The 113,409-nt window shown below is 46.2% G+C and overlaps 5 protein-coding genes across 6 annotated transcripts; 3 read left to right on the forward strand and 2 right to left on the reverse strand.

Annotated features, from left to right (window-relative positions):
* Positions 1 to 2,676: 2,676 nt before the first annotated feature.
* On the reverse strand, positions 2,677 to 16,357 carry LOC134396127 (zinc finger protein 271-like). Of its 2 annotated transcripts, none has more exons than XM_063122494.1 (4): positions 16,284 to 16,357; positions 14,017 to 14,995; positions 11,589 to 11,694; positions 2,677 to 6,379 (listed from the first exon to the last, which is right to left on the reverse strand). In XM_063122494.1, exons 2-4 carry the CDS (start codon positions 14,809 to 14,811, stop codon positions 4,263 to 4,265), a joined length of 3,018 nt encoding a protein of 1,005 aa, XP_062978564.1. In that variant the 5' UTR covers positions 14,812 to 14,995; positions 16,284 to 16,357; the 3' UTR covers positions 2,677 to 4,262. The 2 variants fall into 2 exon arrangements, with proteins under 2 accessions (XP_062978564.1, XP_062978563.1); XM_063122493.1 differs by having other exon boundaries at positions 2,677 to 6,382.
* Positions 16,358 to 23,725: 7,368 nt separating this feature from the next.
* LOC134395649 (zinc finger protein 232-like) lies at positions 23,726 to 32,314 on the forward strand. Its single transcript, XM_063121812.1, has 4 exons — positions 23,726 to 24,457; positions 24,667 to 24,778; positions 25,836 to 26,243; positions 31,182 to 32,314. The coding sequence occupies exons 1-4, from the start codon at positions 23,726 to 23,728 to the stop codon at positions 31,832 to 31,834; spliced, it is 1,905 nt and encodes a 634-aa protein (XP_062977882.1). The 3' UTR covers positions 31,835 to 32,314.
* Positions 32,315 to 56,338: 24,024 nt separating this feature from the next.
* Positions 56,339 to 63,553, forward strand: LOC134395650 (zinc finger and SCAN domain-containing protein 16-like). Its single transcript, XM_063121813.1, has 4 exons — positions 56,339 to 56,369; positions 57,633 to 58,610; positions 60,735 to 60,867; positions 62,847 to 63,553. Exons 2-4 carry the CDS (start codon positions 57,792 to 57,794, stop codon positions 63,551 to 63,553), a joined length of 1,659 nt encoding a protein of 552 aa, XP_062977883.1. The 5' UTR covers positions 56,339 to 56,369; positions 57,633 to 57,791.
* Positions 63,554 to 68,541: 4,988 nt separating this feature from the next.
* Positions 68,542 to 79,062, forward strand: LOC134395651 (zinc finger and SCAN domain-containing protein 21-like). Its single transcript, XM_063121814.1, has 4 exons — positions 68,542 to 68,596; positions 72,046 to 72,778; positions 76,374 to 76,500; positions 78,437 to 79,062. The coding sequence occupies exons 2-4, from the start codon at positions 72,236 to 72,238 to the stop codon at positions 79,060 to 79,062; spliced, it is 1,296 nt and encodes a 431-aa protein (XP_062977884.1). The 5' UTR covers positions 68,542 to 68,596; positions 72,046 to 72,235.
* A 10,655-nt stretch (positions 79,063 to 89,717) lies between these two features.
* On the reverse strand, positions 89,718 to 98,054 carry LOC134395652 (zinc finger protein 396-like). The gene is made up of 3 exons (XM_063121815.1): positions 97,263 to 98,054; positions 92,241 to 92,370; positions 89,718 to 90,203 (listed from the first exon to the last, which is right to left on the reverse strand). Exons 1-3 carry the CDS (start codon positions 98,052 to 98,054, stop codon positions 89,752 to 89,754), a joined length of 1,374 nt encoding a protein of 457 aa, XP_062977885.1. The 3' UTR covers positions 89,718 to 89,751.
* Positions 98,055 to 113,409: the final 15,355 nt, after the last annotated feature.

Genomic DNA, 113,409 nt, shown 5'->3' on the forward strand with positions numbered 1-113,409 from the left:
TTTTCTGCACATCTACACTGCTCAAGCTTCAGTTTAGAACAAAAATGAGCAAAATCGGCCTGGTAGAGCTCGAGTAATAAGCCTTACACTGCTGTATTTTTATATAAGATGTGGAGCGGTATATAAATGCATATTAATAAATAAATACAGGACAGAAGAGTAATATGATCCACACACATAGAAAACATAAAATTTAGGATAGAGCAGGCGGGGTTAAGAGTCAAAACAGGAAGGAAAGTAAGGTTACATTGACCGATGTGGGAAATAATAAGAAAATGTACTGAAACTTTGGTGGTTCTTGGGGGTTTCAAATATATGAATCAACTGAAAAATGAGATCCGGCCAGGAGCTTGAACACAAAGGAAAGAGAAAAATAAAAGTAGTACTCCAAGATCGCATTATGCCGCTCCCTGTTCCTGCGCCACATCACTAGCTGCTCCTGGCGTGTTGTGACAAAGAAACCAAATGCACAGTTACAAGACGGGGGATACTTGGCTCAGCAATACTACAAGCGAGAAGGATCTTGGAATTGTTGTAGATCACAAGCTGAATATGAGCCAACAGTGTGATGTGGCTGCAAAAAAAGCAAATGCTATTTTGGGCTGTGTTAATAGAAGTATAGCATCCAAATCGCGTGAGGTCCCTGTTCCTCTCTATTCGGCCCTGGTCAGGCCTCACCTTGAGTATTGCATCCAATTCTGGGCTCCGCAATTCAAGAAGGACGCAGACAAGCTGAAGCGTGTTCAGAGGAGGGCAATGAGGATGATCAGGGGTCTGGAAACAAAGCCCTATGAAGAGAGACTGAAAGAACTGGGCATGTTTAGCCTGGAGAAGAAAAGACTGAGGGGAGACATGATAGCACTCTTCAAATACTTAAATGGTTGTCACACAGAGGAGGGCCAGGATCTCTTCTCAATCCTCCCAGAGTGCAGGACATGGAAAAATGGGCTCAAGTGACAGGAAGCCAGATTCCGGCTGGGCAGATTGTTAGAGCAGTACGACAATGGAACCAGTTACCTAGGGAGGTTGTGGGCTCTCCCACACTAGAGGCCTTCAAGAAGCAGCTGGACAACCATCTGTCAGGGATGCTTTAGGGTGGATTCCTGCATTGAGCAGGGGGTTGGACTCTACGGCCTTGTAGGCCCCTTCCAACTCTACTATTCTATGATTCTATGATCACATTTCAGGAACAAAACACTACACGTCGCCATTTTCAGTGGCAAACCCGCATTTGCTTGTCATGTGCTCATTTGCCTTATACTCTCGAGTCCAGGGAGGGCAACACTCCCAAAGTTGCTATGCTCCAAGTCACTGCAGCCCAGTCAACATGACCAGGGATCATGGGCGTGCGCAAGGGGTGTGCAGGGTATGCCCAGGCACACCCTAACGTCTCAAGCAATAAGTGCCGAACTGAGGGGGCATTTGAGTAGGGATCCAGAGGGGGATCTGGACGCAGCGGGAATGGTCCTCCAGCTGCCCTCCAACGTGCTGAAGAATTGCTGCCTCCAAGAGAGCACAGTTGCTCCCAGCAGAAGGAGTGAAAAGGAATTATTCTGCTGGGAGCCTCTCTGCCGAGAGCTGTGCTGCAAAAAGGCCAGGAGGAGGGCCTCCGAAGGCTAATATCACCTTGTAAGCCCTTCCACCAGCCATTGCCACCACAACACCCACCAACGCTGGGGCTTCAGGAGTGTCTCTTCATCCCAGATTCCGGCTGGACTTCAGGAAAAACTTCCTGACTGTTAGAGCAGTACGACAATGGAACCCGTTACCTAGGGAGGTGGTGGGCTCTCCCACATCTTGAGTATTGCGTCCAGTTCTGCACACCACACTTCAAGAAGGATGCAGAAAAGTTGGAGCATGTTCAGAGGAGGGCAACGAGAATGATCAGGGGACAGGGAACAAAGCCCTATGCGGAGAGACTGAAACAACTGGGCATGTTGAGCCTGGAGAAGAGAAGATTGAGGGGAGACATGATAGCTCTCTTCAAATACTTAAAAGGTTGTCACACAGAGGAGGGCCAGGATCTCTTCTTGATTTAGGGTGAATTCCTGCATTGAGCAGGGGGTTGGACTCGATGGCCTTGTAGGCCCCTTCCAACTCTGCTATTCTATGATTCTATGATCCTCCCCGAGTGCAGGACACGGAATAACGGGCTCAAGTGACAGGAAGCCAGATTCCGGCTGGGCATCAGGAAAAACTTCCTGACTGTTAGAGCAGTATGACAATGGAACCAATGACCTAGGGAGGTGGTGGGCTCTTCTCCCACACTGGAGGCCTTCAAGAGGCAGCTGAACAACCATCTGTCAGGGATGCTTTAGGGTGGATTCCTGCATTGAGCAGGGGGTTGGACTAGATGGCCTTGTAGGCCCCTTCCACTCTACCATTCTATGATCCCCTATCCCCAGCTGCAATGGCCCTCCCCTGGTCAGGCAAGCCGAACGTAGAGTAGGGCATCAGTGTACAATGTTTAATAAGTAAATGAATAAAAACAATGCCCTTTATGATTGAGTATTCAATAAATGTTCGCCTTTAAAATATATATATATATATATCCTGGGTGCACACCCTCATGAAACGTGTTGCGCACGCCTATGTCAGGGACAATGGGAATTGAAGTCCAACATTTGAGGGGGCTGCAGGTTCCTCCTCGCTGCTCCAGTTGAACACTGTCCAACCTTCTCCGTATTTTAAGGTTCGTTTATTGTTATTCATATTATTTCACAAAGCGCCTCCACAAGCCGGGTGCTGAGCGGTGGCAAAGAGAAGGCAGTCCCGGCCCGCAGGCTTACAATCGAGTAAAAGGACACGTTAGGAAGGGACTGCGAGAGAGGGGGATGCAGGATTTAGTCCAGGGAGGAGAGTATTGGGAAGTGGAGAAGCTGGAAAGTGGCAGCAAAAGAAAGAGAGAGAGAGTTAGAAGGGAAGTAGCAGGACATTCTGTGGCTTTACCCCACAATTGAGTATCTTGTATATGTCTGAATTAGTATGTCTGGTAAGTATGGAATGTTAGAACTGAGTGGGTGTGGTTTGTGATGTAATAGGTGTGTGGGGGGGAAGAGGAGTATATAAGGAGAGGGTTGGGAGTTTGTGAGGTAAGTGAGTTTGAGGGCGCGTGAGGAGAATTGTTTAGTCGTAGAGTAAGAAGAGTTTCAATTCTAGGGACTTAGGATTGGTAGAGAGAGGGGTGGTTGGTGTGTGGAGAATTTAGATCAGGCAGGAATGAAAGTATTATATTTTGATTTAAAGCTTTTAAATAACAATTTCGTGAGCTACCAAATACCACGTGTCAGCTTGGCATTATTTAACTGCCTTACAGTTATTAAACACCCACACCAGATTATACCCACAGTATATTTAGAGCAGATCCTGAATTAAACCTGTTTCCCTTATAGCTAGGGGAAAGGTTTTATTTAACTCTCCCTCAGGTTTTCAGGTGGTGGCGCTTGGCCTGGGGAGGGTTGATGCGGTGGGCCTAGCGTAAGGGTTTGTTACGTCGCACATTCCAGCGATGAGAAGCAAAGAGGATGGGAGACAGATGGAGATTTTAGACTTGGCTAGGAGTTTAGTGCCAGTAGAGCAGAGAGTCGCCTTGTTCGGAAGACGCCTTAAACCTGTCTTCTGAACAGGGCCAGTAAATACTAGAACCTTGAGGTGAATTTAAGAAGGCGGCAATGGAAATAAACAAATGTAGAATCCAAAACAAGGAGCATTCCCAAGTTTGCTGAGAGCAGCGGCAGACAACTCTCATTGTCCCCAGTCAGCAGGGTCAGGAATGATGATCATGGATGATGGGAGTTGTAGTCCAAAACATCTGGAGGGCCCCCCCGATGGCCTGCGCAAAAGGGCATAATCTCCAATGGCTACTGGGTTCCCCACTCCCCGCCAAGCCTACGGTGGAAAGGTTTTCCGGTAGCACTGGTGTTACATTGCAAAGAGTGCCCTTTCTCCCCAGGCAGCAGAACCGGCCCTTGGCAGGCTTTGGCTGCGGCTGGTACTTTGCAAGGCTTAGGAGAAGGAGGCGCCAGGCACAGCTGTCACCTCCTGGTTTCTCTTCTCACGAGATGTCGCAACGCTGAACAAGATTGATGGTTTCATGGAAGTGTCTCACTCAGCCTGTGTATTTCACAGTTTTGGGCCCGTCCTCGGGGGCAGGGGGTCCGCAGAGAAAAAGCTTTCTCCATCATCCAAGTATTCAGAATTCTGCTCGCTGTGTATCTTTGGCTGACTAAGACAACGTGAGCTTTCCTGCAGCCTCAGCCGCTCTATTTTTTCTCGCAGGCATGGGATCTCTGATGTCTGATAAGATTGGACCTTTGACAGAAGCCTTGCCCACAGTCCGTGCACCTATGTGGCTTCTCTCCTGTGTGGATTCTCTGATGCACAATCAGATGTGCCCTTTGACTGAACCCTTGCCCGCACTCCAAGCACTTGTGCGGTTTCTCCCCCGTGTGGATTCTCTGGTGTACAACAAGGTGCGTTCTTTGACTGAAACTCTGACCACATTCTGAGCATTTGTAGGGCTTCTCGCCTGTGTGGACTCTCTGATGTCGGATAAGGTTGGACCTCTGACTGAAGCTCTGCCCACACTCTGTGCATTTGTGAGGCTTCTCTCCTGTGTGGATTCTTTGATGGATGACAAGGTGTGCTTCCCATGTGAAGCTTTGCCCGCAGTCTGTGCATTTGTAGGGCTTCTCTCTCATATGGATTCTCTGATGAGCAATGAGGTTTTTCCTCTGATTGAATTTTTTCCCACAGTCAGAGCATTTATGAGGCTCTTCACCAGCATGAATTTTCTGATGTCTAATGAAGTTTGACTGCCAATTGAAGATTTTCCCACACTTAGGACATTCGTATGGGTTTTCCCTCATATAGATTCTCTCCTGTCTACCACCATTTGACTCCTGATCGACATTTTCCTCATAATTTAAACTTCCGTATGATGTCTTTTCCGTATGGACTTTCTGATGCTTAATAAGGTGTGGGCTCTGACGAAAGCTTTTCCCACAATCCAAACATTTGAAAGGTTTCTCACCTGTGTGGATCCTCTGATGGCTGATGAGGTTCGTTCTTTGATTGAACCTTTTCCCGCAATCGGCGCATTTGTGTGGTTTCTCTCTGGTGTGTATGCTCTGATGTCTAAGAAGATTCCCTCTCCGGGAAAATATTTTCCCACATCTGAAACATTTATACGGATCCTCTCCCACGAACATTCTCTCCCGTCTAATGCGGCTTGGCCTCGGATTGAATGTATTCTCTCCTGTGTGAATTCGTTGATGCTTAATAAGGTTTGATTTCTGACCAAAGCTCTTCTCACAGTCCGAGCACTTAAATGGCTTCTCTCCGGTGTGAATTCTGTGATGTCTAACAAGGTTGGATCTCTGACTAAAGCTCTGTCCGCAATCGGCACATTTGTGCGGCTTCTCCCCAGTGTGCAACCTCTTGTGTATCATGAGATGGGCCCTCCACCGGAAGCTTTTCCCACAGTCTGGACATCTGTATGGTTTCTCTCCAGTGTGGATTCTCTGATGAGCATTAAGGTTTGTCCTCTGGTTGAACCGTTTCCCACACTCTGGACATTTATGCGGTTTATCTTTTGTGTGGATACTCTGATGTCTAAGAAGGTTCCCTCTCCGAGAAAAGACCTTCCCACACTTGAAGCATTTACACGGGTTTTCACCGAGGGGAGTCCTCTCTAGTCTACTGCGATTCGGTCTCTGATTTAACCTTTTCCCATAATTTGAACATCTGTGGGGCTTGTCCCCCGAGTGGACACTTTGATGTTTGATAAGGTTCGATTTTTGAGTGAAGCTCTTCTCACACTCTAAGCATTTATAAGGCTTCTCTCCTGTGTGGACTCTGTGGTGTCTAACAAGGTTAGAGATCTGACTAAAGCTTTGCCCACAGTCTGTACACCGATGTGGTTTCTCTCCCGTATGAATCCTCTGATGGATAATCAGGTTTGCACTTCGACTGAAGCTCTTCCCGCAGTCTAAACAGGGGAAAGGCTTCTCACCCGTGTGAAATCTCTGGTGCCTCATATAGCTTGTTTCCCAGTTAAAGCTTTTCCCGCATTTCAAACACTGAAACTTTTTTTCTCCCATGTGGGTTCTCTGGTGTCTGTTGAGGTTTGACTTTTGAGTAAAGGCTTTCCCGCAGATACTGCACACATGCCTTCTCTTTCCCGCGTAGAGTCTGTGCTGGACTGCGGTCTCACCGGAGTTGCCATTCTGGCAAAGGATGGATTTATTCTCTCTCTTGTCCATCTGCTCCCACCTGGCTCCCTCGCGATCTACAAGGCCTTCTTCCGGGTCTCGAGGCTCGATTCTTTCCAACGACATCTCGAATGACGCTCTTTCATCCTCGCTGTCCCACCCGCCGGCTGCTGGAATTAGAAGAGGGCCTTGTTAGAAAGGAAACCTGAAAACGAGGGAAACAACGCATTGACCACTGTGTAGACTCAGGAGCAGTTCAGACTAGATGTGGAGATGTGAAGGGCCAGGAAAGCAAAAGTCAGAAAAGGGATCCTGCCTGAAAACCATCTATAATAATCAAAGAGGATTTGTGTCTGTCTAACTCAGTGGTTCCCAAAGTGGGCGGTACTTCCCCCTTGGGGACGGTGGGATTGCATAGAGGGGCATTAAGAGGCAAGGGGACAGCAGGGGGCATTAAGAGGCAGGGTGGCAGGGGGGCGCTCGAGGTGGTCTTTTCCGTTCCAGGAGTTTTGGTTACAGAAGGAAATTTCTGATCGCTATCCTGCACTATGGAGAGTGGTTCAGAAGCTCCTGGTTGCATTTCCAACATCATATTTGGTGGAATGTGGTTTTAGTGTGGTCTGCCTACTTCTCTCCAAGCAAAGAAATCGACTCCAGATTACTAAACGTGGTGATTTAAGACTCATGTTAAGTGACGTTAAACCAGACATTGGGAAACTGGTATCCCTTCATCAAGCCCATCCATCACATTAAGAATTTACAGAATAGTGAGGTACTCTATCTACCCTAGTTACTAAATGTGATATCTAATATTCTTGCTAAATGACTATCAGACTTTGAAAAGGTGATATCACTGGATCAAGTTCATTAGTTCTGTTTAATTGAATAAACTAAAAAAAATGTAATTGGATTTTGAATAAATATTCAATTAATTGTTACTGTTTTGAATTTTTTTGTTATTGTCTTCCTTAGTGGGTCGTTGAAAACCGCTATTCTGAATAATAATTTTTATAGGGTAGGGTAGGGAGCACTGGGCATGAGTTTGTTGAACCAAGGGGGCGGTTACCTGAAAAAGTTTTGGAACCACTGTTCTAACTGTCCATCTGGGCTGTAAAGACAAAACTGTGAAACCAAGATGCCCGAACCTTGGCATGCAAATTAAGGAGGTCGTAGGGGTAGAATCATAGAATGGTAGAGCTCCTGTGTCTTTAACAGTTGTATTGAAAAGGAATTTCAGTAAGTGTCATTTGTATGCATGCAGCACCTGGTGAAATCCCCTCTTCATCACAACAGTTAAAGCTTCATCACAACAGGCACAGTGATACAAAAGTGGGCAGGGCTCCTGCAGTTATTTATCTTATTTTTACGTTATTTGTTACACGTATATTACACCAATTCATCCATGGAGCCCAGGGGGGCTTCCACAGTCCTGCTGCTCTCCATTTTATCCTCACAACAACCCTGTGAAGTAGGCTGGGCTGAGACTGGCCCAAAGTCACGCAGTGAACTTCATGGCCGAGTGGAGACTAAAATTCAGGACTCTCCAGTCCAAGACTCTAACCACTGTACCGCACTGGCTCATTGTATTTATTTATTCATTTAATCTGCCCCAAGTGACAAGCATTTTCTGGATGGATTACAAAGACCAAAAAGGATAAAATACAATACGAAGAGCAAAAAGAACAATATGCGATACAAGAAGACAAACTGCCCACAAATAGATAAAGATGTACATAAAGATGTACATAAAAATAAAGACGTACATAAAGATAAAGATGTACATAAAGATGTACATAAAGATGTACATAAAGATAAAGATGTACATAAAGATGTAGATAAAGATAAAGATGTACATAAAGATGTAGATAAAGATAAAGATGTACATAAAGATGTAGATAAAGATAAAGGTGTACATAAAGATGTAGATAAAGATAAAGGTGTACATAAAGATGTAGATAAAGATAAAGATGTACATAAAGATGTAGAAAAAGATAAAGATGTACATATTTTCATACTTAAAGATGTATAAAAATATACAGACGTATAAAAATATAAAGGCGTATAAAAACAGCGCCCCCAAACCAAAGAACTAAATCTCTTGGGCTTGGCAGTCTGGGGGCTGGTACCCCCCCCCCCCCACTGCGCCTTGACAGATTACACCAAAACAAATCCCTGCATTACACCTGTGTAGGTGTGCACCACACTTTTCACTAGGTTGTGCACCCAGGGAATTCCTTTTATTATTTTTTAACGGCGAACATTTATTGAATACTCAGTCGTAAAGGACATTATTTTTATTCATTCATTTACTAAGCACTGTAGGCACTGTTCCCCTACTCCACATTTGGCTTGACTGACTGCAGGAGAGCCATTGAAGGTGGTGCGGGGTTAATGAGGAGACGGTCCTCAAGTCCTAGCATTGGTGGGGCTTTGTGGTGACGCTGGCTGGCTTACGGGGCGATATTAGCCTTTGGGGCTCTTCCTCCTGGGCCAGATCTACACGTCGTTGCGAAGGCGCCTTTTTTAAAGACGTACCTAAAAGAAGCGGCTCTTTCTTGACTGTGTGCCCTGACTCTCCCTGAGAGAGTGCTGTTGCTCCTGGCAGCAGGAGCAAAAAGGAATCGCTCTGCTTGGAGCCTCCCTGCTGGAAGCTGCACTTCAGAGAGGCCGGGGCCAGATCTACACGTCGTTGCGAAGGCGTCTTTTTTAAAGACGTACCTAAAAGAAGCGCCTCTTTCTTGACTGTGTGTCCTGTGAGCTAGGCAGCACCGCCTGCGGAAGAATCTCGACCCCATTCGAAGACGCTGCTCTGCTCTGGCCGCTTCCCCCTCGCGTCTTCTTCCATTCGAATAATCCCCCCTCCCACGCGGCGGCTCTTCTGCCGCATCCCGGCGGCGGCTCCTCCTCCTGCAAAACCCTTTTCTCCCTCGGTGTGTTTGTATTTGCGTTTGTGTGCGCGCGGCGGACGAGTTCAGCTCCTGCCTCTCGCTCTCCCCCGCGGTGTCATCTCCCCGGGACTCTCTTCGGTGTGTGCTCGAACACGCGCACGCAAACGCAAATACAAACACACCGAGGGAGAAAAGGGTTTTGCAGGAAGAGCCGCCGCTGCCGCCGGGACGCACCAGAAGAGCCGCAAGGTTGGAGGGGGGATTATTCGAATGGAAGAAGACGAGAGGGGGAAGCAGCCCGAGCAGCGTCTTTGAATGGGGTCAACATTCTTCCGCAGGCGGCGCTGCCTAGTTCACAGTACACACAGTCAAGAAAGAGGCGCTTCTTTTAGGTACGTCTTTAAAAAAGGCACCTTCGCAACGACGTATAGATCTGGCCCCGGCCTCTTTGAAGTGCAGCTTCCAGCAGGGAGGCTCCAAGCAGAGCGATTCCTTTTTGCTCCTGCTGCCAGGAGCAACGGCACTCTCTCAGGGAGAGTCATCCCACGTACCCACTTCCCTCGAATTATCCCCTACAGCGCTAAGCTGTCGCCGTTGTTGTTGCTATCGGGCGGCTAGATCCTTTGCATACCAGGAAATGGGTTTAAGGGGGGAAATGTAAAAAAATCATTAAAAAAATCAACGGATGACCCAATCCGATTCAAATTTGGTGTGCTTAAAGCTCTCCTTAATATCTATTACTGTGGCAATTTTGATGTCTTTATTTTTAAAGCTTACACAGATCATAGAATCATAGAATAGCAGAGTTGGAAGGGGCCTACAGGGCCATTGAGTCCAACCCACTGCTCGATGCAGGAATCCACCCTAAAGCATCCCCCACAGATACTTGTCCAGCTGCCTCTTGAAGGCCTCTGGTGTGGGAGAGCCCACAACCTCCCTAGGTAACAGATTCCATTGTCGTACTGCTCTAACAGTCAGGAAGTTTTTCCTGATGTCCAGCTGGAATCTGGCTTCCTTTAACTTGAGCCCGTTATTCCGTGTCCTGAACTCTGGGAGGATCGAGAAGAGATCCTGGTCGTCCTCTGTGTGACAACCTTTTAAGTATTTGAAGAGTGCTATCATGTCTCCCTTCAATCTTCTCTTCTCCAGGCTAAACAGGCCCAGTTCTTTCAGTCTCTCCTCACAGGGCTTTGTTTCCAGACCCTTGATCATCCTGGTTGCCTTCCTCTGAACACGCTCCAGCTTGTCTGCGTCCTTCTTGAATTGTGGAGCCCAGAACTGGACGCAATACTCTAGATGAGGCCTAACCAGGGCCAAATAGAGAGGAACCAGTACGTCACGTGATTTGGAAGCTATACTTCTATGTAAGCATAGATGTAAGTATTTGTTCAATTTTTCTTCAAATCCTGCTCCTGTGGCCCAGGGGCCGCTCGGAAAACAACAAATGATACGCTCAAAAACTAGTAGCAAAATATTGCACTTCTTTTGTTTAAGAAGCACAATTAAAGCAGGATTAGGGTTGCCCTATTCTGAATCCACAAAACTGGGACAAATTTGGGGGGGGGGTGAGGGGGGGGGCTAGGATTATTTTAAAAAAACTGGGAAAGAAAGAAAGCTATCTAAGCTTTAGTTATCTAACACTGTAATCCTATGTGTGTCTACTCCGAAACAAATCCTATTAAGTTAAATAGGACTTATTCCCAGGTAAGTATACATGGGATTGCACCCCAAAGTACTTAAGCACCTACAAATAAATAATAGGCAAAGAACAGTTTAAGCAAACAGACAGAGAAAAATGACACTAAATTACATTCCTCCACTATTTCTCAAAAGCTAGAGGCGGCTTCAATATGGAGACTTACACTCCACTGAGCAGGCTCAAGGCACCGTTTCGGAGGGTGGAATTCCTCCAGCCGGCTGGAACAGGAATCCAGGATTCTTGACTGACTGGCCGGGACATTTTGGAAATGCTTGGAAACCAGGACATTCCCGGTTTTCCGGGACGTCTGGCAACCCTAAGCAGGATGCATGGGAGTACTTCACAATAAAAGCAGATTATAAGCTGGGAAACTTCAGCGTCCTTTGCACGCAATTTACAGTGATTGTGCAGTATAACGCTGGTGTGATAAAGCTCAGAGCAGCGGTTCTTCAGTGTGGCAGCAAAGCATCTGGATTCCCCTTTGGATCCCTACTCAACGCCCCCCTCAATTCAGCGCTTATTGCTTGAGACATTAGGGTGTGCTTGGGCACACCCGGAACACCCCTCACGCACGCCTATGTGCAGAGACACCTTGCTCTTTCATTTGAAGCCTATGCCTGTGCCCTAAGCTACCATTTGGCGCTTCACTCTGGTTGGTGGCTCTCGGGAGTTTTACTAAAAAACAAAAGCGGGTTCTGGAAGCTCGGAGACAGCCCTCTTTTGCAAGAGGAGTCAACCCTGGCAGAAATCATTACCCCCAAGTACCCAGGCACAGGGAAACAACCTTACCCAGCAAGCTGGCCCCCTCCTGTTTGATCTCCCGGAACGGCTGCCTTTCTTCAGCATCGTCTTCTCTGGAGAAACACATCGCCACCTCCTCGAATTCTCCCAGCACCTGAAATGCGAGAGGCACGATGCTGGGAGGGAAGAAGCTGACATGGGTGACCTACATCCAAATGTGGCCTTGTGGAGTGTTCCTGTTCAGTGCCGGCCATGCCCTCTTCCGGGATACTCTGTTCCACGATTAGGCAACCTTTTTGGGGGGACCCATTAAGCAATGTGAGAAACTGTCCTGGGCACCACCACAAAATGGCTGCCACGGGAGGCGTGGCAAAGGACAAGTCACCTGCCCCAAAGACTGAGTACAACGCAGAGGTGGGGGCCGAACCCTGACACAACTTTGAACCCCCCGTTTTCAGCTCTCACGGAAACCATCTCACAGCAATCCCAGCTGCTAGGAAGAAAAATGTGATGTTGCTTTTTAAAAGTGGGAGAGGTAGCGCACCATGGCAGGTGCCCCAAAAAGCTGTCAAGGGGCACATTCGTGCCCACGGGCACCACATTGGCTACCCTTGCTCTATTCCATCCCCCAAGCTTTCTGGTCCCCACAAGAGTCAGTGATCAGTCTTTGCCCACCGTGCACACTTAGTCCTTACTGTTTGCATATGCATGCATGGGGTGGGTGGGCTGTATTGGAGTTTACTACAAATTTATTGATTACCCCCCTCTTGTCCTGCTTTGGCTACATAAAGATCCACACTCGGAGATTCAGGACACATAAAAGGAAGGACTTCTTCACACAGCTCATAGTTAAACAATGGAACTCACTACCACAAGATGTAGTGATGGCCACCCATTTGGATGGCATTGAAAGGGGTTGGATAAATTCCTGGAGGCGAAGGCTATCAATGGCTACTAGCCCTGATGGTTGTGTGCTATCTCCAGTATTCGAGGCAGAAAGCCTGTGTGCAGCAGTTGCTGGGGAACATGGGTGGGAGGGTGCTGTTGCACCATGTCCTGCTTGTTCATCCCTGGCCAATGGCTGGTTGGCCACTGTGCGAACAGAGTGCTGGACTAGATGGACCCTTGGTCTGATCCAGCAGGGCTCTTCTTACATTCTAACATATGAAGCAAAAAAGCCTTCCTTAATCTAAGTGCCCACTAGATATATTGGACTTCAACTTTATCATCCCCAGCCAGTATGGCCAATGGTCAGGGATGCTGGGTGTAGTAGTCCCAAATGTCTGAACAGCGTCAGGAATGGGAAGGCTGCAAGAAAAGTGAGGTCCGGAAGGGCTGATCTCCACAACAGTGCTTCAAAACCTGGAGCCTGTAGGCCGTATCCATCCCTCCACCGCCCCCTAGAAAACTACGCTCCTTCTTCTGGCCACACACCCTTTCCCCCAACCACCAATCGTGCAGCACTTTCCCGGCTCTTGTGCCATTTCCTCCCCGTTCTAAAAGTTGGAAAGGGCCTCTCCCAAAGTTTCGTTCCAGACAGGAAGAGCTTTAAGCAATACTATGCTGGTCTTCTCGGCCCCGCCCCTTTTGCCTTTGGCCCCGCCCACCACAGGAACGCGGCCCTCTGAGAGCTTCTCCGGAACGGAATCCTGGCCCTCGGGCTGAAGTTCTGCGCCCCATCCTAGAGTCGGAAGACCTAAAGACGGTCGTGCACACGCTGGTAACTTCAAGGCTCGACTTCAGCAATGCACTGTACATAGGGGCTACCTTTGTGCCTAGTCCAAAAACTTCAACTAGTTCAAAATATGGCAGCCAGGCTGGTCACCGGTACACCTAGGGGTGACCACATTACACCAGCTTTAAAATCTCTTCACTGGCTGCCAATTAGTTTCCGGGCGAAGTATAAAGTGCTGGTTATCACCTTTAAAGCCCTACAAGGTTTGGGTCCAGGCTACCTGCGGGATCGCCTTCTCCCGTACAATCCACCCCGCACACTCAGGTCCTCTGGGAAGAATCTACTTCAGTCAGTCAAAGTTAGGCTGACAGGAATTACCCAGAGGACCGTCTCTTCTGCTGCTCCCAGATTGTGGAATGGCCTGCCAGAGGAGATTCGTCAACTTAACAGTTCTTTAGCATTTAAGAAAGCTATAAAGACTGATCTCTTCCGGCAGGCCTATCCAGGGGAATTTTTAGGATGTTTTTAGGAAGTTTTAAAAATGTATACTATGTTTTTAATCATTATTTTATGTATTTTGTGAACCGCCCAGAGAGCTTCGGCTATTGGGCGGTATAAAAATGTAATAAATAAATAAAATAAATAAATAAAATAAATATTTTATACTTGCTGTTGTTCCCCGCCTCGATCAAAATGGAGAGGCGGGTAAGAAATAAATGTATTATTATTATTATTATTATTATTATTATTATTATTATTATTATTATTCTGCACCCTCACCAGGAGGGGAAACACACTCACCTCCTGCTTCCACCTCTCGGCCTCTTGCTGCCTGAGCAGGAAGTCTTCCACCAGGGCCACCGCCTGGGTGCAGGTCTCCGGCCCACCTTCACTGACCCAGCTCTGGATTTCCTCCGGCAAGATGGCCAGGAACTGCTCCAGGACGATCAGCTCCACCATCTGCTCCTTGGGGTTCAGCTCAGGCCGCAGCCACTTGAGGCAGAGCGCCCGGAGCTGGGCGCAAACCTCCCGGGGTCCCTCAGCCTCCTGGTAGCAGAACCACCGGAAGCGCTGCCGCTGCATCTCGGCGCTGAGGGCTTCCTCAGGCAGGGCCTCCCCCTTGATGGCGTCTTCGTCGTCCGCTTCCTCTCCAGGGTCTGCGTTGGGATTGGCCTCGGGGGACCCCTCCCTGAGGCCTAGCAGGAGTCCACTCGCTCCCTCTCGCATGGCAGGTCCCTGGTAAACACCAGCCGATGCGGCACAGGGGGCCGGAAGTGGCCCCCCCGAGACCTGTGAGTTGCTCCACCCTGAAGAAGGAGGCTGCACCGTCCGTAAGAACTCTTGCCACTGGGCTTCCCAGCAGTGGGACAGCAACCCATCGTCCAGGTCACGTTCCGCTTGTTTTGCCGCTGCCCAGCTAAGACATTCTCCGATGGTTCCGGCTTGGGTAAAGTGAGGGGCCTTTCTGGATCGTTTCGTACCCTCCGACGGCGCAAGGCCCGTGGGGTCCAGCTCTTCCGTTTTCACCCCCTTGTCTCCCACAGCCTCGTACGGGAGCCGGCCCGAAGAGGCCACTGCCTCTCGCTCGGCGGCCATTTTGTCCTCGCCTCAGTTCAACCAGCTCCCCTTCGGATCCCAATTTCTTCCGCATACGTGAAGAAAATGCCCAGCCACCAAGCCTTACGCAACGTCAAGGGGCCGAATGAACGGAGACAGGGTTCAGAGTCTCTTGGCCACACAGGAGCTGGTAACGTTGCCTCTTGACTTCAGAAGATGTGCCCTTCAGGGAGAAAGAGAGACACGCAAACACCACATTTGAGAGTTTTTCTTTAAACAGAAAAAAACACGGGCCTCACAAATCCCTTGTCCGGAACCACGTTCCTATCAGCGTAGAATATTACATAACAGGCACCTATAATAGAACACGAACCCAGGTTCCCTGCTAAGCTTTTGAAGAAGGAGATTGTGTACAAACACGCACACAAACGGAAATATGGAAGAGCCGCCTGCCAGCCAGTGTAAACAATGCTGAACCAGATGGGCCAGTGGTCTGACTCGGGAGAAGGCAGCATCCTGTGTTCCTAGTCCTTTGGTGCTAGAGCAAATGTTTTGTGTACAAAGGTTCCCAGCTTCTATGCCCGAAAACTCCAGGGAGGGCTGGAAAAGAATACTCAAAAGTAGGGTGGCCATATGGAAAGGAGGACAGGGCTCCTGTATCTTTAACAGTTGCGGAGAAAAGGGAATTTCAGCAGGTGTCCTTGGTAGGCAGGCAGCCCCCGGTTAAAGTCCCTCTTCATCACAACAGTTAAAGCTGCCTTGCCCTCTTTCATATCTGGTCACGCTACCTATACTCCTGCAGCTTTAACTGTTGGAATGAAGAGGGAATTTCATCAGGTGCTGCCTGCCGACAAAGGACACCTGCTGAAATTCCCTTTTCTACACAACTGTTAAAAATACAGGAGCCGTACAAAGGACACCTGCTGAAATTCCCTTTTCTCCTATACAGGAGCCCTGTCCTCCTTTCCATAGGGTCACCCTACTCAACCATCCAGATGTTGTGGGCTACAACACCATCACCCCTGAACATTGGCCCTGCAAGGCGACTGTAAGTCCAGTCTGGAAAGGGTTCATAGGCTGGGAAAGACCGGCGTGGAGCCAATCCTGGGCTAGCTCCACGATCAGGCTTTGCAGAAGGGCAGCACCTTAGAGCAGCCTTTTCAAACCTGGGCCCCCTCTAGATGCATTCGGACTACAACTCCCAGCATGCCCCTGCCAGAAGCACATCCGGAGGGGCACAGGGTTCAGGAAAGAACTGAAGAAAGAGATGGGGAAGCCGGTCTTCCTTTGCCTCTTACTAAGGGGCGCCACCCAGCTCAGGCTTAGCTGGGAGTCAACTTACCGATGAGTCTTACTTCGGAGGAGACATGCATCAGACTGCCATGTGGGCGGGGAGGGCTCCTGCGCAATCTATCGCCCTCCCCCTCTGCATTTCTTCCTCCCATCATGCTTTGCATCAGAGCACATCTTTCTCCCCCCCCCCACCAATGCCCCCCCTCCTTTGAACTCACCTGTTTCTGCTCCCCCCACCCCTCAAAGTGCTGCCAACATCCCCAATGTCCTCTGCTGGGAATTTTCAAAGTGCTGCTGTCAAAAGAGGAAGCGGAAGCCACTTCCTTCCCCCCTAAGATGCCCTTCCCCCCCCCGCAAATTCCCACGCCCCTCTAGGAGCGGCGGCTCGCTGGCTTTAACGCTTGCCCGGCCACCTTGGGCGCTTGTCGGCGCCAAGAAGCGGGTCGATGTTCCACATGTGACGTGGTCCCGAACCCGGGTCAGACGCTCGATGCGGGGAGCTGTAGAGAAGCTTGCCGGAGCTCTTCTTTGGGGCAAGGCGCAGCTGACAAAATAAAATAATAATAAAAAAAAGGGCAGGCATTAATTCAGCAGGTGTCGTGGTTAGGGGGACAGGCTAGGAGCAGGGAAAGCCAGGTTCAAATAGCCATGAATCTGCAGCAGCTATACTGTGACCAGATTTAAAAGAGGGCAGGGCTCCTGCAGCTTTAAGGGTTGTGATGAAGAGGGGATTTCACCAGGTGCTGCATGCATATACAAATGACACCTGCTGAAATTCCCTTTTCAATACAACTGTTAAAGATGCAGGAGCCCTGTCCTCCTTTCCATAGGGTCACCCTATCTGTCGCCAGAGACAGCCCCCTCCCTCTGCCTAACGGTAGGGCCGGCCCTGGATGAGGCTGCTGTGAAATTACACTGGAACAGGGCCAAGGCGGGGGGGGGGGAAACAAATGTATTTATTTATTTATTACATTTTTATACCGCCCAATAGCTGAAGCTTTCTGGGCGGTTCACAAAAATTAAAACCATAATAAAACAACCAACAGGTTAAAAGCACAAATACAAAATACAGTATAAAAAGCACAACCAGGATAAAACCACGCAGCAAAATTGATATAAGATTAAAATACAGAGTTAAAACAGTAAAATTTAAATTTAAGTTAAAATTAAGTGTTAAAATACTGAGAGAATAAAAAGGTCTTCAGCTGGTGATGAAAGGAGTACAGTCAGGGCTGGCGCCAGACTATATTGTGCCCTAGGCAGGCGCGTTCTGAAGCCGCCCTCCCCCCACTCGCTCACTCACTGCTCCCACCCACCCACTCGCTCGCCCACCGTCCTGCCCGCCCGCCGCCGCCGCCCCCGCCCACTTGCTGCTCCAGCTCTCCCCTTGCTCACACGCTCCAGCTGCCCCCATCGCTCACCCGCCGCCCCCGCTCGCTCACTCACCGCTATGGCTCCCCCCTTGCTCGCCCACTCACCGCCCGCTCCCTCCCGCTCCCGGCTTTGAAGCCAGGACACTGGGGTTGGGGGGCAGGGCAGAGGCTTTGAAGCGGCGCGCCTGGAAATGGCTTCCTGGCGTGCCGTACTGAAGCCTCCGCCTCCAACCCCAGCATCCTGGCTTCGAAGGAGCCAGGACGCTGGGGTTGGGCGGAGGCTGGGGCGGAGGCTTTGGAACAGCACACCTGGAAGCCGCTCTAGGAGAGCAGCTTCTGGATATGCTGTTTGGCGCCCTCGTTTGCTTGGCTCTCTAGGCGGCCGCCTGAGTTGCCTCTACGGCAGCACTGGGCCTGAGTACAGTGTAGGCACCAGGCAGACCTCTCTGGGGAGCTCATTCCACAATCGGGGTGCCACAGTGGAGAAGGCCCTCCTCCTAGTAGCCACCTGCCTCACTTCCTTCAGCAGGGGCTCACGGAGAAGGGCCTCTGTAGATGATCTTAAGGTCCGGGCAGGTACATATGGGAGGAGGCGTTCCTTCAAATAACCTGGCCCCAAACCATTTAGGGCTTTAAATGTCAATACCAGCACTTTGAATCGGGCCTGGACCTGGACCGGCAGCCAACGAAGTTGTAAAAGAACTGGCGTAATGTGATCTCGCCGGCCAGTCCCTGTTAGTAAACGGGCTGCCCTGTTTTGTACCAGCTGAAGCTTCCGGACCGTTTTCAAAGGCAGCCCCACGTATAACGCATTGCAGTAATCCAAGCGAGAGGTTATCAGAGCATGGATAACTGTAGCTAGGCTATCTCTGTCCAGATAAGGGTGCAGTTGGTATACCAGCCTAAGCTGGTAAAAGGTGCTCTTTGCCACTGGGTTCACCTGTGCCTCAAGTGACAGTTCTGGATCCAAGAGCACCCCCAAAGTCATCTTCAAAGCTGCAGAACACACCCCCTCCCCACGACATTCTGCCCTCCAGGTGCCACTGGTCGGGGGGTGGGGGAGGATGGAAGTTACAGCTCTCCACACCTGGAGGGTGCTGGGTTGGTGCGGGACGGGCACAAGGGAGGCTGCTGCTGCTGCTGCTGCCGACAAACTTCGCTGTCGGAGGAGAAAATTCAATAGCATTCCGAGTAAAACTGAGGGTCCAACAGCCAAGAGTTAAAGCTGCAGAGCCCTGAGTCCTAGAGAGGCGTGGGAATTGTGTGTGTGTGAGTGAGTGAGTGAGTGCACACGTGTGCTCAATCCGTGCACTGCCCACAGGCTCCTCCTCTTCCTCAGAAGCTGGATTTTGAATTTCTCAGCACTGCATCCATGTAGAAGCAGTGAGTTTTCAAAGCTTGTGGGGGGGTGTTTTTGTATGATGGTGGCTCTAAAAAAGGAGAAGAGGAAAAGGGGAAGGCAGATTTGAGGAGTTGGTGGGCGGTGGGTGGGGTGGGAGAAAGGGCTGGATATGGGGGTCCGTTATTCGTGCAGCTGTGTCCTCACAGACCCGGGACAGGGCAGAAAAAGAGAGGGAATTTTGTTCCCTTGAATCTTCTCTTGCAAAACAGGTTGGAGCAGTCCTCTGTTTGGAGTACAGTGTCCAGTCCAAATCTGGTTTAAAGATCCAGAACTAATAACAGGGACTTGGAGATTAACCACCAGTGTTTAGCAGCTGCTCACAGCCTTAGCCACTATTGTACTTCTGTTTAAATTGCAGGGTTTATTTCTACATTTGCTTCTATACATATAAGCCAGCATATCCAAATGTGATGCAAAGCGGCGACCTCTTTCACCGCCCTTTTTGGGTGACGCATGTCTAGGGTGACCCTATGGAAAATTTGTTTGTTTATTTATTAAATTTATATGCCGCCCCATAGCCGAAGCTCTCTGTATCTTTAACTGTTGTACAGAAAAGGGAATTTCAGCAGGTGTCCTTTGTATGCATGTAGTACCTAGTGAAATTCCCCCTTCCATCACCACAGTTAAAGCTGCAGGAGCCCTGCCCTCTTTTGTATCTGGTCTTTCTAGCTATACTAAACAAAAAGTTAAGGATATATATAAAGTAGAACAATAGTACTTAATGTACAAGAATAAAGTTAAGATTAACAATAGTATTGCATTAAAAGTGCAATAGCATATTGCACAAAAACAAATGTCTAGCAGAAACAACGTAGAATAAAAAGGCCAAATGCGTTTCAACAAGAAGTCTTCGTCAGTGGCCAATGCGGGCTGCTGTATGCTCCCTGGAGATTTAATTGGGCTGACTTTACAGTTCCCACAGTTATGTGGTAGAGGGTGTCACTCCCATTTGAAAATAATGCAGGGCCTCAGCTTTTTCAAACCGCCATTTATCTAAAGTAGGGTAACCATATGAAAAGGAGGACAGGGCTCCTGTATCTTTAACTGTAATGTAGAAAAGGGAATTTCAGCAGGTGTCAATTGAAGATGGTGAAATTCTTCTCTCTTCATCAACACAGTTAAAGCTGCAGAAGCCCTGCCCTCTTTTGTATCTGGCTACTCTACTATAGCTAGTGTAGCTTTAACTGTTGTGATGAAGAGGGAATTTCACCCACTTCAGTTGACATCTGTTGCAATGCCCTTTTCTACGTTACTGTTAAAGATACAGAAGCCCTGTCCTCCTTTTCATATGGTCACCCTAGCCTAGTTATTAATTTTTCTAAGGATACAATGCAATGTAGCTAGACAGAAAACAAGATCCTACAACTCCCAGCAACCTCCAGCCGGCCTTGCGGGCTGGAGAATGCTGGGAATTGTAGAATCTTTTCCCCCGTCTTAAAAATGCATCGCACTGCGCCCTAAGCCGTTGATTTCCAGGGCGGAGCGACCTTTTGGGCACCCAAGAGTTAAAGTGGTAGAGCCTTGACTCCTAGAGAGGCTTGGAATTGGAGGGAGGGGGGGTGTCTTTGCAACAAGACGGTCCTCCTGTTATCCACACCGCATGAAGGCTCCTCCCCTTCCCCAGAAAGTGGATTTTGAATCTCTTAACCCAGGGACTTTTTCTGGCACCCACGTGGGGATCAGTAAGTTAAAAACAAGCTTTTTTTGCAGCAGCAGCCAGGAGGTGAGAGTATAAGAAAGGGGAGGAGAGGAAGAATCTGGAATCTTTGGGGGGTGGGCGGGAAAGGAGCGTTGCCCAAATCCATGCAGTTGTTTTCCCCACACCCAAGCTCTTATCATGCACAGGGCAGAAAAACGAGAAAGAGAAAAGCGCATGTGATTTATGCTTGCCCTCCTCCTATTATTGCTGTATTTTATTTATTTTTTTATCTTCTGCGGCAACATCGCCTTGCTGTTTCTGCAGTATTATGGGGCTGTGTTTTCCCCTCCATTCTGATGTGCGGTTTTTGTTTTTTTAGATTTGCTGTGAGAACAACAGCGTCGCTGAGCTGGACTGCGATCCTATGCATATTTACTCGAGAGTAAGCCCCCAATGGATACTGTAGGGCTTACTTTTCAGTAACCATCTGAACATTTTCCTGGAAGTAAACCCTGTTGAACATAATGGGACTGATTTCTGAGTAGACGTACACTGGCCACATTGCTGTGTGGCCTGTGAAATGGGAAAATATAGGGTGACCCTATGAAAAGGAGGACAGGGCTCCTGTATCTTTAACAGTTGTATTGAAAAGGGAACTTCAGCAGATGTTGTGATGAAGAGGTGTCAATTCCCTCTTCATCACAACAGTTAAAGCTGCAGGAGCCCTGCCCGTTTTTGTGTCTTGTCACACTAGGCAGGGCTTCTGCAGCTTTGACTGTTGGGATGAAGTATGGTAGGAATTTCATCAGGTGCAGCATGCATAAAAATTACACCTGCTGAAATTCCCTTTTCAATACAACTGTTAAAAGATACAGGAACCCTGTCCTCCTTTCTGTACGGTCTCCCTAGTCATCTCTATAGTAACCAATGGGATTCACGACATCTTCTGGCAGTAGATTTTATAAATTCTATCTGCGTTGCACAAGAGAGTCCTTTTTGTTGCAAGAACAACAAAGAATCTTGTGCCATCTTAAAGACAACAACATTTATTCTAGCACAGGCTTTTGTGGATACTGTCCACTTCCTCAGAAGCATGGTGTGTTAACCTCAAATTGGCAGATTTATGCCATGTTGGAAGGGCCTGGGGGATGTAATCCATTTTGACGCAGGGAATTGAAATGCAAAAAGTACAAACAGCGATTATTATTTTAATGCAAAATATTGTTGGGTGATAACTCAGACAACATTGCAATGGTGAGCCGATTAACAGAACTAGTGTGATTTCAATAATAATAAAAAACCTTTGTCCTTATTCAGTCCAGAAGACATAGAGTTGAATTTTTTTTAAATGAATTGTACTTCCTCAATTTCGCGTTGATATCTGTCTTTGAAATTCCTAACTGAATCTACCATTGCTCCGTTGAATTTGCTGGCTCTGAGTTCTCATTTATGAGTACCGCCAAAACTCAAAGTTGGTCTGCCTATAAATCGAATCTAGTATAGGGTGACAAAGTGGGTTTAGAAGGGACCCACTGAAATCAATGGGACACGTTAGTCGTGGCTAAGTTAAGTCCCACAGATTTCAGTGAGTATTCTCTAAGTATGGCTAAATCTGGGTCCAGCTCCCTAAACACCTGTTGGGAAGTAAGCTGAATGGAATTCAATGAGGCTGGCTTCAGAGTAGACATGCATAGGACGGCAAGGTAATTTGCTCTCTCCCCAGTTTCAGTTTCCTGAGCTGAACCTCCTGGCAAGAACAGCCTCCAAACACAGAACAACGTTAGGGTGACCCCATGAAAAGGGGACAGGGCTCCTGAATCTTTAACAGTCGTATTGAAAAGGGAATTTCTGCAGGTGTCATTTGTGTATATGGAGAACCTGGTGAAATGTCCTCTTCATCACACCAGTTAAAGCTGCCCTCTTTTAAATCTGGTCTCAGTATAATGCAGTATAGCTCCTGCAGCTTTAACTGCTGTGATGAAGAGGGAATTTCACCAGGTTCTCCATATATACAAATGACACCTGCTGAAATTCCCTTTTCTATGCACCTGTTAAAGATACAGGAGCCCAGTCCTCCTTTTCGTATGGTCACCCTAAATAACATTTTAGAACCAGAAATAAAACTCTCAAGAGCTGAATAGCAAGAAGACAAAAAAATAAAATCAAAACTACACAAGAGAAATCACTGCTCGTATCACCAGAGGGGAAGCCAAAAGCCAGTGTTTCCACAGTGTTCCCTGGAGAGATGCAGAGATCATACTAGATTAGGTGGCTGTATGGAAAGGAGGACTGAGCTCCTTATCTTCAACTGTTATATAGGAAAAGGGAATTTCAGCAGGTATCATTTGTATGCAGGCAGCACCTGGTGAAATTTCCTCTTTACCACAAGAGTTAAAGCTGCAGGAGCCCTGCCCTCTTGACCAGATACAAAAGCCATCAGGACTAGTAGCCATTGATAGACCTCTCCTCCTGGAACTCCATTTTAAAGCCATTGAAATTGGTGGTCATTCAGCTTTCACCTGAGACCTTTGGGATGTGTTGGACTACTCAACATGTGTTGGACTACAACTCCTATCAGCCCCAGCCAATGGCCAAGGATCGTAGGAGTTGTAGTCCTAAACCTCTGGTAGGCCCCAGGTAGGGGAACCCTTGTGTAATAAATAATTATACTAGAAAAGACTACAGGTAAGAAGGGATCATTGCTGTTTTTTTTATTTATTGTTATTTTGTTGTTTTAAAATTAGTTTTTAAACCCACATTTAAGGGTGGGGGCCTCTCTAAGTGGCGTGCAAGTGGATAGCCACCCAAAGCAGATACAATGAAAATCACTAAGAATATGTTCAATAAAAATCCATAAATAGAACTAGTATCCCAAGGAACACTATGGGAGGGCGGAGCTGCGGAGCGTTCCTGCAGTCCTGCAAATAGGAGGGGCCTGACAAACTCCTGATGGAAGCGGATTCCAGAGGTTCGGGGCCACCACTGAGAAGGCCTGCTCTTCCGTACTCACTAACCTTCCAACTGTTTTGTGTTTCTTTGTTTCAGGGAGGTCTTTCTGTTTGAAAGGAGAGTCTGGGTTTCTCGATATAATCCTATATCATTCCCTTCAGCTGGCTGAAACGAGCTAATCCTGGTTCAAGGTTTGGAGGCCGTCCATCCTTCTGGGTTTGCTCATGTGCCGAAAGCCAACAGGGTTTTCTTAACATGTGGTCCGAGTCGGCTTAGGACTGTCTGGGACGAGAGGAGATGGCAGAGCAGGAGGGAGCAGCTGCTGTGGGTCTCCTGTGTATCGAGCCAGTGGAGGAGGAAGGGGTCAAAAACGGAGGAAGGAGCCTGTGCCTTGCCCAGGTCGGAGCAATTGGAGAGTTTGCGAGTTGGGCCATCCCTGGGCAGGTGGGATCAGAAGCTGAGGAGGGATTGGCCCAGAGCTGGGAAGTCCAATGGCAGGATTTCTTGAAGGTGGTGCACAGCCCTCACCGGGAGAGCCCTGAATTGCCGAAGACCATGCGGTGGGAAGTCACCAAGTCCTCCCTGGTTCCTTCCGAAATGGCGGCCAATTTGGGCAGCGGGCCGCAAGGGGAGGTAGCGATTGGACGCTTGCCGGGCCTCGAAGCCGGAGCCCCAGAGGTCTCTCGCAACCAGGAGACAGGGGACAGTGGAGAAGTGCTGGAGATCCTGAGCCAGGCGGACCTGGAATCCCGACGGCAGCGCTTCCGGCTCTTCCGCTACCAGGAGGGCGAGGGCCCCCGGGAAGTTTTCGACCGACTCCACGATCTTTGCTGCCAGTGGCTGACTCCCGAGAGCCACACGAAGGAGCAGATCTTGGAATTGCTGATCCTGGAGCAGTTTCTGGCTGTCCTGCCCTCGGAGATGCAGAGCTGGGTCAGGGAAGCCGTTCCAGAGTCCTGTTACCAGGCGGTGGCCCTGGCCGAGGATTTCCTGCTGAGACAGCGAGAGGCCGAGGAATGGGAAGGACAGGTGAGCTGAGCCTCCTGACTAAATTGTGGGGGGGGGGGGCAAGGTGGTGATAAAGATGGCCGGCTTGCGGAGGTTTTACCCTTAAAGGCGGCCTAAAAATAATTTCAAAGAAATAGAATTAAAGATGGGTGGAAACGAGGAGGAACTCCTTCAACGGGTCCTCCTTGGCTTCAGACGGTCCCTAACGGCACCCTCTTTTGCTGTCCTAGGTGCTCGGGACGTCTGCAGAAGTGGCTGTGAGCTTCTCCGAAGAAGATCAGGCACCTTCGGAGCCCTACAGCGGAGTCAAGCAGGAGGGTGTCAGGGATGCCAGCTTGCTAGGTATGGAATCGTCATTGTTCCTTCTCTTTCCGACGTTCAGGTCGTGAGTGCCGGTTCATATGTAGCCAACACGGCACCACCCGTACACCAGGGAAAGGCGTTGGCAGAACCACAGGGTTTGCAGAAGTACAATAAACCTTTGCGGGGAGGGGGGCAAAATACGAAAACCTCAAACAGCCCAACGAAGTTTGAGGGGTTTTCTACGCAAAGCTTTTCTTGGGCTTTCAAGTTTGCTCACTCACTGTAGTTTGTGGATCTTTTAGATGACAGTGTCATCCTCCAGGGCGTCCCCCGATCTTTGCAACCCTTATCGCGGGTTTTTTTCATAACAAGGAGATTCTGATATTTTTTCTCATCCCGCCATAGAAGCTGTGTATAAAAGTGCAATTCTGCTATACCGCAGGAAAAGGAGCTGGGCTAAACAGTTTCCTCCTGATATGAATAATAATAATAATAATAATAATAATAATAATAATAATAATAATAATAATAATAAAAATTTATTTGTTACCTGCCTCTCCCTTTGGATCGAGGCAGAGCACAACACAAATGCAACATCATACAACTAATTAAAACATTTAAAACCAATACATCACTAAAAGCAGCACATCGTTAAAAGGCAAATTTAAAATCCAACTGGGTAGGCCTGCCGGAAGAGGTCAGTCTTTATGACTTTCTTAAATTCCGGAAGACTATTAAGTTGACAAATCTCTCCCAGCAAGCCATTCCACAAACTGGGAGCAGCAGAAGAAAAGGTCCTCTGGGTAATACCTGTCAGCCTTGTTTTTGCTAGCAGAAGTAGATTTTTCCCAGAGGACCTGAGCGTGCCGGGCGGATTGTTTGGGAGAAGGCGATCCCGCAGGTAACCTGGACCCAAACCATGTAGGGCTTTAAAGGTGATAACCAACACTTTATACTTCGCCCAGAAACTAATTGGCAGCCAGTGCAGAGATTTTAAAACTAATTAACTGGATCCCATTTTGAGTCCAGCTGCTAAGCAATTTTATTTCTTTTGAGTGTTTATTTTCTCTCTTACCACATTCCCTCTCTGTTCCAGGAGGAGAGGAGCTTGTGAGCGAATGTGATGTAGTAAGAACAGAGCTGGAAGTAAACTTAGAGAACCAGGCAGAAAGTCCAACAGAAACTTGGAAGCATCAGTCAATTGCTGGTTCTTGGGCTGACCTGCCCGAAATCACAATCCCACAACAGGTGACGAGAAAGAAGACCACGTACACCACCTTCAGGAAAAGCCGGGCCCAGAAACTAGACCTTAAGAGACATCAGAGAATCCACGCGGGACCGAAGCTGCACATCTGCACAGAATGCGGGCAGAGTTTCACACGGAAAGCCAACCTCTTTCGACACCAGCTACTCCACACTGGGCAGAGGTCGCACCTGTGCGCAGTCTGTGGGCGAAGCTTCACTCGGAGAGAAAACCTGATAAGACACCTGAGAATTCATACAGGTGAGCAATCACAGTTGTTGTTGAAGCGTGGGCTATCGCGTTGTCTGAACCCAGCTGCGCTAACAAAGCATGGTTTGTTAACCACGAACAGCCCATGAAGAGAAACCACTGTTCGTTGTTGGGTTGTGAACTGTGGGTTGTTTGTGGTTAACAAACCATGGTTTGTTTTTTGTGGCTGGGTACAGACAACACGATAACCCACGTTTCATCAACAACCCATGGTTCAATGATAATCCACACTCAGCCCATTCTCAACCCTTGATTGTGGGTTATCATGTCGGAATCCAGCGATGGCAGGAACTGGACACAGTGGAGTAGGGATGTTGAGCTTCTGCCCTGGGTGCAAATTCAGCCCTCCTGAGTTCCTAATGTGACCCTGTGGCGTTCCCCAGGTGTCTGAGCCCCCTTTTCGACATCACCAGGTGGTTCTCACCCCTAGTCCATTTAGGGATTTCACAGCTTTTATGTGGTTCTCCCAACATTCTAAAACATTAAACTTATTTATTTATTTATTTATTTATTGAATGTATAAGCTGCTCTACATCCAAAGAAATATTTCTAAGTGGTGAGCAGTAAAGCAGGAAACAATTAAAATATAAAAGAATTTTTAAAAAACCTAGTTAAAATCAAGTTATACAATAAAACCGTGGCTGCTCATTCAGGAATAGCTTTTTTAAAAAAACGTCTTCGTATTAAAAATTCAAATACAGCGATGATGGCATCTGCCTGATATCAACTGGCAGGAATTCTACAGAGAGGGAGCCAGTTCAGTAAAGATCTGCTCCAAGTGGAGTCTAAACTAGGGTGACCCTGTGGAAAGGAGGACCGGGCTCCTGTATCTTTAACAGTTGCATAGAAAAGGGAATTTCAGCAGGTGTCATTTGTAGATGTGCAGCACCTGGTGAAATTCCCTCTTCATCACAACTGTTAAAGCTGCAGGAGCCCTGCTTTCTTGACCAGATACAAAAGAGAGCAGGGCCCCTGCAGCTTTAACGGTGGTGATGAAGAGGGAATTTCACCAGGTGCTGCACAGCTTCAAATGACACCAGCTAAAATTCCTGTTTCTATACAAGATGACAAGAGCCCTGACCTCCTTTCCATAGGGTCATGCTAGGCAGGGCTCCTGCAGCATTAACTGTGTAAAGAAGGAATTCCACCAGGTGCTGCACGCATACAAATGACACCTGCTGAAATTCCCTTTCCAATCCAAAGGAGCCCTGTTCTCCTTTCCATATGGACACTCGACCAGCGGCTGGCACCCAGTGGAAGATGGGAATTTTTATTCCCTTTGTTTTGGGCTTCTTCAAAATGAGATTTGAACCTCAGACTGAAAGAGTTCCAGTACGTCTGCAGTGGAGAAGGGCTAGTGGGCATAATCCTGCTTCCCCATGGCATTATTGTGGAGCATAGTCTCTTACTACTGGGAATACAGCAACCTTGTCTGCAAGTTACTGGAAGGGGACATTGTTTCTGTTAGTTAATTCATGGGAATTTAGACCACAGCTAGCCTTAGCATCTCTATAGCCTACAGTGTGGTTTCCTGTGATTCCTTCCTTTAGCTCCTCCCCTTCCTTACTTCCTCCCCCCCACCCCACTCCCTCTCTGACTTCCTCCATTGCTGGGAGCACATCATGTGTTTGCTCTCTCTTGCGCCTCCTGGGGTAATGGTGTGGTGTAGTGGCTATAGTGTCGGACTGGGAGTCGGGAGATCCGGATTCTATTCCCCAATCGGCCATGGAAACCCACTGGGCGACTTAGGGCCAGTCACAGACTCTCAGCCCAACCTACCTCACAGGGTGGTGGTTGTGAGGATAAAAATGGAGAGGGGGGGGATTATGTATGCTGCCTTGGGTTCCTTGGAGGAAAAATGGTGGGATATAAATGCAATTATGATGATGATGTTGAAACTTAAAGCCCCTGTTCAGATGACACGCTAAGCCACAATGGTTAAGCATTTTGAGCTGAACATTATAGCTTTTTTATTATTTAATATTTCAACATACATCAATACAATAAAAACAATACTACATAATACATAAATTATTAGATAACATTTGATAACATATATTCTAGCTTTCTCTATTAACATGATCATACTTAACATAAAGGTGCACCCCCCACCACAGGATCTCATTCCTGTTTCCAAAATCTCATTGCTTCTTCTGGAGGTGCTTTCCCACTCCCCTTAGATAATACAAATTCTAGGAACTGTTTCCATATTCCTTCAAAATCATTGGTTTTTATCATTCCTCGTCTAACTTTTATATTACATGTTAATTTGTCATTAATAGCAATATCCCAGATTTCTTTATACCAATCTTCTACATGATAATCCCCTTGAACCTTCCAGTTCCTAGATATCACTAACCTTGCTGCTAACAAATTCGTTATCAATTCTTTTGTCTCTTTACTACAATTTAATTGTTCATATAATGATAACAATGCCACTATAGGTGTCTCTTCAATCTCCATTCCTAAAATTTCTTTTATCTCATTAAACACCATTTTCCATAATTTTTGTACAAATTCGCATTCCCACCACATATGTAAGTACGTTCCTTTTTTTTGACACCCTCTCCAACAATTTGCTGAATTCAATTTATTTATTTTATTTAATCTCACCGGGGTTAGATACCACCTCCATACAATCTTATAGTAATTTTCTTTTATCTTCACAGACATATTTCTCAACACTCGTTTCCATATTCCTTCCCAGCTCTGTTGCCCTATTTGTTCCTTCAAGTTAGTTTCCCAAACCATCTTGCCAGTACTTTCTATCTCCCCCTTTTCGACTAGTATTCTATATATTTCACTCGTTAACCCTTTTATCAATTTATTTTCCTTTTTTTCGGTTTCTTTTTTTAAGATCAGCTCCTCAAATTTCGTAGTCGCTCTACACTCTCCATTATCCTTTAACCATTTCTTCGTCCGTTGTTCTAATTGGAAATAATTTAACCACGTTAAATTTCTCTCTTTTAATCTTTCCATTAATTCTTCTCGAGTTCTCATCTTTTCTAGCCAATCTTTTAACTTCATTACTTTCCTCTCTTTTAAACTTTTCCCCAACTTATCTTTTAAATTGCCCGGAAAATTCCGCATCATTATCACTGGTGATATTGGGGAAATACTCGGAAGTAAATCCTTTTTATATACCCGCCATATTTCCCAGTGATTTTTTATGAACATTATAGCTTAGTAAGTCGTGTGAACCATGACTTAGCGTGTTGTGTGAACCATTCCTAACCATGGTGGCTACATTTCTTCCTTTCTTTCTTAAAACTTTTGTATCCCGCCCTATATCATTGGGATCTCAAGGCGGTGTACAGATAAATAACCACAGTTTATACATGCTCATTAACCATTTGCTGCAAATGGCTTAGTGTGTTGTCTGAACAGGCCCAAACTGGACTGAACAAACTCTTTTAAAACTCTATGCTGTACCTGCATTGTTTCTGCAAGAACATTTGCTGTTTTGTGGTTTTTAAATTTTTATTAACAGACAGAAAAACAAAAACAAAATACAGCCAAAACTTGAAGTAGATCACAGAGTCACAATGTGATACAAACAAACAATTTCCCAAATAAAATATCTTGTATAAAATACTGAGTAGGTCTTACCCATTGTATTAAAATTTCAAATACAAGTGCAGTCTTTTAACCATCTGTGTTTAATTGTCTTATTGAGCACTGCCACAGGGAAACATGGGTAACAGGATGGGAGAAAAGAGGTAAGGATTGGTTAGCATATATGATGAAAGAGGACTAGGGTGACCATATGGAAAGGAGGACAGGGCTCCTGTATCTTTAACAGTCGCATAGAAAAGGGAATTTCAGCAGGTGTCATTTGTATATATGGGGAACCTGGTGAAATTCCCTCTTCATCACAGCAGTTAAAGCTGCAGGCGCTATACTAGAGTGACCAGATTTAAAAAAGGGCAGGGCACCTGCAACTTTAACTGTTGTGATGAAGAGGGAATTTCACTAGGTTCCCCATATATACAAATGACACCTGCTGAAATTTCCTTTTTGATACAACTGTTAAAGATACAGGAGCCCTGTCCTCCTTTTCATAGGGTCACCTTAAAGAGGACCATACCCTACTAAACTACACTCATCTATACTGAATTTATACTCATTGTTTTATACTGGACTATACTGATTGTTTAAAACAACTTTTTTGTTGTTTATTCGTTCAGTCGCTTCCGACTCTTCGTGACTTCATGGACCAGCCCACGCCAGAGCTTTCTGTCGGCTGTCGCCACCCCTAGCTCCCCCAAGGTCAAGTCTGTCACCTCCAGAATATCATCCCTCCGTCTTGCCCTTGGTCGGCCCCTCTTCCTTTTGCCTTCCACTTTCCCTAGCATCAGCCTCTTCTCCAGGGTATCCTGTCTTCTCATTATGTGGCCAAAGTACTTCAGTTTTGCCTTTAATACCATTCCCTTAAGTGAGCAGTCTGGCTTTATTTCCTGGAGTATGGACTGGTTTGATCTTCTTGCAGTCCAAGGCACTCTCAGAATTTTCCTCCAACGCCACAGTTCAAAAGCATCTATCTTCCTTCGCTCAGCTTTCCTTATGGTCCAGCTCTCGCAGCCATAGGTTACTACGGGGAATACCATTGCTGTAACTATGCGGACCTTTGTTGTCAGTGTGGTGTCTCTGCTCTTAACTATTTTATCAAGATTTGTCATTGCTCTCCTCCCAAAAAGTAAACGTCTTCTGATTCCCTGGCTTCGTACAATATTTGTGAATAAACTGCTTGCTCGCTTTCGTTAAAGGAGATTGTGGTCTCCTTTTATCATTAGAAGGTAGCCTGTGTGCTTGTGGGACTGGTAAATGCTCATTCTGTTTTGCCTTTTGTTTTTCTTTGCTAACTGCCTTTCTAACAGCAGGCATTGTTACTAAATAATTCCATCACTTACGTTCCTCTCTTTATTTTAGCAGGTCAGGGGTGGATGATTCAGCACGAGGAGGGGCAACTTCAGGTGCCGTTGGAAGAAACTGAAGCGGCTGTGCTGGAGAACCAAGATGGCCGAAAGAAGGCGGAGATGCACCAAACGGGGAACTGGAGGGATAAATCCCTGGAAGATGAGGAGGGTGCCTGCTTCGAAATCACAATCCCTCAAATGGTCCGCCAAGGGACGAAGAGGAACACATGCTCCGTTTGTGGGAAAAGCTTCACTCGCAAATCGACCCTTAATAGACATCAGAGAATAGTGCACACAGGAGAGAACCTTTATACATGTTCAGATTGCGGGAAAAGCTTCTGCAAGGCACCGTCGGAACGTAGAATACCCGAGGCAGCGACTCACGCAGGAAAGAAAGATGTACATCAGTGTGTCAAATGTCAGGAGAAAAGTAATCTAAACCCGAGTCTTAAAAGCCGCAAGAGAATCTACAAAGGGAAGCAGCCGTTCAAGTGTTTGGACTGCGACCGAAGTTTCGGCTGCCACTCGCACCTTCTTAGACACCAGAGAATCCACACGGGAGAGAAACCGTACCTGTGTCTGGCCTGCGGGAAGAGTTTCCGTCAGACTGCGCACCTTGTTAAGCATCAGAGGACGCACGGGAATCAGACACAATTTGTCTGGTGAAGGTGACGGAGGAGGAAACGTCTCCTGGACTTCACACCTTATTTAGATTCCTGCAGGGGGTTGGACTCGATGGCCTTATAGGCCCCTTCCAACTCTGCTATTCTATGATTTTAGACATCAGCAGAGGAAAGAGAGATGCACACACATATTTTGCATCACCTTTCCCCCAACCTGGTGTCCTCAGCGTGTGTTGGACTACAACGCCCAGCATCCCCAGCCAGCTGCTTTGCATGCAGAAAATCCCAGGTTCGATGTGGAGTATCTCCAGCTGAAAGGATTTCGGGTAGTAGTTGATGAGAAAGTCCTCCTTCTCCCTGGGGAAGGGAATGGGAAAGTTCTGCAGGGGGAACTCAGGTCTCTGCAGGCCCGATGGACAACCTAATTAGGCCGGATTAGACCCAAAGGCTGGAGGTTGCCCACCCACGCCATAGAGAGCCACGGCCACTAAGGTGACCCTATGGAAAGGAGGACAGGGCTCCTGTATCTTTAACAGTGGCATAGAAAAGGGAATTTCAGCAGGGTGGTTGTGAGGATATCATGGAATGGAGGGGGATTATGTACGCCGCCTTGGGTTCCTTGGAGGACAAAAGGCGGGATATAAATGTAATAAATAAATAATAAAATCTCCAAGGGAACTCCCTGCTTCAAGTTCATTTTGTTTGGCCTCTTCTATCGTAGCCCTAACATGGTGGAATGCCCAGTCATGGGTTGTTGGTTTTCTAGTTTCGCCCCCCATTTCTGCAAATCTTCGGGTTTTCCTCAGCCCACTGATATCCCTCCCTCTTGGGCCTGAGCAGTGTACCCTGTTCGCCACATAAACAACTCTGAACGTCAGAAATCGAGGGCTGGATGATGAAAGTGGCAAGGAAATATCCATATCCTGAACGTCAACAATGGAGTGTGGGGTAGGGAGGAGGGGAAATAGTGTTAATAAAAATATTAAAAACGAAAAAGAAACTGGTACTGTGTAATGGTTGCCAAGTGTGGAATACAGACAGCCCACTCAGGGACCGATTCAATAACCAGCATGTTTCCGGACCGTAATGTGATAGATATGTATTTAAATAAATTAACTCTTTCGTAAGAATATGGTTGCTTCTGTTGATGACGGTTCATTTCATTTATTACATTTCTATACTGCCCAATAGCCAAAGATCTCTAGCTGGTTTACTGAGAGTAAAATCCTAAAAATACAATAGTATAGCATAGTATAAAATGATTTATATAGAAAAATGTAAAACAATTTTGCATAGTCAACAATAGAATCATAGAATAGCAGAGTTGGAAGGGGCCTACTAGGCCATCGAGTCCAACCCCCTGCTCAATGCAGGAATCCACCCTAAAGCATCCCTGACAGATGGTTGTCCAGCTGCCTCTTGAAAGACTCTAGTGTGGGAGAGCCCACAACCTCCCTAGGTAACTGATTCCATTGTCGTACTGCTCTAACAGTTAGGAAGTTTTTCCTGATGTCCAGCTGGAATCTGGCTTCCTTTAACTTGAGCCCGTTATTCCGTGTCCTGCACTCTGGGAGGATCGAGAAGAGATCCTGGCCCTCCGCTGTGTGACAACCTTTTAAGTATTTGAAGAGTGCTATCATGTCTCCCCTCAATCTTCTCTTCTCCAGGCTAAACATGCCCAGCTCTTTCAGTCTCTCTCCATAGGGCTTTGTTTCCAGACCCCTGATCATCCTGGTTGCCCTCCTCTGAACACATTCCAGCTTGTCTGCGTCCTTCTTGAATTGTGGAGCCCAGAACTGGATGCAATACTCTAGATGAGGCCTAACCAGGGCCGAATAGAGAGGAATTCAGTACCTCACGTAAAAATCCCAGGTCCTTTTAAAAGTCTGATCACGTGCTGTCGAATGCCTGGGAGTAGTGGAAAGTCTTAATCTGGTGCCGGAAAGATGACAATGCTGGTGCCAGGCGGAACTCACTGGGGAATGATAATTTGGGGGGCCACCAACAAGACGGTGCTCTCCTTCGTTGCCATTGTCTGAACCTCCCTCAGAAGAGGGACTTCGAGCAGGCCTTCAGATGAAGATAGTATTTGGGTGGGTTCTTACCGGGAGGTGGTCCTGGACACAAAAAACACACTCACTTTGCCGTCACTTCAAGACCCAGTATAAAAATGTTGGAAAGTCTGGAGTTAGTTACAGCAGAATTGCCTTATACAGATAAAGTGTGGTAACACAACTTTTGGTATAGGAGGTAATACACGCAAGCTAGAGCCAGTTTAGAAATTGTTCAAATCAACTTACTTTATTAATGCCTTTATACACATCAGAGAAGTGTGAGTGTAAGTAAGTGAAGGCCGGAGATACAGTTACTTTCTTCCTCTCTGAAGAGACCACATGTTGCTTGTTGCAGAAGGAAGAGGAAGGGGAGAAAAGAACTGATCAGACAATAAGGCAAGTGGCTGTTGGTGCACCATGTTCTCTATCGCCCCCTAGTGTCTCGAAGCATGGGAAGTTGATCCTTCAACCCAACAGAAAAGATGTTTACTGCTGGATGAGACCAAAGGTCCATCTAGTTCAGTGTCAGATTTCCCTCCAGTGGCCAAGGAGATGTCTCTGGAAAGCCCACAAGTAGATCATGACGGTAAAGCCTCTCTCTCGCTGTTGCTTCCCACAACTAGAATTTGAAGATACTCTGCCTTTGGCTGTGGAAGTTCCATCTAGAATCATAGAATAGCAGAGTTGGAAGGGGCCTACAAGGCCATCGAGTCCAACCCCCTGCTCAATGCAGGAATCCACCCTAAAGCATCCCTGACAGATGGTTGTCCAGCTGCCTCTTGAAGGCCTTTAGTGTGGGAGAGCCCACAACCTCACCAGGCAACTGATTCCATTGTCGCACTGCTCTAACAGTCAGGAAGTTTTTCCTGATGTCCAGCCGGAATCTGGCTTCCTTTAACTTGAGCCTGTTATTCCGTGTCCTGCACTCTGGGAGGATCGAGAAGAGATCCTGGCCCTCCTCTGTGTGACAACCTTTTAAGTATTTGAAGAGTGCTCTCATGTCTCCCCTCCATCTTCTCTTCTCCAGGCTAAACATGCCCAGTTGTTTCCGTCTCTCTTCATAGAGCTTTGTTTCCAGACCCCTGATCATCCTGGTTGCCCTCCTCTGAACACGCTCCAGCTTGTCAAGTGACCACATGGAAAGGCGGACAGGGCTCCTGTATCTTTAAGACTTGTAGAAAAGTCTTCCCTTGCTCGGCTTCGTCCATTTTCGTCTGCTGCCCCTTACGCCTGGAACGCTCTTCCAGAACATTTGAGAACTACAAGTTCAACCACAGCTTTTAAAGCTCAACTAAAAACTTTTCTTTTTCCTAAAGCTTTTAAAACTTGATGTTGTGCAGACTTCTACTGTTACTTTCTACTGTTAGTCTTTCCCTACCCTGTGCCTGCTTACCCTTCCCTGTACCTGTTTGCATTCTCTTCCCCTCCTTATTATTTTACTATGATTTTATTAGATTGTAAGCCTATGCGGCAGGGTCTTGCTATTTACTGTTTTACTCTGTACAGCACCATGTACATTGATGGTGCTATATAAATAAATAAATAATAATAATAATAATAATAATAATAAAAGGGAGTTTCAGCAGGTGCCATTTGTATGCATGCAGCAACGGGTGGAATTCCCTCCTTCATCTAAACAGTTAAAGCTTGGGGGTTCGTAGCTTGGGGGTTCTTTTAGATCCATCATTGTCACTTGAGGCTCAGGTGAGCTCAGTGGCACAGAGTGCCTTTTACAAATTCCGGTTGGTGGTCCAGCTACACCCCTATCTGGACAGGAATAACCTGGCTTCAGTTGTCCATGCTCTGGTAACCTCCAAGTTAGATTACTGCAATGCACTCTGTGTGGGGCTGCCTTTGAAGATGGTTCGGAAGCTGCAGCTCGTGCAAAATGCAGCGGCCAGATCGATTTCAGGAACCAGAAGGTTTGACCATATAACACCTGCTCTGGTCCGCTTGCACTGGCTGCCTGTATGTTTCCGAGCCCAATTCAAGGTGCTGGCTTTGACCTATAAAGCCTTACATGGGTTGGGACCACAATACCTGACAGAATGCCTCTCCAGACGTGAATATACCTGGTCACTACGTTCAACATCTAAGGTCGTCCTCCGGGTGCCTACTCCGAGAGAGGCTCGGAGTGTGGCAACGAGGGACAGGGCCTTTTCGGTGGTGGCCCCCAGACTATGGAACAATCTCCTTGACGAGGCTCGCCTGCAGCCAACGCTGCTATCTTTCCGGCGCCAGGTTAAGACTTTCCTCTTTGCCTAGGCATAATCACCCACATGTTTAGTTTTTTAACAGTTTTTAATGTTTTATGTGTGTATGTTCTGTGTTTTAGAATTTTAAATCTTGTATACTCGTTTTTATCTTAATTTTAGAATTTCTGTAAACCGCCCAGAGAGCCTTGGCTATGGTGGCGGTATATAAGTGTAATAAATAAATAAATAAATAAATAAATAAATAAATAAATAAAGCTGCAGGAGCCCTACCCTGCAAGAAGGCAGGGCTCCTGCAGCTTTAACTGTAGTGATGAAAGGGGGATTTCATCAGGGGCTGTATGCATACAAATGACACCTGCTGAAATTCCCTTTTCAATACAACTGTTAAAGATGCAGGAGCCCTGTCCTCCTTTTCATAGAGTCGCCCTATTAAACATTCATTTACCTGGGGGTAAACTCAACGGGACTTGCTTCCGAGTAGACGCACCTAGGGATTGCACCAGGCGGATCTTAGGAGAGAGAAGGGGAGATCAAGAGCTAATGCCTATTGGTCACCTAAGGGGTTAAGTCTACAAAGCCGTGCTTCCTGGAAAGGCCTGGGAATGAATGAATGAATGAATTCGGAGGAGGAAGAGGAGGGGAAAGTGGGTCCTTCCCTCCTGCAGGTTTTAACTCGCTTTTATGGGCTGGTGGAGGCTGCACGTGGAAATAGTAAGTTTAAATACGGTGAGTGAAGATTCTGCAAGAAGTGGGCGGCGGGAGAAAGCAGAGGGAAGTGGAGAGGAAGGAATTGCTGGGAAGTAACAGGGAGGAACTGGGTGGGTGCTTCCCCACCCTTAAAAATGCCCTACCCAGTTATGCCCATGTTTCTGTGCTTTTTGGATGATGGCCCCTGGCTGCAGGTGGGCTAAGCCTGCCCTACTCCAGGGAGAGCAAGGGCTTTGCAAAGCGTAAAAGCCAAATGGCTATCTTGCAGAAATACTCTACCTCCTGATTTTTCGGGAGGACCGGTGGAGAGGACATGGGCGTACTCAGATTTAGGGGGACCCTGTGAAAAGGAGGACAGGGCGCCTGGATGTTTAACAGTTTCATAGAAAAGGGAATTTCAGCAGGTGTCGTTTCTACGCAGGCAGCACCTGGTGGAATTCCCTTGTCATCACAATAGTTAAAGCTGCATGAGACCTGCTCTCTTTTGTATCTGATCAAGAGGGCTCCTGCAGCTTTAACTGTGGTGATGAAGAGGGAATTTCACCAGGTTCCCCATATGTACAAACGACGCCTGCTGAAATTCCTTTTTCTATGCAACAGTTAAAGATTCAGGAGCCCTGTCCTCCTTTCCATAGGGTCACCCTAGTTTCTCATATTCAATGAAATAACATCAAGATCGTCAGTCCTTTGCAAATATCTCCATTCTTCTGCCAGCTGCCAAATGAAGAAGGGTCAACTCTGCAATTAAGCAGTTTTGTCTATTATCTATCTATCTATGCATGTTTAGACAGAAAAAAAATCCTACAATTCCCAGGTATTCATAGAATCATAGAATAGCAGAGTTGGAAGGGGCCTATAAGGCCATCGAGTCCAACCCCCTGCTCAACGCAGGAACCCACCCTAAAGCATCACTGTCAGATGGTTGTCCAGCTGCCTCTTGAAGGCCTCTAGTGTGGGAGAAAGAGCCCACAACCTTCCTAGGTAACTGATTCCATTGCCGGACTGCTCTAACAGTCAGGAAGTTTTTTCTGATGTCCACCTGGAATCTGGCTTCCTTTAACTTGAGCCCGTTATTCTGTGTCCTGCACTCTGGGAGGATCGAGAAGAGATCCTGGCCCGCTGAGCTCGTAGGACTTTTTTTCTGTCTAAGAAGATCATGCGCTAAACTCATTAAACTTTGGCTATGGGGCAGTATATAAATGTAATAATAATAATAACAAAAATTAATAATCACCCTCGTAAATAAGTTTCTCTAGGTGTTTTGCAATATTTGTACCAGAGGGTCAGTATTCTCAGTGCAATGCATATGAAATCAGCTAAATATCTGTTTTACTCAACTGATTTCTGCTACTGGATCTATTTTTAACTGAAAGGTCAGGGATTCAAGTTTTGGGACGTTCTATGATTGAGTTCCCTCACCAAGCTAGAATAGTTGAATTTGTTTAATCCAGCAAGGCATTATTTATATGGGAACAGCTCTTATCAGGGGCTATTGGGTGTTAATGCTGTATAAATAAATGGATCCTTAATGTTTAAAAAGAGGAACTCCTACTTAAAGGGGCATTTTATCTCTGGTTTCCAGACGTTGGAGGCCAAACAACAGGAATTGTTTTTCCTGTCCCGTTCCTTCCCTGCAGAGCTGTTAAAGTTACAAGAACCCTGCTGTGTGTGTTCCTCTTTGCATCTCCCACTCTGTTTCCATTTCTTTTAAAAGGAAAGAAAGAAACCCCAAAAGGCACCACCGCAAAATGGGGGTGACTCAACCAGTGTGACCCAGTTCAAGGTTAGTAATGTGGCACCCTTGCAAGTCCAGATCCATGTATGGGACCAATCTAACAAGCCCTTATAATATAAGGGATTCACTCTTTTAATAACAATCGCTCCCTGTAATAAGCAAACTAGGTTGGTGAGTGTGGAGTTATCCCACAATTGATTATATATTGTATATGTCCGGATTAGTATGTCTGGTAAGTAGGGAATGTTAGAACTGGGTGGGTGTGGTTTATGATGTTATAGGTAGGAGGTGGAAGAGGAGTATATAAGGAGAGGGTTAGGAGTTTGTGGTGGTGAGTTGTTTAGTTGTAGAGTAAGAAGAGTTTGGATTCTAGGGACTTGGGATTGGTGAGAAGATAGGGTCACCACATGAAAAGGAGGACAGGGCTTCTGTATCTTTTAACAGTTGCATAGAAAAGGAATTTCAGCAGCTCTCATTTGTATATATGGGGAACCTGGTGAAATTCCCTCCTCATCACAACAGTTAAAGGTGCAGGAGCTATACTAGTGTGACCAGATTTAAAAGAGGGCAGGGCTCCTGCACCTTTAATTGTTGTGATGAAGAGGGAATTTCACCAGGTTCTCCATATATACAAATGACACCTGCTGAAATTCCCTTTTTAATACAATTGTTAAAGATACAGGAGCCCTGTCCTCCTTTACATAGGGTCACCCTAGTGAAGAGAGTGAGGTGGTTGGTGTGTGGAGAGTTTAGATCAGGCAGGATTGAAAGTATTATATTTTGATTTAAAGCTTTTAAATAACAATAAACTTATTTTGTGAGCTACCAAACACCACGTGTCAGCTTGGCATTATTTACCTGCCTTACAGTTATTAAACTCCCACACCAGATTATACTCACAGTATATTTAGAGCAGATCCTGATTTAAACCTGTTTCCCTCATAGCCAGGGGGAAAGTTTTAATTAACCCTCCCTCAGGTTTTCAAGTGGTGGGGCTTGGCCTGAGAAGGGTATATGCGACAGGCCTAGTGTAAGGGTCTGCTATGTCGCAGTGAGCACCAACAACATTACAGCCAAAATGTGGCCACTGAGGAATGAGAGGGAGGTATTGGTTTGCAGAAATACAAAAAAAATATTTGTTGGGGGTATCTTAAGGAGGCACCCACCCTCCCAACAGCCCAGTGGAGGACTGAATGTGTTCAGTGGCTACAGAAGACTGGGTGTCTTGATCATAGAATCATAGAATAGCAGAGTTGGAAGGGGCCTACAAGGCCATCGAGTCCAACCCCCTGCTCAATGCAGGAATCCACCCTAAAGCATCCCTGACAGATGCTTGTCCAGCTGCCTCTTGAAGGCCTCTAGTGTGGGAGAGCCCACAACCTCCCCAGGCAACTGATTCCATTGTCGCACTCCTCTAACAGTCAGGAAGTTTTTCCTGATGTCCAGCTGGAATCTGGCTTCCTTTAACTTGAGTCCATTATTCCGTGTCCATTATTCCTACTCCTACTTCCGTGGCAGTAGGGAATGGAATGGAGCAACCTGTAAAGGGCATGGCTGGCAGGCTGGAACAATGGCACACTGAACAAGAGTACTGTAACATTTTGTTGCAGGTCCCACAAGAGTTAGGCATGCCAGGTGCTGGGGTGAGTGGGGTGTGTGTGCTCTCCATCGTTTTCTGTTTGCAAGCTTCCCTGATGGGGCAACCTTGCTGACCACTGCTGGAGACAAGTCGCTGGTCTAGAGGGAGTCAGCCTGATTCATTGTGCTAATCTGTAGGTTGCGCTTTTCCCCGTTCTAAGAAGAGGTGCAAGGGCAGAAGGACCAGGTGCAGGGCCAAGAGCCAGTGTGGTGTAGTGGCGAGAGTATTAGACTGGGACTCAAGAGACCTGGGTTCTAATCCCCACTCAGCCATGAAGTTCATTTGGGTGACTTTGGGCCAGGCAACGATTCTCAGCCTCACCTACCTCACAGGGTTGTTGTGGAGATATTACATAGGGAGGAGGTATAAGTATAGCTTCCAAATCACGTGAGGTACTGGTTCCTCTCTATTCTGCCCGGGTTAGGCCTCATCTAGAGTATTGCGTCCAGTTCTGGGCTCCACAATTCAAGAAGGACGCAGACAAGCTGGAGCGTGTCCAGAGGAGGGCAACCAGGATGATCAGGGGTCTGGAAACAAAGCCCTATGAAGAAAGCCCTGTGAAGGATTCCTGCATTGAGCAGGGGGTTGGACTGGATGGCCTTGTAGGCCCCTTCCAACTCTGTTATTCTATGATTCTATGAGACTGAAAGAACTGGGCATGTTTAGCCTGGAGAAGAGAAGATTGAGGGGAGACATGGTAGTACTCTTCAAATACTTAAAAGGTTGTCACACAGAGGAGGGCCAGGATCTCTTCTTGATCCTCCCAGAGTGCAGGACACGGAATAACGGGCTCAAGTTAAAGGAAGCCAGATTCCAGCTGGACATCAGGAAAAACTTCCTGACTGTTAGAGCAGTGCGACAATGGAATCAGTTACCTAGGGAGGTTGTGGGCTCTCCCACACTAGAGGCCGTCAAGAGGCAGCTGGACAACCATCTGTCAGGGATGCTTTAGGGTGGATTGCTGCATTGAGCAGGGGGTTGGACTAGATGGCCTTGTAGGCCCCTTCCAACTCTGCTATTCTATGATTCTATGAGGAAGGGGATCATCTAAGCCTCCTTGGGTTCCTAGCAAGAGGAAAAAGATGGGATATAAATGTAATAACAACAACAACGTAATTATTAGAAGGTGTCGGAACGAGAGTGCTTTTATTATTCCACTAACGTTAAACATGTGCCTTGTGATTGCTGTTGTGTGTTTTGGATGTGATTTCCTGGAGTCCATTAATTCTGGCAGGATGTCTCTGTCCACCAGAGCAGGGAGGTGGAGGAGTTCATTTGCTGATCTGTATTATCTCTTGTCTGTTGTTCTCTCTATTCCAGGGGGAAGGTTTTCCTGGATTATGGAGAATGTCCCCGACTTCTGAATAGCCTCTGGTTTGCTTCAAGACGTAGGTAACATTGAAAATCCCCCCACAACCTTGATTGGTTGAAGTGTGGAGCGTCGTTTTTACTGGAGCTGGGTTACGGGAGGGCATGACAACTGATCAGGGTGCTGTGGCAGCTGGAGGTGTTCAGTTTGAGGCCTCAGTTGACAAAGGTACACATCTGGTAATCAAAATGGAGGAGCAGGAGCCAACAGACCCCATACCAGGAGACGAGGGGACAGAAAGATCTGGAAAGGGCCTCCATCTTGTCCACGGTTGGGGCTCTTGGGTTGGGGCTACGTTGTCCAAGGCGGGGGGGACTCTGGGAGACTTTCCAAGCTGGACGGGGCAGGAGTGTGTGAAACAGGAGCCGGGCGAGGTAGCCTGGGAGGCCCAGTGGCAGGAGTTCCTGAAGGCCGTTCAGTCGCCGCACTCTGACTGGGCAAAGCCGAAGTTATCGGAGGCCCAGCTAGGGGCCGGGGCCGAACCTGAAATCATACCGGAGGCCTGCGATTGGCCAAAAGGGCAGGTGGTGCCCAGCCTGAAGAACAGAGTCCTCCGAAGAATGGAGGCAAAAGGCGAGACCCCTGGCGATGGAGCTGTCGGTGCCGAGGCGCAACGCCAACGCTTCAGGCAGTTCTGCTACCTGGAGGCCAAAGGACCACGGGAGATCTGCAGCCGGCTGTGGTACCTTTGCCACCGGTGGCTGAAGCCAGAGAGGCACACGAAGGAGCAGATCTTGGAGCTGGTGACTCTGGAACAGTTCCTGGCTGTCCTGCCCCCGGAGATCCAGGACTGGGTCAGGGAAGTTGGGCCGGCGACCTGCACCCAAGCGGTGGCCCTGGCGGAGTATTTCCTGCTGAGGCGACGGGAGCCTGAGCGACAGGTAAGAGAACGTCTTTATTATTATTATTTATTTATTTATTTATATAGCACCATCCGTGTACACGGTGTTGTACAGAGTAAAACAATAAAGTAGTAAAACCCTGCCACATAGGCTTACATTCTAATAGAATCATAATAAATCAATAAGGAGGGGAAGAGAATGCACCAAACAGGCACAGGGTAGAGTAAAACTAACAGTATCAAAGTCAGATCAAAATAAAGTTTTAAAAGCTTTAGAAAAAAGAAAAGTTTTTAGCTGAGCTTTAAAAACTGCGATTGAACTTGTCATTCGCAAATGTTCTGGAAGACCGTTCCAGGCGTAAGGGGCAGCCGAAGAAAATGGACGAAGCCGAGCAAGGGAAGTAGAGGCCCTTGGGCAGGCGAGAAACATGGCATCAGAGGAGCGAAGAGCACGAGTGGGGCAATAGTGTGAGATGAGAGAGGAGAGATAGGAAGGAGCTAGACAGTGAAAAGCTTTGTAGGCCAACAGGAGAAGTTTATATTGGATTCTGAGGTCTTGGTCTTCTTGTGAGCGGAATGCCTGCCATTCTGGCTGAGTGCAGCGAGAAACAAAGCCCTATGAAGAGAGACTGAAAGAACTGGGCATGTTGAACCTGGAGAAGAGAAGACTGAGGGGAGACATGAGAGCACTTTTCAAGGGCTTGAAAGGTTATACTTAAAAGGCTGTCGCACAGAGGGCCAGGATCTCTTCTCGATCCTCCCAGAGTGCAGGACAGGGAATAACAGGCTCATGTGACAGGAAGCCAGATTCCGGCTGGACATCAGGAAAAACTTCCTGACTGTTAGAGCAGTACGACAATGGAACCAGTTACCTATTATTATTATTATTATTATTATTATTATTATTATTATTATTATTATTATATTTATTTATTTATTTATTTATTTATATAGCACCATCAATGTACATGGTGCTGTACAGAGTAAAACAGTAAATAGCAAGACTCTGCCGCATAGGCTTACAATCTAATAAAATCATAGTAAAACAATAAGGAGGGGAAAAGAATGCAAACAGGCACAGGGTAGGGTAAAACTAACAGTATAAAGTCTGCACAACATCAAGTTTTAAAAGCTTTAGGAAAAAGAAAAGTTTTTAGTTGAGCTTTAAAAGCTGCGATTGAAGTTGTAGTTCTCAAATGTTCTGGAAGAGCGTTCCAGGCGTAAGGGGCAGCAGAAGAAAATGGACGGAGCCGAGCAAGGGAAGTAGAGGCCCTTGGGCAGGCGAGAAACATGGCATCAGAGGAGCGAAGAGCACGAGCGGGGCAATAGTGTGAGATGAGAGAGGAGAGATAGGAAGGAGCTAGACAGTGAAAAGCTTTGTAGGTCAACAGGAGAAGTTTATATTGGATTCTGAAGTGAATTGGAAGCCAATGAAGAGATTTCAGAAGCGGAGTAACATGGTCAGAGCGGCGAGCCAAGAAGATGAACTTTGCGGCAGAGTGGTGAACAGAAACCAACGGACTGATGTGAGAAGAAGGAAGGCCAGAGAGAAGAAGGTTGCAGTAGTCCAACCGTGCATGAACAAGCGGGAGGTGGTGGGCTCTCCCACACTAGAGGCCTTCAAGAGGCAGCTGGACAGCCACCTTGTTTAAGGTGGATCCCTGCATTGAGCAGGGGGTTGGACTCCATGGGCCCATTCCAACTTTACTATCCTGTGAGACAGGGATTGTGCAGAGCAGGGCCATCAGCTGTGTTTGGGGTTTGTGTTTGGAGGGGGAGGAGGAAATTGTGTGGGGCATGGAGGCTTCAGGTAAGTGGATGGGGGGAGTTGAAAGTGTTGGATAATAGCAACAACTGCACATCGGCTGCATGTTGGAATCGACTGGGTGGCTGATTTTCTGATTGGGACTCTTCTTCGTTACTATTCCAGGTCGTGGAGACGCCGGACGAGGTTGCCACAAGTTCCTCCGAAGCAGATCAGGTTCTGTCATACGCTGGGGAGAGGCATCCCTGCAGGGGAATCAAGCAGGAGAGTGAAGGGGTGGCCCCTTTGTTGGGTAAAAGTTTCTTTTTTAGTCCATATTGTTGACCCCTCGAAACACCAATAGGGCAAGCGCCTTTGGGGAGATGGAGCCAGGGCAAGGGGGCATTGACTTCTAGATCCATGGCCACACACATTGCCCCAACAGCAACATTGTTCTCTCAGTTTTGTCTAAGGTGGAGGTTTTGAATCTCTTTCAACCCCAGGGCCGGATTCCATTTCTGAGGAGGTCATAGAATCGTAGAATAGTAGAGTTGGAAGGGGCCTCTAAGGCCATCGAGTCCAACCCCCTGCTCAATGCAGGAATCCACCCTAAAGCATCCCTGACAGATGGCTGTCCAGCTGCCTCTTGAAGACCGCTAGGGTGGCAGAGCCCACAACCTCCCTAGGTAATTGGTTCCATTGTCATACTGCTCTAACAGTCAGGAAGTTTTTCCTGCTGTCCAGCCAGAATCTGGCTTGGGGCTGCAGTCCAGTGCTGGGCAGGGATGAAGGCAAATCGGGGGGGGGGGGGCTAAAAGGGGCAAGGCCAAAACACCAGACGTGCCAGTAAACGTCAGCTTAAAGCTCTTCCTGCCAGGAACGAAGCCCTTAGGGGACGCATTTTGAGCTCTTAGAATGGGGGAAATACTGCACAAAAGGTGTCAAATCATCAAAAGATTAATGGTCAGGGGAGTGGGGGGTAAGGCAATGGGAAGGGGGCACAGAGGCACCCAGGAGGGCGGGACCTCCCTTGTGGACCGTGGGAATGCTGTGGACATAATATATCTTGACTTCAGCAACACTTTTGACAAAGTACCCTGGCTGGACATCAGGAAAAACGACCTGACTGTTAGAGCAGTAGAGCAATGTAACCAGTTACCTAGGGAGGTGGTGGGCTCTTCTCCCACCCTAGAGGCCTTCAAGAGGCAGCTGGACAAGCATCTGTCAGGGATGCTTTAGGGTGGATTCCTGCACTGAGCAGGGGGTTGGACTCGATGGCCTTATAGGCCCCTTCCAACTCTACTATTCTATGACCGGGACTGCAGGCAAGCCAGGTTTGGCCCGTGGGCCCAAGGTTCTGAAGCCCTGTTATAAAGCACCTAAGAAAGTCAAGAGGTGGTGTGAGATAATTCTTGGATTTGACGCTCAGCCGCTTCCATTTTCAGGTTGCCCAGTGAGCCAGCAAGCTTTGGAAAATACCTCTTTTGTATGAAGTTGTGCCCTAAGGGGGTCAGGTTCATAGCAAGGTGGGGGACGTGATATTTCTCCTGGTGTCCCAGGGGGCAGCTATCCGCTTTGGCTGATATTCTCGTTATCGCTGTTCCTGGAGGACAGGGTGAGCCCAAGACAATTTTGCTGCCTGAGGCAAAGGACAAAGTGGCGCCTCCCTGTTCCATTCCACCTATAGAAGCAGACTGGACTGGCAGTTGAGGCTTATGTCAACACTGGCGACAGGGCAGCATCCCTGGCGCACCTGAGGGCACCAGGCTAGCTTAGGGGATCCTCCAGCACTGTCCTCCAGCTGAGTGAATGGTCAGAGAACCACCTTCGCTATTCCCTCCGCACTCCCAGCATCTGCTGCCTGAGGCGACCGCCTCATTCTGCCTCATGATAGGGCCGGCCCTGCTGGAGGATGAAAGACCAAATTCCTGTATAATATTGCCAGGATTCGACCATTTTTGTCTGTCTCTTCTGCCAAGACTCTCGTTCACGCACTGGTTATCTCTCGGTTGGACTACTGCAACCTTCTTCTCTCTGGCCTTCCTTCGTCTCACATCAGTCCGCTGGTCTCTGTCCACCACTCTGCCGCTAAGATCATCTTCTTGGCCCGCCGCTCTGACCACGTCACTCCACTTCTGAAATCTCTTCATTGGCTCCCAATTCACTCCAGAATCCAATATAAACTTCTCCTGTTGACCTTCAAAGCTTTTCACGGTCTAGCTCCTGCCTATCTCTCCTCTCTCATCTCACACTATTACCCCGCTCGTGCTCTCCGCTCCTCTGATGCCATGCTTCTCGCCTGCCCAAGGACCTCCACTTCCCTTACTCGGCTTCGTCCTTTTTCTTCTGCTGCCCCTTATGCCTGGAACGCTCTTCCAGAACACTTGAGAACTACCAACTCAATCACAGCTTTTAAAACTCAGCTAAAAACTTTTCTTTTCCCTATAGCCTTCAAATATTGAGTTTGTTCTGACTCTATACTGTTAGCTTCACCCTACCCGGTGCCTGTTTACACTTCCCTGTGCCTGTTTGCATTCTCTTTCCCTCCTTATTGTTTACTACAACTTTATTAGATTGTAAGCCTATGCGGCAGGGTCTTGCTATTTACTGTGTTATCTGTACAGCACCATGTACATCGATGGTGCTATATAAATAAATAAATAAATAAATAAATAAATAAATAATAATAATAATAATAATAACAAACCACCATCTTTCAGGATTTGGTGAGTTCTGGATCAGGTAGGAATATAAGAAACAGCCAAGTACCAAGTTAGACTACTTAATTTATTGGCCATGTCAGCTAGGACTGATTTGTCTCTTCTGTTCTGCCTTCTGAAGCTAAGTTTACTTTTATCTCTTAAATATCCTGTGCCATTTTATATTCTTGTCCGAGGCGGACACTTATATTGTCTGGTTCATAACTGTTTTGTGACGGCTTATGCTACATTGTGATTTGGCGGATTGTGTTATACCACCTTTGGCAATACATATTGAAAAGAGGTAATTACAAATATTGTGAATTAATAAAATTAAGGTGGGTCTCTGGGGATGCTTTCCCCAGGCCCCCGCAAATCCTGGAATCCTCGGCCAAGCACGTTCTGTTCTCCATGGCAATTCGTTTACTTTCTTCTTTGTCTGTATTTTCCCCCCCTTTGACTTTATGTTCGAATCAAGATTTTTCTCTTTATCCCCTTAGGTGTTGGCTGGGAGATAGGAAATGATGGGGAAGCATGTGGGGTGTCGCTGGAACGGGTTGAACATCAAGATACGGCAGAAAATGTTGGGAAACCAGAAGGATCCAAGCTGCAACAGAGGGACAACACGGAGAAGTGGAAGGAGAAATTCACTATGTGTCCTGAAGGGGAACTTCCGGAATTTAAAGTAAAGCAGAGAATACACAAAGGAAAGAGAAGGTATACGTGCAGCGTGTGTGGGAAAAACTTCACTTGTAAATCTAGTCTTACTAGACATCAGATAACCCACTCAGGAGAGAACCCGCATAAATGCTTGCACTGTGGGGAAAAATTCACCCGGAGAGCAAGTCTTATTGTCCATCAGAGAATCCACACAGGGGAAAAACCATATAAATGTTTTACGTGTGGGAAAAGCTTCAGCGTGAACTCCACCCTTATCAGGCACCAACGGATCCACACAGGAGAGAAGCCCTATCAGTGCTTTGACTGCGGAGAAAGCTTCAATCAGCGCACGATCCTTATTTCGCACCAGCGCATCCATACAGGGGAGAAACCCTATCAGTGTTCGGACTGTGGCGAAAGCTTTCGCGATAAGTCGAGCCATATCAGGCACCAGAGAATCCACACAGGCGAGAAACCGTACAAATGTTCAGACTGCGGAGTGAGCTTTCGCGACAAATCGAGCCGTATCAGACACCAGAGAATCCACACAGGGGAAAAACCATACAAGTGCCTAGCCTGCGGGGAAAGCTTTAGTCAGAGCTCGACTCTCATTCGGCACCGGCGGATCCACATGGGGGGGGTATCGCAACAATGCTTGGACCTTAGGGAAAGCTTTCAGGATAAATCAAATATGAAAAAGCGTCAGAATGCTCACAAACAAGCAGGACTGGACAGATATAAAGACGGCGGTGAAAGCTTCGGTCAAAGTGCACACCAGCTTGGTCAACGGAGCATCCGCACAACAGATAAACAGTAGCCATGTTGCCAGTATAGAAAAGCTTGAATTTCATTGTACATGTCATTTTGTTCCCAGAAGTGCACAGAAGAGGGATATTCTATAGAAGTTCAAAGACAGAGCTGTCATCAAGGGTAGGCATGGCTAGACATCTCCCAAGGGCCCACATCCCAGCAGAGGCCTAGATGCCTCTTGGACTTGCTTCTCCTCTTCGCCATGGCAACCTGCTTATTCTCCTGCCTCTCGCTCCGGCCCAGACAATGGTGGTGAGGAGGAGGAGGAGCAGGAGATGCCAGAGCCTACTGGCTCTCCACCTGTCAAGCAAGCAAGTGGTAGCCATGATGAGAAAGAGGAGGAGAAGGAGGAATCATAGAATCATAGAATAGTAGAGTTGGAAGGGGCCTACAAGGCTATCGAGTCCAACCCCTTGCTCAATGCAGGAATCCACCTTAAAGCATCCCTGACAGATGGCTGTCCAGCTGCCTCTTGAAGGCCTCTACTGTGGGAGAAGAGCCCATGACCTCCCTAGGTACCTGGTTCCATCGTCACCAGCAAGAGCAGCTGGTGACAATGACAGTGAGAAGATAGACTGGGAAGATAGAGTATTGCGTCCAGTTCTGGGCTCCACAATTCAAGAAGGACGCAGACAAGCTGGAGCGTGTTCAGAGGAGGGCAACCAGGATGATCAGGGGTCTGGAAACAAAGCCCTATGAAGAGAGACTGAAAGAACTGGGCATGTTGAGCCTGGAGAAGAGAAGATTGAGGGGAGATATGATAGCACTCTTCAAATACTTAAAAGGTTGTCACACAGAGGAGGGCCAGGATCTCTTCTCGATCCTCCCAGAGTGCAGGACACGGAATAACGGGCTCAAGTTAAAGGAAGCCAGATTCCAGATAGACATCAGGAAAAACTTCCTGACTGTTAGAGCAGTATGACTATGGAACCAATTGCCTAGGGAGGTTGTGGGCTCTCCCACACTAGAGGCCTTCAAGAGGCAGCTGGACAACCATCTGTCAGGGATGCTTTAGGGTGGATTCCTGCACTGAGCAGGGAGTTGGACTCGATGGCCTTGTAGGCCCCTTCCAACTCTGCGATTCTATGATTCTATGACTCACAGAGGGAAGGAGGCCCATTGAGAGTGTCTTGGCCAAGTGCCCTCCGAAACCTGCAGCCGGCACTCTTCAAGTGGTTCCCATTGGGGCATCTTCTTGGCCCCAATGTGAACAGAATGCTGCCCTAGTTAGGCCTTTGGTCTGATTCAGCAAGGTTGTTCTTTTGTTCTTAAACTACGAGAACGTCTGTGTGTGTGAAGGGGGGGGGCATGATTCCCTGAAAGCACAGGGAGTGGGGGCATGTAGAATGTGATGTTTAAACAGACACCTCCCCACCCTCCCGCCCCACACTTGCACATTTATGGAAGGTATGTTGCCAGAAACATGGGCAATTCAAAATTTCCTTGCTGGATTAGTTCAAAAGCATGTTTAGCTAGGGTGACTACATGGAAAGGAGGACCGGGCTCCTGTATCTTTAACAGTTGCATTGAAAAGGGAATTTCAGCAGGTGTCCTTTGTAGGCATGCAGCACCTGGTGAAACTCCCTCTTCATCACCACAGCTGCAGGAGTATAGCTAGCGTGACCAGATACAAAAGAGGGCAGGGCTCCTGCAGTTTTAACTGTGGTGATGAAGAGAGAATTTCACCTGGTGCTGCATGCATACAAATGACACCTGCTGACATTCCTTTTTATTTATTTATTACATTTTTATAGCGCCCAATAGCTGAAGCTCTCTGGGCGGTTCACAAAAATTAAAACCATAAAAAGCATAATAAAACAACCAACAGTCTAAAAACACAAATAGAAAATACAATATAAAAAGCACAACCAGGATAAAACCACACCGCAGAAGTTGATATAGGTTAAAATGCAGAATTGAAACAGCAAAATTTAAATTTAGGATAAATTAGGTGTTAAAATACTGAAAAAATAAAAAGGTCTTCACCTGGCGTCTGAAAGAATATAGTGTAGATGCCAGGCGAACCTCCTTAGGGAGCTCATTCCACAGCCAGGGTGCCACAGCAGAGAAGGCCCTCCTCCTGGTAGCCACCTGCCTCACTTCCTTTGGCAGGGGCTCACAGAGAAGGACCCCTGAGGATTTTCTTAAGGTCTATGCAACTCTTAAAGATACAGGAACCCTGTCCTCCTTTTCATATGACCACCCTAGTTTTGCCCAATGTTCTGTCTCCAACAGTGGTCAGCCAAACCAGCCCACCAGCTGGCTATAAAGGCAAGGGTTTCCCCAGTTTTTTGAACCCAGCAAAAAGTCTTCAGAGGTATACTACCCCTTAGTTACTAATAGCTGTTGACCTGTCCCCTCTGAATTTGTCATTTTAAAAAAACAAAACATGGACTACTATCACCCCTCATGGCCGTGAATTTTGTGTTAGTTCTGTGAAGAGTTATTTTGTGAGTGGCAGGAATGAAATTGGTAGAGATGGGTTTTTTTGAAGCAATGCCAGGATTGAACAAGCTACCTTATATGGGAAAATGATGGTTTTAATTTTTGTGAACCGCCCAGAGAGCTTCAGCTATTGGGCGGTATAAAAATGTAATAAATAAATAAATAAATAAATAAGAACATGTGTTCATTGGAGAATTAGTTACCTCAGGGATCTTTTGTCCTCCTTCTTCGGTATAAGAATCTTGTTCTTTTTAGGTTGTTTGAATTCATTCTAGACAGTGGAGTCTGGTGGCTCTTTGGCGGGGCTGTGAATCCATTTTGGATTTCAGTCAGAAACAGCCAGGACTCGAAAGGAACTATCCAAGCAGACAGACCTATTTTAGGGATAGGGTTCAGCACCTTGGGCAGCTCCTTTAGAGTCCTGATTCTCGATCTGAGTTGTCTGTGGTTTGCATGAGGTTTAGGATGACCATATGGAAAGGAGGACCAGGCTCCTGTATCTTTAACAGTTGTGTAGAAAAGGGAATTTCAGCAGGTATTTGTAGGCATATCAGCCCCTGGTGGAATTCCCTCTTCATCATAATAGCTAAAGCTGCAGAAGCCCTAACTTCTTTTATATCTGATTAAGAGGGCAGGGCTCCTGCAGCTTTAACTATTGTGATGATGAAGGAATTTCACCAGGTGCTGCAGGCATACAAATGACACCTGCTGAAATTCCCTTTTTCTATACAGCTGTTAAAGATGCAGGAGCCCTGTCCTCCTTTTCACATGGTCACCCTAATGAGGTTGTAAATGGTACGGCCTCAGTGGTGCAACTAGGCGTAGTCCTGAGAGCCAGTGTCCAGCCCCCCTCCCCCCGGCCCCAAAATGACCACCCAGAGAGCATCAGTGATGAAGAATCAGGGCCGCAGAAGTAAACTCCAGTTGATTCCTGTAATCATGATGGCGCTCCTATTTAAATGAGTTTAAAATGCAAAACTACACAGGCTCAGAAGAGTTTTTTTTAATCAGGTCTGGCAAACAGTTTTGCTGTTGGTGTTCTAACATGTCAAGAATGTAGAAGCAGTTGTTAAAACATGAAATGGTTGGGGGGAGGCAAAGAAGAGAGATGTTAACTTTGTGCTTCACACAGAAGTAATACAAAATGGCCACCTAAAGCCCCCCCTCCCCATAAAACCGTTACATCCGGGGTCTAAAATTACCTAGCTGCAGCACTCTATGCCCTTCCTTTCCCCTAGTTCAGGGGTGAGCAATTTGTGTCCCTCCAGATGTTCTAGCCTACGACTCCCAGCATCCCTCACCATTGGCCATGCTGGCAAGGGCTCATGGGAGTTGTAGGCCAAAAGTGGCCATGAGTTGTCAGCCCGCCCTAGGTGGAGCCCAGTGGGAAAAAAGTTCTTTAATACAGAACTGTTTTTTCTCTACGTCCTTTTGGAACAATTCATTCAGAATGTGGTTGTTTTATTTAACAAAATACTTTTGTTTATATATATAAAAAAATTGTGACATGGAAAGAAATAATACTTTTGCATAGAGGTAAAATAAAAATGGAATAATGAAAGCACATAAATGTGTTTCAATGAATGGCTTGCTAGCAGTCACACAGTCACTTTTCTTTAAAATGAAGGAATATGACAAAAGCTTGATCCAGACAAAGTTAAGCATTTCTGCGACTCGCTGGGCCTATTGCCAGATCTACACTATTGCTTTAAAGCGCTTTATAACAGTTTTATAGCGCTTTAAAGCAGTTAATGCACTTTATAACTGTTATAAAGCGCTTTAAAGCAGTAGTGTAGATCCGGCCCAGATCAGGGTTCCTTCTCTGACCTGGACCCCTCTGAGCAATTCCTTAAGGATCTCTGTCTCTTTAAGAGTCCCACTTTCCTTCCTTTTACCTTCTCTTCCCATTAATGTGGGGTTTAGGCTGTAGATGTTGGGTGAGTGACACTCCAGAGACTTTAGGTTTAACACAACCGTTTACTAGTAAAGTAAAACAAGCAACTTACAACTAAGGGTATTTAGTCAATAGAGCTGAATCACACAAAGGCTGATTAACAGGGGGGAAAGTTGCAAAAAATGCAAGTTCTTTTACCCTATGCTTCATCTAGACTTATTCAAGCTGCATCTTTCTGCACCTTCCTCATGGTTTGGTCTTTCTTCTCCTGGCTGGCTCTCTCACTCTTTTATACCCTTCCTGCCCAAAAACCAGAAAGTACTGTTCCCACTTTGAAGAAATGAAATTTAACTGGAGAAATGAAACTTAACCAGGGAATGAATCTTAATTGGAGAAATGAAACTACTCCTCTCAAGGATACCCCCTTTGTAAACAGGAAAGCCCCAGGCCTCTCAGACCTGACCTTTTTACTTTGCCTTTGTAGGCCTCAGAGTTTCACGGCCTGTTTGCAAGATCACAGCTGGGGAAAGAAGCCATGGTAGCTTATTCCCCTGCCGTGCATGCTGAGGGGATTAGCATATATTTACCCTCGGCAAAGTGGCTTGTTGCTAATCCCCCTGCACACAACCAGCACGTACAGGGTGGTTAACAAGCCACGGTGGTTTCTTAACCACCAAACAATTGTACAAACTGGGTCACTGATTCTCTGAATGGGAGAGATATATGGAAATACTTCTCTTTGGACATCATTTCCTTAAATCTCATCAACAACAACTTTATTATGGTCACCGACCAGACTTTACACATACAGAAGAGTAAGGCAAAGTTACATACAGATTTGAGAAGTATACAGCAGAATCAATTCTGAAGAAACCTTAATTCTCATAGCATTCAAAAAGAATTTTGCAAAAGCCTCAATTGTGTCTCTGTCCTCTGTGGCCCTGAAGCAATGAAGAAGTGCATTAATTTCTAATCTGGTGTCAAGCCACAATTTCTCTCTAATCTCTCTATAAAAAGAGCAACAGAGTAGAATGTGGATAACCGATTCAATATCATTGCTTCCACATGGGCATAAGCGATCAAGAAAACTTATTTTCTGAAACCTCCCCTGTAACAGAGCAGATGGCAGGACATTAACTCTTGCCAGAGTTAATGCACGCTGAAATTTAGGGATGTTAAGTATCGAAAAATATTTCGCTTCTGCCATTCCGTAACTCAGGTTAATGCCTAAGAACAGAGGAGAGGAAGGTCTATCCGCTGCAGATCTTAAAACTTGTAGGTCACAGTCTCTTACCCTTTGAGACAAAAGGATTTGGGCCTGTTTTGCTTCCATCATTAATAGAAACTTTAAGCTCCTTAAATCTCTCTGGAAACCAACAGGACGTAAACATTCTTAGTTCTAGTTCAGCGGTGTTGAGCCTCAGGTCTCTGGCCCAAATCCTATGGTTGCGCCCCCTTACTCTGTCCCCAACCCTTTCACCCTATAACCAATTGTTTGGTGGTTTCCTGACTTTTTGCAGATTTCTTTCCCATTCTAAAAGGCTGCAATGCATCTCCTAAGGCTTTAGTTACAGCCAGTAAGGACTGACATTTTTTTTAAAAAATGCTGGTATGTTTGATATTTGGGGACTATTCCTTTTTGAAAAAAAATGCTTGTATTTTGGCTCTGTTCCTTTTTAAATGCTGGTATTTAGGGGTGGGGGCGTTCTTTTTTTAAAAAAAAAAATGCTGATATTTTGGGTGGAAAGGAAGCTAAGGGGAGACATGATAGAGGTGTACAAAATTATGCCTGGTGTGGAGAATGCGGATAGGAAAACATTTTTCTCCCTCTCCCATAATACTAGAACCCAGAGGGGTCATCCCATGAAGCGGATTGGTGGGAGATCCAGGAAAAATAAAAGGAAGGACTTCTTCACACAGCGCAGAGTTAAATTATGGAACTCACTACCACAGGATGTAGTGATGGCCACCAATTTGGATGGCTTTAAAAGGGGGTTGGATAAATTCTTGGAGACGAAGGCTCTCAATGGCTACTAGCCCTGATGGTTGTGTGCTATCTCCGGTATTTGAGGCAGTAAGCCTGTGTGCACCAGTTGCTGGGGAATATGGGTGGGAGGGTGCTGTTGCACCATGTCCTGCTTGTTCATCCCTGGCTGATGGCTGGTTGGCCACTGTGTGAACAGAGTGCTGGCCTAGATGGACCCTTGGTCTGATCCAGCAGGGCTCTTCTTATGTTCCTTTTTTAAAAAATGCTGGTATTTTTATACTTTTCCCATGTTCTTTTTGCATTTGTCTCCAGCCAAGCCCTCAGACTGAAAGAGGTTCAACTAGGGTGCCCATATGAAAAGGAGGACAGGGCTCCTGTATCTTTAACAGTGTACAGAAAAGGGAATTTCAGCAGGTGACATTTGTATGCATGTCACACCTGGTGAAATTTCCTCTTCATCACCACAGTTAAAGCTGCAGGAGCTATACTGCAGCTATAATGTCACCAGATTTAAAAGAGGGTAGGGCACCTGCAGTTTTAACTGTTGTGATGAAGAGGGAATTTCACCAGGTTCTCCATATATACAAATGACACCTGCTGAAATTGCCTTTTCTGTACACTGTTAAAGATACAGGAGCCCTGTCCTCCTTTTCATAGGGTCACCCTAGTTCAACGCCCCTGCTATATAGTTGGATTATACCCCATTGTTCATGTGGTTTCTTCTGCTTGACTCTTGAAATAATCATACCATTAGGGGGATCTTTGTAAGCATTCTAGTCTACCCCCTTGCTTGATACAGGAAATCTAGAATCTCCCTTTTTATTGTGAATTTAACAAAAAATTAAACAGAAAAGAAATTGGGGGAGGGGAAGAATAAACATTACATACATAGGAATGCCATCATTTCCTACCATCAGATACACCCCTCTTTAAAAACCAAAACCAAAAAAGTGGGGGGGGGGAGGGGGGGAAGAGTGCATAGGTTTCAAGAAAAGCAGACCAAATATCCATGTATTCATCCACTCGCAAATGGCATCAAATGTTTTATAGCGTTGTTGAGTCCTTAGTCGATTGCAGTATGGGAGGTGAGCATTTATCCTCTTTTGTATCTCGTCAAGAGGGCAGGGCTCCTGCAGCTTTAACTGTTGGGATGAAGAGGGCATTTCACCAGGTGTTGCATGCTTACAAAAGACACTTGCTGAAATTCCCTTTTCTACGCAACTGTTAAAAGATACAGGAGCCCGGTCCTCCTTTTCATATGGTTACCCTACACATTCTCCACCCGTGAACTAAAGTGATATTCCCTGGAAGGAATATTTCTCAACCTGTAAGATCTAGAAAGGAAAGCAGATCACAACTTTGTCACTCCTTTTTTTATTTTTAAAACCACTTTACCTACCAGGGGTTTTCTTGTTGCAAAGAACTACATTTCCCAGGAGTCCTTGCAAGGCTAATAAGACGCTATAGACCCTAGTCCCTCCCCTCCACCCCTCTCTCTGCATGTGCAAACTCTTAAGAGAGAAAAGAAGCAAACCTAGAAATGGGGGATCACGGTGCATAAAATGGGGCAAACTTGGGGGGAAGCTCTGAAAACCAGAGCCTGAATTCTTCGTCAGGAGTGAGGATGATCATAGATGTTTGTGTGTGTTTTAAATGCCTTTGCAAATACTTTAGGCAAACCTTTTCCTGCTCTGATCCCTCCCACGGAAACCGGTTTTGGGATACAACTGCAAAAAATTCATTTCAGCCAAAAGCCAGAATAGCCGTGGGAATCTGGGTGAGTGACAGATTTGGGACCAAGGGCGGAGAAGGGGTGGTTGCAAGATCCCTGCAAGCCTGGGGTTAATTTATTTATTTCTTTATTTACTTGGAAGTATTTTTACTCTGCTCCGCAGCCAAAAAAAGCCTCCCTGACCGGCTTGCGTGGAATCCATTGCACAAGACGCCCCTGAACGCGGGTTTATAATCTAAAGAACCCCGACACGCAAGGAAAAAGGGACTTACACCCAGGGAAGTGTGCGTGGCCTGGGGTGGGAAAAGTGTGGTCCTCTAGATGTTGCTGGACTGTAATTCCCATCATCCCTGGTTATCCTTGACCGGGGCTCATGGGAATTGCAGTCTAAGCTTTGGAAGGCCGCAAATAGCCCACTCCTGGTTTATAGGATTGCAGCCTCCGTAACGTGCAGAGCACGGTTGAACTGCAATGCTAAGAACTGTTACTTTGGAGTAAGTGCTACTGCACTTAGTGGTTCTTACCTCTGAGTAAACCTGCTTGGGCTCATGCTGTATGAACAGGGACGAGGGCCCTAATAAGAGAGGTTTATAAAATTATGTGTGGTCCGGAGTGTGTGTGTGTGTGTGTGTATGTATGTATGTATGTACATTGATGGTGCTATATAAATAAATAATAATAATAATGTATATATTTCTCCTGCCAGGACTCACCACTTGCCTTAAGTATCCTCTCCAGGGGTAGAAGTTTAAATTTCAGGGTGAAGAACCAGAAACAAGCATCAGTGGTCTAAAGTTCCAGATTCAAGGCTTCGACCTTCTCTGCTCTGGGAGTGCTGGTCTCCGAATGGAGGCGTGGATTCAAATCCCACTCCTGACACACTTTATCAGCACTAGCAAATGGACCCAGTTTTGCAATGGCTGGGAATAGGCCTTAGTCTGACACAGCGAATCCTTCAGGCAAACGTACGCAGCTGTCAGAGTTGAACATATAGGCCTGGTTCACTTCGGACAACACGCTAAACCATGCTGCTTAACCACAAAATGGTTTAGATATGGCAGTATATAAACGTTAAGAATAATTACTATCATGATTTGGCACCTAAGGCAGAAAATTCCACAAGCGCCTCTTTCCCACCCACCCAGTATTATAAGAGTAATAAACTGAATAATAGAATTTGTTGCCTTTTGATGACCGTTGCCTGAGGTAGACGACGGCTCGCTCTGCCTAATGGTAGGGCCGGCCCTGTATGTCCATGTATTATTATTATTATTGTCCTGAAATATCTCTTGTTTCATACTTTACAAGGACGACCCTTCAACGCCAGTTGTTGTAGCATCAGCCTCTTCTAGTGACCCACAGGAGCCGAGAAATCATTTAACAATCCAGGAGCCGTCATTTGCTGCAAATGACTTAAGAGGGTCCCTTCTCTGTCCTTGGGTACAACCGTTCTTTCCCGGAAACAAAATGGCGGCTGAACAAACAACCAGTGCCGGATTTGGCCTCCAGTTCCAGGCAACTTTGGAGAAGTGGATGCAGCCGGGGTTCAAAATTCAGGAGCGGGGCCTGGAGACTTTCAAACCAGGGGGAGAGCTGGGAGGAACAGGAAAGCCCTCAAGGTCATGCCAAGGTGTGAGGTTGAAGGGACTGAGTCCAAGGACACAGGTACAACAGGTTAAACAGGAACCGGGCGAAGTGCTACTTCAGCAGTGGGAAACGCAGTGGCAGGAGTTCTTGAAGATGGTGGAGTCCCAGCAGTATAGATGGGGAATACCACAGCTGCTGGAGGAGCCCTCGCCGTGGGATGACACTAAGGCCTTCCTGGCCTCCTTCGAGCAAGTGGCCAAAGCCTGCCGGTGGCCCAAGGAAGAGTGGGCGGCCCGACTCCGGCCCGCTCTCCGAGGGGAAGCTGAACAGGCCTTTAGCAGGCTGGAAGCTGGAGACAGAGAGGATTATGGGAAGGTGAAGCTGGCCATCTTGGAAGAGGACGCCGTGTGCAGGGAGAAGAAGCGTCAACACTTCAGGCATTTCGCTTACCAGGAGGCCGAGGGGCCGAGAGGGGCTTACAGCCGGCTCCAGGAACTTTGCCAGGGTTGGCTGAAGGTGGAAAGACGTACAAAGGAGCAGATCTTAGAAGAGCTTATCCTGGAGCAACTCCTCACTGTCCTGCCACCGGAGATCCAGAGCTGGGTCAGGGAAAACAGCCCAGAGACCTGCTCCCAAGCGGTGGCCTTGGCTGAGGATTTCCTGCAGATGCAGAACCAGGACCAGAGGCAGGAGCAACAGGTGAGGTTGTTTCGTCCCAGTTCAATGATGCCACTTACCCCTTCATCTCCCCGGGAAAACAGTCCAACAGGAGACGGCTGTGGTGTTTTATTCCTTTATTATGTACAGCGACATGTACATTGATGGTGCTATATAATAATAATAATAATAATAATAGTGATGTTCCACTTGCCTCCTCCACTCTCCCTCATTCCATTTTGCCTCCACAGATGAAGATTGCTTCATGTTTAATATATACATATTTATATTTCCTCCTGTGGAAAGGAGGACCGGGCTCCTGTATCTTTAACAGTGGCATGGAAAAGGAAATTTCAGCAGGTGTCCTTTGTAGGCATGCAGCACCTGGGGACATTCCCTCTTTATCACAACAGCTAAAGCTGCAGGAGCCCTGCCCTGTTTTGTATCTGGTTAAGAGGGCCGGGATCCTGCAGCTTTAACTGTTCTGCTGAAGAGGGAATTTCAGCAGATGTCATTTGTAGACATGCAGCACCTAGGGATATTCCCTCTTCATCCCTACAGTTAAAGCAGCAGGAGCCCTGCCCAGAGGTACCAGATACAAAAGCGAACAGGGCTCCTGCATCTTTAAATGTTGGGATGAAGAGGGCATTTCAGCAGGTGTCCTTTGTAGGCATGCAGCACCTGGCGACATTTCCTCTTTATCACAACAGCTGAAGCTGCAGGAGCCCTGCCCTCTTTTGTATCTGGTTAAGAGTGCAGGGCTCTTGCAGCTTTAACTGTTGTGCTGAAGAGGGCATTTCACCAGGTGCTGCCTGCCTACAAATGGCACCTGCTGAAATTCCCTTTTCTGTGCCAATGTTAAAGACACAGGAGCCCTGACCTCTTTTCCGTAGGGTCACCCTAGCTTAATATAATATAGTGCTTAATATAATTCTACACAGACTCAAAATGGTTTACCTTAGGATATTAAAATACCTTTAATATTACATTTAAAATATAAAAAATCACAGTTTAAAATACATACGCCATACAATGTACCATTAAAAGATGTCAACTCACAACAACAAAGGTAAGATTTAAAAAAAGAAAGAATAAAAAGGTGACATGGCGATCCATTGGCACCCACGAAGGCTCTCTGCTCCATGCAGCCTTTAAAAAAAAATTCTTATTGATTATAAAACTTGGGAAACGTTAGAGCAGTTTTCTACCTCTCCTTTTCTAACCTCTCGCGTGCATCTTTCTATCCCGTCTACCCCTTTCTATCCAGTCTTAAAAGATTTTAGGATTATAATAACGTATTTTTTATGTTTTTAATTAGTTTTACGTATTTTATATTTTTGAATTCAATGTTGTTCCCCGCCTCAATCCAGAGGGAGAGGCAGGTTAGACATCATCAGTGTGGTGTAGTGTGGCATAGTGGTTAGAGTGTTGGACTGGGAGTCGGGAGATCCGGGTTCTAGTCCCCACTCGGCCATGGAAACCCACTGGGTGACTTTGGGCCAGTCACAGACTCTCAGCCCAGCCTACCTCACAGGGTTGTTGTTGTGAGGATAAAATGGAGAGGAGGAGGAGGATTATGTATGCCGCCTTAGGTTCCTTGGAGGAAAAAAGGTGGGATATAAATAAATAAATAAAAATTATTATTATTATTATTTCTCCCCTCACACTTAACTTCTGGCCTTGCTATTTCCGTCCACCTCTTTAGCTCACTGTTTCTCCCCTTCTTAGCCTCTAGCCTTGCTCTTTCTCTGCCCCTTTGCCCACTGTTTACCCCCGTCACTCCTAGCTTCTAGCTTCACTATTTCTCTCCCCAACCTCTTCACTTTACTGTTTCTCTCTCCTCCTGGCTTCTGGTCTCGCTCTTTCTCATCCTTCTATCCCTTTACCGTGCTATTTCCCCTTCCCTCCTAGCCTTTTTCCTTTTGACATCAATCCAGGCTCCCACGGCGGCCATTATGTGACAGGCTGCATCCTCCGTGGGAGCCATTTTGTGATGGTGCCCACAGCAGTTCATCAAATTCTCAAATGTGCCTGTGGATCCAAAAATATTGGGGACCCTTGCCATAGAGAATGGATTTGTAGAGGCTCATTCTTCCTTTTTTTTTTTAAAATGCCCAACTTTCTTGTCTCCTCCATCTTAAAAGGGGCGTTCTGTGCCATTTGCAGGTGCCGTTGCCACTTCACCAGGCCGTGGCCGCCTCGCTCTCCAAGCCTGAGCTGGATCCCTCGGACAACGGGAAGAGGCAATTGTGTGGGAAGGTGGAGCGTGAGGGGGACGGTGGAGACGTAATTTCACTGGGTGAGTGAAATCCTGCATGGACAGGTGCAGTTCCCTGTCGACCTGATATCTGGATGTTCTTGACATTCCCTCAGTTGGCTTTCTATATTGGAATATGTTGGTCTAATATTTACAACCTTATTTTAGTTATTGCCAGACTGGGCTTATAACAGAGTTTTGCAGCGGTCTCCAGCAAACTCAGCACAGACACAGATTAAGACTGAGACTTTCAGTAGGTTTAAAGAAACCTTTACTGGCATATAAAAATATAATTTAGTTATGGCAATCACAAATACAAATACTTACATACGGTCAGTCAATACAGCTCTGATACATAGATGGAGTGAGTGAGTTAGTGATACATGTACATGGGAATACAATCCTTTTTATAGGCTAACTGTACAATGATGCAACTGCTTGCAATCCCTTAATTGAAACAATCAAGTCACCAATTATTCAATCATGACATCAATGTCCAGGTGCAACGTTGACCTTTAAGTTTTCTGCTGAGTCTTCTGATTCCTCCAGCTCCTCAGCAATTAGTAAATCCCTGGAAACATATCCAGGATCCATTCCAGGATCCAACATTCTAAACGTGGCTTTTCCAATCCTGTATACCCTCATTCAGTGGATGCTGGTGGCTCTGATTTCAGTGGGGCTGTGAGTCCGTTCTGAGTCAGACCCAACTCTAAAGGCGCTATCCAAGGTGCTGAGCTCTACCCCCAAAATAGGTTCAGCGCCTTTGATAGCTCCTTTCGAGTTCTCCTTTAGAGCCACCAGTCTCCACTGCCCTTGTTGCATGCTCCATCCAATCTATGAAGCTCTTACTGAGTGACATTTGGCCTGAGTCTTCCAGGAGCATGGCCTTCCCAGTGGTGGCGCCGATGCCGTGCTATGCCCTCCCTGGGGACGTTTGCCTAAGGGCTGAATTCCATTTACCGCCTCTTTTCCCTCTGGCCCCGCCCTGTTTTACCTTCAGCCCCGCCCATCATTGGAATGCTGCAGCGAGAGCGTCTCCATATTTGAATTCAACCCTCAGGGCTGAAAGATGTTCAACACACCCGCATTAAGATCTAGTCCTTCCCTGTGTTTCAGCAGAGAATGGGGCCGTTCACACAATAGGCTAAGCCACAGTGGTTGAGTGTGGGCTGTTGTTCAATCATGGGTTGTTTGTTGAACCCTGGGTTAGTGTGCCATCTGAAGGGGGGGTTGTTAACCCTTCAGGGGGGCTTGTTAACCACCCTGAACATCCCAACGACAAACTATGGATTCTTAAGGTTCAAGAAAAATAAGCCATACTTCATGGTTAAGAAGCCAACTTGCGGAAAATGCCCTGGGTTCAGACAACATGCTAAACCATGGTTCAACAAACAGCCCACACTCAACCTTTCAGTGTGGATTAGTGTGTTGTGCAAACCCAGCCAGTAATTCCCTGCCCTCTTCTGTGTGACAACAGTCCTTCAGGTCTTTGAAGAGGGCTATTGTGGTCCATTTCAGTCTTCTCTTCTCCGCGCTAAACATCTCCAGTTCCTTCAACCTTCACTGCGATATCTGTGGGAGGGGCTTCCATCGAGGGTCAGACCTCATTAAACAGAAGCGAATCCACACGGGAGAAAGTCCATCCTGCTGTTTGTATTGCAGGAAGAGATTTAGATGTGGCTCAGATCTTAACCGTCATCAGAGAATACCCACCGGGGAGAAACCCCACCAGTGCTTGGACTGTGGGAAAAGGTTCACTCAGAAGTCTCTATATCTGGGAGAAGTTGATATGGGAGAAGGGGTTTTCGTGTATCTCTAAATACTGGCTCTTGGGGACACAGAACGGAGAGTTGGCTCTCATGTCCTCCTTGTGGGCTTCTCAAGAGGCATCTGGATGGCCGTGGTGGGAAACCAGGTGGTGAACTGAAAGGACCTTTGGTCTGATCCAGTAGAGCTCGTCTTCCATTCTTGTGTTCTTTTCCTAGCAGCAAAACCTTGACTGTGTTCCTTGTTCCTAAAAGGTTACTGGCAGGAGGGCGAGAACAAGGCAGTCAAGAATCTCAGGGATGGTTCAGAGCCACTGGAACCAATCCAAATCGTTCCAAGAGCAGTGACAGAGAACTTCTCTCAGGCTGACCAACGGGGAGGAGATGCCTCCAGGAACCAGTGGAGTAAATGGCGGGAAAACCGCACCCCAAGAAAAAGGCCGGCCATGCTCATTTCCTGCCAGGCCGAGGAGTACCTGCCCGGTGAAGAGCTTCTAGGGCAGAAACGCAAAGCATTCACCACATGTGAGAAAGCCATCAAGCTCAGCTCGGACCGCCACCAACAGGAGAGGCCCTGCCCTGGGGAGGCGCCCTATCAGTGCCCCGAGTGTGGGAAAAACTTCATTCACCAGAGAAACCTCCACACGCACCAGAGACTCCACACCGGGGAAAAGCTGTACGAATGTTCCGAGTGCGGCAAGAAATTCCTCAGCAAGTCGAAACTCGCGCGGCACCAGAGGCTCCACACTGGCGAGAGGCCGTACAAGTGTTCGCACTGCTGGAGGAGCTTCAGCCAAAGCTACAACCGGACGGAACACGAGCGAAGCCACTTGGGGGAGAAGCGCAAGAGCGGCATCAGTCGCTCCTGCGTAATTGCGCCTGAAGGAACTTGTAAAGGAGAGAAGACGTATAAACATTCATATTGGGGGAACTGTCTCCCTTCAAGCTCCACAGAGACGTAAAAGAACCCACGCAGGACAGAACATGTCGCAAAGCGGGCAAACCTCCATTTTGGGGCTGTGGAGGGATGGCCTCCATTTTAAAGCACTCCCTAATTCTATGATTGGCTGAGGAACGGCCATGGCGTAGATGGGTGGAGCAATTAGGAGGCCAGGGCTGGTGCTACCATAGAGGCCACTCAGGCGGCCGCCTAGAGCGCCAAGCTAAGAGGGGCGCTGGGTATAGCGCAGCACTCACGCATGTTGGCTGTGAGCTGGCCTGGCCCGAGGATTCAGCTGGGCCTGGGCGGGCGAGATGGCGCCCTGCGCCCGCCCAGCCAAAGCGAAGCCGGGGACGCTGGGGTGGGGTGGCTCCACATTCAGACTTCTGGAACGTGCCCGGAAGAGAGAGAGAGAGAGAGAGAATGAGAGAATGTATGGGTGAATGGGGTACAGGGGGTCTTTGAATGAATGCGTGTGTTTGTTTGGAGTGAGTGATGCTGAGTGTGTGTGTGCGCATGCCTGTGAGTTGTGGGGGGATGATTTGGAGGTGATATTCCTATTAAATAATGCATTTTAGACCCATAGACGGTCCTTTCCAATTTGTTTGCTATAATTTGCATGACGTATTTCTTGCACTTTAAAATAAATTTAGCAGTTTCAAGTTTTGTGCTTCTTATTTTTTCCAGGAAACATATGTTCTTAAAAATCAAAGTTGGCATTTTTGGGGGTGGGGTGGGGTGAAAGTAGCTCACCTTGCCTAGGGCGCAAAATAGTCTGGCACCGGCCCTGTAGGATCAGTGTCTCTGGTTGCTGATTGGCTGAGCTGCTCAGGTCCTGGCGGCGAGAGGTGACAGCAGGAAGTAGGGCCTAGGCAAAGAGTAGTAGAAAAAGTACAGACCTAAGAAAGCCAACGGAAACAAGGGGAACTAGAAAGCAGATTTGTCGTGAGGGGTCTACAGGAATAATGGGCAGAGGAGAAGGCCAAAGAGTGGAGTTTAAGGGAAGGGGGCAGAAATACATGAGACGCAAAATGGGGAGAAAGGAAAGGAGCACATAGATGGGAGCCAGAGTGGTGAAGAAGGCTAGCAGTCACATATTGAGTTGAAAGAACCCGTCCCTTGAGTTTCTCTCAGAATTTGCCCCATTCAGAAGACACCTTAAACTACAGCTTTAACCATGGGGAATAAGGCTTTTTTAGGGTGACCATATGAAAAGGAGGACAGGGCTCCTGCATCTTTAACAGTTGCATAGAAAAGTGAATTTCAGCAGGTGTCATTGTTATGCATGCAGCACCTCGTGAAATTTCCTCTCCATCACAACAGTTAAAGCTGCAGGAGCTATACTAGAGTGACCAGATTTAAAAGAGGGCAGGGCTCCTGCAGCTTTAACTGTTGTGATGAAGAGGACATTTCACCAGGTTCTCCCTATATACAAATGACACCTGCTGAACTTCCCTTTTCAACACAACTGTTAAAGATACAGGAGCCCAGTCCTCCTTTTCATATGGTCACCCTTGCCTTATTGCCATGGTTTAATGTGTCTTCTGAACAAGGCCATTATTTCATTTGGGAATGTTAAAAGGAGAAACATTACAATCGCTTGGCCACTGTGAATATATCTAGCCTTCTAACTAGCAAGGTCAGAGGGTGTTTTTGTAGGTAATGGAATTCTTAATAAATTGTTTTGATACTGATGTTTTATTATGCACTTTTGAAATTGTTCTGGCTTTCCTATAATATGGATAAAAATGTATTTTCCCCCATCATTAACTGCTTTGAGCCTTACGGTATAGGAAATGGGTATGTAAATAACGTGATTGATTGATTTTTCAGCTGCTGCTGTTTTCACAAAACAAGGATTTTGTCCTCTTTCTAGCACCACATACCTTTTAAAATTTATTTATTTATTGCATTTATATACCGTCCCATAGCTGAAGCTCTCTGGGTGATTTATAAAAGTTAGAAACAGTAAACATTAAAAACAAATATACAAAGTTTTAAAACTGAAAAAGCATAAAAACAACAGTATCCTTATAAAAACATCGATTCTGGGGTCCGTTAAAAACAAACAAATTCAGCATATGTTGTTAAATGCTGTTAAATGCCTGGGAGAAGAGAAAGGTTTTAACCTGGCACTGAAAAGATAACAATGTTGGCGGCCAGGCGAGCCTCGTCGGGGAGATTATTCCATAATTGGGGGGCCACCACTGACAAGGCCCTCTCCCTTGTTGCCATCCTCCGAGTTTCCCTCAGAATAAGCACTCGGAGGAGGACCTTAGATGTAGAGTGCAGTGAGCGGGTAGGTTCATGTTGGGAGAGGCGTTCCATCAGGTATTGTGGTCCCAAGCCATGTAAGGCTTTATATGTCAAAACCAGCACCTTGAATTGGGCTCAGAAATCTATGTGTATACATATAACAATATATGTTTGTCCCTCTGTGTATTGAGACAGTGACCTGGGGTAGTATACAAAGTTAGTCCTATGTAGAGTAGACCCATTGAACTGAATGGGACTTCAGTTTGTTGTAATTAAGTCTCATTCATTTCAATGGGTCTACTCTGTGTAGGACTAATGTTGGCTACTACCCCTGGTTCGCACAATCACTGCCTTCCCCTATCCCTCCGGGTGCCAGGTTGCCTATGGAAACCACGGCCACAACTTGTGTCGTCTAAACCCAAAAGCCCTAGCAAGCATGGTCAGTGGTGAAGAATGATGAGAGTTGCAGTCCAATGACATCTGGAGGCCCACACATTTCCCATTCCAGTTCCACAGGGTTGCATAAAAAGACAGCTTGACAAACCTTTTCTAATTTTATACCGTATTTCTTCGACTCTAAGACGCACTTTTTTCCCCCATGTAAACATCCCTAAACACGGGGTGCGTCTTAGAATCGCGGGTGCAATTATTATTCTTAGAATCAAAGCTTTTTTTCTGGTGGTGGTACTGAAATTAGTGTGCGTCTTACAATCGAAGAAATACGGTACTTCAAAAAGAACAAAGAACAGCGAAAGCCATCTTATATTTCAACTGAAATATAGAGAATGGGCAGGAGCTTGGCAAACATGTACTCTTTGATGTGAAGTAAGACATTCAACTTTGAACCATTTTTGAAAGCGTTTTAGTACTTAGTGGTGAATTCAAGGGTATTAATGGTTAATTCCCACTGACTTCCTCTTATATTTATAAGTCTTGATTGATCACAAAAGCTGGTGCTATGATATGAAGTAAGGTTGCTGCTATGACTACAACTTTTGCCACACTCCAAACATGTGTATGGTTCCCACCCACCCGGTCTGGGTTTTTTGACGTGAAAAAGGCTAAGGCTGTGACTACAGCTCTCTCCACACTCCAAGCATTTAAATATTTCCCCCCTGTATGGGTTTCTTTGGAGTGAAATAGGGTGACCATGTGGAAGAGAGGACAGGGTTCTTTTAACTTTAACAGGTGTATGTTGTTTATTCGTTCAGTCGCTTCTGACTCTTCGTGACTTCATGGACCAGCCCACGCCAGAGCTTTCTGTCGGCTGTCGCCACCCCTAGCTCCCCCAAGGTCAAGTCTGTCACCTCCAGAATATCATCCATCCATCTTGCCCTTGGTCGGCCCCTCTTCCTTTTGCCTTCCACTTTCCTTAGCATCAGCCTCTTCTCCAGGGTGTCCTGTTGTCTCATTATGTGGCCAAAGTACTTCAGTTTTGCCTTTAGTATCATTCCTTCAAGTGATCAGTCAGGCTTTATTTCCTGGAGTATGGACTGGTTTGATCTTCTTGCAGTCCAAGGCACTCTCAGAATTTTCCTCCAACACCACAGTTCAAAAGCATCTATCTTCCTTCACTCAGCCTTAGAATCATAGAATAGCAGAGTTGGAAGGGGCCTACAAGGGCATGGAGTCCAACCCCCTGCTCAATGCAGGAATCCACCCTAAAGCATCCCTGACAAATGGTTGTCCAGCTGCCTCTTGAATGACTCTAGTCTAGTGTAACTCTTGAATGACTCTAGCCTTCCTTATGGTCCAGCTCTCGCAGCCATAGGTGTATAGAAAAGGGAATTTCAGCAGGTGTCATTTGTATGCATGCAGCAGCTGGTGAAATTCCCTCTTCATCACAACAGTTAAAGCTGCAGGAGCCCTGCTCTCTTTTGTATCTGGACACTTGTGATCCGGGTTCCCTGTAGGCGGAGACTGCCTTATTTCACTGACTGACTGTAAGGCCGCTCTGGGAGCCTTTTTGGGGGGGCTAAGGAGCAGGGTTTTAAAAAGCTTTACGTAAATAAATCTACAAATGGCTTTGATCCATGACAACCAAATGCAACCTCCACTTTCCAAAGCCTGACACAGGTACTGGGGACAAACACATATGGCTTCTTGGATGTATCTGGCTGGTAGGGTTGCCAACTTACGGGGAGAAAAAGCCAGCCTGCTGCTCCAGTTCCTTTAACAGACATTTGATCTGCAGAAACAAACAGATTTAGGGTTAAATCCTTTTTATTTATCTTCTTATTTATTTATTTATTTATTTATTGCATTTTTATACCTCCCAATAGCTGAAGCTCCCTGGGCGGTTCACAAAAATTAAAACCATTCAAAGTTTAAAACAAACAGTATAAAAACTATAATATAAAATACAATATATTGTTTAATTTTGTTTTGGAAAACTAATAATAACTTGTTTTTTAAAAAAAACAAGAACCAGAAACTAGCAAGTGAATTTTTTTGCCGGATGAGGCTCATGACGGTTGCCTTCCAACAGGCTGTGGGTCAAACCGCAGCTAATGGCATAGCTACAGGCTGTGGGTCAAAAGCTGGCAACCTTGCTTGCTGTTCACTGTCGGAAACAGACGGTTGGGGTGGATGATCCCCTGAAAGTAACTCTGGCTTGGTTATTAATAAAAAGAAGCAGCTGGCATTTGTGGCTGTCTAAGGGTTAAAGAAGCCACGCTTTGATTCCTAGAGAGGCTTGAGAATTGGGTTGCAAGGGATCATTAACAGGAAACGAAGCTTCCAATTCCCTCCTCTTACAGCCTGGGAAATCTGCAAAGTCTTCAGCTGCTTGGAAGAGGTGTGGGAGCAAGTGAGTTAAAAGTGTGTGTGTCTGTGTGTGTTGCAGGGGTAAATATCAAGGCGAAAGCAGGAGAAGGAGGGAAATTGGTGGATTTAGGTGGAAGGCAACAGCAGGAATTTCTCCCTTCTCTCCTTCCCATTCCCAAAACACACAACGCCTTTGCAAAACCGCATCAATCCACCAGGTTGCCAACTGACCTAGTGGGGAAAGGAAACAAAGAACTGGAGTGGTTGATCTTGCTCTAAAAGCCAGTGTTGCCGCTATCTGTGTTACAGGAGGCGGCTGCTAATACACTCGTGTCCTGCTTGTGGGTCACAGTGGGGACGCAGATGTTGGTGAGACTGAATCTATTATTATTATTATTATTATTATTATTATTATTATTATTATTATTACCACCGCCCCACAGCCGAAGCTCTCTGGGCGGTTTACAAAAGTTAAAAACAGCGAACATTAAAAAGAAATATACAAAATTTAAACCATAAAAAGCATAAAATACAAACAAAAACAGACAATATCCATTTAAAACAACTGCTTTGGGGTCAAGTTAAGAAACTGAGCATATGCTGTTAAATGCCTGGGAGAAGAGAAAAGTCTTGACGTGGCACCGGAAAGCTACAGGGTGTGGGTCAAAAGCTGGCAACCTTGTGGCTGTCCACTGTCAGAAGCAGAAGGCTGGGGTGAATTGGCACCAACATTGCAGGTTTCAGTCAGAACCAGCCAGAACTCTAAAGGAGCTGTCTGAGGTGCTGAACCCCATTCCCTGAACTAGATCCAATGCCTTGGACAGCTACCTTAAAGTTCTGGCTAGTTATGACTGAAACCCAGAATGGATTCACAGCCCTGCTGAAGTCAGAGTCACCAGCTTCCACTGTGGAAACAAAATGCTAATAACACAAGAAGAACCCTGCTGGATCAGACCAAGGGTCCACCTAGTCCAGAAGTCTGTTCACACAGTGGCCAACCAGCCGTCAGCCAGGGGCCCACAGGCAGGGCATGAATGCAAGATCACCCTCCCACCCATGTTCCCCAGCAGCTGGTGCGCACAGTCTTATTGCCTCAGCTACTGGCGGTAGCACATGTCTGTCAGAACTAATAGCCCTTGATCGCCTTCTCCTCCAGGAATTTATCCAACCCCCTTTTAAAGCCATCCAAGTTGGTGGCCATCACTACGTCTTGTGGTAGTGAGTTCCATAGTTTAACTCTGCACTGTGTGAAGAAGTCCTTCCTTTTATTCCTCCTGGATCTCCCACCAGTCAGCTTCATGGGATGAGCCCTTGGGTTCTGGCGTTTTAAGAGAGGGAGAAAAATGTCTCCCTGTCCATATTCTCCCCACATGAGGAATTTTATACACCCCTATCCTGTCTCCCTTTACTCGTCTTTTTTCTAAGTAGGGCAGAAAAAACACTACTGCTTTATCACCGTATTGAAGTCCGCTGACAACTGTAAGGGCCCATGATGCATTCCCTATACCATTTTCAAACCGCTTTCAAAGTGTTATATCCTGGTTAATGTAGCTCTGGCCCAAGACTAGATCCAGGGCCGGTGCCAAACTATTTTGCGCCTTAAGCAAGGTGAGCTACCCTATTTCTTTGATTCTAAGACACACTTCCCCCCCCCCATATAAACATCTCTAAAAATGGGGTGCGTCTTAGAATCGCGGGTGTGTCTTAGGGTTTTTTTTTCCTGTTGGTGGTACTGAAATTAGTGTGCGTCTTACAATCGATGGCGTCTTACAATCGAAGAAATACGGACTGAAAGAACTGGGCATGTTTAGCCTGGAGAAGAGAAGGTTGAGGGGAGACATGATAGCACTCTTCAAATACTTAAAAGGTTGTCTCACAGAGGAGAGCCAGGATCTTTTCTCGATCCTCCCAGAGTGCAGGACACGGAATAACGGGCTCAAGTTAAAGGAAGCCAGATTCCAGCTGGACATCAGGAAAAACTTCCTGACTGTTAGAGCAGTACGACAATGGAACCAGTTACCTAGGGAGGTTGTGGGCTCTCCCACACTAGAGGCCTTCAAGAGGCAGCTGGACAACCATCTGTCAGGGATGCTTTAGGGTGGATTCCTGCATTGAGCAGGGGGTTGGACTTGATGGCCTTGTAGTCCCCTTCCAACTCTGCTACTCTATGATTCTACTTACACACACACACTCCAAAATTGCCAACTTCGATTTTTAAGAACAGATGTTTTGTAGAAAAAATCAAAAGCACACAACTTGAACTTATTATGCTTTTTCTTAAAACAGCTAATTTGTATAAAACTGTCCCTTAAAGGTCAGGACTGTGCCCCTCTGAGGTCTGCGCCCTAGGCAGCTGCCTAGTAGGAGGCCTAATGGTAGCGCTGTCCCTGACTAGATCTAATGGGCTTAAGTTACAGGAGGGTAGATTTGGGCTGAGCATTGCAGCCATGATGCTCTAGCCCTACGAGTTTCCTGCATTAAACAGGGTGTGTGTGTGTTTTAGATGGACTGCAAGGCCACCTCCAACTCTAAAGTTCTCCACATATTCCCCACCACAGTAAAACCACCCGCCATGTCATAGATATTTTTTCTTACTTCCCCACCTCCAATCTTAAAACTTCTGAGGGATAAAACATAGGCCCTATGTGTATACTGGAATGTTTTTTGTCAACTTAATGTTCTTTTAGCATTTAAGAAAGCTATAAAGACTGATCTATTCCGGCAGGCCTATCCAGTGGAATTCTAGGATGTTTTTAGGATGTTTTAATAATGTATACTATGTTTTTAATTCAGTTTTATTTATGTTGTTGTTCCCCGCCTCGATCCAAACGGAGAGGTGGGTAAGAAATAAATTATTATTATTATTATTACTATTATTATTAATAATAATAAACGGCCCCTAAACGGCTTGGGGCCAGGCTATCTGAAGCAACGCCTCCTCCCATATGTACCTGCCCGGACCCTAAGGTCATCCTCAGGGGTCCTTCTCCGCGAGCCCCTGCCAAAGGAAGTGAGGCAGGTGGCTACCAGGAGGAGGGCCTTCTCTGCTGTGGCACCCCGGCTGTGGAATGAGCTCCCTAAGGAGGTTCACTTGGCACCTACGTTATATGCTTTTAGACGCCAGGTGAAGACCTTTTTATTCTCCCAGCATTTTAACAATCTATAAATAAATTTTAACTTGGTGTTTTAAATTTGTAATTTTGCATTGCTGCAGTTTTTATCTGGTTGAGCTTTTATATTGTATTTTATGTTATGGTTTTATACTGTTGTTTTATACTTTGAATGTTTTTAATTTTAATTTTTGTGAACCGCCCAGAGAGCTCCGGCTATTGGGCGGTACAGAAATGTAATAAATGAATAAATTATTATTATTATTATTATTATTATTATTATTATTATTATAATATATTGTGACTCTCATGCCTGTCTTTCTTCTTCTTCTTCTTCTTCTTCTTCTTCTTCTTCTTCTTCTTCTTCTTCTTCTGGGAGAAGCTCATTTTTGCCTTCGGTAGCTCTTGGTTTGACTCAAGAGCCTCAAAGCCTGGAGCATCGCTTGACCCTGTGGAATCAGAAACAACTAGAAACAAGCCAGCCAAAAGGCAAAATGCTTCTCACACATGTGCATGAAGACAGAAGGATTTGGTAGGAGGGAGACCAGGATTCAAGCATCCCCCATGACCCAATGGCTACTGAAAACAGGTTGGCTGCCGCTGAAGGTCTTCCTTTTGAGTCCATGGTAGAGCCCTTGCCAAGAGTGAAAACTGAAGACCTTGAACCTTTTGCCTCTGCACCTAGTGAGGGACTGGAAGGTTCCGGAAAAAACAGGACTAGCAGGGAGGTTCTGAGGTGGGCAATATCCAAAGAGGTGAAATGGGAGCCGGAAGAAGGGACGACCCAGCTCTGGAAAGTGAAGGAAGAAGGCTTGGGAGCCCCTGGCGTGGAGGCCGAGCGCCAAAGCTTCCGGCACTTTGGCTACCAGGAGGCCGCCAGCCCCCGAGAGGTTTTCTGGCGCCTCTGGGACCTTGGCCGACAGTGGCTGAAGCCCGAGAGGCACACGAAGGAGCAGATCCTGGAGCTGATAGTTCTGGAGCAGTTTTTGACTGTCCTACCCCCAGAGATGGAGAGTTGGGTGAAGGAGCACGTTTCAGAGAGCAGCTCCCAAGTGGTGGCGCTGGTAGAGGACTTTCTGCTGAGGCAGAGAGGGGATGAGGGATGGGGACAGCAGGTGAGGCAATTTAATTGGGGTAACCCTGAAAGGCCCCCCCCCAAAGTCCTTTGTAAAGACCTGCTGGAGGTGTCATGGTCAAAGGTGTCATTTTGACACTGGAGTCACCCTCAGAGGAGGAGCCAGAACCATCAGAGCCAGTTGGCCCCTCAGAAGATGCTGGCCGGCCTTTGGTTATGCCTGCTGGCAAGGCCGGTGCCAGACTATTTTGCGCCCTAGGCAAGGGGAGCTACTTTCACCCCACCCCCCCACCCCACCCCAAAAGTGCCAACTTTGATTTTTAAGAACATGATTCCTGGAAAAATAAGCACAAAGCTTGAAACTGCTAAATTTATTTTAAAGTGCAACACACACTCAGCATCACTCACTCCAAACAAACACATGCATGAACACATGCATTCACTCAAAGACCCCGTGCACCCCATTCACCCATACATTCTCTGTGTGTGTGTGTGTCTCTCTTCCGGGTGCGTTCCAGAAGTCTGAACGTGGAGCCGCCCCAACCCCAACCCAGCGTCCCTGGCTTCACTTCAGCTGGGTGGGCGCGAGGCGCCATCTCGCCTGCCCAGGCTCAGCTGAACCCTCGGGCTGGCCCGGCTCACAGCCAACACGCCTGAGTGCTGTGCCCGGCGCCCCTCTTAGATTGGCGCTCTAGGCGGCCGCCTGAGTGGCCTCTATGGTAACACCGGCCCTGCCTGCTGGAGAGGCAAAGAGCTCAGCTTCAGAGGCAGAGAGGTATTCTGGGCCACCATCTTGCCCCTGAGAACACTGGCCCTTTAAGGTCCAGGACAAGATGGTAGCCAGGCGAAAGAGTGCTCCCCTATTGAAGAGGACTACTCATGAATTGGGCTCTCCTCAAGAGGAGGACATCTGACAAGCCTCTAACATGATGCAGCTGAGCCCTGGGTTGGGCTCAAGGAGCTCTAGCTAGCGCTCGCTTGTAACTTGAGAACTGCTAGAAACAACATCTGAACTTCAGCTCTGGTCTCTGTATCTTGTTTTTCCCCTGACCTTGCTGAGTGTTCGGACTTGTGTGCTACAGACTCCTGGACTTTTACCTGACTCTGTGTTTCCGGACTGTGTTTTTTTACTTGATTGATCGCCTGACTTTTGACCTTGGCTGTGCCTTAGAGCTCGCTCTGGGGGAAAATCCCTATGTGAGCTTGATCTTTCGCCTGTTAAATTGTAGATAGGGTGACCATATGAAAAGGAGGACAGGACTCCTGTATCTTTAACAGTTGTATTGAAAAGGAAATTTCAGCAGGTGTCATTTGTATATATGGGGAACCTGGTGAAATTCCCTCATCATCACCACAGTTAAAGCTGCAGGTGCCCTGCCCTCTTTTAAATCTGGTCATTCTAGTATGGCTCCTGCAGCTTTAACAGTTGTGATGAAGAGGGAATTTCACCAGGTTCTCCATATATACAAAGGACACCTGCTGAAATTCCCTTCTCTATGCAACTGTTAAAGATACAGGAGCTCTGTCCTCCTTTTCATAGGGTCACCCTAATTGTAGATGTCCCTGTAGTTGCTTAACAAAGAGCCAGGACTCATTTTATAGCAGAACAGTTTGCTTCCATCCTGTTTGTGAAGATGGAGGCTTTAGTGCAGGAAACAATGCTTTTAAAGAGCCATTTCGCCCAGTGTCCCCTTCTGCCTCAGAAGCTGAGTTCTCTGCCTCTCCAGAAGGAGTATTCAAAAGCATCACTCCTGAGGGCCCCAGACCATTATTATTATTATTAATATTATTATTGCATTTATATCCCACTTTTTTTCTTCCAAGGAACTCCTCTCCATTTTAGCCTCACAACAACAACCCTGTGAGGTAGGTTTAGCTGAGAGTCTGTGACTGGCTCAAAGTCACCCAGTGGATTTCCGTGACCCAGTGGGGACTAGAACCCGGATCTCCCAGCTCCTACTCTAACCACTGCACCACGCTGCCTTGAGGCATACCAGGATCTTTTGAGGACCCAACTAGCTCTGAAGCCTCTAGCTTCTCCTCTGAAGATGACTGGAGTGGCAGCATCTTCAGAGGAACGTGGCGGGTGGGGTGGTGGTGTTTACTCACTGCTTTGACTTTCCTTAGGTGGTGCATCGCTACAAATTACAAGGGAATCTCCGTGGTTCCCTCTTTACGCAGGCGGTACACTACCGGGGGAGACTTGGAAGAGGGTTGTTTTATTTATTTTTTATTCATTTATTTTTTAAGTTTTTTTTATTGATTAACAATACATTAATACAATACTACAATATTCACAACACAAGACAACAACAAAACAATAAAAATGTATGATACAATCTTATTTATCCTTATAACATTTCTAATTAATCTTTTACAACATCACATAACATATAGTGCACCCCCCCACCCCGGGATCTATTCCTGTTTCCAAAATTTATTTATTTATTTATTACATTTTTATACCGCCCAATAGCCGAAGCTCTCTGGGCGGTTCACAAAAATTAAAACCATCATAAAACAACCAACAAGTTAAAAATACAAATACAAAATACAATATAAAAAGCACAACCAGGATAAAACCACGCAGCACAATTGGTATAAGGTTAAAATACAGAGTTAAAACAGTATAATTTAAATTTGAGTTAATTATTATTATTATTATTATTATTATTATTATTTATATAGCACCATCAATGTACATGGTGCTGTACAGAGTAAAACAGTAAATAGCAAGACTCTGCCGCATAGGCTTACAATCTAATAAAATCATAGTAAAACAATAAGGAGGGGAAGAGAATGCCAACAGGTACAGGGAAGGGTAAGCAGGCACAGGGTAGGGAAAAACTAACAGTAGAAAGTAACAGTAGAAGTCTAAAATTAAAATTAAGTGTTAAAATACTGAGTGAATAAAAAGGTCTTCAGCTGGCGACGAAAGGAGTACAGTGTAGGAGCCAGGCAGACCTCTCTGGGTCATTGATAAAAATCTCATTGATTCTTCTGGAGGTGGTCTTCCACTTCCCCTAGATAATACATATTCTAGGAACTGATTCCAAATTCCCTCAAAATCATTTGTTTTTGTTATCCCTTTCCTTATTTTTATATTACATGTCAATTTATCATTTATAGCAATATCCCAAATCTTTTTATACCAATCCTCAACCTGATAATCTCCTTGCACCTTCCAGTTCCTAGATATAATCAACCTTGCTGCTGTCAGCAAATTCATTATCAGTTCTTTTGTTTCTTTATTACATTTTAAATCTCCATATATTGATAGCAATGCCACTGTAGGTGTCTCTTCAGCTCCACCAACACTTCTGGCCTGCTAATTGTAGCACACACATATACACACACCGCTGCCAGTTGGCTGTCTTTCACTCATTATACCCACCCACTCCCTTAGCTAGACAACAGGAAAACTGGAAATAACTTTATACTTCGCCCAGCGCTGCAGCTTTTTCAGCCAGAAACCCCGCGCTCCCCCCTGCAATGAAGATTAATGTTCCCACCCCGCAGCTGCGATACTGCGGGGTTTCGAGGGGCAAAGTCATCATCGTCAAGACACGGGCCGGGAGGAGGAAGGCCTCTCTTAGCGTTCCTGCCTAAAAAGGGGACCCTCGTTGCTCTTTCAGGTGCCAAGGCCATACGGAGAAGCCGATGGAAGCTCATCCGGAGCCGACCAACCGCCGTTGTCCACGGGGCAAAGACGGCTGAGCAGCGAGATCAAACAGGAGGGAAGCCGGGGTGCTGTTGGGATGGGTAAGGATTCCTGGTGTCTCAGGTATGGGAGCCTGTGAGGTTCTGAGGGAGGTTTTGGCGGAACATTCCCCACCACTTCAGAAGCAGTGTGTAATCCCTGCGATTTAGTCCCAAATTCCCGGCGATTAGGATAGCAGGAACCAGTGGAGGCTGGTGGCTCCGGTGTCAGTGGGGTGATGAATCTGCTCCGGGTTTCAGTCAGAACCAGTCAGGATTCTAAAGGAGCGGTCCAACGTGCTCCCATACAGTAGGCCTTAGGCATAAGCATGTGCAGCACATTTCATTAGGGTGTGCACCCAGGGAATTTCATTTGCTTTTAAAGGGGAACGTTTATTGAATTATCAATCATGAAGGACATTATTTTTATTCATTTATTTATTAAACACGGTAAAGACTAATGCCCTACTCCACGTTTGGTTTGCCTGGCCATGGGAGGGCCATTGCAGGTGGGGGCGTTTCCGAGCCCAATTCAAGGTTTTAACCTATAAAGCCTTACACGGCTTGGGACCACGATACCTGACAGAACGCCCCTCCCATATGCTTTTAGACGCCTTGCGAAGACCTTTTTATTCTCCCAATATTTTAACAGTCTATAAATAAATTTTAACTTGGTGTTTTAAATTTGTAATTTTGCGTAGCTGCTGTTTTTATCTGGTTGAGCTTTTCTATTGTATTTTATATTATGGTTTTATACTGTTGTTTTATACTTGGAATGTTTTTAATTTTTGTGAACCGCCCAGAGAGCTCCGGCTATTGGGCGGTATAGAAATGTAATAAATAAATAAATAAATAAGGGTGGCAGCCAACCAGCCGAAGGGCCATTTCCACATCATCTGGATCCCCCTGTGGATCCCTACTCAATGCCCCCCCCCTCAATTTGGCGCTTATTGCTTGAGACATTAGGGTGTGCCTTGGCACACCCCTTGCGCACACCTATGGCCTTAGGCGAGGTATTTCAGCCTTTTTAGAATGAGGGGGAGATGCACAGAAATAGGGTCACCCTATGAAAAGGAGGACAGGGCTCCTGTATCTTTAACAGTTGCATAGAAAAGGGAATTTCAGCTGGTGTCATTTGTATATATGGAGAACCTGATGAAATGCCCTCTTCATCACAACTGTTAAAGCTGTAGGAGCTATGCCAGAGTGACCAGATTTAAAAGAGGGCAGGGCTTCTGCAGCTTTAACTGTTGTGATGAAGAGGAAGTTTCACCAGGTTCCCCATATATACAAATGACACCTACTGAAATTTCCTTTTCATAGAATCATACAATAGTAGAGTTGGAAGGGGCCTATAAGGCCATCGAGTCCAACCCCTTGCTCAATGCAAGAATCCACCCTAAAGCATCCCTAACAGATGGTTGTCCAGCCGCCTCTTGAAGGCCTCTAGTGTGGAAGAGCCCACAACCACATTGTCGTACTGCTCTAACGGGAAACTTTTCCTGATGTCTGGCCGGAATCTGGCTTCCTTTAACTTGAGCCTGTTATTCTGTGTCCTGCACTCTGGGAGGATCGAGAAGAGATCCTGGCCCTCCTCTGTGTGACAACCTTTTAAGTATTTGAAGAGTGCTCTCATGTCTCCCCTCAATCTTCTCTTCTTCAGGCTAAACATGCCCAGTTGTTTCAGTTTCTCTTCATAGGGCTGTTTCCAGACCCCTGTTCATCCTGGTTGCCCTGGTTGTGTCTTTCAAAACAACTGTTAAAGATACAGGAGCCCTGTCCTCCTTTTCATAGGGTCACCCTAACAGAAATGATACGTGGTTGGGAAAAAGGGGGTGAGGCCATTTAGAGAATGTCGGAGAACTGGATTAGGACTCCAGGAGGATTTGGCCCCCAGCCTGAGGTTCCCCACCAGTGAGTTAGAAGATACTGTTACAAGTGTTAAAATTTCCCCCCAATGTTCCCATGTGCTCTATTCTATCCATGTTCTCTATTCTAGAAAGCAGTGAGGCGTGCAAGAATGACATCAAGCAGCCGCCATTTGATGAGTCATCAGAAGGCGCCGAACCACAGGACTTGGAAGAAAACAGGGAGGAGTCAAAGAGGCAGCAGGGAAACCAAATGGATAAACCTGCCGCTGGCCAAGAACGGGAGTTCTCTGAAACTGCAGGCCAAACAAGAACCCGGAAGGGAAAGTCTCAGAAGATTTGCAAGCTGTGCGGGAAAAGCTTCAGCCATAATTCGAGTCTTAAGAGACACTGGAGGACCCACACGGGAGAGAAGCCCTACGAATGCTCTTACTGCGGGGAACGGTTCAGCCAGAGTCCGGTTCTCGTTCGGCACCAGAGGACTCACACAGGGGAGAAACCATACAAATGCCTGGACTGTGGGAAAAGGTTCACTCAGCGCCATCACTTGATAGCGCACCAGAGAATCCACACAGGGGAGAAGCCGTACGCATGCTTCACGTGTGGGAAAAGCTTCAGCCGGAGCCATAATCTCATCCGGCACCAGAGAATCCACACGGCGGAGCCGTTGTACAAATGCCCAGACTGCGCGGAAAGCTTCCGTAACAAACCTGGCCTTTTTGCACACCTCCAAATACACATGGGAATGAAACGATAGCTGTGCGGACACTGCAAGCAATCTCTTCTTCAACATAGAATAGCAGAGTTGGAAGGGGCCTACAAGGCCATCGAGTCCAACCCCCTGCTCAATGCAGGAATCCACCCTAAAGCATCCCTGACAGATGGTTGTCCAGCTTCCTCTTGAATGCCTCTAGTGTGGGAGAGCCCACAACCTCCCTAGGTAACTGATTCCATCGTCGCACTGCTCTAACAGTCAGGAAGTTTTTCCTGATGTCCAGCTGGAATCTGGCTTCCTTTAACTTGAGCCCGTTATTCCGTGTCCTGCACTCTGGGAAGATCGAGAAGAGATCCTGGCCCTCCTCTTCTTCTCTTTCTTCTCTGAAAGTCATTTTGAAAATAATGCTCAGAATGATGGATTTACTAACATGCGATAGAAAGCTGTCAAAGGCTTGGAGCAGGAATGCATAACCTTTTTTAGCTTTCGGGCCGAAGCTCTCCGGGGCCGCATTCTAGTGATGGGCAGGGCTAAAGGCAAAAGGGGAGTGGCCAAAACACCAGCATATTTTAACTCGAAACCTTATCAGAGGTATTTCAGCTTTTTACAATGGGGATAAAAAACTACTCCAAAGTTGGAAAACCCCTAAACAATTTGTGTTTGGGGGAAATGGGAAGATGGTATGTTCTAGGGTGACCATATGAAAAGGAGGACAGGGCTCATGTATCTTTAACAGTTGTATTGAAAAGGGAATTTCAGCAGGTGTCATTTGTATATATGGGGAACCTTGTGAAATTTCCTCTTCATCACAACAGTTAAAGCTGCAGGAGCCCTGCCCTCTTTTAAATCTGGTCACTCTAGTATAGCTCCTGCAGCTTTAACTGTTGTGATGAAGACAGAATTTCACCAGGTTCTCCATATATACAAATTACTCCTGCTGAAATTTCCTTTTCTATGCAACTGTTAAAGATACAGGAGCCCTGTCCTCCTTTTCATAGGGTCACCCTAGTATGTGCGACATTACACCTATATTAGGCCCGCCGCATAAACCCTCCTCAGGCCAAGCGCCACCACCTGAAAACCTGAGGGAAGGGTAAATGAAATCTTTCCCCCAGCTATGAGGGAAACAGGTTACATATAGGATCTGTTTTTAAATGTACTGTGGGTATATTCTGGTGAGGGTGTTTGATAACTGAGGCAGGTAAATAATGCCAAGCTGACACGTGGTAATTGGTAGCTAACAAAATAATAATGTTTATTGGCATGTTAAAAGCTTTAAATCAGCCTTCCTCAACCTGGGGCGCTCCAGATGTGTTGGACTACAACTCCCAGAATGCCCCAGCCAGCTCTGCTGACTGGGGCATTCTGGGAGATGCAGTCCAACACATCTGGAGCGCCCCAGGTTGAGGAAGGCTGCTTTAAATGAAAATATAATGCTTCCAATCCTGCCTAATCCAAACTCCCCACAAACCAACCACCTCTCTCTCTCTCTTTCTCTCCACACCAATCTTAAATCCCTAGCAATTAATCTCCTCTCACTCCACAAACAATTCCAGTCTCCACTGCCCAACAACCACCTAACTAACTGCTCCTCCCCTCAGTCACTCTTTATATACTCCTTCCCCCCCACCCTACCTATTACATCACAAACCACACCCACTCAGTTCTAACATTCCATACTCACCAGACATACTAATCTAGATGTATACAAGATACTCAACTGTGGGGTAACGCCACAGTACGCCCTTCTGGAGAACCCCTGGAATTGGGGGCCCCCCGGACCTGAAGTTCTCTCCCCACAACCCAACCTGAAAAGAACAGAGAAAGAAGTAGGACTAGGGTGACCACATGGAAAGGAGCTCCTGTAACTTTAACAGCTGTACAGAAAAAGAAATTCCGGCAGGTGTCATTTGTCTGCATGCAGCACCTGGTGAAAGCCCCTCTTCATCACAACAGTGAAATCTGCAGGAGCCCTGCCCTCTTTACCAGATACAAAAGAGGGCAGGGCTCCTGCAGATTTCACTGTTGTGATGAAGAGGGAATTTCACCAGGTCATCTCTTTAGCTTTAAAAATGAGGGAGCTGTAAGCATTTTGGCTAATTCCCATAGGAGCGCCAATAAGCGGGGGCTGCCACTTGATCACAATGTCCATCAACGACAAGAGCCAATGAACTGAAGGGGGAAGGAGAAGGGGCGGGGTTTGCGCAATCGCAGCGGGACAGCAAACAAGTGAAAAGAGAGTTCACCGGTATAGCGACGATCGTGAAAGGGAGGGACGCCGCGCTTATGAAATGGGGGTTAAAAAATGTGGAGGCAAACCATGAGGGGAAAATAGGTATGATGGAGCTTCAAATCTATTCAGAGATAGGAAAACACAAAGGAGCTAAAATAATCCCTGTGCAAATTGCCAGCTCTGTATATTCTGTGCTTCAAGAGAGAAAAGTCACTGTAGCTCAGTAGGTGAGAGAGCATCTGCTTTCCTTACAGAAGGTCCCAGTTTAAGTCCCAGTGAGAGCAGCCGGTAGCTGGCTTGAGAGACAAATCGTCTGACTTGGTGTATGGGAAAATCCGGAAGAGCTTTGTTATCTCAAGGAGATTAGGTTTGATATGCAATTATCCTGCTAAATCCCTGTGAGAGAGACGTTTTCCTTTAGCTAAGCTTAAGTATATTTGTTGCATTATAAGCCGACTGTGCTCCATAATGCAAGTAAGGAGTTAAAACTGGCAACAGACAGACAGGCTGACTTAACGCCTTTGAGGCCTGAGAGAAGAACTTTGTCTACCGGCAGGTAGCATTTCTTGGCCTGCTTCCCAGAACTGCTGGCTTTCAATCTATGAGACAGACAGACAGATCTTGTGGGTCTTGGGTCTGCCTGGGTTCAGACGTCTGTTCCTTTGGTAACACACTGATAAGAGATGGGAAAACCCTATGACATAAATGGGCTGAACAGCATGAATCGCACGTGCTGTAGACGCTGGATAGGACTATAAATGTAGCTCTACTGGCGTCTGTCAGACGGAAATTCACCGACCTGGCTTGCAGTAAAGGGTGCGGTGGACTTGACTGGCCAAGAGATGTCCATCACACCTGCACATTTGCCCTGGTTTACCCTCGAATCATCTGACCTCATATCATGGGAAAGCCTGATCAACTTACACCTTTGCGCTTTTACGTTTCATTCATCTTTACACCTCTCCTCTCCGGCACACCAGCCTATCGCTGTTCTTCCATCGAGATGCACATCACCCTCAACAGATATGCTCTGTACCTCCCCCTACAGTTCATTCGTTGGTGGTAGTTGGACACCACGTCCTCCCTCCCTACATGGTTATTCCGTTGCCTAGGCTATCCTGTTCCTCTCACCCTGCCTGTATAGGGTGACCATATGGAAAGGAGGACTGGGCCCCTGTATCTTTTAACAGTGGTGTAGAAAAGGGAATTTCAGCAGGTGTCAAATGTAGGCATGCAGCACCTGGTGAAATTCCCTCTTCATCACCACAGTTAAAGCTGCAGGAGCCGTGGCCTCTTGACCAGATACTAAAGAGGGCAGGACTCCTGCAGGTGTAACTGCGGTGATGAGGAGGGAATTTCACCAGGTGCTGCATGCATACAAATGACACCTGCTGAAATTCCCCTTTCAATCCAACTGTTAAAGATACAGGGGCCCTGTCCTCCTTTCCATATCATCACCCTATACCTGGAGGCTTTGGAGCGTGAACATACTAAAATCAGATGCAGGCTTACCTTTGAGTAAACACCATTGAACAGAGCAAGACTTCTGAGTAAACAGAAGTAAGACCTCAGAAGCATGGGATTCCAGAGCACTTCTTTCCAGTTTGCTGTTTGAAGACTTAAAAAAGAAAGTTTCTGAGCGACCACACTATTAAAAGTCAGTTGTTTACTCAGAAGGAAGTCTCTCTGTTCAATGGGGTTTACTCAAAGGTAAGCCTGCACGTGATTTTAGTATGACTGGGATGTAAATGCAGTTGAAGTCAACAGGATTTACTTTTGAGTAAGGGAACCAGCAGATCTGTAGTTTATGAACTTGAAGATGCACAGCTTCACATAATCAAAGCCATGGAAGGTTGATCCTTCGAACTTGTACACTACCAGGAAAACGGTTTAAGGGGAAGATTTAAAAAAATCAAGGGATGACCCAATCTGATTCAAACTTGGCCCTCCTTAAGAGCTATCACTCTGCCAATTTTGATCTCTTTATCTTTAAAAATGAGGGCGCTGCTGGCAAGGAGGGTGCATTTTCCACATTTAAGGTGAAAATGCCTATTCAGAAGTAAGAACATAGAGTCCAATGGGACCTCTCCTTCCTCCAGAGGGACTGTTTATGACCCACATGCAAATTTAATCCATAGATAAATCAATCAACTAAAACTATCAGCTGCCACTGGAAGTTGCATAGTGTTTCCCTTGTCATGCACTTCGTCGCATGAAAGACCGCAGGAGCGTGGGCGCGTATATTCACAGTTCCATCCTGTTCATTTCAGTGGGCTTGAACACACACCCCTCTCCCTTTGGATACTGAGCTGAGGGAAGACGGGAAGGGGTGGCTTGCTTCGCGGGAGGGGGAACCTGGCTGCGATCCTATGTGCACTTACTTGGGAGTAAGCCGCATCAGAGCCTTGGATTGAGGGCAACTTGCTGCCCCCTTTGTATTGAAAAGGATTGGGAAGAAGGCGCAGTGCGGGGGCAGGGTAGAGGATCCCTGGCTGGGTCATGCGCAAGGCAGGCTGCCTAAAGTGGGAAGAGCTTGTCTGGCAGTGCCCCCCCAGTAGGGCTACTTCTACTTCTAAGCAAGCGTGGCTTGGGCTGCAGCCCAACCCGAACCATGTTTACTTGGAAGTAAAAGGGCAATTAACCACCAAGTCCGTGTGAATCTCTCTCTCTCACTGGAAGCTTTTGGGCTGCGAGATGTAGAGAGATCCAGGAGGAGGGAGGGAGAGATGGGGAGGGAGAGGGGAGGAGAGAGAAGCTACGCAGCCGGCCCAGTCCAGCTTAACACCTTGGTGGGGAAAACAGCCCAGGGAGTATGCCAGGTAGCCTCTCCTAACCTCCTAGGGAACGAAGGAGAGGAACACCTTCACTTACTCCCCACCCCTGCCTCTACGATGTCACCAATGCATCCCCCTCTCGCTTCCCCAACCAACCAAAGGAAGTCACGAAGCAAAGGTGGACGAACGAAAGTACAACAGACCGTTCTGTCGTTCAGCCCAGCAGCCAGAAAGCAGGAGGAAAAGATTTGAATTGGAACTTTAAAACACCTGCTGGAGAAAATCATAGAATCATAGAATAGCAGAGTTGGAAGGGGCCTACAAGGCCATCGAGTCCAACCCCCTGCTCAATGCAGGAACACCCTAAAGCATTCTTGACAGATGGTTGTCCAGCTGCCTCTTGAAGGCCTCTAGTGTGGGAGAGGCCACAACCTCACCAGGCAACTGATTCCATTGTCGTACTGCTGTAAGAGTCAGGAAGTTTTTCCTGATGTCCAGCTGGAATCTGGCTTCCTTTATCTTGAGCCCGTTATTCCATGTCCTGCACTCTGGGAGGATCGAGAAGAGATCCTGGCCCTCCTCTGTGTGACAACCTTTTAAGTATTTGAAGAGTGCTATCATGTTTTGAAGAGTGCTATCATATGCGCCCCTCTTCATCAATACCACCCCTTGAACACACTTTTGTCAGCAACATCTCCCCTTGAAAACACGCCCACAGAACATCGGATTGAAAACGATGGATGAAAATACACGTTGAAGTTTGAGCGGTGTGCTTTTTCCAGAAGAACCAGACTTTCTGCGCGCCAAAAAAAATCGCTAAGATGGCGGGAAGAACCGCAATCACAGCAGGACATGGAACACGTCATCGGAGTCCTTTGCATACAATGCACGGCGACAGCAGGCTATGATGCTGGTGTGATGGAGATCAGAGTCTCTCCATTGTCTTTCTTTTTATGGGGATCCCGACAACTGAAGGGGAAGTCTAAGATATTTGCTCAGCTTTGCTAATTAGACTTATCTATGTATTTCTTTAGCTTGCTAGATAATAAAGCTTTGGACTTTTAACCACGTGTACTGTAATTGCTTCTGAAATCCAAACCTTAATTAATTAGCGAAACACTTGGTATAAGAGAACTTCCTATGTTAGAAAAAAAAGGGTTACCAGCTCGCTGGGTTAAACTGGCCCTTTTTGGCTTAACCACCGCGGTAAAAGCTGTGGTTTAAGGTGATTTCTGAATAGGGCCATTAAGAAGCAAGAAATAAAAAATGGTTGTACTTTTAGAGGTGTTCATTAGAGGCAATATACAAATCATTGCTTGTGTGTGAAATAAATGAAGGGATTTTTTTAAAGCATTTTTGTAGCCGTCTTCTCTGTTGTTCCTCACGTCCTGCTCTTTGGAATACCTTCCACAGGGAGATAAATATGACTCCTTGGGGGAAAAAATTCTTCACCATCATTGTAAGGAAGGGGTTAAGCATACTCAGAATTACTGTTTTTAGCAATTCATTCTTGTTCATTGTCTGTTATAGAATTGCAGAAGTACCGCTTATCTCTCCACCTGGCCGTAGGCGGGAAGCCATTTCCTGGCTCCGTTGAGGCGAGAGAAGTGACCTTGGGGCAATTTGCAACTGTGAAAGAGGAACTGGCCGTTCCGGAGGGAGGGGGAGGAGTAGAATAACGAGGGGCCTTAAAAAGTCTACCAAAAGCTGAGGCCGGTGCCTGAGCTGAAGGACACCTGGCTGCGGGGAAGTATATTCTGTAACAAATGTTTTAGTTTGCTGGTATGGGGTTCGGGGTTTATGTATCCATTTTAGTAGCTAATCTGATGTAAATGCTTGCCTCTTACCCTTCCTAGTTCAATAAAGGATTGGGCTTAACCCTTTCAAATTGAGAGCTGTGTGCTTTATTCCAAGATCTGTGCAAAATCCAGTGGGCAGCCGGTTGGGCTGAGTGTGGTTTCCTTTACAATCATCATTATTACAATTAAGAAGTAAAAGGCTGAGAAACTTAAGACTCACAGAGGTTGTGGTAAATATAACCCCACTTTCCCTCCCAGCAAACTTGTGGGGTGACAGAAACCAAAGCAAAACAAGAACTAGGATTTATTCAACAGGGAAGGAAAAAAATAAGGCGGAAACAAAACATCCACATGAATAAACAATTTAAAGTTAAACCATTCTTCCCCAACCTGATGCCCTCCAAATGTGTTGGGCTATAATTCCCATCATCCCCAAGCAGCTTGGGCAGGTGAAGAGAGAGAGATTGTATGCATGCATCTCCCACACTATCAGCCCATGTGGCCCTGTGCTATCAAAAGGGTATATGTCCACCCTTGGTATACAGGCTACATCACATGATGGTGAGTCCAATACTTTGCAGTCCAAGAGCTGAACTGTTTCCGGGCATGCCCGTTGGGGTCCCTGTGTCAAAACTGGGCGGGGCCACATCCCAAAGCGGGCGGAGCCTCCACCCTACTGACATGTCACCCTGTGACAGGATGGCCCGGGCCCCATTCACACACGCACCACCGACGGAGGCTTTATGCAAAAAACTTTATTGCAATGCGAGAGCGGGTGATTTTTCAAGCGGGGCCGCAGCGTTGGAGAGGGGAGAGCCTTTGCCTGGGGATAAGGTGACCCTCTGGAAAGGAGGACAGGGCTGTTGTATCTTTAACAGTAGAATAGAAAAGGGAATTTCAACAGGTGTCATTTGAAGGCATGCCGCACCTGATGAAACTCCCTCTTCATTACAACCGTTAAAGCTGCAGGAGCCCTGCCCTCTTTGGTATCTGGTCACTCTTACGAAAGAGGGGCGGAGGCTCCTGTAGCTTTTACTGTTGTGATGACGAGGGACTCGTATGAGCCTTATAGGCCCCTTCCAACACTACTTCTTTTCCATGAATTTCACCAGTTGCTGCACGCATATGAACGACAGGTGAAATCCCCTTTTCTATGCAACTGTTTAAGATACAGGAGCCCTGTCCTCCTTTCCATGGGGTCACCCTACCTGGGGAAAGCTCCAGCCCGGAAAGGCGGCCTGGAAGTCTTATTTATTTATTTAATTTCTATACCGCCCAATAGCCGAAGCTCTCGAATAGTCTTCCAAATAAATAAATGCTTTCCCACCCCTTCAGCCACCTCGTCTTGACAAGCCCCACCTCGCTGCAATTAGCCTTCTGTAGACACCAATGGAGCCTTTTAAGAAGCCTGAATGCAGTGTAGCTATGGAACAGGGAGCCTTTCTCATCTCCAATTGGAGATAAGGCAGGGAAGCTGCCTGGCTGGCCAGTCAGCGGAGAACTTCACGTAGGCCAAGCTAGGCCCTTCGGCCCATAGTTCCCCATTCAGCTATTGTGGCTAACAAGCAGTGCAGTGTGGAGTCCTGCTGTTCAGAACTCCACCGACTCCATTCCATTCCTTCTGCCCCAGGTTTTCCATCCCTCCGACCACCCCTCCTAACAGCCTTTCTGTGGACACTGAGCACGCTCAGTCCCCACTGGACTGCTTTTGGATGTCTCCTGCCCCTACCCCCACCCTTTAGGGCTTTCTCCCAAAAAGACAAATGTACTTCTGCAAATCCTAAGGTTCCTGCAAGCATGCTAATATCTTCCTCTTATGAACATAAGAAGAGCCCTGCTGGATCATAGAATCATAGCATAGCAGAGTTGGAAGGGGCCTACATAAGGCCATGGAGTCCAACCCCCTGCTCAATGCAGGAATCCACCCTAAAGCATCCCTGACAGATGGTTGTCCAGCTGCCTCTTGAAGGCCTCTAGTGTGGGAGAGCCCACAACCTCCCTAGGTAACTGGTTCCATTGTCGCACTGCTCTAACAGTCAGGAAGTTTTTCCTGATGTCCAGCTGGAATCTGGCTTCCTTTAACTTGAGCCCATTATTCCGTGTCCTGCACTCTGGGAGGATCCAAGGGTCCATCTAGTCCAGCACTCTGTTCACACAGTGGCCAACCACATGTGGACCAAGAATCCACAAGCTGGATATGAGTGCAACAGCACCCTCCCACCCATGTTCCCCAGCAAGTGGTGCACATAGGCTTACTGCCTCGTATCCTGGAGGTGCACACAACCATCAGGGCTAGTAGCCATTGATAGTCTTCTCCTCCAGGAATTTATCCAACCCCCAATTGGGTGGCCGTCACTACATCTTGTGGTAGTGAGTTCCATAATTTAACTCTGCGCTGTGTGAAGAAGTCCTTCCTTTTATTTGTAATGAATCTCCCACCAGTCAGTTTCATGGGGACGACCCCTTTGGGTTCTAGTATTTTGAGAGAGGGAATAAAATGTCTCCTTGTCCACATTCTCCACACCAGGCATAATTTTCTACACCTCTATCATGTCTCCCCTCAGCCTCTTTTTTCCAAGCTGAACAATCCCAGTTGATGTAACCTTCCCTCACAGGGGAGATGCTCCATCCCCTTCATCATTTTAGTTGCCCTTTTCTGCACTTTCCCCAGCTCTATAGTATCTTTTTTTAGGTGTAGTGACCAGAACCGTACACAGTATTCCAAGCGTGGTCGCACCATCGATTTGTATAAGGGCAGTACGATACTGGCTGTTTTATTCTCAATTCCTTTTCTTATAATGCCTAACATGGAGTTTGCCTTCTTTACAGCGGCCGCACACTGGGGGGACTTTTCATCAAGCTGTCCACCACAACCCCAAGATCTCTTTCTTGTTCGCTCACCGCCAGCTCAGATCCCATCAGGTTATACTTGGAGTTGGGTTTTTTTTGCCCCAACGTGCATCACCTCACACTTGCTTACATTGAACCGCATCTGCCATTTGGACGCCCGCTCTCCCAGCGTGGAGAGATCCCTTTGGAGCTCTTCACAATTCCTTTCTGTTTTAACAACCATAAATCATTTGGTGTCGTCGGCAAACTGGGCCACTTCACTGCTCACTCCTAATTCCAGATCATGAACAAGCTGAAAAGGATTGGTCCTAATACCGATCCCTGTGGGACCCCACTATTTACTTCCCTCCATCGGGAGAATTGACCATTTATTCCTACTCTCTGCTTTCTGTTCTCTAACCACTTACTGATCCATAAGAGGACCTCCCCTCTTATTCCATAACTGCAAAGTTTGTTCAGGAGTCTTTGATGAGGGACTTTATTAAAGATACAGGAGCCCAGTCCTCCTTTTCATACGGTCACCCTATGCAAGGCACGTGCTCTACCACCAACGTAACCTCCTTCCCTCCAGCTTTTTCCTCATCCTGATCACCTGTGCCACCTCAAGTTGGATTTTACGTATCAGGTTAACCAAAAGATTTCTCCATAGTCCAAATATTGGTAACTCCATACTAAGTTAAATTCTGCACCCAGGCACTGAATGGCCAAGAAGAAGAAAAATATCACATCCTGCAAAAACTCTGCATGATGTCAATTTGCATATTATTCTTGTTTGGCTAATCATCGCCGGCAGGAAGGAGCTGACGCAGAGCCCTAAAATCCCAGGCGGCCCTGACAGCTGTCAATCTTATTCAACCATGTAACTTTTCTGCAATTTCATGCACATGCTTTTCCAACTATATTCTGGCAGCCAATAAGGGCTGGAAAAAGAAACAGAAGACCGAGATCACCGGGAATCTGAATTCTGTGCCACCGATTGCATTCTGCAGCCCCCGCGGTATTGTCGTTTAGGCACGGCCCTGCCTAGAAGGGTCATCTCTCCTCTGTTTATGCTCCCGGACGGCGAGAAACAGCATTAGCTGCAATTGAAGCGGGTCTTCCGATGCCAGATGAGTTGAAGGCTCTGGTTGAAGCTTTTGCCACAGTCCGAGCACTTGTACGGCTTCTCCCCGGTGTGGATCCGTTGGTGCCTTATGAGGTTCGTGGCCTGGTTGAACCGTTCCCCGCAGTACGAGCAACCGTACGGCTTCTCCCCCGTGTGGGTCCTCCAGTGTCTCTTGAGGTTGGAGTTGTAGCTGAAGCTTTTCCCGCACATGTTGCAAATCTTCCTGCTTTTGGCCTTCCAGGGCCTCTGAGGGTCTGCGATTTCGGGGTGTTCTCCTTCTCGGGCGGCCGTGGATCTCTCCCGCAAGTTCTCGGCGGGTTTTGCCTCTCGGCGATTCGGTCTGTCTTGGCGGGCGAGATTCACGATCGCCTCCCGGCGCTGGGCTCTTTCAGACGGCACAGTTTCCATCATATCCACAGCTCCTTAATAATAATAATAATAATAATAATAATAATAATAATAATAGAACTAGAGATTGTTTGGGGAGTGTAACAGCCTGGAGAAGAGAAGATTATAAAATCATAGAATCATAGAATAGCAGAGTTGGAAGGGGCCTACAAGGCCATCGAGTCCAACCCCCTGCTCAATGCAGGAATCCACCCTAAAGCATCCCTGACAGATGGTTGTCCAGCTGCCTCTTGAAGGCCTCTGGTGTGGGAGAAGAGCCCACAACCTCCCTAGGTAACTGGGGGAGACATGAGAGCACTCTTCAAGGACTTGAAAGACTGTCACACAGAGGAGAGCCAGGATCTCTTCTCGATCATCCCAGAGTGCAGCACATGGGCTCAAGTTACAGGATGCTAGATTTCGGCTGGACATCAGGAAAAACTTCCTGACTGTTAGAGGCTTTGACTTCTGCAACGCGCTCTACATAGGGCTACCTTTGTGCCTAGTCCGGAAACTTCAACTAGTTCAAAATATGGCAGCCAGGTTGGTCACCGGTACACCTAGGGGTGACCACATTACACCAGTCTTAAAATCTCTTCACTGGCTGCCAATTAGTTTCCGGGCAAAGTATAAAGTGTTGGTTATCACCTTTAAAGCCCTACATGGTTTGGGTCCAGGTTACCTGTGGGATTAGCTCCTCCTGTATAATCCGCCCCGCACACTCAGGTCCTCTGGGGAGAATTTACTCTAGCCAACAAAAACAAGGCTGACAACTGTTACCCAAAGGACCTTTTCTTCTGCCGCTCCCAGTTTGTGGAATGGCTTGCTGGGAGAGATTTGTCAACTTAACAGTCTTCCAGAATTTAACAAAGCCATAAAGACTGATCTCTTCCGGCAGGCCTACCCAGCTGAATTTTAAGATGCCTTTTTTAATGGTGTCCTGCTTTTAATGATGCACTGGTTTTAAATGTTTGAATTAGTTTTATGTACTTTATCTTATTATTAATTGTGTTGTACCCCGCCTCGATCCAGAAGGAGAGGCGTGTAACAAATAAATAAATATATGATGATGATGATGATGATGATGATGATTGCAGTACGACAATGGAACCAATGACCACTAGAGAGGGAGGAAGCAGCAGCCAGGCACCTCTCCATCGTGCCTGGGTCCAGCTCCAGCTGAGAGCCCCCTCCCTCCTGCTACCTACTGTCTCTGGAGAGGCCACCAGTGAGGGAGGAAGCAGCAGCCAGGCACCTCTCCATCGTGCCTGGGTCCAGCTCCAGCTGAGAGCCCCCTCCCTCCTGCTGCCAACTGTCACTGCTGAACTTTGCAACTAAGATTGTAGTGCCTGAATTTGCTTTCCTTTCCCCCCTCCCAATCCCCTTTCCTTTTGTGTCATGTTTTTTAGATTGTAAGCCTGTGGGCAGGGACTGTCAAGAAATATTTTTGTAAGCCGCCATGAGAGCCTTTTTTGGCTGAATGGTGGGATAAAAATGCTTAAATAAATAAATAAATAAATAAATAAATAAAAGGGCCTGACTTTCTGGCTTAACCACCATAGTTAAGGCCGTGGTTTAAGGTGTCTTCTGAACACAGCCCAGCTTTCTGGCTTAACCACTGTAGTTAAAGCCGTGGTTCAAGGTGTCTTCTGAACACAGCCCAGCTTTCTGGCTTAACCACTGTAGTTAAAGCTGTGGTTCAAGGTGTCTTCTGAACACAGCCCAGCTTTCTGGCTTAACCACTGTAGTTAAAGCCGTGGTTTAAGGCGTCTTCTGAACACAGCTCAGCTTTCTGGCTTAACCACTGTAGTTAAAGCCGTGGTTCAAGGTGTCTTCTGAACACAGCCCAGCTTTCTGGCTTAACAACCATAGTTAAAGCCATGGTTTAAGCTGTCTTCTGAACAGGGCCACAGCCTTTTTCTCAGCTTAACATACGACATAGGCTTGTTGGGAGGGGTGGGCAGAGAGAACTTTTAAGACCTATACGGTGTTCTGTGCTCCTTGGAGGAAGGACAGGATAAAAATGAAACAAGCAAACAAAAAGGAAAGTTTATGAAATTTGGGTTTCTTACTCAGAGAGTTGTCAACAGGCTCATCTCCCTTTAGGTTGACCTCCCCGTCTGGGTTCCTCTGGGGGTTTTCAGAAGAAGCCCCCTCAGCGGCAGGGAAATTCACAGTCACAATGTGGAAGATCACAGGGACCTGAAGAACAGAAAGGAACTTTTTTTTTTACCATAAAATACGCACTGATTGTTCAGACAGTATTAGAGAATAACAAATCTTTGAAACGATGAAACAAGCCAAACACATTACTACATGTGATGCAATTTATTGTAAATATCAACAAACAGAACTGAAAATAATGTAACACAATTATGATGGTTAGAAGCATAATAGAAATCGTGTCTAGCATATTTCTTAGTAAAATATTAAGGTTCTTTTTTTTTAAAAAAAAAATAATACATTGAACTCAAAAAAAGAAAAGAAAACATTAAAAAGGAGGCAAACAGAACGACTTTGGCAGAAGTTTATAGAAATCTGCGGGACTCATAAAAACCAGATAATCAATGAATGAATTGGAAACTTAAAATACCACCCTGGATTTAAAAAAAATGAAATGAAAGATGTAAGAAGGAAAACTCTGTAATCGAGCAAGTGTTGGGAGGGAACGGGGAGGGATATAGAATAAGCAGAAAGCAGCATTTTAATCAAGACCAGAGCACATGAACCACGAGTGTGCAACGTCCGTGGCTCTGGGGCCACTTTTTCGCTGGAATTACCCACCACCACCCACTGACGTATTTGCCACTGACGGCTTCTGTAAACGTAATTCTGATTCAATCTTCCTGTGTGCCCGGCCTTAAAGGGGAATAGTCCCTTTTTTGCTGAATTTGATGGTAAATTTGGTGGCACAACAGCACAACAAAACAGGCCATGTTATTATTATTATTATTATTATTTATTTATATAGCACCATCAATGTACATGGTGCTGTACAGAGTAAAACAGTAAATAGCAAGACCCTGCCCCATAGGCTTACATTCTAATAAAATCATAATAAAACAATAAGAAGGGGAAGAGAGTGCACCAAACAGGCACAGAGTAGGGTAAAACTAGCAGTATAAAGTCAGAACAAAATCAAGTTTTAAAAGCTTTAGGAAAAAGAAAAGTTTTTAGCTGAGCTTTAAAAGCTGCGATTGAACTTGTAGTTCACAAATGTTCTGGAAGAGCGTTCCAGGCATAAGGGGCAGCCGAAGAAAATGGACGAAGCCGAGCAAGGGAAGTAGAGGCCCTTGGGCAGGTGAGAAACATGGCATCAGAGGAGCGAAGAGCACGAGCGGGGCAATAGTGTGAGAGGAGAGAGGAGAGATAGGAAGGAGCTAGACCATGAAAAGCTTTGTAGGTCAACAGGAGAAGCTTATATTGGACTCTGAAGTGAATTGGAAGCCAATGAAGAGATTTCAGAAGTGGAGTAACATGGTCAGAGCAGCGAGCCAAGAAGATGATCTTAGCAGCAGAGTGGTGAACAGAAACCAACGGACTGATGTGAGAAGAAGGAAGGCCAGTGAGAAGAAGGTTGCAGTAGTCCAACTGAGAAATAACCAATGCATGAACAAGAGTCTTGGCAGAAGAGACAGACAAAAATGATCGAATCCTGGCAATATTATACAGGAAAAAATGACAGGATTTAGCTACTAACTCGATATGAGGAATAAAGGAGAGCGAGGAATCAAATATAAAGCCAAGACTACGAGCTGTGTGCGTGGGCCACCCCTGATATAAATGCACAGGATGCGCTACCACAGAGACAAGTTCTCCAACCCCTGAAGCACCACTGGAGGTTAGTGGTTCCAATGTCAGTGGGGCAGTGAATCCGCTCCGGGATTCAGCCAGAACCAGTAAGAATTCCAAATGAGCTAAAACACCTTGAATTGGGTGACCATATGGAAAGGAGGACAGGGCTCCTGTACCTTTAACAGTTGCATAGAACAGGGAATTTCAGCAGGTATCATTTGTATATATGGAGAACCTGGTGAAATTCCCTCTTCATCACAACAGTTAAAGCTGCAGGAGCTATACTAGACTGACCAGATTTAAAAGAGGGCAAGGCTCCTGCAGCTTTCACTGTTGTGACGAAGAGAAAATTTCACCAGGTTACCCATATATACAAATGACACCTGCTGAAATTCCCTTTTTTATTTTTTTATTTAAGGATTTTTATGCCACCATTGAGCCAAAAAAGGCTCTCACGGCGGCTTACAAAAGTATTTCTTGACAGTCCCTTCCCACAGGCTTACAATCTAAAAGACATAACACAAAAGGAAAGGGGATTGGGAGGGAGGAGGAGGAGGGGGGAAAGGAAAGCAAATTCAGGCACTACAATCTTAGTTGCAAAGTTCAGCAGTTACAGTTGACAGCAGGAAACATGTTACCAATAAAAAATTCAGAATCAGAGATAAAAAGTTGGCAAAATATCATAAATAATTACTGTAATGGAGGTAAGAAAGCGAGGGTAAATAAGAATAAATGGTGTTTATGTCAAAAAAAGGGAGGATTGGGTCTCCCAAATATTAAACTAATAGGTTATTAGTTTAATATTAAACTAATAGCTAATAGGTTAATAGGTTAAGACATATTGTGGAGGCAATTATAGGAATAGGAGAATTAGACTGGATGGATGATAAAACTACAAGTAATATAGTGATTAATTTGGAAAATGTATTTTTTAGGGAAGGGAAAAAAATGGGTTGAAAGTATAGGTAATCCGCTCTTGAGGGTTCACTGGGAAATTTGGAGTAAATACAAAGGGGAGTTGCTCCCGAGCAACTCACCCTTAGCACCGGTAATAACGCTAAAGAATTTCCCGGAGGAATTAAAGAGTAGATTAAGTAAAGTTTTAACGGAAACAAATAAAATGAAATTAGGGGAATGGTTAAGAGAAATGAATACAAGAGAGGATTTGGAAGAAGTTTTAAAAGATATAAAATTAACTTGGATGAATTATTGGCAATTAGAACAGTGGACTAAAAAGTGGGTAAAAGAAAATGGAGATTGTAGAGAATTGACGAAGTTTGAGGAATTAATAGTTAGAAAATGATAAGGGGGAAAAAACAGTGTCAAAAGGATTAATGAGTGAAATATATAGAATACTGTTGGAGAAAGGGTCGATGGATAGTCCAGGTAAAATGGTTTGGGAGACAGACTTGAATGTACAAATAGGACAACAGAGCTAGGAGGGACTATGGAAACAAAGAGCATTGAGAAATATGTCAGTAAGAATAAAAGAGAATTATTTTAAAATTATATGGAGGTGGTACCTAACCCCGGTTAGATTAAATAAGATAAATAATCAACATTCAGCAAATTGTTGGAGAGGATGTGGGGGAAAAGGAACGTATTTACATATGTGGTGGGAATGCAAATATGTACAAAAATTGTGGAAGATGGTGTTTTTGGAGATTGAAGAAATTGTGGGAATGAAGATAGAGCGAACACCTAAAGTAGCATTACTGTCACTATTTGAAGATTTAAAATGTAAAAGAGAAACTAAGGAATTGATAACGAATTTGCTGACTGCAGCAAGATTGATTGTAGCTAGGAACTGGAAGATTCAAGGGGAATATTGTACTGAAGAATGGTATAAAGAAGTATGAGATATAGCTATTAATGATAAATTGACTTGTAATATTAAGTGGAGAAGAGGTATAGCTAAAACAAATGATTTTGAAGGAATTTGGAAACAGTTCCTAATATTTGTGTTTTCTAAGGGAAGTGGGAAACCGCCAGCAGAAGAAAGTATGAGATTTTGGAATCAGGAATGAGATCCCGAGGTGGGGGGTGCACTTGTATGTTAAGTTTGATTATGTTATATAGATATGATATCGATGCTATTCAACATTTATATAGTATGTTGGTTTGTTTTAATTGTAATGGTGTATGTTTAAGTATTGTAGAAAATAAAAAAAATATTAAAAAACAAAAACAAAAACAGTTGACAGCAGAAGGGAGGGGGCTCTCAGCTGGAGCTGGACCCAGGCACGGTGGAGAGGTGCCTGGCTGCTGCTTCCTCCCTCACTGGTGGCCTTTTCAATACAACTGTTAAAGATACAGGTGCCCTGTCCTCCTTTTCATCTGGTCACCCTAACCTTGGATAGACCCTTTAGTGTTCTGACAGAGACCCATAAGAACATCAGAAGAGCCCTGCTGGATCAGACCAAGGGTCCATCTAGTCCAGCACTCTGTTCACACAGTGGCCAACCACATGTGGACCAAGAATCCACAAGCAGGACATGTGCAACCGCACTCTCCCAACCATGTTCCCCAGCACCTGGTGCACACAGGCTTACTGCCTTGAACACTGGACATAGCACACAACCATCAATGCTAGTAGTCATGGATAGCCTTCTTCTCCAGGAATTTATCCAACCCCCTTTTAAAGCCATCGAGATTGGTGGCCATCACTACATCTTGTGGTAGGGAGTTCCACAGTTTAACTCTGCGCTGTGCTGAAAGAACTGGGCATGTTTAGCCTGGAGAAGAGAAGATGGAGGGGAGACATGATAGCACTCTTCAAATACTTAAGAGGTTGTCACACAGAGGAGGGCCAGGATCTCTTCTCGATCCTCCCAGAGTGCAGGACACGGAATAACGGGCTCAAGTTAAAGGAAGCCAGATTCCAGCTGGACATCAGGAAAAACTTCCTGACTGTTAGAGCAGTACGACAATGGAACCAGTGACCTAGGGAGGTTGTGGGCTCTCCCACCCTAGAGGCAGCTGGACAACCATCTGTCAGGGATGCTTTAGGGTGGATTCCTGCATTGAGCAGGGGGTTGAACTCAATGGCCTTATGGGCCCCTTCCAACTCTGCTATTCTATGATTCTATGAAGAAGTCCTTCCTTTTATTTGTCCTGAATCTCCCACCCATCAGCTTCATGGGATGGTGGCGGGTTCTAGTATTTTGAGAGAGGGATTCACCGAAGCGGATTCACCACCCCACTGACCTCAGAACCGCCCCCACCCCAGTAGGAAGCGCCACATTCGCCAAGCGGGCACCTCTCCTGCATCTACCGCAAAAGGAAACACGTCCCCTTACCGGCCTGGCCTGCCTCTCGGCTTCCTTCTGCCTCAGCAAGAAATCTTCCGCCACGGCCACGGCTTGGGAGCAGGTCTCGGGATGGCTTCCCTTCACCCAGCTCCGCATGTCTTGGGGCAAGATGGTGAGGAAGTGCTCCAAGATCAGAAGGTCCAAGATCTGCTCCTTGGTGTGCCTCTCCGGCTTCAGCCACTGGTGGCAAAGGTACCAGAGGCGGCAGAAGGCCTCTCGGGGGCTCTCGGCGTCCTGGTAGCAGAATTGCCGGAAGAGCTGGCGCTGCGTCTCCTCCTCCTTCGTAGCGTCTTCCTTCTTTCTGCCAGAGTCGCCCGGGTCTCCACCACCCTCCCTGCTACAGGCCTCGCGGACTTTCCCACCGGGACCAGGCCAGGGTTTAGTGCCCTGCCCTTTGGCCTGCCACTTCTTGGCTCCCTCAGCGAGGGTAAGGCAGGTCTGCGCCTCGCCTCGTGGCACTGCCTCAACCAGCTGCGAATTCCCCCACCCGCCGTGGGACGACTGCACCGTCTTGAGGAACTCCTGCCACTGGGCTTCCCAGCGCTCCGACAAACCCTTGTCCAGTTCCTGTTTCTTCGGCTGCGTCGGCCATTTTGGATACTCCCCGATGGTCCCCACCTGAACCATGCGAGGGGCAGCGCCTGCCCTCCCCGATTCCTCCAACGCTGGGGATCCGGCCGGCTCTTGCTCCTCCGTTTTTATGACCGACTTCATCCCTTGCTGTAGCGCAGGCTGGAGCACCTGAGCCGGGGCAGAGGGGTCTCCCTGCTCAGCAGCCATTTTCCCTCACAAGGGGTGCTAAGTTCGTCCCTTTTGTGCAAATGGAGATGTGTCTACACAACAACTTTTAGGCTAAACAAAAATGTTGCCACAAATGGTTTGTCTTAGAGGAGCGACGGAGTTCTCTTTGCGACGCTTATCTCTGGAGGGACACGAGTAGCGCAGAAATCAACATCTTTCCCCATCCTTCGAGAGGCATGTTTCTCTGGGGGGAAAGAGAGAGAAACTTTTGTAAGAGTCTTGGTCCAAGGATACCTGAAGGGCCACATCCCCTCATACAATCCTGCCAGTGTGGCGTAGTGGCTAAGGTGTCAGACTGGGAGTCAGGAGAACCGGGTTCTAGTCCCCACTGGGCCACGAAAACCCACTGGGTGACTTTGGGCCAGTCACAGACTCTCAGCCCAGCCTACCTCACAGGGTTGTTGTTGTGAGGATAAAGTGGAGAGGAGGAGGATTATGTACGCTGCCTTGGGTTCCTCGGAGGAAAAAAGGCGGGATATAAAGGCAATAATAATAATAATGATAATTTTATTTCTTACCCGCCTCTCCACTTTGATCAAGGCGGGGAACAACAATAAACGATAAAATACATAATACTCAATTCAAACATAATATACATTGTTAAAATCTGTACGTCCTGCCAGCGTCTGACATGTGCGGTTGGGGCCTGGGAAGGGTTTCTCTGTGGCTACATTTTGGCCCTGCAAATCTCTGCCAAGGGAAACACACCAGTATCCCTCTCTTGTTGGCTTGCTGAACTGTTTCGATTTTTCTCTGGTGTGATTTGGTTGCGCTCTTGTTATTGTGAAGCTCCTCGTAGTTTCAGTTTAATCTTGTGGTGGTTGTTTTACTGTTACTATTATTGCATTTACATCTCGCCTTTTTCCCTCCAAGGAACCCAAGACAGCGTACATAATCCTCCTCCTCTCCCTTTTTATCCTCACAACAACAACCCTGTGAGGTAGGTTGGACTGAGAGTCCGTGGCAGGCCCAAAGTCACCCAGTGAGCTTCCATGGCCGAGTGGGGGACTAGAACCTGGATCTCCCGACTCCCAGTCCAACACTCTAGCCACACTGTTGTTGTTATTAAGTTGCTCCTGTTAATAGTGAACTCAGGTGGTGAGCGCCAACAGAATTGGGTCACTGAGAAACAAGAGGGAGAACCAGATATTTTTTTAAGGCCTTCTTCTGACAACACTAGGGTGACCACATGGAAAGGAGGACCGGGCTCCTGTATCTTTAATAGTTGTGTAGAGAAGGGGATTTCAGCAGGTGTCATTTGTAGGCATGCAGCACCTGGTGAAATCCCCTCTTTATCACAACAGTTAAAGCTGCAGGAGCCCTGTCCTCTTTTGTATCTGTCACTCTAGTATAGCTCTGCAGCTTTAACTGTTGTGATAAAGAAGGAATTTCACCAGGTGCTGCAGGTATAAAAATGACACCTGCTGAAATTCACTTTTAAAGATACACGAGCCCTGTTCTCTTTTCCATACATTCACCCTAGACAACTCGCTAGACCATGATGGGTAAGTATTTTGAGCTAAACATGATGACGTAGCGTGTTGTGTGGACCTTTCTCAACCATGGTGGCTACATAACCATGGTTTAAACACGCTCACTAACAACTTGCTGCAAAAGGGTTAGCGGCCTAACCCTGGCTTAGCGTGTCGTCTGAACAGGCCCAAAATCTTTAAAAGCCAAAATCTGAGTAGACAAACAAGCAAATAATAAAAACAATTCCAATGAGGCTCAAGCATGCTCATTATCCACAGCATTTGAGTGTCATTTGGAAAAGAAAATGGACATGAGGGAGTGTGTAATGGGAATGGCTAGTGGAAAAACACTCGCATTTCTTTGATTTGATTTTTCTCCCTCTCTAGGAATCAGAGTCAGTGTCTCCTGTCCTTGGTTCTGAAATGGTTAAATCAATAGAGGTCTCTTTCCTAGAAAGAAAGGATGAACCTGAATTGGGGAGGGGAAGTGAATGGAGAGTGAGGGTGTCAGTAGTGAAGGCTCTACCTGTTTGGACGGAGAAAACACGACATTGTTTTGTTGCTGGTCCCATTGTCTGGGAAGGAGATGGAGGGGAAGCAGGGCCGTTCCACCAGCCTTGCACAAAGGCCATTTTTTTCGTCTTCCCTCCCCATCACTTTTTCCTTGTGTGTCATGTCTTTCTATATTGAAAGCCTGCAAGCCAAGAATGTATTACAAATTACATGTAAGCTGCTCCTGGAACCCTTTGGGCCATGGAGCAGGATAAAAATACTTTAAATAAATCTAATCTCTGTCCTTCTCCGCCAGTAACCACTAGTACACCAAAGGACCTCTTATGCTCTAAAGCAGCCTTCTCCAACCTGGTGCCCCCCAGATGTGCTGGATTACAACTCCCAGCATCCCCAGCCAGCCATCATGGCTACTGGGAGTTGCATTCCAACACACCTGGAGGAGACCTGTTGGGCAAGGCTACTCAAAGAAGAAAAAGATATAATCTAGCCAGTCACGTTAAATCCTATTTCTCATGATGGCAAATGCAAGCAGATGCTTAACTCAATGGGATTTAAAATTGATGTAGCCTTGACCGGATTGTGGCTAGGGCTCTGGGCGCATCAGAATTTTGCCCCATGGTAGCCTAAATTTGCACCAAGGATGTGACCTGTATAAATTGTGCATGTTAACAGAAGCTATATTAATAATACAAGATATGCAAGTCACAGGCAAAGAGTTAATTTAGGTTATTGACTACAGAACTTTCCACAAATAGAGACACACACACACACACACACACACGAAAGATAGAAAGACTAATGGAGTGACCATATGGAAAAGACGACAGGGCTCCTGTATCTTTAACAGTTGCATAGAAAAGGAGCCCTGCCCTCTTTAGCTAGCATGACCAGATACAAAAGAGGACATAGCTCCTGCAGCTTTAACTGTTGGGATGAAGAGGGAATGTCACCAGGTGCTGCATGCCTACAAATGACATCTGCTGAAATTCCCTTTTCTATACAATCGTTAAAGAGCCCTGTCCTCCTTTCCATAGGGTCACCTTAAAAACTTTCAAAAGAGTATTTTTTAAAAATAAATAAATAAACTAAGCGTTTCGGCTTCCACCCTTGTCAGTAGCTGTGCTGTTGTTAGCCTTTCTATCTTTCTAATAGAATTTACCTTAAGACTGATTACATCCATAGTGGATTTAGACCCTCCTTGTTGCTTCACTTTTGGGCCACTTTACACCTCTCTTTCTCTCTCTAGTATATATAGATCATAATTTAAGAACATAGGAAGAGCCCTCCTGGATCAGACCATTATATAGAGATCATAATTTAAGAACATCAGAAGAGCCCTGTTGGATCAGACCATTATATAGAGATCATAATTTAAGAACATAGGAAGAGCCCTCCTGGATCAGACCATTATCATAGAATCATAGAATAGCAGAGTTGGAAGGGGCCTACAAGGCCATCGAGTCCAACCCCCTGCTCAATGCAGGAATCCACCCTAAAGCATCCCTGACAGATGGTTGTCCAGCTGCCTCTTGAATGCCTCTAGTGTGGGAGAGCCCACAACCTCCCTAGGTTCATAGAGATCATAATTTAAGAACATCAGAAGAGCCCTGTTGGATCAGACCAAGGGTCCATCTAGTCCAGCACTCCGTTCACACAGTGGCCAACCAGCGCCCCAGTGTGAACCGCCCAGAGAGCTTCTGCTATTGGGCGGTATAAAAATGCAATAAATAAATAAACAGGAAACAAACAAGCAGAACTTGAGCGCAAATAGAACCCTCCCGCCCATGTTCCCCAGCAACTGGGGTCCACAGGCACTCTGCCTCTGGTCTTGGAAAGATCAGCTTCAGAGATCTCACCAGGCATCGCAGGCACACATTCAAACAGACCTACAAAACCATAAGGACTAGCGCCTTTTCCTTTTTAGAGAGTTTGCTCCAGCTGCTTACTCTTGCACCGTGCTATAATATACTCTTACAACCCTGAGAGTGGCCCCACTGGCCTCTCAACCCGCTTTCTAGAGGACACCCCCATTGCTCCTGCAACAAGGAGCCAGATATCTTTCCACCTTCTCCCCACAACCCCAAACCATTGCCCCCGCTTGAACTTACTGCCCCGACTCCCCTCCAAAGCCTGGCTCAGTTTGCTCCTATACTTTCTCAGGGGGCGGGACAGGAAGAAGCTCTTCTCTCCTAGGGACCCCCCACCCCACACATTTCTTTGCTTCTTCCTCTCTAGGAGCCGGAGCTCGGTGTTTCCTGCGTCCCTGCTTCTGCAGTGGTTAAAGCCACAGAGGTCTCCGTCCTAGAGAGGATAAAACCGAATTGGGGAGGGGGGGTGTCAGGAGGGAAAGCGCGTTCCCCATTCCTATCCCTCTGGGCAGGCTGCGAGCTTTTGCATTTTCTTTGGGACCAGCCGCAGACTCAGTGCATTGGGACCAATTGAGTGCAAGGTGCATTTGGGTAGGGTGACCCTATGAAAAGGAGGACCGGGCTCTTGTATCTTTAACAGTTGCATAGAAAAGGGAATTTCAGCAGGTGTCATTTGTGTATATGGAGATCCTGGTGAAATTCCCTCTTCAACGCAACAGTTAAAGCTGCAGAAGCTATACTAGAGTGACCAGATTTAAAAGAGGGCAGGGCTCCTGCAGCTTTAACTGTTGTGATGAAAACGAAATTTCACCAGGTTCTCCATGTATACAAATGACACCTGCAGAAATTCCCTTTTCAATACAACTGTTAAAGATACAGGAGCCCTGTCCTCCTTTTCATATGGTCACCCTACATTTGGGGGTGGGGGGGGAGAATGGGATTCTTGGGGGGGCAGATGGTTACAATCCAGGGAGTGGGGGGAGAAAAGAGAAATGCATGAACCACCCAATATTTGGATATCCCCCACCCCTAAATATCTCTGCAGGTAGGAGTATCCACTTTGGTATAGCACTGTAGGTTGCGGTGGGGGCTTGTGAATCATCTAACCCAGCCCGTCGCCTTCTAGATGCGTTGGATTGCAACTCCCATTATCCCCAGCCAGAAATGGATGAGGGTGATGGATGTTCCAGCCCAACGTGACCATATGAAAAGGAGGACAGGGCTCCTGTATCTTTAACAGTTGCATAGAAAAGGGAATTTCAGCAGGTGTCATTTGTAGGCAAGCAGCACCTGGTGAAATCCCCTCTTCGTCACAACGGTTAAAGCTGCAGGAGCAATACTAGAGTGACCAGATTTAAAAGAGGGCAGGGCACCTGCAGCTTTAACTGTTGTGATGAAGAGGGAATTTCACCAGGTTCCCCATATATACAAATGACACCTGCTGAAATTCCCTTTAGAATACAACTGTTAAAGATACAGGAGTCCTCTCCTCCTTTTCAAATAGTCACCCTACCCAATGCATCAAAAGAGCACCAGGTTGGGGAAGGACTGATCTAAGGAATCCAGAGCTAGCGAAATAATACATAGATTGATATATAGATAGAGATATTTTGCATTTTTATATTGTCCAATAGCCAAAGCTCTCTGCAGGGAAAACTTCTGCAACACAGAACCCACCGCCCCTCTAAAAGATCATAGGCTCTACTATCATGCTGCTCTTGCTGTTGAGGCATTGCGCCTAATGTTCAACCGAAATCTACCCTCCTGTAAAACTAAGCCCATTAGATCTGCCCTCCATGGTAGCAACAGAGATCATTTCTTTGCTCTCTTCTGTGCAACAGCACTTCAAGGATTTGAAGAGAGCATTTACACGTACAAACCCCTTCTATTTCCTCTTCTCAAGGCTAAACATCTCCAATTCCTAACATCTTTCTTCTGGGGGGCAAGGGTGGGGGGGCATAATTTTCTTACTGTTTATTTATTTTATATACCCTAGCACTTTGCCAAAAAAAAAAAAAAGGCGTTCGAGCTGTTTTACAAAGCTATTTAAAATAAATTAAATCAATAACAACATTAAAATACAATGAAGACATGACAAGAACAAAAAAACAGCAGCCATCCCAACCGATCCACTTACAGGCCAAAGGCTTTCGTTATTATTATTATTATTATTTATTTATATAGCACCATCAATGTACATGGTGCTGTACAGAGTAAAACAGTAAATAGCAAGACTCTGCCGCATAGGCTTACAATCTAATAAAATCATAGTAAAACAATAAGGAGGGGAAGAGAATGCCAACAGGTACAGGGAAGGGTAAGCAGGCACAGGGTAGGGAAAAACTAACAGTAGAAAGTAACAGTAGAAGTCTGCACAACATCAAGTTTTAAAAGCTTTAGGAAAAAGAAAAGTTTTTAGTTGAGCTTTAAAAGCTGTGGTTGAACTTGTAGTTCTCAAATGTTCTGGAAGAGCGTTCCAGGCGTAAGGGGCAGCAGACGAAAATGGACGAAGCCGAGCAAGGGAAGTAGAGGCCCTTGGGCAGGCGAGAAACATGGCATCAGAGGAGCGAAGAGCACGAGCGGGGCAATAGTGTGAGATGAGAGAGGAGAGATAGGAAGGAGCTAGACCGTGAAAAGCTTTGAAGGTTAACAGGAGAAGTTTATATTGGATTCTGAAGTGAATTGGAAGCCAATGAAGAGATTTCAGAAGCGGAGTAACATGGTCGGAGCGGCGTGCTAAGAAGATGATCTTTGCGGCAGAGTGGTGAACAGAAACCAACGGGCTGATGTGAGAAGAAGGAAGGCCAGAGAGAAGAAGGTTGCAGTAGTCCAACCGTGAAATAACCAGTGCATGAACAAGCGTCTTGGCAGAAGAGACAGACAAAAATGATCGAATCCTGGCAATATTATACAGGAAAAATCGACAAGATTTAGCTACTGCCTCAATATGAGGAATAAAGGAGAGCGAGGAGTCGAAGATAAAGCCAAGGCTACGAGCTTCCTTGACCGGAGTAATCGTAACATCATTGACAGTAAGAGAGAATGAGAGATGAGGAGAAGGTTTAGGAGGAAAAACAAGCAATTCAGTCTTTGCCATGTTAAGCTTCAAGCGACGATGAAGCAGCCAAGCTGAGATATCTGAAAGACATGCCGAGATACGATCGTGAACATCAGGAGAAAGTTCCGGAGATGACAGATATAGTTGTGTATCATCGGCGTACAGATGATATTGGAGACCATGAGATTGAATAAGCTTGCCCAAGGGCAACATGTATAAGGAAAACAACAACGGGCCAAGCACCGAGCCTTGCGGAACCCCTACTGAAAGGGGAAAGGAGGAAGACGAGCTGCCATTAGTCAACACGCTGAAAGAGCGACCCGCTAGATAGGAGGCAAACCAGTTATAGACAGAGCCACAAATAAAGAGCCGTGAATAAAGTGCTCTTTGGCTGTTGTTTGAGAAAGAGTAAAGAGATAGACAACATAGAATCATAGAATCATAGAATAGCAGAGTTGGAAGGGGCCTACAAGGCCATCGAGTCCAACCCCCGCTCAATGCAGGAATCCACCCTAAAGCATCCACGACAGATGGTTGTCCAGCTGCCTCTTGAAGGCCTCTAGTGTGGGAGAGTCCACAACCTCCCTAAGTAACAGATTCCATTGCCGTACTGCTCTAACAGTCAGGAAGTTTTTCCTGATGTCCAGCTGGAATCTGGCTTCCTTTAACTTAAGCCCATTATTCCGTGTCCTGCACTCCGGGAGGATCGAGAAGAGATCCTGGCCCTCCTCTGTGTGACAACTTTTTAAGTATTTGAAGAGTGCTATCATGTCTCCCCTCAATCTTCTCTTCTCCAGGCTAAACATGCCCAGTTGTTTCAGTCTCTCTTCATAGGGCTTTGTTTCCAGACTCCTGATCATCCTGGTTGCCCTCCTGGTTGCCCTAGCTTCCCTCAGGAAGGAGTTCGACAGCCTGGGAGCGGCCACCGAAAAGGCCCTTTCTCACATCACCACCAAACGCACCTCTGATAGTGGCGGTCTTGAAGGAAGGGCTTCTTCAGAAGACCTTAAGGACCAGGGAGGCTCATATGGGAGCATGCGGTCTTTCAGGTAGGCTGCTCCCAAGCTGGATAGGGCTTTATAGGTCATCACCTGCAATTTGAATTCCTCCTGGAAACAGACTGGTAGCCAGAGAAGATGTTATAACAAGGGAGTCACGTGCTCATTATAACTGTCCCCAATCAAAAGTCCGGCCACAGCATTCTAGACCCTCTGAAGTTTCTGAACAGTTTTCAAAGGCAGCCCCACGTACGGCACGTTAACAGTAGCCCAAACCGGGATGTAACTAAGGCATGTGTGACATAATTGCTGCACAAGCTGGATAATTGTTTTTGACACTGTGTTTATTTATTTATTTATTTATTACATTTTTATCCCGCCCAATAGCCGGAGCTCTCTGGGCGGTTCACAAAAATTAAAACCATAATAAAACAACCAACATATTAAAAGCACAAATACAAAATACAGTATAAAAAGCACAACCAGGATAAAACCACGCAGCAAAATTGATATAAGATTAAAATACAGCGTTAGAACAGTAAAATTTAAATTTAAGTTAAAATTAAGTGTTAAAATACTGAGAGAATAAAAAGGTCTTCAGCTGGCGATGAAAGGAGTACAGTGTAGGCGCCAGGCGGACCTCTCTGGGGAGCTCATTCCACAACCGGGGTGCCACAGCGGAGAAGGCCCTCCTCCTAGTAGCCACCTGCCTCGCTTCCTTTGGCAGGGGCTCATGGAGAAGGGCCCCATAGATGATCTTAAGGTCCGGGCAGGTACATATGGGAGGAGGCGTTCCTTCAAATAACCTGGCCCCAAACCGTTTAGGGCTTTAAATGTCAATACTAGCATTTTGAATTGGGCCCGGACCTGAACTGGCAGCCAATTAAGTTGTAAAAGGACTGGCATAATGTGATCTGTATCAAAGATTGTGCAGTAACCGGTCTAACTGGACTGGCAAATCTCTGTTCTCCATCAGGGGGGAAAATGTGCCATAACAAATTTAGTTCCTGTAGCAGCCAAACTAGAAATGGCGACAAATTAGTTTTGTTCTTGACAAATCCATGCTAGTTTCTATTAATCACTGCACTGTCAACCATTACAAGACGACTCCTACTCCTACACTTACACATGAAGCAGGCATGTGGCATGCCTCTTCCAAGATGGTGACAGTCCCCTGCTGTTTTGAGAAAAAAATCTGGTGGTGGTTCGCGCGTCATTCTAGTCACTATAAAGGCATCAAGGTGGTAAACAGCCATTTAAAACAATAAAACTGTAACCCAATAATAAATAATTAGCCAGTGTGGTGTAGTGGTTATAGTATTGGACTGGGAGTCAGGAGATCCGGGTTCTAGTCCCCACTCAGCCACGGAAACCCACTGGGTGACTTTGGGCCAGTCACAGACTCTCAGCCCTACCTCACAGGGTTGTTGTTTTGAGGTTAACATGGAGAGGAGGAGGATTATATATATTATGCCTTGGGTTCTTTGGAGAAAAAAGGCAGGATATAAATGTAATAAATAAATAATTGTACATTGTCTCTTCCAGGACTGTCTTCATTTTAGAGTGACAGCATGTATTGGGAAATATATACCTTTGCTGAGGGTTTCTGCTAATATGAGAGACGCGCAGTAGCCCTATTTTAATAGTGTCGGCCCAAAGCCAATGGTCAGGCCTCTGGCCTACTGGCTATACAATGTGGAACTGCACTTGAATCGCACATGGGCAAGAGAAAATGGCTGCTGACCATGGGAAGGCCTCAATCGTGAGCCTCCAGTTCCAGGCCTTGCTAAAGCAAAAGGTAAGTCCATGTATGAAAATGGAGGAGCCGGAGTTGGCGGGTCTCAACTCGGAGGCGGTGGCAGTGAGGACAGGAAAGGCCCCATGCGTTGTCCGAGTGGGGACCCTTGGGCAATGTCTGAGCTGGAAAGTGCCGCCCCACATAAAACAGGAAACTAAAGAAAGGCCCTTGGCTAGGGTGACCATATGAAAAAGAGGACAGGGCTCCTGTATCTTTAACAGTAATGTAGAAAAGGGAATTTCAGCAGGTGTCAATTGAAGAGGGTGAAATTCTCTCTTCATCAACACAGTTAAAGCCGCAGAAGCCCTGCCCTCTTTTGTATCTGGCCACTCTGCTATAGCTAGTGTAGTTTTAACTGTTGTGATGAAGAACAAATTTCACCCTCTCCAATTGACACCTGCTGAAATTCCCTTTCCTACATTACTGCTAAAGATACAGGAGCCCTGTAGCTTTAGTTTTGGTGGCATTTGCCACCTCAGAAAAAAAGTTACTTGGATTCTATCTATTGTTGCCTACAAGTGAACTATAATTTGTTGTGTCAGCTTGGTTAGAATTTAAGTTAATCTTCATTCTATATTTGTAAGAAGGAATTGTTTCTTCGTGACAGAGACCTGATAAATGCACTTTTCATGAATGGTCAAATAATCCTTTTCTCCTCTAAATAAACAAATTGAATTGTGTCTTGTCATTGTAGTTTTATATTTTGAAGAATTTTTTTTCCAGAGGAACTTTAATTCACGCAAATATCAGGTAAAGGAATGAAAGCACTAACCACCAGACATTGGGTTGTTATAATTCCCTCTATTTCTAATGTTGAGAGGCAAGTGACCTTGCTTATGTAGCCAAACAGCATCATTTACACACAAGAGAAGGGTATCTCTGTGTCCAACTTGCCCCTCCTGGTTTTTATGTTCTTAGGATGTGTAAACTATCTTTACGCAGGGCTCTTCTGAATTTTCTTAAATCTTCGTAAAAATGAAAGTTGCCATGATTAGAGAGAATTGCTGCAGTAAAAAAGGACAATTTTACCAAAATCCTTATTTATGTTGTGAACCAAACAAACTTTAGAAATTTGCAAGCCGGAAACAATCAAGTTTATACAGGTCAGCAAGGTGCTCGTTCAGACATCTCTTAATCTAAATACCCTTAATGATTCGCTTTGTTTTAAAGATTGAGCAGGCTGCCTTGATTAGCAAGCCAGATGGAAAAGTCAAGCAGAGGCCAGAGATTTCCTCCACCTCCTATTCAGGGGCCCCAAACCAAATATTTGCCCCCTTTGTTTTCACCCAACCTGACTCCAGCCCGAGCAGTCCAGACTTACGCAGTTTTGTTTCTTAAATGTCCCTATTTTCGATTATTTACTGCTGTTTTCTTTACATTTTTTTTTAAAACAAACAAACAGCAATGTTGGATTACTTGTTTTAAACTTTTAAAGGCTATCTGGGCTCCACAATTCAAGAAGGACGCAGACAATCTGGAGCGTGTTCAGAGGAGGGCAACCAGGAGGATCAGGGGTCTGGAAACAAAACCCTATGAAGAGAGACTGAAAGAACTGGGCATGTTTAGCCTGGAGAAGAGAAGATTGAGGGGAGACATGAGAGCACTCTTCAAATACTTGAAAGGTTGTCACACAGAGGAGGGACAGGATCTCTTCTCCATCCTCCCAGAGTGCAGGACACGGAATAACGGGCTCAAGTTAAAGGAAGCCAGATTCCGGCTGGACATCAGGAAAAACTTCCTGACTGTTAGAGCAGTACGACAATGGAATCAGTTACCTAGGGAGGTTGTGGGCTCTCCCACACTAGAGGCCTTCAAGAGGCAGCTGGACAACCATCTGTCAGGGATGCTTTAGGGTGGATTCCTGCATTGAGCAGGGGGTTGGACTCGATGGCCTTGTAGGCCCCTTCCAACTCTGCTATTCTATGATTCTATGATCTTTAGAATAGCTTGCAGTATAGAGAAGGAGTTACCAAAACAGTTTCAAGAAGAGAGAGAGAGTCCTTTATTTGCATCAGCCACAGGTATTTGCATTTAAAATGAAATGTACAAAGAAAGGATCTACACTACTGCTTTAAAACTGTTTATAATGACCCATGACACATCCCATATAGAGTTTTCAAACTGTTTTCAAAATGTTATATCCTGCTTGGTGTAGATCTGGCCCAAGATTATACTCAGCTAAAGTTACCTAAATTGCATTCTAAAATACAAATGCCAAGATTAATACGCAGTCCTTTTAAAATAAAAATAAACTTAACTTTTATTTAGTCCAAAAAACTCTGAGAAATTAAGAGTCTTGATAAAATCATACATCTTATTTTAATAGCACCTGTTAAAATCTAATTGAGCAGCCTTTTGGCAAGGCTGTTCAAATCCACATTTAAATGGGACGGTGTAAAAGCCAGAACGGATAGGAAGAGATCAGAGTGACTCCTTTATATTAAAAATATAATAAAATAGTGTGATGTGTTAGAAACGCTTGAGAACAATATTTTGGGATTAAAACCCTTGCAATATTTTTATTATTAACCCCATAATGACCAGAACACATCCAGGACAGAACAGATTGGTCTGGAACAGCCACTTTAGAATGAGCAAAATCAACCAAATTCACCAGTCCATGGCAGGGATGCAATAAGCCACAAAATGTCCACAGAAACCAAAGGCAATATGTTGCATTGGAGGAAAATGGCCGGGAATGGCCGCTTCCTTTTTATATTTCAAGTAAAATCGAGACAACTGGGATGGTGTGTGTCCACAGCATTTTTACAGCTTCGAGCAACCCAAATCAGAAAGGAGGTTCTCCAGATTCCCTTTTCTCCAGGTTGGGTAATTATAAGGCTCTCATGCTTTATTTCCTTTCCCTTCTCTAAATGGAACCGTTTCTGCCCTTTTGACCCCCAAATTTCACTGACACTAGCATCCATGCTGTCCCTGGCATACACAGCCTTCAAGTTGTGAAGCAGGCAAGAGAAGATAGAATGACCCTATGAAAAGGAGGACGGGGCTCCTGTATCTTGTATAGAAAAGGGAATTTCAGCAGGCAGCACCTGGTGAAATCCCCTCTTCATCACAACAGTTACAGCTGCAGGAGCCCTGTCCTCTTGACCAGATACAAAAGAGGGCAGGGCTCCTGCAGCTTTTATTGTAGTGATGAAGAGGGGATTTCGCTGGTTTTGCCTTCTTAATGTTTCTTTGCTCTTTCAGTGATGAAGCATTTTTAAAAGATGGGATGAGTGGGGTGGGAAGAGATCAGAGATATTAAGGGAGCCCCCGCCACAAGAACATTCAATCCAGGGTCTCAGATGACCCAGCCTCACCCCTGAAACCATCAAGAGACCTGTTGATTTCTTAGAGCAGAAGGGAAAGTGGCAAAGATTGCGGGGAAGGTCTTTCCTGTCCCGCCCCCTCCTTGGCCCTGGAAAATGCGCAGTGACTAGGTGGGCGTCCTGTTGGGTTGCAGAAGGACTGGAAGGCTGAGCTGCAAGGTAAAGGGGGCTCCCCATTTGGGGTGGATGGCGGGGGTGGGGGAGACCTGTGGTCTTGGGGAAAGAAGACTCGTTTGGAGGAAGCAGGAACCCCTTTAACACCCACATCCACCCCAGACTCCAATTTGTAGAGTTGCAATCCTGCCCGGTGGGACCCAGCGAGCTGTAACCATCCTGCTCCGTCTTGCCTTTCCAGATGGGTTTATTCCTCCGGGGCGGCTGCCTTTTCCCGAGATCATTAATATAATCTGGGTTGCATGTCACACATAGACCCTAAACGTGATCCCCCCACCCCGGGATGTTTTTTTCTACTGCAAGTGCCATCATCCCCAACCATTGGCCGTGCTGGCTGGGGCCAATGGGACTCGTGGTGTACTAAATATCCAGAGGACACCCAAGTGCAAGAAGAAGGCTGCGATTGGACCGAAATAGCCAACGAAGCCGTGTAAACGCTTCTTTGCTTTTGCTTTCTCTCTTTGGACTGTTTCGCTTCTATATATGGAAGAGCCCTTGCTGGAGTTTCCCCGGATTGGATCCAGATTAAGGGGTTTAAATTAGTCGTGATTAACCAGTGCCATTAGTGGGTCTCCTCTAAACAGGACTACATTTGGATCAAATGTCCATTGTCTCAACGGTTACTTGCACTATTATTCTGTGGTTCAGCCTTGAAATAATGGTAATTATTTAAATACCCTCCTACTCCCCCACCCTTCCCTTCTCTGAGTTTTCTTCTCCCTCACAATTAAGGTTGCCAATTAAAAGAATTGGCCCGGCTCCTATGCCTTTTAAAGCAGTCGGACGAAACCCCCGCCCCCAATGCAAGCGTGAAATGAAAATAAAATGGTGGGAGGGAAAACGTCTCACACTTAATTTCAGTGGGCCACGTGGATGTTTTAAAAAGCACAGCAGCGGGCCAGGAGAAAAAAGTTGGCCATCCTAGAGTTATCAAACATTCAAAAGGATCGACCAATGGGAAGGCAGAGCAGAGAGGAGAGAGCCAATCCAGAGGCAGGGCTGAGAGGAACGAGCCAATCCAAAAGCAGGTTCCCCTAAGGCTTAGTCTCCGTGCGGGGCCTGACTGGGGCTTCTAGTTTGCTATTTGAATGACTCATTCTGGGTTGTGATAAAATTAAGATTTGTTTTATGTAAACGTGCTTCTGCTCCTCACTTTAGGTAATTAGGGTTGCTATCACATATTTTTCACCATTGTTCAGGAAAGACATGGAAAAGTTTCAATCTAAATCAGTGGTTTAAAACAACCTTTTTCTTGCCAGTTTAAATCATGTTTTCAATCTTTAAATCTATCCATGCTGCACTCAATTTATCTGGGAATAAGTACAGTTGAACTAAAATGGTGCTTACTTATGAGTAAAAATATATAGAGTTGCGTTCCGGAATTCCTTGTTTCTCTGCACTGAAATGCAGAACTGTTCAAATGTGTATAGGAATGACTGTTGAAATCTCAGAACATCAATACAATTTCAGAGACTCGGACCTTCTTTGCTTTTTTTTTATTATTTTTTTTATTTTCTACAATACTTAAACATACACCATTACAATTAATATAATTATTAACATTAATATCTTATCTATATAACATAATCAAACTTAACATATAAGTGCACCCCCCACCTCGGGATCTCATTCCTGGTTCCAAAATCTCATACTTTCTTCTGCTGGTGGTTCCCCCCTTCCCTTAGAAAACACAAATGTTAGGAACTGCTTCCAGATTCCTTCAAAATCATTTGTTTTAGCTATACCTCTTCACACTTTAATATTACCAGTCAATTTGTCATTAATAGCTATATCCCATACTTCTTTGTACCATTCTTCAATACAATAATCTCCTTGAATCTTCCAGTTCCTAGCTACAATCAGTCGATATCAATTCGATATCAATTCCTTAATTTATTTTTTACATTTTAAATGTTCAAGTAGTGACAGTAATGAAACATTTGGTGTTTGTTTTATCTTCAATCCCACAATTTCTTCAATCTCTAAAAACACCATCTTCCACAATTTTTGTACATATTTGCATTCCCACCACATATGTAAATACGTTCCTTTTCCCCCACATCCTCTCCAACAATTTGCTGAATGCTGATTATTTATCTTATTTAATCTAACCGGGGTTAGGTA

The sequence above is a fragment of the Elgaria multicarinata genome, chromosome 3 (assembly GCF_023053635.1).
Source record: "Elgaria multicarinata webbii isolate HBS135686 ecotype San Diego chromosome 3, rElgMul1.1.pri, whole genome shotgun sequence".
NCBI lineage: Eukaryota > Metazoa > Chordata > Lepidosauria > Squamata > Anguidae > Elgaria > Elgaria multicarinata.

Excerpts from the sequence above, each read along its gene's own strand:
- LOC134395652 (XM_063121815.1), bottom strand. The coding sequence starts at position 98,054 with ATGGCTGCTGAGCAGGGAGACCCCTCTGCCCCGGCTCAGGTGCTCCAG. Across the intron at positions 92,371-97,262 it reads CCGAGAGGCAGGCCAGGCCG|GTCCCTGTGATCTTCCACAT; the intron begins GTAAGGGGACGT and ends TCTGTTCTTCAG. Across the intron at positions 90,204-92,240 it reads GCCTGTTGACAACTCTCTGA|GAGCTGTGGATATGATGGAA; the intron begins GTAAGAAACCCA and ends ATTATTATTAAG.
- LOC134395651 (XM_063121814.1), top strand. The coding sequence starts at position 72,236 with ATGGCTACTGAAAACAGGTTGGCTGCCGCTGAAGGTCTTCCTTTTGAG. Across the intron at positions 72,779-76,373 it reads ATGAGGGATGGGGACAGCAG|GTGCCAAGGCCATACGGAGA; the intron begins GTGAGGCAATTT and ends TTGCTCTTTCAG. Across the intron at positions 76,501-78,436 it reads CCGGGGTGCTGTTGGGATGG|AAAGCAGTGAGGCGTGCAAG; the intron begins GTAAGGATTCCT and ends TCTCTATTCTAG.
- LOC134395649 (XM_063121812.1), top strand. The coding sequence starts at position 23,726 with ATGGCAGAGCAGGAGGGAGCAGCTGCTGTGGGTCTCCTGTGTATCGAG. Across the intron at positions 24,779-25,835 it reads CAGGGATGCCAGCTTGCTAG|GAGGAGAGGAGCTTGTGAGC; the intron begins GTATGGAATCGT and ends TCTCTGTTCCAG. Across the intron at positions 26,244-31,181 it reads ACACCTGAGAATTCATACAG|CAGGTCAGGGGTGGATGATT; the intron begins GTGAGCAATCAC and ends TCTTTATTTTAG.
- LOC134396127 (XM_063122493.1), bottom strand. The coding sequence starts at position 14,811 with ATGGCCGCCGAGCGAGAGGCAGTGGCCTCTTCGGGCCGGCTCCCGTAC. Across the intron at positions 11,695-14,016 it reads CCGAGAGGTGGAAGCAGGAG|GTGCTGGGAGAATTCGAGGA; the intron begins GTGAGTGTGTTT and ends CTCGCATTTCAG. Across the intron at positions 6,383-11,588 it reads GGAGGGGGCCAGCTTGCTGG|CAGCCGGCGGGTGGGACAGC; the intron begins GTAAGGTTGTTT and ends TTCTAATTCCAG.
- LOC134395650 (XM_063121813.1), top strand. The coding sequence starts at position 57,792 with ATGGCGGCTGAACAAACAACCAGTGCCGGATTTGGCCTCCAGTTCCAG. Across the intron at positions 58,611-60,734 it reads ACCAGAGGCAGGAGCAACAG|GTGCCGTTGCCACTTCACCA; the intron begins GTGAGGTTGTTT and ends TGCCATTTGCAG. Across the intron at positions 60,868-62,846 it reads TGGAGACGTAATTTCACTGG|GTTACTGGCAGGAGGGCGAG; the intron begins GTGAGTGAAATC and ends TGTTCCTAAAAG.